Source organism: Budorcas taxicolor, chromosome 3, assembly GCF_023091745.1.
Source record: "Budorcas taxicolor isolate Tak-1 chromosome 3, Takin1.1, whole genome shotgun sequence".
Taxonomy (NCBI): domain Eukaryota; kingdom Metazoa; phylum Chordata; class Mammalia; order Artiodactyla; family Bovidae; genus Budorcas; species Budorcas taxicolor.
Genome location: NC_068912.1, coordinates 48,634,675 through 48,754,811, shown reverse-complemented (window position 1 = coordinate 48,754,811; position 120,137 = coordinate 48,634,675). Strand labels below are relative to the sequence as shown.

General features: G+C 39.2%; 1 protein-coding gene and 1 non-coding gene across 2 annotated transcripts; both read left to right on the top strand.

Moving 5' to 3' along the window:
- The first annotated feature begins 39,565 nt into the window (after positions 1–39,565).
- Positions 39,566–103,155, top strand: TLCD4 (TLC domain containing 4). The gene is made up of 7 exons (XM_052637933.1): positions 39,566–39,689; positions 61,753–61,918; positions 66,197–66,286; positions 68,202–68,260; positions 70,182–70,276; positions 88,651–88,724; positions 102,728–103,155. The coding sequence occupies exons 2-7, from the start codon at positions 61,764–61,766 to the stop codon at positions 103,044–103,046; spliced, it is 792 nt and encodes a 263-aa protein (XP_052493893.1). The 5' UTR covers positions 39,566–39,689; positions 61,753–61,763; the 3' UTR covers positions 103,047–103,155.
- Positions 52,784–52,855, top strand: TRNAG-ACC (transfer RNA glycine (anticodon ACC)). The gene has a single exon. It is a non-coding gene; the product is annotated as a tRNA-Gly (tRNA).
- Positions 103,156–120,137: the final 16,982 nt, after the last annotated feature.

Here is a 120,137-nt window from a genome sequence, read left to right as displayed (position 1 = left end):
AAGCTCTTCCCACCAGAATTTAGCAATCTTCAATCCTAATGAGGATGGTAAAGAAGAATGAAGCTTTTCTGCAAGAGCATTATGTTTGATCTTGACAAGGTAGGATAAAGCTGGAAGGGAGTTCTTAGCCTGGGCAGAGATAAAACTATGGCCACTAGGATGGATGGCTGTATGCTTTACCATAAAGATCTGGAAAGTTGGGTCAGATAGGCAACAGAAATTGTGCCAGTACAATCAAATATCTGAGTTATAGCCAAGACTCTCTTTTTGGCCAAATGTACTTAACATATAGGGCTTCCCAGGTGGCTCAGTGGTAAAGAATCCACCTGGCAAGCAGGAGACACAGGAGACATGGGTTCTATCCCTAGGTAGGGAAGATCCTCTGGAGAAGAAAATGGCAACCCACTCTAGTATTCTTGCCTGGGAAATCCCATGGATAGAGGAGCTGTCGGGGCAAAGATTGGACATAACTGAGTGACTGCACACACACACACACACATACACACACTTAGTATATATTTAAGTCACAACCTTTTCCTGGATGAAGCTACTTCCTAGTGTTCCTTGAATGCTACCTCTTTAAGGTCATTGTTTAATCCTTAACTGGCATTTGACTGTGTGCTTAATATATGCCAAGCACTCAGATCATGAATTAACTAATTTAATGCTCACAACAACTCCATGAGGTAGGCATTATAATGACCCCCATTTTGCAAATGAAGACATTAAGGTACAGAGAGATCACATCATTTACTCTAGGTCACAAAGCCAGGAACTGGTAGTCGGAATTCAAAATATCTCACACTCTCATCTTCTACAGTATCATTAAATGTGTTTATTGTGTATTTACACCAGCTGCTGTGCTACACATTATAGAAAGCAAGATAGAAATGCAGTATTGTTTACTATGCCTGACTTTTCATTTGTAAAATTAGAGCTCAATAGGAAGAACAGGATTTTGAAAAGTAGCTGTTTCACATGCCAGTCAAGAATGGGTGTACTGTTAGCTTTTTCTCCAAGTATTGATACATTAAAATACGATGCTAGATTAGATAGGTTGACAGAAAAATGTATGCTTCTCTCTCTCTCTAGACATAAAGTGAGAGAACAAAATTAGTGTGTCTAGTCATTTCACTGTAAATTCATCTTAACACTTGATTCAATATATTTGCAGTGAAATGACTAGATATGCTATTTTTTTTCTCTCACTTTATGTCCGTTTATCTCAGCTATGCCTTTCCAGGTATGTTTATAAATCCCTGCCCTAGCCTTGTGCACCCAGAATGCCTTATCAGTTCCAAATTTAACAAGACATTAAAATCTTATTTATAAATGTATTCCAAAACTATCATGGTAAGTCCCAAAGCACATTATACTATTGACTAATGACAACCACAATAGAAGTAGCTCTTTTAATTTTCAAAGTTACCATATTTTCTGTTTTAGACTTATAAAGAAATGATTCCATTTTTTCATGTAACACTGCTTGTCTTTGAAATCTGCTGAATTAATTTTCTCCTCGTCCCAACCCTTCCTCCCCCTCCCAGAGCCTCTGACCAGCACCTCCATCAAATCCATCTTTTCTTCTTCATTGTATATCTGCCCTTTATTCTGTCTTTCTCAATTTGTTTTCTGCTTCCAGCGAACTTTTTGTCCTTGACTTATTATTGTTTTTCAGTCACTAAGTTGTGTCTGACTCTGTGACCCCATGGACTGTAGCGTGCCAGGGTCCTCTGTCCTCTGCCACCTCCTGGAGTTTGCTCCGATTCATGTCCATTGAGTTGGTGATGCTGTCTAACCATTTCATCCTCTACCAGCCCCTTCTTTTGCCTTCAATCTTTCCCAGCATCAGGGTCTTCTCCAGTGAGTTGGCTCTTTGCATCAGGTGGCCAAAATATTAGAGCTTCAGCAACAGTCCTTCCAATGAATATTTAGGGTTGATTTCCTTTAGGATTGACTGGTTTGATCTCCTTGACGTCCAATGGACTTTCAAGAGTCTTACCCAGCACCACAGTTTGAAAGCAACAATTCTTTAGCACTCAGCCTTCTTTATGGACCAACTCTTGCAGCTTTGCCATGGCCAAGGGGCTTGTGTAAATCAATGAAGCTATGAACCATGCTGTCTGTGCAGGACTGCCCAAGACAGATGAGTCACAGTGAAGAGTTCTGACAAGATGTGGTCCACTGGAGAAGAAAATGGCAACCCACTCCAGTATTCTTGCCTGGATAACCCCATGGACAGTATGAAAGGCAAAAAGATATGAGACTAGAAGATGAGCCCTCCAGGTTGGAAGGTGTCCAGTGCTACTGGGGAAGGGCAGAGGGCAATTGGTAATAGCTCCAGAAAGAATGAAGTGGCTGGGCCAAAGCGGAATCAATGCTCAGTTGTGGATGTGTCTGGTGGTGAAAGTAAAGTCCGATACTGTAAAGAACAATGTTGCATAGGAACCTTAGGTCTGTGAATCAAGGTAAATAGGATGTGATCAAGTAGGAGATGGCAAGATTGAACATTGACATCGTAGGAATCAGTGAAGTAAATTGGATGGGAATGGGTGAATTTAATTCAGATGACCATTATATTTACCACTGTGGGCAAGAATCTCTTAGAAGAAATGAAGTACCTCTCAGAGTCAACAAAAGAGTCTGAAATGCAGTACTTTGATGTAATCTCAAAAATGACAAAATGATCTCAGTTCATTTCCAAGGTAAACCATTCAACATCCCAGTAATCTCAGTGTATGCCCCAACCACTGATGCTGAAGAAGCTGAAGTTGACCAGTTCTATGAAGACCTGCAACACTTTCTAGAACTAACACCAAGAAAAGTTGTCCTTTTCATCATGTGGGATTGGAAAGCAAAGGTAGGAAGTAAAGAGATACCTGGAATAAAGGCAAGTATGGCCTTGGAGGGCGAAATGAAGCAGGGTAAAAGGCTAACAGTTTTGTTAAGAGAACCCGCTGGTCATAGCAGAACACCTTTTTCAACAACCCAAGAGATGAATCTACACATGAACATCACCAAATGGTCAGTATCAAAATCAGATTGATTGTCCTTGATTGAAACACACAGATTATGTTTTCATTCTTTTATCTGACTATACATTATTCCTTAACTTTATATGAAAAAACAAAATTCAGATACACAGTCATACAAGCAGTCTGCCATTTAGTAGGCATTTGTATAGCTTCTCAACTACTTCTCCAACCATGTTATGAACTTAAGTACTATTATTATCCCCCTGGACCTCCCTGGTGGCTCAGACGGTAAAGCGTCTGTCTACAATGCGGGAGATCCGGGTTCGATCCCTGGGTTGGGAAGATCCCCTGGAGAAGGAAATGGCAATCCACTCCAGGACTATTGCCTGGAAAATCCCATGGACAGAGGAGCCTGGTAGGCTACAGCCCATGGGGTTGCAAAGAGTTGGACACGACTGAGCGACTTCACTTTCACTTTGTAGGTGAGGAACTTAAGGCTCTACTGTGCTAAGTCAACACCACTGACGTTTTGATTTGACTTCCTGTGGATGTACTGTGGCCATCTAGTGGCTTCGGGAGTATAGTGATATTACTTAGGGAAAGTAATTCATGCAGAAAATACAGAGAACATGTTACATTATGAAGGAGATAAGAATGAAATTTACAGATGTGCCTCTTAAAGGTTAGTGTTTTTTTTCTCCCTAAAATTCTGTGTGAATAATATTGAGTATACTTTACAACAGGGGATATATAGCTCTTGCTGTGACGTGTAACATGTAACCTGGTTTCTTCTCAGCATCTCCACAGTTTATTTAATATCCTAATCATTTTTCATCTATATTAGGTACTCTATTCACTGTGAATTACTTCTCAAGTTGTTACAAACAGGCTTGACAATTTACTGAAAACCTTTTTTAGATAGGAATCTCAGATGGCTTGGCTGTTTCCCAAATGTAAGATTCTTTTCTCTACACCAGTGCTCCAGTGGGATCTTTGCTGGTTATATTTATTTTGGAGTAAGGTGGCACATTGGTAAAAGAATCTGCCTACCAGCACAGAAGAGTCAAGAGAGTTGGGTTTGATCCCTGGTTTGGGAAGATCCCCTGGTGTAGGAAGTCGCAACCCGCTTCACTGTTCTTGCCTGGAATATTCCATGGACAGAGGAGCCTGGCGGGCTACAGTCCATGGGGTCACAAAGAGTCAGACACGACTAACCACACACACAAGTTAAAAAATAACTTAAATGAACCTGAGAAATTCTTAACACTCTGTAATACTTCATTAATGTTTTACTGGAAACTGGAATGTCTGTCTTAACTTAGGGAAAAAAACAACTCTCAATTTCCCTTTCTAAAAAGGTGCTATAAATGAAACAAAACCTTTTATGGTCAATTTCCTCCAGCAATTATGCCTTTTCTCCTGAATCTTTTAACTATGGACTCTAATTGTATTTTTGCCCTTAGCCTCTAAAGCTGAAGTCTTTCCCATTAAAAAATAAAAGCACAATCAATAAACCCCTCCCTCACTGGGACTGTCTCAGCAGAACTCCTTTTAAACTACCAGTCCTGCACAGCCCAACCACACCTTCTATCCTTTTGCCAGAGTGTTTTTCCACTCCCAGTCTATTTTTAAGCAACTGGGCTATTTCATAGAACTGAAGCCTTCTGGTGTGCACAGAACAGAATTATTTTTCAGTTGTTGAAAGGCAGTCATCCTGAACATGTAGCTAGGCAGCCTGTTTTTGGTGGACTCTAAGCATATGGAGGCTGCTCTCAGCATATGGAAGAAACTTGGTCCTCCCAGCACTACAGAAGTCAGGTATTGATTTACACAGGGCTTGTCCTAGAATGACAGTGCCCTGTGCATACTAGTTACTTTCATAATCTATTCCGAGGATCAGAGAGCTCTGTTGGGTTACTACCGTTTAAGATGTACATTATGTATATGCTGGACAGCTAGAACTGAACCACCCTAGTCTCCAGGACCCAATATCGGAACTCAGCCTTGGAGACTGGTTCTTATCTTAGTCCACATGCTAGTGGAACTACTCATAACTAGTTACCATCATATCTTTTCTTTCCTATAAAGTCTGTTGTTACAGACTACTCCATACTCACTGTCTAGTGTTTTTTTTTTTTCCTTAATTCACTGAAATCTAGCTTCTGCTGTAATTATTCTCTAGTAACTACTGGATTTTCAAACCCAAAGAACATTTCCTTTCCTGATTTTTTTTTTTTTGTCTTCATTCAGGCCATTGAATTTTTTTTTCTCATTGACTTCCACGACTCCATTTTCTCCTTCCTACTCTCCTCATACTAGTCATACTGCTTCTCAAATTGCTCTTCTTTCTACTCTCATACTGCAGCCTTATCTAACTCAAAGAAACTAAGCCATGCCATGGAGCGCCACCCAAGACGGATGGGTCATGGTGGAGAGTTCTGACAAAACATGGTCCATTGGAGAAAGCAATGGCATACCACTTCAGTATTCTTGCCTTGAGAATCCCATGAACAGTATGAAAAGGCAAAAAGATAGGACACTGAAAGATGGACTCCCCAGGTCGGTAGGTGCCCAATATGCTGCTGGAGATCTCTGGAAAAATAACTCTACAAAGAATACACAGACAGAGCCAAAGCAAAAACAACACCCAGTTGTGGATGTGACTGGTGATAGAAGCAAAGTCCAATGCTGTAAAGAGCAATATTACATAGGAACCTGGAATGTTAGGTCCATGAATCAAGGCAAAATCGAAGTGGTCAAAGAGGACATGGCAAGAGTGAACATGAGCATTTTAGTAATCAACAAACTAAAATGGACTGGAATGGGTGAATTTAACTCAGGTGATCATTATATCTATACAGTGGGCAAGAATCCCTTAGAAGAAATGGAGTAGCCATCATAGTCAACAAGAGATTCCAAAAGGCAGTACTTGGATGCAGTCTCAAAAACGACAGAATGATCTGTTTCCAAGGCAAACCATTCAGTATCACAGTAATCCAAGTCTATGCCCCGACCAGTAATGCTGAAGAAGCTGAAGTTGAATGGTTCTATGAAGACCTACAAGACCTTCTAGAACTAACACCTAAAAAAGATGTCCTTTTCATTATAGGGGACTAGAATGCAAAAGTAGGAAGTCAAGAAACACCTGCAGTAACTGGCAAATTTGGTCTTGGAGTACAGAATGAAGCAGGGTGAATGCTAATAGAGTTTTGCCAAGAAAACACACTCGTCATAGCAAACACCCTCTTCCAACAACACAAGAGAAGACTCCATATGGACATCACCAGATGGCCCACACCGAAATCTGATTATATTCTTTGCAACCAAAGATGGAGAAGCTCTATACGGTCAGCAAAAACAAGACTGGGAGGTGGCTGTGGCTCAGATCATGAACTCCTTATTGCCAAATTCAGACTTAACTTGAAGAAAGTAGGGAAAACCACTAGACCATTCAGGTATGACCTAAATCAAATCCCTTATGATTATGCAGTGGAAGTGAGAAACAGATTTAAGGGACTAGATCTGATAGACAGAGTGCCTGATGAACTATAGATGGAGGTTCATGACATTGTACAGGAGACAGGGATCAAGACCATCCCCAAGAAAAAGAAATGCAAAAAAACAAAATGGCTGTCTGAGGAAGCCTTACAAATAGCTGTGAAAAGAAGAGAAGCAAAAAGCAAAGGAGAAAAGGAAAGTAATACCCATTTGAGTGCAGAGTTCCAAAGAATAGCAAGGAGAGATAGGAAAGCCTTCCTCAGTGATCAGTGCAAAGAAATAGAGGAAAACAATAGAATGGGAAAGACTAGAGATCTCTTCAAGAAAATTAGAGATACCAAGGGAACATTTCATGCAAAGATGGGCACAATAAAGGACAGAAATGGTATGGACCTAACAGAAGCAGAAGATATTAAGAAGAGGTGGCAAGAATACACAGAACTGTACAAGAAAGATCTTCATGACCCAGATAATCACGATGGTGTGATTACTCATGTAGAGCCAGGCATCCTGGAATGTGAAGTCAAGTGGGCCTTAGGAAGCATCACTATGAACAAAGCTAGTGGAGGTGATGGGATTCCATTGAGCTATTTCAAATCCTAAAAGATGATTTTGTGAAAGTGCTGCACTCAGTATGCCAGCAAATTTGGAAAACTCAACAGTGGCCAGAAGGACTGGAAACGGTAAGTCTTCATTCCAATCCCAAAGAAAGGCAATGCCAAAGAGTGCTTAAACTACCATACGATTGCACTTGTCTCACACACTAGTAAAGTAATGCTCGAAATTCTCCAAGCCAGGCTTCAACAGTACGTGAACTGTGAACTTCCAGATGTTTAAGCTGGTTTTAGAAAAGGCAGAGGAACCAGAGATCAAATTGCCAACATCCACTGGATCATGGAAAAAGCAGGAGAGTTCCAGAAAAATGTCTTTTTCTGCTTTATTGACTATGCCAAAGCCTTTGACTATGTGGATCACAATAAACTGTGGAAAATTCTGAAAGAGATGGGAATACCAGACCACCTGACCTGCCTCTTGAAAAATCATATGCAGGTCAGAAAGCAACAGTTAGAACTGGACATGGAAAAACAGACTGGTTCCAAATAGGGAAAGGAGTACATCAAGGCTGTATATTGTCACCCTGCTTATTTAACTTCTATGCAGAGTACATCATGAGAAGTGCTGGGCTGGATGAAGCACAGCAGGAATCAAGATTGCTGGGAGAAATATCAATAACCTCAGATATGCAGATGACACCACCCTTATGGCAGAAAGTGAAGAAGAACTAAAGAGCCTCTTGATGAAAGTGAAAGAGGAGAGTGAAAAAGTTGGCTTAAAGCTCAACATTCAGAAAACTAAGATCATTGCATCCCATCCCATCAGTTCAGTTCAGTTCAGTCACTCAGTTGTGTTCAACTCTTTGTGACCCCACGAACGGCAGCACGCCAAGCCTCCCTGTCCATTACCAATTCCTGGTGTTTACCCAAATCATCCTTTGAGTCAGTGATGCCATCAAACCATCTCATCCTCTGTTGTCCCCTTCTCCTTCTGCCCTCATTCTTTCCCCTCATCAGGGTCTTTTGAAATGAGTCAGCTCTTCACATCAGGTGGCCGAAGTATTGGAGTTTCAGCTTCAACATCAGTCCTTCCAGTGAACAACCAGGACTGATCTCCTTTAGGATGGACTGGTTGGATCTCCTTGCAATCCCAGGGGCTCTCAAGAGTCTTCTCCAACACCACAGTTCAAAAGCATCAGTTCTTTGGTGCTCAGCTTTCTTTATAGTCCAACTCTCACATCCATACATGACTACTGGAAAAGCCATAGCCTTGACTAGAAGGACTTTTGTTGACAAAGTAATGTCTCTGCTTTTTAATATGCTGTCTAGGTTGGTCATAGCTTTCCTTCCAAGGATTAAGTATCTTAATTTCATGGCTGCAAGGCACTATTTGCGGTGATTTTGGAGCCCCCCCAAAATAAAGTCACCCACTGTTTCCACTCTTTCCCCATCTATTTGCCATGAAGTGATGGGACCGGATGCCATCATCTTAGTTTTCTGAATGTTGAGCCTTAAGCCAACTTTTCCACTCTCTTTCACTTTCATCAAGAGGCTTTTTAGTTCTTCTTCACTTTCTGCCATAAGGGTGGTGTCATCTGCATGTCTGAGGTTATTGATATTTCTTCCAGCAGTCTTGATTCTAGCTTATGCTTCCTCCAGCCCAGCGTTTCTCATGATGTACTCTGCATATAAGTTAAATAAGCAGGGTGACAGTATGCAGACTTAACGTACTCAGCTGGTCCCATCACATCATGGCAAATAGATGGGGAAACAGTAGAAACAGTGGCTGACTTTAATTTTTGGGGCTCCAAAATCACTGCAGATGGTGACTGCAGCCATGAAATTAAAAGATGCTTACTCCTTGAAGGAGAGTTATGACCAACCTAGACAGCATATTAAAAAGCAGAGATTACTTTGCCAACAAAGATCTGTCTAGCCAAGGCTATGGTTTTTCCAAGTAGTCATGTATGGATGTGAGAGTTGGACCATAAAGAAAGCTGAGCAGTGAAGAACTGATGCTTTTGAACTGTGGTGTTGGAGAAGACTCTTGAGAGCCCCCTGGACTGCAAGGAGATCCTCCCAGTGCATCCTAATGGAGATCAGTCCTGAGTATTCATTGGAAGGACTGATGTTGAAGCTGAAACTCCAATACTTTGGCCACCTGATGCGAAGAGCTGACTCATTTGTAAAGACTCTGATGCTGGGAAAGATTGAAGGCAGGTCGAGAAGGGGACAACAGGGGATGAGATGGTTGGATGGCATCACTGACTCAATTGACATGAGTTTTGGTAGACTCTGGGAGTTGGTAATGAACAGGGAGGCGTGGTGTGCGGCAGTCCATGGATTTCAAAGAGTCAGACATGACTGAGGGACTGAACTGGACTGAACTGAACTGAGTCTCCTCATATCACTATTACTCTTCCTTCATATTCTTCCTGGGCCTTTCTTTCTCTATCTAATTCTCATTAAAAAAAAATACATACTGAAAAATATATTCAGACAAACATTGGAAAAAATAAAATTGGAGCTTAGGTACCCACTAGCTACATAATTTTGCCTTCCTTCTTTCTTCTTCCTTCCCTCCATCCCTCCTTCCCTTCCTTCCTTTCTTCCTTGTTCAGACTGTCATTTTTTTTCCTAAGAAAGAAAAGCTTTATTTATACCACCATGCCCCCTACACTTTAGCTTTTTAATTTTTATTTCTGAGGTTTCTTAACTTTGTGTATCTTTTTTCTTAAGGGAAATGATTGTCACCATAAAATCCCTTCTCTTTATGGTTACATGCTCACTCAGTTGGCACTTTCATTTCTTATCCTCTTCTGCAGCTAGGTATGATTTTGTGGTTAAGTTCTTGCCAGTGGAATATAACTAGAAGTGATGAGAAAATCTTTTGCCTTACTCTTTTTAAAAGACAATGGCTTGCCTTAGACTCCTTTCTGTCTCCTTCATGGACATGTCTGTGACCCACTGCAGCACAAAATTGGGGGAGAAATGGTAGGAGAGGATGGAACAATGAGGTAGAAGGAATCCGGGTCCTAAATGACCTCATAGCACTGGATGCTGTGTCAGTCTAGGCCCAACTATTATCTGAGAAAGAAAGAAACTTTCATTTTCTTTATGTCCGTGACTTCTAGGGCTTCTTTATCACAGCAGTTTAGCAATTAATATAAAAATTGATACCTGGAAATGGGGAACTTCTAACAGAATCTTAAAACGTATGGCATTACATAAACAATCTGACAACTGACAGTGAAGGAACAGATCTTTCAGGTTGGAAAACTGGTGATCCTTGTAATACCATTGCAAAATGTTTGCTAGAAATTTTACCTAGTCAACTTGGAAGCCTGACCATCTTCTTTCTATGGCTGAATTTTAGTGGAAGCATTTGGGGAGAACCAGAATATAAATGTGTGATGGTTGCTCCTTGCTGACTTTAGCAAGATTTTTTGAGAAAGAGATGAGCTCACATCAGAAATGAGGGTTTTGTAAACAGAAACAGAAGGAAATAGAGTGTATAGAAAATTTGGGCCTCACAGGATTAGAAAATCCAACTATTTTTGTAGTGCAAACAGGAGAATAAAGGTTGTTTTTCAGATATATATATTTTAAAGCCCTTCCATTAAGATTTCTCATGCTCAGCTGTGTGTGACTCTTTGCAACCACAGGACAATAGACCGACAGACATCTTTGACCATGGGACTGTCCAGACAGTAATACTGGAGACCACTTCCATTTACTACTGTACAGCTGTGCTCGTTTTCACATGCTAGTAAGGTTATGCTCAAAATCCTTCAAGCTAGGCCTCAGCAGTACATGAAGCAAGAACTTTCAGATGTGTAAGCTGGGTTTAGAAAAGGCAGAGGAACCAGAGATTAAATTGCCAGTGTTCATTGGATCATAGAGAAAGCAAAGGAATTCCAGAAAAACATCTACTGCTTCATTGACTATGCTAAAGCCTTTGACCGTGTGGATCACAAGAAACTGTGGAAAATTCTTAAGGTGATGGGAATACCAGACCACCTTATCTATCTCCTGAGAAACCTGTATGCAGGTCAAGAACCAAAAGTTAGAACTGGACCTGGAACCCCAGACTGGCTCCAAATTGGGAAAGGAGTACAACAAGGCTGTCTTTTGTCACCTTGCTTATTTAACTCATATGCAGAGTACCTGATGTGAAATTCAGGGCTAGATGAGTCGCAAGCTGGAATCTGGATTGCAGGGAGAAATATCAACAAGCTCAGATACACAGATGACACCACTCTAATGGCAGAAAGTGAAGAGAAACTAAAGAGCCTCTTGATGAGGGTGCTAGAGGACAGTGAAAAAGCTGGCTTAAAACTCAATATTCAAAAAACTAATATGGCATCCAGTCCCATCACTTCATGGGAAATAGAGGGGGAAAATTTGGCTTCAAAATCACTGTGGACAGTAACTGCAGCCATGAAATTAAAAGATATTTGCTTCTTGGAAGGAAAGCTATGACGCACCTAGCCAGTGTATTAAAAAGCAGAGATCTCACTTTGCTGTCAAAGGTTCTGTATAGTCTAAAGCTTTTCAGTAGTCTTGTACAGATGTGAGAGGTGGACTATAAAGAAGGCTGAGTGCTGAAGTATTGATGCTATCAAAGTGTGGTTTTGGAAAAGACTGACTGGGTCAAACCAGTCAGTCCTAAAAGAAATCAACCCTGAATATTCATTGGAAGGATGGATGCTGAAGCTGAAGCTCCAGTATTTTGGGCACCTGCTGTTAAGAGTCAACTTATTGGAAAAGACCCTGCTGCTGGGAAAGATTGAAGGCAAAAGGAGAAGAAGGTGGCAAAGGATGAGATGGTTAGATAGCATCACCGACTCAGTGGACATGAATTTGAGCAAACTCTGGGAGATAGTGAATGATAGGGGAGCCTGGCATGCTGCAGTCCATGGGCTCACAAAGAGTCAGGCATGACTTAGCAAGTGAACAACAACAACAAATTAAGATTTCTCAGACAAAGAAAGAAATATAGCCTTTCAGCAAAGATCAGATTAAGGGTGCCAACACTCACTCATTTTTTAAGATTACCTCAAAGTAGCCACCATTAAAACAATGAAAAGAGGGATGAGTAGACCATGCTGCTGCTGCTGCTAAGTCGCTTCAGTCGTGTCCAACTCTGTGCGACCCCAGAGACGGCAGCCCACCAGGCTTCCCCGTCCCTGGGATTCTCCAGGCAAGAACACTGGAGTGGGTTGCCATTTCCTTCTCCAATGCATGAAAGTGAAAAGTGAAAGTGAAGTTGCTCAGTTGTGTCTGACTCTAGCGACCCCATGGACTGCAGCCTACCAGGCTCCTCTGTCCATGGGATTTTCCAGGCAAAAGTACTAGAGTGGGGTGCCATTGCCTTCTCTGGGGTAGACCATAGAATAAGCTAATTTAAGAGCTAGGTCCATAAAAGAACTTTGGCATCATTTTTGATGCATAACTGGATATGAATAGTACAAAAGCCTAAAAATTTTTTTTTTAGGAAATTGCATTACTAAAGAAACCATAAATCTGACCTGCAAAAGCCATTCAGTGTGTCCTCAAGGAGTTTCTGGGAATGCTAGTCTCCAAGGTCCTCTTCAGTCTTGATCCTAGTGAATGGTCAATATGAAGAACCTCCCAAAGAGTGAACCCAGGGGTCTGCAGGCATAACCAAAGGCATCTAGGTGGGTTCATCAGGAATGTCTTCCATGGTCAGGGCAAAAGTTTCTGTCTGGAAAGAAGACTATTAAGGATTACAGGTTGCTACATGTTTCCCATTCTTTCATTTTTCACATGGAAGTTTGTATTCTGTTCTTGATTCACCTTTACAGATTGGGTTGAAAGTGGGGATCAAGTGAATATTTTTTGGTTTATAAGTCATTGGACTGTATGTAGACACATCTGGACAAGAAAGAGAAGGTTCTACTTTCCCCAGAGATAGTAGACTTTGAACTGGCTTTGGAAATGAATAGGCCCACAGCTGGGTCCTGTTGGAGAGAGGTTGAAATGTATGGGAAGAAGGGTGCACTTAGACATCTCGATGGTATGAAGGATTGACTGAATCTCTTTGTTTACCTTTACCTGAACTAATATAGTCTTGCTTGAGGTTCTGATTTCTTTATTCAGGAACCTATCTCCTGCATACCGACAGCTTTCAAATTTGTATGCCCAACCAGGATTCTCTTTTATATTCTAAACCTATATTATATGAATAGTAGACAGCTTTGCCTGGATTTATCACTGGAAAAACCTTAATCATCAGATGTCCAAGACTGAAATGATTTCATTTTCCCTTAAACATGTACCCCATTGGTGATAGATTGCAATAAATGGTCACAAACTCATCCTGTCCCTCTGCACACACCCCTTTGCAACTACTGAGCTGGTGCCCTAGAGACTGTGTTCCACAGCAGGAGAAGCCACCACAATGAGAAGCCTGCCCACAGCAGCTAGAGAAACCCGTGCAGCCAATAAATAAATAAAAAATACAGCAGAAGTAACAGTGTGGCAATTACGAGCCTAGACCTCAAGAGCCTTGCAGGCTTTGCTATCAGTCTCTTAGAAAGCTTCTACCATTATGTGAAGAAACTTGGGCTAGTCTCTTTAAGGATGAGAAGCTATGTGGAGAAAGATGCCCAGCTGACATTCAGCACCAACCACCAACCACCAACATGACTGGCAACATAATGTGCAAGGCCAGGAGGGCCTCTTATTTCATAATTATTAAGAATTTCAAGGTAGAAATAGCAGAACGATGAGCCAAGCACAAGTCACATGTGTGTGCCGCTGGCCTTGACAGATGGAGACAACACTTCAGAGCATCAAGCCCTTGCCGCACTGTCACAGCTGACTGTCACCCTGTGAGTGAGCTCAGACAAAACCAGCTGAAGAACTTGCCAGCCAAGTTCAGCCCAACTGTTAACCCATAGAACTGTTAGCTAATGAACAATTATTATTTTAAGGCATGAACTTTGATGATAGTTTGTTTGGGCAGCAATAAATAATTAAGTCATCCTTGTAATCTCTTATCCTGGGTGATTACAGCCTGAATCAATCCAGCTCCCCCACACTTTCCATCTCATTTTGTGAGGCCTGAGGAATCTTTATGCTACCTGCTTCCGGATATGTTCCTTCTTACCCAGAAATATATGTAGAGTTGGACTAGCGAGGCTTAAATTCTAGATCCTACCATTTCTAATTGTGTGACCTTGGACACATTATTTTTACCCCTTGTGCTTCTATTTCCTTATCTGTAAAACAGAACTGACCTTATCTTTTTTTATTAGGATCTGTGAAGGTTGATTGAGTAACACAAATGGCACTTAACACAGTGACCGTGCTCAGTAAATGTTAGTATGATGACCTTCGATCCAACACACTGTCTGTGAGATTCAGTAGGAAACTTGCAGGAGGACTTCAGAAGACTTCTGGGGTTGTACGGAAACAGTATTCAGAGAGGCTTAAAGAAGCCCAGCAAAAATAACAGACAGTCTGGAGAACGTATAAGTGGTGTGTGGTTAGAAACTTGACTTCTGATGTCAGACTTTCTCCTCTCACATCTCAGCTTTGCCATTTGTTCTGTTTCTTTGTCAAGTTACTTAACCTCTTTAAGTCTTCATTTTATCAACTGTGAAGTGGGACCAAGGAAAGGAAATGTCCTATAACATTATTGTGAGGCTTGAAAGAGGACTAAATGGTTAAGTCCTATAGGCCTGATTTAGAGAACTCCTGTGAGCCTGGCGTGTAGAATATATGCACCACATGATACTTGAAATGTGAGTAATAGTCAGAAAGGCAAGCCAAGATCACGTTGAGAGGAAATTTACCAAGTATGAAGCACACTATATATAAGCCTATAAGCAGGATATGAGGTAAGTGATAAGGACCCAAAGAGAAGGTGAACAGATTAAGTTTGGAGATAAGGCAGAAGTGAAACTATTCAAGACTTTGGATGCTGCATCAGTAACTCTGGAAGATACATTGCATGTTTCCTTATCCTCGCTGCAAAGTATAATGGCAAAGCAGAAAATGCTTCAGAAGCAGATTTTGGATTAGAGGGAACAGCTCAAACAAATCTTTAGCTCATTCTCCATCAATTAGCCTTTGAGGGCTCTCTCTATTTTTAAGGTGAAAAAGTGAAACTGTTAGTCTCTCAGTCGTGACCCACTCTTTGCGACCCCATGGACTGTAGCCTGCTAGGTTTCTCTGTCCATGGAATTCTCCAGGCAACAATACTGGAGTGGGTTGCCATTCTTTTCTCTAGGGGATCTTCTTGACCCATGGATCGAACCTGGGCCTCCCGCATTACAGGCAGATTCTTTACAGTCTGAGCCACCAGGAAAGCCCATTTTTAGGGTGGTTCTTGTCTTTTTCTTCCTGGACAGTCAAGAACCCATATATTCACAAATTATTTATTGAATACCTTGGAATACAACAATTTCCAATTGTACTGTACTCCCAGAGCCTCAGACTAACAGAAGAGTCGGATAATTAAACCAGCAATCTCAACACTTTGTGAGAACTTAGGAATCAGAGAAAGCTTCCTAGAAGAAGTTACATTTAATGTGAAACTTAAAATATAGATGAGTTGGCATCAACTAGGGCTTCCCAGGTGGCTCAGTGGTAAAGAATCCACCTGCCAATGCAGAAGACATGGGTTCGATACCTGGGTTTGGAGGATTCCCCAGAGGAGGAAATGGCAACTCACTCCAGTATTCTTGCCTGAGAAATTCCATGGACAGAGGAGCCTGGCAGGCTACAGTCCATGGGGTCGAAAAGAGTTGGGCATGACTTAGTGACCAAACATCAACAAGGCATCAACTAAGCTGGTGAATGGGGGAAGAGTGTGGCTGTTGGCTGAGGGGAGAAGGGAGTATTCCAGGTCAAAATAACAGCATACGCAGATGCATGGAAAGAAGACAGTCAGGAACTCGGGGGAATTTAAAGTAGTTCAGTTGGGCTGAAAAATTGAGCTAGAAGCTAGAAGTGCTAGAGAGAAGGCTAATGAGATGAAATCTATTCTGTTAAGGAATCTGGACTTTATCCTAAGGGCAGTGGGAATCTATTCTAGTTTTTAAGTAGAGAAGTGACATTTAGAAAGACTACCCTGATTATAGTGTGGAGAACAGAAAGAGCAGGATAGAAAGCTTACTACCTGAGTTTGTAAATAAAATTTTATTGGAACACAACCATATACATTCATTTACATATTGTCTATTGCTGCTTCCAGGCCATAAGTGTAGAGCTGACTAACTGACCATCTGGCCCACAAAGCCTGAAATATTTATAAAATAGCTCCTTAAGAAACCCAGAGAGATTATTGTAGTAACCTGGGTAAGACAATATTCCTGTCTTCCCAACACTGGGGAAGAAAGGAATCTTAGAAAGGCAATCATTGCCAATAGCTGAAGAAATCATGACCTAAACTGTCATAATCTGTTTTGTTTTTTAAACAAATTGTTCTGCCTGTTTTCCTCTAAGAGTTTTATAGTATCCAGTCTTTCATTTAGGTGTTTAGTTCATTTTGAGTTTATTTCTGTGTATGGTGTTAGAGAATGTGCTAACTTCATTCCTTTATATGTAGCTGTTCTGTTTTCCCAGCAGCACTTATTGAAGAGAATGTCTTGTCTTCACTGTATATTCTTCCCTCCTTTGTCAGAGGTTAATTGATATAGGTATGTGGGTTTATATCTGGATTTCTGTTCCATTGGTTTATATTTCTGTTTTTATGCCAGTATCAAAAGCTGATTCCTTTAGGTCTGTTTTTCTTTCTCAGGATTGCTTTGACTATTTGGGCTCTTTTGTGTTTCCATATAAATTTAGAAATTTTCTGTTCTATTTTTGTGAGAAATGCCATTGGTAATTTGATAGGGGTTGCACTGAATCTGTAGATTGCCTTGGAGAGTACAGTCATTTTGACAGTATTGCTTCTTCAAATCTATGAACATGGTATATCTTTCCATTTGTTTCTGTTAGCTTTGATTTCTTTCATCAGTGCTTTAAAGTTTTTTGAATACAGGACTTTTGTCTCTTTAGGTAGGTTTTTTTCCTAGGTGTTTTATTCTTTTTGATGGTAAACGGGACTATTTCCTTAACTTTTCTTTCCAGTTTTTCATTTTTAGTGTATAGAAATGCAAGAGATTTTTGTGTATAGTAAAAAGTGTGAAAACGAAGTCACTCAGTCGTGTCTGACTCTTTGCTACCCCGTGGACTGTAGCCTGCTAGGCTCCTCTGTCCATGGGATTCTCCAGGCAAGAATACTGGAGTGGGTTGCCATTTCCTTCTCCAGGTGTATTTGTACACATTTGTACACAAATGTGCTCTTAGAATAGAACTCATTTAGCACATTTGTAAGCCAAATTTGTTTATAAGTACAACAAAGTTAACCTAGGTACCCAACTAACACATTTTGTTGCAGGAAGGGGGACCCCTTCCAGGGTCCAAAAGTGGGCTCTTGTCCAACATTCAGAAATGAGTTGTCTGAGGAGACACATGTGCTGACAAAGCAAGAGATTTTACTAAGAAAGGGTGCCCAGGCAGAGAGCTGTAGGGTAAGGGAACCCAGGAGAACTGCTCTGCCAAGTGGCTTGCAGTCTCAGGTTTCATGGTAATGGGATTAGTTTCTGGGTTATCTTTATCCAATCTTTCTGACTTGGAGTCCATCCTGGTGGAGCACACCATGTTCAGTCAAGATGTATGCCAGCAAGAAGGATTCTGGGAGGTGGTTAGACATGTGGTGTCTCCTTTTGACCTTTCCCAAATTCTGGGTGCTGGTGGCTTATTATTTCTGTGTTCCTTACCCGGACTTCCTGTCATAAAACAATTCATGCAAAAGGTTACTATGGTACCTAGCCCTGGTGGGCAGTTTCAGTCAGTGTGCTTCCTCTAACAATTTAACGATATAGTACTGTGTGGTAATAGGTTTATAATACTTTTCACACATATAATACATAAAAATAAATACCAAAAAGTTTTTAATCTTGTAATACAGTACCTTGAAAAGTACAGTAGTACAGTATGACAGTTGGCATACAGGGGCTAGCATCAAGTGAACAGGCAGGAAGGGTTACTGGCTGGAGGAAGGAGAGGACGAGGGAGATGATAAGAGTAGAAGGACTGTTAGGATGGAGAGCAAGCTGCAGTCACTCACGCCTGACATTGATGGAACACATGTTCGCATCTTTGAAAGTTTGCAATTTGATGGTTCATATGTAGGAGACTTACTGTGTTAATTTTGTATCTTCCAGCTTTACCAAATTCGCTGATGAGCTCACTGTTCTCTCGTGGCGTCTTTAGGCTTTTCTATCATGTTGAGACTGGTTCAAGCCCCTATTACACAACTCTTAAACAAAATACATCTCCTGAAGTGTTCTGCAGTTTTCTGGACGCTTGTGGTTTTAGCATTATCATGGATCCTGGTCCTACCAATGAGTTCAGTTTATGGACTGTTTTGCTGTTCTGGGTGTGCTGTCTTTGTTCTGCTCCTGTTTGATCCAGCAGTGGAACTTGGCCCCATGATTTCTTGACTTATCCAACCATCATCTCCACTTACAGTGTGTATGCTGTGGGGAGGTGGGTGGTGTAGGGGTAGTGGAAGACTTACTGAAGATTTGGGAGAAATGAGGGGAGTTGAAGACATGCAAATAACAGAATCTTGCACATGAAAAAAAGTATGCCATTATGAAGTTACTCTGCCTCCTGTCTCTTTTCTTTCTCTTCTGTCTTCTCTTTTTTTTCCATACCCCTAAGTGAATTTCTAATGTAGAACAATCTTTGTTTATACTGCCTCTTGCTAATCCAAGTTCTCAAGCACTGTTCATAACAACGTGTCTATTCATAACAACTCATCAAAGTATTTCCCTCTGAGAAGAATTCTAGTGCCGGCTGTTAAGAAATTGGTTTAACTTTACTATGGTAGCAAGGCATCTGGATAGGGTTCTGAGGATAGGCTTTGATCAGATGAGGTGTAATCTGACTCACCCAGGAAAGGAAGGAGTCCAAGGCTGAGGGAGGAGGGAAATGAAATAGAGAAACCAAGATCACTTCCAAAGAGTAGTGTAAATATCAGACCTAAATGGTGAGCGGCGGGTTATAAATAAAAGAGGAGGTCAGGGATCTAGAATAAAGAAAATTAACCCAAAGAGCTGTATTGTAGACTCTTGACTTATTGTGAAGAGAGATTATCTCTTAATTGTTTTTATGTATGCATCACTTAATACAGTGTTGAACACAAGGAATGTTTGACAAACTGAACCCTCAACCTCACGCCATTTATGAAATCTGATTTTCTTTGTGTTCCTGGGACTTTGCTGTTCTGATAAAGATCAATCTACTATGTCTGAACAAATCAAGCAGTATTGGCTTTATTTCTAAGCAACCCAGATAAAAGACTAGAGATCTTCTCAAGAAACTTAGAGATACCAAGGGAATATTTCATGCAAAGATAGGCTTGATAAAGGAAGAAATGGTATGGACCTAACAGAAGCAGAAGATATTAAGAAGAGGTCACAAGGATACACAGAAGAACTGCACAAAAAGACCTTCATGACACAAATAACCATGATGGTGTGATCACCCATCTAGAGCCAGACATCCTGGAATGCAAAGTCAAGTGGGCCTTAGGAAGCATCACTACAAACAAAGATAGTGGAGGTAATAGAATTCCAGTTAAGCTATTTCACATCCTAAAAGATGGTGCTCTTAAAGCACTGCACTCAATATGCCAGCAAATTTGGAAAACTCAGCAGTGGCCACAGGACTGGAAAAGGTCACTTTTCATTCCAATCCCAAAGAAAGGCAATGCCAAAGAATGTTCAAACTACGGCACAATTGCACTCATCTCACATGCTAGCAAAGTAATGCTCAAAATTAGGCTTCAACAGTATGTGAACCGTGAACTCCCTGATGTTCAAGCTGGATTTAGAAAAGGCAGAGCAACCAGAGATCAAATTGCCAACATCCATTGGATCATCAAAAAAGCAAGAGGATTCCAGAAAAACATCTACTTCTTCTTTATTGACTATGCCAAAGCCTTTGACTATGTAGGTCACAACACATTGTGGAAAATTATTCAAGAGATGGGAATACCAGACCACCTAACTGGCCTCTTGAGAAATCTGTATGCAGGTCAAGAAGCAACAGTTAGAACCAGACATGAGACAACAGACTGGTTAGAAATAGGGAAAGGAGTACGTCAAGGCTATATGTTGTCACCCTGCTTATTTAACTTTTGTGCAGAGTACATCATGTGAAGTGCCAGCAGAAACTGGAACTAAGATTACTGGGAGAAATATCAATAACCTCAGATATATACCACCAATAACCTCAGATACACCATCCTTATGGCAGAAAGTGAAGAAGAACTAAAGAACCTCTTGATGAAAGTGAAAGTGGAGAGTGAAAAAGTTGGCTTAAAACTCAACATTCATAAAAGGTAGATCATGGCATCTGGTCCCATCACTTCATGGCAAATAGATGGGGAAAACAATGGAAACAGTGAGAGACTTAAATATTTGGGGCTCCAAAATCACTGCAGATGGTGATGCAGCTGTGAAATTAAAAGACTCTTGCTCCTTGGACGAAAAGCTATGGCCCACCTAGACAGCATATTAAAAAGCAGAGACATCACTTTGCTGACAAAGGTCCATCTAGTCAAAGCTATGGTTTTTCCAGTAGTCATGTATGGATATGAGAGTTGGGCCATAAAGAAAGCTGAGCACTGAAGAATTGATGCTTTTGAACTGTGGTGTTGGAGAAGACTCTTGAGAGTCCCTTGGACTGCAAGGAGAGCAAACCAGTCAATCCTAAAGGAGATCAGTCCTGAATATTCATTGGAAGGACTGATGCTAAAGCTGAAACTCCAATACTTTGGCCACCTGATGTAAAGAACTGACTCATTGGAAAAGCCCCTGATGCTGGGAAAGATTGAAGGCAGAAGGAGAAGGGGACAACAGAGGATGAGATAGTTGGATGGCATCACTGACTCGATGGACATGAGTTTGAGCAAACTCCAGGAGCTGGCAATGGATGGGGAAGCCTGGTGTTCTGCCTGGTGTTCTGTCCATGGGGTTGCAAAGACTCGGACATGACTGAGTGACTGAACTGAAGTGTATTTCACATGTTCTGTCTTCAAAAAGACCTACACTATTGCTAGTTTGTATCATGACAAAAATGGCAATAAGCAACTGTTAATGCAACCACCATCATTTATCAAATGCCTACTAGATCTAAAGTACAGTCAAGTATTTACCTATGTTCTTTCCTGTACACCTCATATAGAAAACTTGGTATTGCCTAGTATATTCATTGTATAGATGAAGAGCCTGTTGCTCAGAGAAGTTCTCTTTCCTTAGGTCATGATAAGTGGCATGGTGTCTGGCTTCAAAACTCTTGACCTCAGTACTACAGGCCTCTGTTTTTTCCTAACTCATTGCTGTGGCACCAGTCTAAATCTTTGAGTTCTTTACATCCCTTGCTTAAAACATTCATTGTTTCCTCATTTACTCCTGAGCAGAGTCTGCAATATTTAGTGTGACATAGTTTATTTTTCACAATCCCTGAAGTGACATTTATTGCTGTTTCCATATATGTACGTTGAGTTCCAAGTGTTTCTGGTTCCTGAGGACATCCCAAGCTCCTCCATGCTTCCAAGATTTTGCACGTTTTCCTTCTTTCTAGAGTGCTCTTCTTCCTCAACTTGCCTGGGCTTTAAAATCAGGAACTCAATTGCTAATCAGTCTTTCCTGGAAGATTTCATAATCACTCTGGGTTTTGACTCTTCTAGAGTAGGAGATTATATTTCCTACATTTTGGAAAGAGGTTATCTGGGATGAATTGTGGCTTTGACACTCACTGTATCATCTTGGGAAAGTTGCTTGACTTCTCTAAGCCTCAGGTTCTTTTCTTCATAAAATGGGATAATGAAGGTTATCAGAAACAGGGCCTGACATGAAGTAAGTACTATTATTTTATCACTCTTGTGTGAATTTAATAAAATTAACATATATAACATTCTAACATAATAATTGTTAGCATACTGTGCTTCCTTTAGTGACTTCCTTGTCACCCTTCAAAATTCAGCTCAAATTCACCTTTATAATGCTTTTCTGGAATCATTCTGTACATTCCTCTCATGGTTAGCCATTTTCTTAATTGTGCTCACAAATCTTGAATTTTACTTATTATATCCCTTGTAATTATTTGTTTAACTTCTTATCTCTGCCAGTCTGGACTCCTTGAAGACAAAGACCATTTTATAAACCAGCCAAACATAGCATGAATAGGTGTTTTATATACATCAGTTGATTGAATGAATTACTACATACATTAATAAACAAAAATAAGTCTCAAAGAACTTATAGTTGGTGGTAATACTACCAATAGTACCACTACCACCACTGTGTAGTGTTTATCAAGTATCACTTGCTCAATACTGTCCTAAGCTCTTGGAACTCATTAGCTCATTTAACTCAACAATAGCTCTGTTAGGTAATTATTGTCCCCATTAAAACTTTTCAAAAACAATGAAACCTCATTGCCATTTTATAGATAAAGTAACTGAGAATCAGACAACATGGTCAAAATCAAACAGCTAGTAAGTAACGTGGGGTTTCCCTGGTGGCTTGGTGGTAAAGAATCCACCTGCAATGCAGTAGACTGCCTGTAATGTAGAAGACATGGGTTCGTTCCTTGGGCTGGGAAGATCCCCTGGAGAAGGAAATGGCAACCCACTCCAGTATTCTTGCCTGGGAAATCCCACAGACAAGGGAGCCTGGCTGGCTTAGTCCATGAGGTCGCAGAGTCAGACGCAACTTAATGACTAAACCACCACCATCACCAGTAAGTAACATACTCAAAATCAAACAGCTAGTAAGAGGTATAGAAAACAATGTCATGTTTCAGAAGAAAACTTGGTATCGCCTACGGGAAAACTTCCAGGTCACCTCGCTCTTGCTTTTCATTGTCTTGGAACTATTGCACATCCTTCTGAATTATCTGATTGTAGCCGCTTATCATCTTTGCTTCATTTTACAACTTTGAATAAATATGGCTTTTTTTTTTTTTTAAGATTCTCTTTTGAACAGGTTGTAACATCTGCCTGGTTCCTTCACTGAATGAGTTAAATAACATCTTTAACTTTTTTGCTTTTCTGTCTGAATCAGTCATGATTTTAGTTTTTTTCTTAAAATCATCTTTTAACAGGGATACAACTGGAATGCTACTCCCACTTGCAATGACTTCAAAGCCCATTTCTGTACCTCACGGGCCTCCAACTTCTCTGTGCCTCTTTTCAAGTTGCAGTATTCTGAGTTCCACCTCAAGAGAGTCTGATTCTGTAGCATTTTGTTTTAACGAAGACTCCAGTTATGCTATTGCAGGTGGGCTGAAAAGCACTGCTTTGAATAACTATATAATACTGTTTTTTTTTTTTTAAGTGAAAGTGTTAATCGTTCAGTCTTGTTCGACTCTTTGCGACCCCATAGACTGTAGCCCACTGGGCTCCTCTGTCCATGGGATTCTCCAGGCAAAAATACTGGAGTGGGTAGCCTTTCCCTTCTCCAGAGGATCTTGCCAACCTAGGGATTGAACCCAGGTGTCCCACATTGCAGGCAGACTCTACCATCTGAGCCACCTGCAGGTTTTTTTTTTTTTTTTTAAGCAGGATGAGTAAAAATACTTACACAAAGCAAGGTACAAACTAAGTTTCAAAGAAAGAGAGAAGAGAGAAACTGTCTGAAAGAAACACTAAGCTTTATGAAGAAAGTGGCATTTGATCTGGACCTTAAACTAGGGAAGCTTTTGACAGAAAGATATGAAGACAAGACGTCTTGTTTTAAAGGCAAAGGCAAGGAGGGAGGAAGATGCATAGCACTTTCTGGAGAATGACTAGTGATTAGATTTGACTAAACTGAGTCAAAATTTAGGGGGAGTATGGACAATAAGACTAGAAATGTAAATTTGAGCTAGAATGGAGGATTTTGATGCCATGCATTTACTTGAAAGGCAGTAAAGAGTAATAAAAAGCTTTGATTGGACATAAAAGGATAACATAATCAACAGCAAGTTAAAGGAATCCTGAAGAAGCATGAGGTTAGATGAAGAGAGAGAGGCAATCTAATGAATGGCCAGGAAAAGAAAGATGAGAGATCACAAGGATTTGAACTCTCTTCTGTAATTAATGAATATTTACTGATGGTCTGTCACATATGAAATATGTGTTATTAAGCAGTGGGAAGGAAGCTGTTATCCTGGTACTTTGTGTGTAAAGGCTCAAAGAGGGAAGATGTCAGAGAGACATCAGAGGTTACAGAATGTATATGGGCCTAAACTTTGGTGAGTGAAAGAGGAAGCATGCAGGACATAAATATATGAAAGATTAGAGAGTAGAACTGATAGAATGTGGTGTCTACTTGGGTACAGAGGGCTAAATAAGAGGGGAGAGTCTAGGAAAATTGAAGTTTCTGGGTTGGGTGATTAGGCGCATAATGACCCCATAAACTGAGAAAAGAGAGCATGGGGAAGAAGAGGGGATAATGAGTTATGTTTTATTGCATTTGAAGAACCTGAGAACACATAGTAGGATATTGGGAATGTAGGTCTGGAGCTCAAGAAAGAGAGCCTTACATAACTATTATGTAAACAGTTGATAACAGGTGTACCTTGGTGAATTGGGGAAATAGGGAGAAGATAAGATCAGGTCTAAACTGAATGAGGCTGTCACCTGGAGTGGGTGGAAATGAACTAAGCAAAAGGTTGATTGCAAAAATCAGAGCTCAAAATTAAAGCAGGAAAGCCCATATGTTGTCAGGCTATGCAGAAAGTTGTCTAAACTTGAAGATGAAAAGGTCACGGGGCCAAGAGAGTACAAGAGTTTACTGAGAAATGAAAGCAAGATAAATGAATTAAGTTAAAGAGTGTTATCCCTAGGACTTATTTTAGGATTAATGCTGTATTTGTTTGGAAGAACTACTTTAGGTAAGCAGTGAAACTCCAGGGATTTTAAGACACTTAAGATGCCCACTCAATTCTCATGTGAGGAAAAAGGGAGAGGAACACAGAGCTCTTTCACAGATCATTCGACTCCTCAGGAATCTCCTCAATTGTATGTTGAGTTGGGGAAAACCAATTAGAGATAATTTTCTGTGAAAGCTAGAGGGAGGGCTGAACTCTGGGTCCAGGGTGTTGCAGGGCAGCAGGAGTGTCAGTGAATTAATTCTTTGTGTTTTTGTGTTGATATCCAAATTCAAAGAATGATGGTTTTTACTGTTGTAATGGTTATTACAAACCAAAGAAGGGTGAATCTACCATAAAACATCTAAATTATTGAGGAGACATGTGGTTTTAAACTTTAACTCTATTTGTTTGTCCTCTCTCTCTTCGAGATCACTATGTTGAATCTAGACAGTTGTTTTTAGCTGTTGGTTGTAGTTAGTTTTTTCTATGAATTTCTTGTATGGCTTGCAATCAGAATTTATGGAATTAAAAATATTTATTCATTTATTTGGCTGCACCAGGTCTTAGTTGCGACACATGGGATCTTTTTTTTTAAGCTGTGGTATTCAGGAATATTTTAAATTTGGTTAAATGCGGCATGCAGGATTTTTTTTAAGTTGCAGCACACAGGGTCTTTAGTTGTGGCGTGTGGGATCCAGTTCCCTGACTAGGGATCAAACCCGGGGCCCCTGCATTAGAAGTGTGGAGTGTTAGCTACTGGCTCACCATGGAAGTCCCAAATTTATGCACACAGAGAAATGGTTTGTTTGTTTATCTAAGACAGATGTAAGGCAGAAAAACACCCCTGGAGAGAAGGAGTGTGAGTGTCCTTTCTAATGAGGAGAAGCTCAGTAAGTCCAAAGCTAAACAGAGATACACACCCAGAGAGGAGTGTGGGTGTCCAGAATGAGGAGTGTAGTAAAGAGGTGACTTAAGTCACTTTTATAGGACAGTCCTTCTGGGTTTTATTTACCTTTGGCTATTATCTTATTTCTTTCTTCACACCTGACTGGTCCTAGGACCCACCCCAACATGCACATGCAACTTTTTGTTACGATGGAGCCTCCTGTAAAGGCCTCTGGGTGCATGTTCACACTTATTATGGGGTTGGGCTCCTTCCCTTTTTGACCCCCAAGATGCCTTCCTGTGCATGTGCAGACAGGAAAGTCTTCCTTGATCTCAGAAGTGGGCACCTTATCTCTTTAGCAGAGTTCACCTTTTGCTACTAGCTTTGTCCTCAGAGTGTCTGAGTGGGAACAAAGCTTCAGTTTTACTCCACTTGACAAACATCAGCTGTCCAGCCCAGGGGCCCATCTATCTGCTACCTCATTCTAACCTATGGTGGCAATCGAGGTTGATTAGGATATGTGGGAATAAGACTGGAGCAGAGGAGAGAGTTGCTGTAATGCAGATCCTAAATCTTCTGTGGGGCTGGAAAGGAGTCCAAGGTGTCTTTCAGTTGCTGGTGGATTGTGTTGGCCATGCAGAGAGATAGAGAACTACTGCAGATAATATTCCCTCTGCCAACTGGTTGTTGCCAAATATGCAGATTCCTATGACCTCACCTTCTATCTATAAATGTTTAGAGGAAAAGTGAATTTCATGTCTACATCAAAAAATAGTTTCTATACTAAAAATTTTTGACATTTCATTTTAACTTGGTATATATATGATTTTTGTGAAACCCTTGGTTTGTATTTGACTGGAGGAAGAATTCATAGATTAAATTTCCTTATCCTGATGATCTTTTTCATCATCGATATTATAGTTTCTAACATGCTTTGAATAAATAATATAAATAGTTAAAATTTTCCTTACCCCACAATTCATTTCTACCTACTTTTTGGCTATTCAACACTATGTTAGCATTTTGAGACACTCCACATTTTATTATGGGATATATTTGAAAAAGTTTGAAGACACTTAATTTAATAGTCTTTCAAAAATTATTTCTTACCTCATATTTTCTGGCAAGGAGAATTTAAAAATCTGTGACTAGAACCACACATTTTCTGGTGGAAAAAAAATTTCCAATGGATGATTTCTTTTTTTATTAAAGCTAGACTGGCTTCTTAGTATATTACAAAGTATAACAGAAGTATTTTGAAAAGAGATGATAATTTTTTGAAACTGTTACTTACTGGAGGGCAAAAATGTTTTGTTTGTATTAAAAGGCAAAGAACACAGGCCTCAAGATTAAGTGGCAGATCAGAATGTTTTCTGTTTCTGTAGGATGTAATGTTTTCAGAATATTATTTTCTATAAAAAGTGATTATAACTGTCATTCTTAATGCTTCTAACTTCTTATACAGAGTGCTGAAAACAGTCACTTCAGTTAGTGATGAACACAGTTTAATTTGTGGGTTGATTATAGTAATACTACCACATGAATGGGCTTCCCTGGTGGCTCAGTGGTAAAGAATTGCTGCCAACACGGGAGATGCAGGTTTGATCCCTGGGTCAGGAAGATCACTTGGAGAAGGAAATGACAACCTACCTCAGTATTCTTGCCTGGGAAATTCCATGGACAGAGGAGCCTGACAGGTTACAATCTACAGAGTCTCAAAGAGTTGGACATGACTTAGTGACTAAACAGCAACAACAATCACATGAACGAAAATCATAATGACATTAAGAGATCAATTTGATTGGGACATATAAGGGAGATGGGCTCCCCTGGTGGCTTAGATGGTGAAGCATCTGCCTGCAATGTGGAAGACCAGGGTTTGATCCCTGGGTTGGGAAGATCTCCTGGAGAAGGAAGTGGCAACCCACTCCAGTATTCTTGCCTGGAAAATCCCATGGACTGAGGAGCCTGGTAGGCCCCAGTTCATGGGGTTGCAAAGAGTCGGACATGACTGAGCAACTTCACTTCCTTTATAAGGGAGATATTATGTTTGTATATTAAAAAAGTACTGTCATGAAAATTGCTTATTTTTTAACTTTAGTTACTTTTTGGATAGTTTACATGGCCAGTGCATATGAGCATATGACCAATGAAGTAGCTGAATTATATCACTACAAAATTTGATTCTTCTGGAACTGAATATATTTGGCAGAGGATGGAGCTGGGGTAGGAGATGTTTATACTAAGGAATATTTCTAAATTCTAAAATTATATTTGAAAACAATGAAAACTACTTATGAATAATTTATCAACTTATTTAAAAAAAAATATGATCGTTCATAGCCTAAGGATAAGGAACATACTGATTTTTATCAAACCAATATATGGGTTATTCATATTTCAAAACAGCAAGCATGAATTTTAGTATGTTGATAAGCAGTAATACTCTAATGTTATCTTCTTAAGATGTATATGCCTTGTTAACAAAATGTATGGGATATAGAACTTAAAGAAAGACACAACTTCATAAATGTCCCATTTTTTTCCCTCAAAATGATGCTAGATAGAGCCACTCTAAAGAGAGTGTGGTGAGAGAATACTGAGAAGGTAACATAACAATCTGTGTATGGACGGGATGAGGTTGGTCAGTTGTAATTTGCTTATCTTTAATGAATGAGGGCCATTTATAATGTTTAAGGGTCATTTTTATATTTCTTTTTATATCTCTTGTCAACATCCTATTTTCAGGGGGGATGGCTGCAGGTCTTTTTTTCTTCTTAATTTCTAGAAGCTTCATATATATTAAGGAGATTAGCTCTTTATCTGTGATTTGAGTACTAGATATTTTTTCCCTGGTTTGTAATTTATATTTCAACTTTGCTCATGTTATTGTTATTAGTTTTGCCTTATAGAAGTTTTTTCTTTTTAGTTAGATTTATTAATATTTTATGATTTCTAGATTTTGAGTCATAGAGAGGCCTTCCTATCCCAAGGTAGGAAAAAAATTCACTTATATTTTCTTAGAGTAGATTCATTTGTGTTCACAGTTTATATATTTGACCCATTTGAATTTATCCTAGTATACAATATGAGATACAGATTTAAATTTATCTTTTCCACATTATCTATTTATTAAAAAGTCCATTTTATACTACTGATTTGAGATGACATGTATTTGGGTCTGTTTCTGGACTTTCTACTTAGTTCCATTAGTATCTCTATTCCTATGGCTTATCCCAAAATATTTCATTATTGAGGTCTGCTAGTATTTTTTAATATATATTGGAAGATTTTTTTCCTTTTCAAAAGAGTTTTTTGGGTGATTCTTGCTTACTTATTTTTCCATATGAACTTTAGAATCAGCTTGTCCTATTCCAGAAAATAGTTTCTTTTGATTTTCATTGACATTGCAATAAATTTAAAAATTAAAAATTTTTGAGAATTGACATACATTGACTTTTCCTATTTAAAAACATGGTCTGTCATTTCATTGTCTGAGTCTACATTTGGCTCCTATAGGAATGTTTTAAAGGTTTTCTCATATAAGTTTTTCATGTTCCTCATTAAATTTATTCCAAGGCACTTGATATTTTTTGCTGCAGTTACAAGTGGAGGCTTTTATTTTATAAGTGGGTATTGTGTGTGTATACACATATCTATATATATCACAGATTTTCACAAATTAATTTTATATCCTTCTCCCATACTTAATTTTCTATTGTTTATATTTTTCAGTTGATCTTCTTGGAGTTTTCTAATTACTTAATCATAATATACAAATAATTACAACTTATTAACCTTTTTCTCCCAGTAGTTACTGTCTTTACTTTCTCTCTTTCTCCAGGACCTTTGACTGATACCTCTAGTACCACTGTATTAGCAGAGGAAGAGTCGCCACCCCTCTTGTCTTTCTCTTGACCTGAGCAGGAATTATCCAGTGTTTTCCCATTAAAGTTGAAACTGGCTTTGAATCTTTATAAATTTCTAGTCAGAGGTTACCACTTTATTACCACTTTTCTATTTGGAAAATAGAAAATTTGGTCCATTAGTAAGGTCTATGCCAAAGACTTTTTTGTGTGGATCATAATAAACTGTGGAAAATTCTGAAAGCCATGGGAATACCAGACCACCTGACCTGCCTCTTGAGAAACCTCTATGCAGGTCAGGAAGCAACAGTTAGAGCTGGACATGGAACAACAGACTGGTTCCAAATAGGGAAAGGAGTATGTCAAGGCTGTATATTGTGACCCTGCTTATTTAACTTATATGCAGAGTACATCATGAGAAATGCTGGGCTGGAAGAAGCACAAGCTGGAATCAAGATTGCCGGGAGAAATATCAATAACCTCAGATATGCAGATGACACCACCCTTATGACAGAAAGTGAAGAGGAACTAAATAGCCTCTTGATGAAAGTGAAAGAGGAAAGTGAAAAAGTTGGCTTAAAGCTCAACATTCAGAAAATGAAGATCATGGCACCTGGTCCCATCACTTCATGAGAAATAGATGGGGAAACAGTAGAAACAGTGTCAGACTTTATTTTTGGGGCTCCAGAATCACTGAAGATGGTGATTGCAGCCATGAAATTAAAAGATGCTTACTCCTTGGAAGGAAAGTTATGACTAACCTAAATAGCATATTGAAAAGCAGAGACATTACTTTGCCAACAAAGGTCTGTCTAGTCAAGGCTATGGTTTTTCCTGTGGTCATGTATGGATGTGAAAGTTGGACTGTGAAGAAAGCTGAGTGCCGAAGAATTGATGCATTTGAACTGTGGTGTTGGAGAAGACTCTTGAGAGTCCCTTGGACTGCAAGGAGATCCAACCAGTCCATGCTGAAGGAGATCAGCCCTGGGTGTTCATTGGAAGGACTGATGTTGAAGCTGAAACTCCAATACTTTGGCCACCTCATCCAAAGAGTTGACTGATTGGAAAAGACCCTGATGCTGGGAGGGATTGGGAGCAGGAGGAGAAGGGGATGACAGAGGATGAGATGGTTGGATGGTATTACCGACTCAATGCACATGAGTTTGGGTGGACTCCGGGAGTTGGTGATGGACAGGGAGGCCTGGCGTGCTGTGATTCATGGGGTCGCAAAGAGTCGGACATGACTGAGCGACTGAACTGAACTGATATCTGACTTGGCAAATTGGGAGAGATCCCCTTCATGGATCACAGCCTTGTCGTGGTGAAGGGGCTTGCATAACTCAACGAAGCTATGAGCCATGCCATGCAGGGCCACCCAAAGAGTATCATAGTGAAGAGTTATGACAGAACTGGAGGAGTAAAAGGCAAACCACTCCAGTACTGCTGCCTCAAGAACCCCATGAACACCATGAAGAGACAAAAAGATACGACACTGGAAGGTGAGCTTCCCAGGTTGGAAGGTGTCCAGTATGCTACTGGGGAAGAATGGAGGGCAGTTGTTAATAGCTCCAGTAAGAGTAAAATGGCTGGGCCAAAGCTGAATCGATGCTCAGTTGTGGATGTGTCTGGTGGTGAAAGTGCAGTCCAGTGCTGTAAAGAACAATATTACCCAGGAACCTGGAATGTTTGGTACATGAATCAAGATAAATTGGGCCTGGTCAAGCAGGAGATGGCAAGATTGAACATTGACATCTAAGGAATGAGTGAACTAAATTGGACAGGAATGGGTGAATTTAAATCAGATGACTATTATATCTACTACTGTGGGCAAGAATCCCTTAGAAGAAATGTAATAGCCCGCATAGTCACCAAAAGTCTGAAATGCAGTACTTGGGTGCTGTCTCAAAAAATGACAGAATGATCTCAGTTTGTTTTCAGGTCAAACCATTCAGTATCACAGTAATCCAGACCTATGCCCCAAACACTAATGCCAAAGAAACTGAAGTTGACTGGTTCTATGTAGACCTACAAGACCTTCTAGAATGAACACCAAACAAGATGTCTTTTTCATCATAGGGGACTGGAATGCAAAAGAAGGAAGTCAACAGATACCTGGTGTAATAGGCAAATTTGGCCTTGAAGTACAAAATCAAGTAGGGCAAAAGTACACACTGGTCATAGCAAATACCCTCTTCCAACAACACAAGAGATGACTCTATGCATGAACATCACCACATGGTAAATACTGAAATCTAATGGATTATATTCTTTGTAGCCAAAGATGGAGACACTCTATACAATCAGCAAAAACAAGACCTGGAGTTGACTGTGGTTCAGATCATGAGCTCCTTATTGCAAAATTCAGGCTTAAATTGAAGAAAGTAGGGAAACTACTAGGCCATTCAGGTATGACCTAAATCGAATCCCTTATGATTTTACAGTGGAAGTGACAAATAGATTCAAAGGATTAGATCTGATAGACAGAGTGCCTGAAGAACTATGGACGGAGGTTTGTAACACTGTATAGGAAGTAGTGACCAAAATTATCTCCAAGAAAGAAAAAATGCAAGAAAGCAAAGTGGTTGTCTGAGAAGGCTTTACAATAGCTGAGGAAAGAAGAGAAGCAAAACACAAGGGAGCAAGGGAAAGATGTACCCATATGAATGCGGAGTTCCAAAGAATAGCAAGGAGAGATAAGAAGGCCTTCTTAAATGAACAATGCAAAGAAATAGAGGAAAATAATAAGATGGGAAAGACTAGCCATCTCTTGAAGAAAATTGGAAATATCAAGGGAACATTTCATACAAGGATGGGCATGATAAATGACAGAAACAGCAAGGACCTAATAGAAGCAGAAGAGATTAAGAAGAAATGGCAAGAATACAGAGAAGAACTATACCAAAAAAGTCTTAACGACCTGGATAACCACGAGGGATGGTTACTCATCTAGAGCCAGACATCCTGGAATGTGAAACCAAGTGGACCTTAGGAAGCATTGCTACAAACAAAGCTAGTGGGATGATGTAATTTCAGCTGAGCTATTTCAGATCCTAAAAGATGATGCTGTTAAAGTGCTGCACTCAATATAGCAGCAAATTTGGGAAACTCAGCAGTGGCCACAGGACTGGACAAGGTCAGTTTTCATTCCAATCCCAAAGAAGGGCAATGAAAAAGAATGTTAAAAATGTTGTACAGTTGCACTCATTTCATATGCTGGTAAAGTTATGCTCAAAATCCTTCAGGCTAGGCTTCAGCAGTATGTGAACTGAGAACTTCCAGATGTACAAGGTAGGTTTAGAAAGGACAGAGGAACCACAGATCAAATTGCTGACATCCATCGGATCACGGAGAAAGTGGGGGAATTCCAGAAAAACATCTACTGCTGCTTCATTGACTATGCTAAAGCTTTTGATTGTGTGGATCAGAACAAACTATGGAAAAATCTTAAAGAGATAGAAATACCAGACCACATTACTCTGAGAAGTCTGTATGTGGGTCAGGAAGCAACAGTTACAACCAGACGGAAAAACTGATTGGTTCAAAATTGGGAAAAGAGTATGACAAGGCTGACTTGCCTATTTAACTTCTATGTGGAGTACATCATCTGAAAGGCTTGGTTGGATGAGTCATAAGCTGGAATCCAGCTTGCTGGGAGAAATATCAACAACCTCAGATATGCAGATGATACCATGCTAATGGCAGAAAGTGAAAAAGAACTAAAGAACCTCTTGATGAGGGTGGGAAAGGAGAGTGAAAAAGCTTGCTTAAACCCAACATTCAAAAACAAGGTCATGGCATCCAGTCCACCACTTCATAGCAAATAGAAGGGGAAAAGCGGAAGCAGTGACAGATATTTTCTTGGGCTCTAAAATCACTGCAGACAGTGACTGCAGCCTTGAAATTAAAAGACACTTGCTCCTTTCAAGGAGAGCTGTGACAAACCTATACATCATAGTAAGAAGCAGAGACATCATTTTGCCGACAAAGGTCCATATAGTCAAAAGCTATGGTTTTTCCAGTAGTCGCTTATGGATGTGAGAGTTGGACCATAAAGAAGGCTGAACACTAAAGAATTGATGCTTTCAAATTGTGGTGCTGGGAGAAAACTCTTAAAAGTCCCTTGGACTGCAAGGAGATCAAACCAGTCAACCGAAAGGAAATGAACCCTGAATATTCATTGGAAGGACTGATGCTGTAGCTCCAGTACTTTGACCACCTGATGGAAAGAGCTAACTCACTGGAAAAGACCCTGATGCTGGAAAAGACCGAGGGTAAAAGGAGAAGAGGACAACAGAGGATGAGATTGTTAAAAAGCGTCACCAACTCAATGGATATGAATTTGAACAAACTCCTGGAGGTAGTGGAGGACAGGGGAGTTTGTCGTACACAGTCCATGGGGTTCAAAGACTCGGACATGACTGAGTGACTGAACAACAACAGAAACAGTTAACAGTCTGCCCTTCCTACACCTGGGTTGTACATCCACAGAAATGGCAGACCAACTGTAATTGACTTGGCAAAGTGGAAGAGAGTTTAACCTAAGTGCTTAGCATTTGGAGGTACAGTGTAACACAGAGGGCAGGGGCGAGGCAAAAACCTGAAAAAGGGAGATTGCTGAAAGTTGTTAACAAAGCTCTTGGACCAGTAGGTCCATACTTCATACAGCTAGCCTGTATTCTACCACTGTACCACTACCAACACAATCCTTCTGTGAAATGGGTGTGTATATATATATATATATATATATTTGGATGTAGAGTTCCCATAACGAAAGAGCTAATCAGAGAATGGAAAGAAAAATATGTTTGAGCTAGAAACTTCAGAAGGTTGGAAGATAAAGTTAAGTAATTCTCCTAGTCCAGAATTTCTCAATCTTGGCATGACTGACATGTGGGCTGGAAATTCTTTGTTGTGAGAGGCTCTTCTGTGCATTCTAACATGGTTAGCAGCCTCCCTGTCCTCTACTCACTAGATGCCAGTGCATGCCTCTTACCCTGTGGTGACTAACAAAAATATCACCAGACATTGCCAAATGGCTGGGGTGAGGTGGGGAGAACCAACTCTCTCTCTTCCCAATTTACAACCCCTGTCTTAGACAGTAGAAAAAAAAGATGCACAGATGATCAATAACATAAAAGGACACACATTTAGAGAATAATATTAAAGTCCCATTATATGGAAAACTCAGCAGTGGCCACAGGACTGGACAAGGTCAGTTTTCATTCCAATCCCAAAGAAGGGCAATGGTAAAGAATGGTCAAACTACTGCACAATTGCACTCATTTCCCATGGAAGCAAAGTAATGCTCAAAGTTCTCCAAGCCAGTCTCCCAACAGTATGTGAACTGAGAACTTCTAGATGTTCAAGCTGGATTTAGAAAAGGCAGAGGAACCAGAGATTAAATTGCCAACATCTGTTGGATCGCAGAAAAAGCAAGGGAATTCTAGAAAAAACATCTGCTTCATTGACTACACTAACACCTTTGACTGTGTGGATCACAACAAACTGTGGAAAATTCTTCAAGAGATGGGAATACCAGACCACCGGACCTGCCTCCTGACAAACCTGTATGCAGGTCAGGAAGCAACAGTTAGAACCAGACATGGAACAATGGATTGGTTCCAAATTGGGAAAGAGGTACGTCAAGGTTGTATATTGTCACCCTGCTTATTTAGCTTATATGAAGAGTACATCAGGAGAGATGCCAGGCTGGATGAAGCACAAGCTGGAATCAAGATTGCTGGGAGAAATATCAGTAACCTCAGATATGCAGATGATACCATCCTATGGCAGAAGGCAAAGAGGAACTAAAGAGCCTCTTGATGAAAGTGAAAGAGGAGAGTGGAAAAGTTGGCTTAAAACTCAGCATTCAACAAACGAAGATCATGGCATCTGGTCCCATCACTTAATGGCAAATAGATGGGGAAACAGTGACAGACTTTAATAAAGAAAGCTGAGTGCCGAAGAACTGATGCTTTTGAACTGTGGAGTTGGAGAAGACTCTCGAGACTCCCTTGGACTGCAAGGAGATCAAACCAGTCAGTCCTAAAGGAAATCAGTCCTGAATATTAATTAGAAGGACTGATGCTGAAGCTGAAGCTCCAGTACTTTGGCTATCTGATATGAAGAGCTGACTCGTTAGAAAAGACCCTGATGCTGGGAAAGATTGAAGGCAGGAGGAGAAGGGGATGACAGAAGATGAGATGGTTGGATGGCATCACCAACTCAATGGACCTGAGTTTAAAGAAGCTCCAGGAGTTGGTGAAGGACAGGGAAGCCTGGTGTGCTGCAGTCCATGGTGTCACAAAGAATCAGACATGACTGAGTGACTGAATAACAACATTGAAGTCCCAATATCCTACTAACAATAATTCACAAAGGGAGAACAGAGAAAATGGGAGGGAGGAAATTAGCAAAGAAATAATCAAAGGAAAAAAGTACAGATTAAGTCAAAAGAACCCTTGAGTATCTAGCACAATCAGTGAAAAGAGAAACATTCTAAGGCACACCACTCTGAACTTTCAGACTGCTAGAGACAATGGGAAGATTCTAGAAGGAAAGTAGGTCAGATACAGAGGAATGGGAACTCGAAAGGTATTAGATATTTCAACGCAATGCTGGAGTTAAAAGACAATGGAAAGATTCTCTTAAAAAGCAAAGGGAAAATGATCTGCAACTTATCCAAATGGTCAGTCAAGGATGAGACTAGAAAAGAGACATTTTCAGACAGTCAAGCCCTCTAAAAATTTATCTTCCATGCACCCCTTCTGAGTAAGTGACTGGAGTCTGTGCTTTAGCAATGTAAGAGAATAAACAACAAGTCATGTGTCTGGGCATTAGAAGATAATGTTGATGCATTTGATAGATGTGTAGAAGCACATGGGTAAAATTCAGTTTAGATTAGATACATTTTTTAAATGTGAAAAAACAAAGCATTTAACTCCAGAAAAAGCAAGAAATTTTCAAGAAAAGCATTATCCTGGTACCTTACTTGATTCAGCAACACCTTGTATTGATCAGTGTATTTTCAAGATGATATAAACCTTAAGTGCTGACTCGAATGAGAGTTGTGACGTGTCTATGTTAGAAGGAAGGTTGGGGGCAAAGTGAGTGGTGGTGTGGATAGGAGCTAAAAATCCTCAAATGTATGATAAGAAGTCAATAACTAAAGTCTAAAACTGAAAATCAAGAGACCTTGGTATAAGTTTATCATTTAGGAAATGTAGAACACCTAGCAGGTTGTGTGGAAATGGGGTGAAGCTAGGTGTTCTAGGGGGTGAAGCTAGGTATTCTAGGGGGTGAAGCTAGGTGGTGGAGAAGCTGGTTAGGGAACTGATAGAACTCTTGGGTATTTTTTGTTTAAAGCCTTTAAAGAACCACTTGAATTTTCACTTAAATGTATTACTTTCAGTAAAAATAAAAATTCAAACAAAGTAAGACATATATATAATGGGGAGAAAATTTCATAAAAAAAGAGCAACAAAAAGAATACAAGACATAGAATCTCATCCACCCAGAGATAACCACTCTTAATATCCTGAAATAGTTTCTTCTTGAAAAATTCTGAAAAAGAAAGTACAAAAAACCTTACACAAAAGTCTTAATATACTAAAACTACCAATTAAAGGAAAACCTGTACGTGGACATAGTTGTTACTGACTAACTCAACTTTTCTGATCAAAATGTTTGGTGCCATTTTGGTTTTATCTTCACTAACAGAGCAGAGTGGAGAACTGAGGCAGTCTCCCCAAAAATACTTTTGCTTTATTTATCTTGTTATTTCAGGAAGAAACTGCAGTTTGGTCTCAGTTTTCCAAACAATTGGCTCTAATTAGAAGTTTAGAAATTTTTGGAAACAAATTCATCAGGAAAATTTGTCTGAAAAGAATTTCAGTATTATTTCTTTTTCTTTCTTTTTTTTTCAGTGTGAATGGATAATTTCATTTGTCGGAATTGTTTCTTGGAACTGTTCCAGTGAACAAAAATATAAAAAGTGCAATCCAGCTTTGCAACCTCATATTCAAAATGCAGAAAAACTTCAGGGTAATAAAGACAGAATTTGGGGGAACTGTCCTTGAAAAAAGAGTATTGGTAAAACAAAGTTAAGAATAGCAATTAAAGATCTAAATGTAAATAGTGAAATGGATATTTTTGAAGAAATTAAGCTGCATTAAAACTTTGAGGAAAACTAGTTGATGTATTCTTCAACCTCCTGAAGGTCATTGAGTTTTAATTAGTTTAAAAGCTTAAAAATTCAACTAGTATTTACTGAATTCCTTTCATATCTCAGGCCTTGTCATTGATGTATTCACTTACATGCTCTCTATGAACAATTCTGCAGATCTGATGAAGCATCAGTAGTGGGGGGACTAGAGGATACTGGATTTCTGCGGGCTTAGATGGAGTTGGCTCCTGCTGTGGGTGTTAGAGAATATGCATATCAAAGATAATCATGGTGTGTTTATCAGGAAAGGGCAGAGCAACTGCCATGTCACTGCAGACAAGCGCAGGACAGAGTCTGGAGGAGTAGTCTTAATGCAGATTCCTGAGATGATAGCTGCCCTCTGTACTGGCAGGGCTGATCGCGCAGGTGTGCACGACCATCCTGCCCGTGGATAGTTATGAAATACCCTTGTGCGTATGGAGCAAAAAACGTCGTCAAGGACTATGCACATTGTGAAACAACTGTGACGGGACACGTTGTAGTCAAAGGGCATTGGTGCCCGGGTATGTCCCAAGAGTCTTAGAGAGAAAAGGGGGAATGTGGGGGCCTGCAAGATCTTCCCTGTTTGACTACAAGGCAGGTTTCTGTCTTTACGTCAGTCTGCGGTCCATTTAGCAATTATCATCTATGAATTATCATCCCGATTATACAGATGAAGAAATTGAGCCTCAGTGAGGCTCTTTCTAAAAAAATGTATTTGTGATTTTTTTGGTGTGCAAATTATAACAACCAGAACGTATTTCTTTATTATTTTGTTTTATTCAAAACAATTCTATCGTGTTGATCCAGGACACTTGGAAGTTTCTGAGGCCATATTTAGCAAATGAGAAGAGCTACTGTTATTGGCAAACTTCATGCACTGGGCAACTTGGAATTCTCAGCCAGCTCCCCTCAGAATTCCAAATTCTACTTCCCTGCCCTGACAGCAGAGGGACTTCGCACGGAGGTGGTGTTTTTCTTGGATTCCAGAGGCGGAGGTTTCCAAAGCACTGGCCTTTTCCACAAACGCCCCCTACCCAGTTTGGAACGCACCTGCAGCCCCAAACGGAAACGGCGAGGAACGCAACGTGGCAGGAAAATCAGCAATTGCCCTTTCACCTCCTTTCGGATCGTCAGACCATGCGCTTCATTCACGCAGAATCTGGACAACTAAAGCAGAACGTAAATTTATAGTCTTAAAAGAATGTTGGTTACGTGGCTAGCCCAGGTACTGACCGCTGCGAGAACGGACTCAGACCGTAGCCCCACTTGCTAGTTCTGTTACTTGCTTCGGAAAGACGCGGAACCGAGCACTGTTCCAAGCGAGGTGTGCTCTTCCAGAATCCCATCGCAGCCCGCCTCGCAAGCTCCCGTTTTTGAGCTCTTTCCGGGACTCAAGTTCCATCACCCAAAGGTCGGCCCCACCGCCCGCCTCGGGGCCCCGCCCACTTTGGCCGGGGGTCGGAGCCGCCGGGAGCCGTAGCCGTAGCCCGAGCGCCGCGGCCCCTTTAAGGAGACGCTCTGCGGTAACCCGAGCCCGCAGTCCGGGCGGCCGCGGCGGCAGCAGTAGCCTCCGCTGCTGTTCCAGCGGCCCGGAGCCCAAGGCTCCCCTGGCTCCCGCCGAGCATCTCGCGGGACGGCTCTTGCCGGCGCCAGTCCTCGGGCCGGGCCGGATGACCAGGCTCCTGTAACCACCCGCAGCCCTCTCCCGGCCCGGCTCACTGCCGCCCGCGCGCGTCGCCCCGGGACCCGGCACAGGTGACGCGGTTTGGAGAGGGTTCGGAAAGAGGGCGGGCTCGCTTTGCCCAGCGGCTCTCCGCGTCGCCGAGCGCAGCCCGCGGGAGGGGTTCCGCGGCTTCCCGCCCCCGGCCTAGTGAGGCCGAGGGCTCAGGCGCCCGGAGGCTGGGTGGGAGTCCCCCGCGCGGGAGGCGGCCGGGGGTTCCATGGAGGGCTCCAGCAGGTGTGTGCGACCGGCGCAGCATCATCCCGGCGCGGCGGGCTCCCACGCCGCTCTGGGCACAGATGGTGTCCCCGGGCCCGCGGCCCCCGCGTCGTCCGGACGCCCTGCGTTCCAGTCGTGTTTCCCGGGCGGTGTGATTTGGGCTGCCTGGGGCTGCCTGGCGGTGCCTTGGGGTCTCAGCTCAAAGGGGCGGGTGTTGGGTCATCCATGGAAAGCTTTCTTGTTAGAGGCCAGTACACGATCAGGTGCATCAAGTAGGTAAGTCTCCCCGGTCTCTCACCTCCCCGCTACTAAATAAAACAAGCAGCTTTCATTTACCCTTGCAGTTCTCAAGTGGGTCCCATTTTTAGCCAGCGAGTGCTGAAGAGTCTAGTGGGAGAGGGGCTGGGCTCAAAGTCAGGGAGAAACTGGTTTCTATTTCCAGCTCTACCATTATATCCCGGAGCAAGTTTATTAAACTAAGTGCCTCGGTTTACTCAGCCATGTAATGGGACCCGTAATGCTAGCATTTGTCTATGGCCCTTCTTGAAGGCACTATAAGTTGTCTATGTTCATGAAAGGGTCGCTGTTGCTGGCCAGTGTTTTCTTAGTTTTACACATCTAAATGTGAATGTGGTACACATTTTTATAAAATTATCCTTAAAGAGTGATCTTTGATAATGTTTAAATGAATCTGATTCCAATCTGGGGACAAGTTGGAAGAGTCTGTGAGGATGTTATGAGTCGGTGTGTGAAGTACGGAGAAAACAACCGTCACTGTAAAAAAAATCTTCACCCAGTCATAAATGGAGCTGAGAAAAATGGATCTTAGATTGTGTGTTTTAAGTGAGATACTGCTGTGTGAGCCCAGCAGGGTATAGTTTGGAATGCAGCCTCATCTTTATGTAGCCAGTTAAGATAATATATTACAGAATCCCAGTCCCTTTTTAACTGAGCTGTGTGAAGTAGAGAATTTTCTCCTTGTTTATCTGTCCTTGAATTGGTGAAACTATATTAGAAAAGCAGGCTCTTGCAACACTAGAAAATTTGAAAGATTCCTTTGAGGAAGCATGGATTTTAGTTTATTTGTCTCCTCCTTCCTATGCTATTAGGTGATCGTGAGGTTACTATATTTTGAGCGTGCTTTATTTCTCCTTACCCCTGCAACTCCTTTTTGCCACATTACCTCCCTCCAGAGTTTGAATCCTTATTGTGTGATCTTGCACGAGTTTCACCTAAAGGCAGATGCCGCAAACCAAGCTGCTCAGTCAGTAGTGATTTTTACACTGTTTAACTTTCTGTTCTTGTTCCTTTCACCCTTAGCCTTCTTTATCTTGCTGGAAAGAAAAATGACTCTTTGCAACTCAAGCTGTATGCTTAGAGGTCCCTAGGAATGGCAGGGATCAAGGGGCTGAAACTTTATAGTAAATTCCTAAAAAGCAAGTCTTCCACGTAGACCCTAGAATGTGGATTCAAGAGTTTGGCCTGTCTTTTCCTTGATTTTCTAAAATCTCCATCTGAGAGAGATTCATTTGATGAGCAAGATAAACAGAGGCCTCGGGCAGGGAGCCATCAGAAATCTAATTCAGGACTAGATTGATTCAGAGCTTCTTCAGCTAGGAGTAGGGGAGGAGGAAGAAACGACTTGGGAGGGGCTGGAGGGCCCTCCCTCCCAAAAACCAGGTGACCAGAGAGATGGTAAGGGGGCTCTAGGTTCCTGACTGAGAAATGGGAAAAGGGCCAGGTCACAGAGAGGGGGTTGTGGGGCAGCAAGGAAAATTCTGGAATGTGCCCTAGATGTGACTTACCCTTTCCCCCTTTCACTTTGCGAGTGTTTCTTGCCCTTCCAAGCCTAGCACAGCTGTCCTGCAGTTCTCAGACCTGTTCATTCCCTCCCTTGCTGCTCAAACTGACGTCCCACATGTATGATCCTCCCTCAAAGCTGGCCTTCCATGTGGGAAAGGAAACTGAGCAGTTTGCTTCACAAGAAACCTTCAGACCTGTGTCTCTCCGCGCCCTTCTTCTCAAACGAATGTCCCACATCCTACAGATGAAGGACTCATGTGGCTTTGTTATCTCTTGGAAGGCTAAAAAGTGGGATACCTAGTTTGATTGAGAAAAGTAAACTGGATGAACTACAGGAGAATTACAGAGAATGAGTTTTTCTGTCCAGGAAGATAATGCGTGAATTGTCTCTGTGGGAAGTGTGGGCACTTGGACAAGGGAGGGCAGGACCAGGGTGGCATTGTGCTGGACAGCTTGTGTCCTCGCCCTTGAGAGAGGAAAGGAGGCCCACGCTCCCATGGTCACCTGGTGATGCTTTCTCTTCTTCCATTTGCTTTGTGAGAGGAAGAAGATAGCAACATGGAGGTGGGTTAGCCATCTGTTCTCAAGGATGGGAGACAGACTTTAATTCAACAGGAGGGGTGAGCTGTAGTCACCTGGCATTGGTATCAGGAGCTGTATGTATTACACCAGGGAACATATTACATCAGGAAAGTGAGGTTACTTTTGTAAGAAAATCTAAGGTTATTTCAAGAGTGACTTTGGTGATGTTTTTTTCCTCATTGGAGATGAAAGGTAGCATACAAAGAAATGGAGTCCTGCTGCTCTGGGACTGTTATTCGTAGTGAAACAGTTGGAGGTACTGCTAGCAGATCCCAGACCTGAAAAGAGGGCCTAGAATACCAAAGGTGTGTGTGAACATTGGTCTGATCAAGGAGAAGGCAGTTCCTGGCTACATGAGAAGGAGCTTGTGAGTCACTGTAAAAGGCCAAGGTTTGTGCAAACAGCCGATGAAGAAGACAGCTGGCAGTCTGTTCAGAGCTTGGGGCCGGCATGGAGAAAGCAGTCGCAGCGGGCCCAGCAGCAAGGGGGGTGGGGTCTGACTAGATGGACAAAGGCTTGTTTCAGGCATTTTTGGATTACAACACAGTACGAGATGAGCAGTACAATTTTCACATTGACTTAGGACATGAGTAAGTATATGTGTATGTGAAACAGGTTTCATGAAACAATATGTACCCTTACTGAGTATTGCTTCTATTTTCGTTTCTATTTCTACTCTATTTCTGTTTCTGTTCTGTGTTCTGAAAAACTCATCAACAATTAATGGATCACAGTCCACTATTTGGAAACCATTTGTCTAATGGATGGAAGAACAGGACTTCCCAGGTGCCACTAGTGGTGAAGAACCTGGCTGCCAATGCAGGAGATGCAAGAGACACGGGTTTGATCCTTGGGCTGGGAAGATCCCATGGAGTAGGAAATGGCAACCCTCTCCTGTATTCTTGCCTGGAAAATTCCATGGAGTCTGTCAGGCACAACTGAGCAACTGAGCACACGTTTCTGTTTCTATTCTGTGTTCTGAAAAACTCATTAACTATTAATGGATCACAGTCCACTATTGGGAAACCATTTGTCTAATGAATGGAAAAGCAGGTTGCAGTGGAGCGGGCAGAGCATTGGGCTTGGAGATACTGGAGGAGGTAGGGATGTATAGACGTGGTTGGGAGATCTCTGGACCAGGAGGATACAAAGGGAATATGGGAGCTCATCTCTATCTGATAGACACCAGACTCACGTTAATGGAGGGCAGCTGGATAGGAAGGTGCAAAAGTAGAACTTGATACCAGTTCTGTCTGCTTCAAAGCAAAATAACTGGTTTTAAGGGAAAAGAAAGTGTGGAAGGAGTAAACTTGGATTTGAAAGCAGTGTCTTTAGATCAGTATGCTTCTCTCCTTAGGTTAAATAAGAAGGCAGATGGACTCAGAACAAGTTGGCTGATGGACTAGGTCACTTTCATCAGCTGGATAGGGAGCAAAGAGCCTCCCAGTGTGTAGTGGGCGGGTGGTTAGGCGGCTTTGGGAAGTTCTTACAGAAGCAGTGGATAGATGTGTTGTTTCAAAATCCCATTTGCTGATCAAACTCCTTAGGAAGTGGCTGCTTGCCTCACAGCAAGTTGGGGAAGTATTCTCGTTGCATTTTATAAAAGGGTTAGATTATTCCTTTGACATCTATTTCAAGATCTACAATCAAACTGGAATCATCTTCACAGTCTTTGGGATTGCCAAAAAAGCTTTTGGAGAAATAGGTGAGCCAGCACCTTGGAGCTATATCCACTAGCTGTGCCCTGGTGTTTAATCAAGGGCAGAGGTGATCTGCACGCCTTTGATTTACTTTTTATAATAATTAACATCTGACTCCAGCACCTAACACCCTCACCCGTGGACAAATACAAAGCCATCTGACCTAGTTGGATCCTTCCTTTGACCCGCCTCCGCCTTGGCTGATTTTCTTACCTTGTTGTTTAGTTGCTAAGTCGTGTTTGATCTTTTTGCGACTCCATAGACTGTAGCCTACCAGGCTCCTCTGTCTGTGGGATTTCCCAGGCAAGAATACTGGTGTAGAGTGGGTTGCTGTTTCCTTCTCCAGGGGATTCTTCCTGATCCAAGGATCAAACCCATTAATCTCCTGCATTGGCCTGAGGGTTCTCTACCACTGAGCCACCAGGGAAGACCCTTTCCTCCCTTAGTTGATGTTTTCAGTGTCTGACTTCAGCTCTCCTCAGCTTTCTGCTATCTGTCTAATGCTTTGAACCTTGGTTTCTCTGACATCGTCTGTGAGGTCCAGACATATAGTCTCCACCTGACTGTTGCCATGGAGCCCAGGCTTGGAGTTCACATTGGATCCAGGCCTGGGCTATGTTAGTGTTCACTGTGTCCTGCCTTGGCCACTTTAGAAGTAACTGGTACATCAGTAGATTTATACTTACTTGGCTTTGGTTTAACTTTAAAATTTGGGGGACACAGAGAAACTATCTTCGTCAAGTTAATTTATTTAGCTTCCTCCAAATAGGCTTTTAAAAAAACCTTTAAAAAGTACAGTTTGAAGGTGTAGGAAACTCTTGTTTGGCAGGTATTTATTTAGTGGAAGAGGAGGAAGAAGGAATTTTCATTTGATAAAAAATTTAGAACAAATTAAAAACCCCTCTTTACAAAGTGTTTCATTTTTAGGAACATATTTCCCCATACTCATGTTACTCAGTTAACATGTTTTTCCCTAATACATGTGAAAATATTGAATCAATTATGAATTTAAATGCTCTATAATTTATTACATGCTATTTTGTGGTTGTTGTTTAGTGGCCAAGTAATGTCTGACTCTTTTTCAACCCCGTGGACTGTAGCCCACCAGATTCCTTGGTCCATGGGATTTCCCAGGGAAGAATACTGGAGTGGATTGCCTCTTCCTTCTCTAGGGGATCTTCCCAACACAGGGATTGAACCCACCGTCTCCTGCATTGGCAGGTGGATTCTTTACCACTGAGCTGCCAGGGAAGCCCGCATGCTGTTTAAAGGACTTATAAATTCTACAGCTATGTTCTGATGGAGAAAGATTCCTTGCCTTTTTGTATTTGACCACCTGTATGGGTGTTACTGAACAGATCAATTTCTTGTATACTTTGTGCAGAAATCCAGGGCAAGATAAAGTCTACAGGGAGGAAGGCCCCGTTGCAGGAAGGTGAGGCCTGGCTGCTTGCAGCAAAGGGAGCGTTTTGGGAGTATCCCAGTTTAGTATCTCCCAACAAACCCTCAAGACATTAGGCATTTTGAGAATTTGAGAGTGCATTGTAGCCTCAAGTCTCTAAATGTTTTCTTCAGTGCTTTTAATTTTTAAATCACAAGAGTGATACTTGCACATTATAAAAAAATTACAATCAGTGTTCCAGAGAGTGAAAGTTCATTTCTCCCCCCCACCCCCAGCTCCTACCCCACCTCCCTTTCACCGCCAGCCTCAACCAGTTATCAGTTTGCAGGGTGTAGCTCTTCAGGCCTTCTTTCTGTACAAATACCAGAATGTGCCCAGCTATGTATTTATGAAAATGTATCATTTTGCAGCAGCTTACCATTCTTTTACACTTTGTAGTATGTGACGGACATTCTTCTTTATCCTCCTGTTCATTTCAGGGTCTGTATAACTTGGGATAGTGTGTCTGTGCGTATATATTTAACCATGTCCCTATCATTGGATCTTGAGGTTACTTCTGATAACTAATGCTAAAGGAAACTCTTGTATGTGCATCCCTTCACACTCATGTGAATTTGTTCTGAGGATAAAAGATAAAATCATAAGTATACTGCTTGTTTCATAATTCAGGTAACATAATGCTATCAAAGTGTACATATTCTGCCATTTAACTCCCCAAATATTTATTTAACAGTAAAAGCACAACACTAGACACTATAGGGTTTTTAAAGTGGGGCAATGCACAGCACTTGCTTACAAGAGCTCCCTCTCTCTAGAGTGGAGGGATTAGGCATACACACTGATTATTATGTCTTTAATTATATCCCACCCTGTTCCAGAAATGATTGGGGAAGGCTTACAAAGATGCACGCAATACGACAAGATAAAATAAACTTAGGATAAGTAAGAAAAATAAGTGGAAGGAAAATAAGATGGAGGTATGAGTGAGGCTGGCAAGTGTACCTTGAAGTGCTGTTCTATTCTTCCTGAAAGTTCTGGCCATCAGATTTCCAGCAACCAAAGAGAAGAGGCCAACAATCCAGAATAAGCTCTAAGGTGTCCAGAAGAGAAACCAGATTGGAGAGGCCCATCTATTCCTGATTCGAGGAGGTGAAAGAAATTTCTCCTTTGGATTTGCATTAAGAAAATGCTGCATTTGCAGTGGCCAGCCTGCCCAACCGCATTCCTGGTATCTTACAATAAAACCTAGTGACCTTGCTTTATGTATTTCATATCATGTTCCTCAGTTCTGGCCAGGGGTGTTATGCCTTGGTACTGCCAGTGAAAGGTCATTAGGGTGAGGTATAAGTTCATGGGTTTAATCCAGAAATAGCTTTAAGAGGATACAATGTCCAATGAAAACAGTCATCCGATATTGTTCTTGGACAGTTTTTTTTTTTTTTCTGCAAAGTAGTAGAGGATCTATAATCTTAGTGGAATTTCCAAATTTAGTGGAATTTTAGTAGAACTCATTTACCCAAGAATACTAGGCTTGCAAGTTACAAAGCAAGAAGTGAGATGTTTTCGATGACATGAATGTATTTGAACCATAACAAAGATTGAAGAAAAAGTTTTTCTTTAAAACAAAAAAGAGCAAAACTCTGCACTTAGTCCATGCAGGAAGGATGGTAATGTGCTCACTGATCAGCTCCACAAATTAGAAAGGTCAGAGCTACAGTTCCAAGAAGGCTTGAGAGCATCACCAAGCTTAACATTGTTAATAGGTTGTAGAATGAGTGTTTCTGGCAGTAGAGAACTACAAGCTGGGGTAGCTTGATCCTGTTTTGTAAAGCTGGGGAAAGTTCAACTTTCCTGAACCACCTGGATCTGAGCTTCCATAACCTCCTTCACTTAAGCCTGGTCTCATGAACATTGACCCAGAACAGTTCTTTGTTACCAAGTCTATGGGCCAAGCTTAGGTATTTTATAGGACTTAACTCTGTATTTAAACATAAGTTTTGTAATAAATGTTAAACTTGAATTCACCTGAAGCCACATCAGATTTGTTTTGCACATCATCAACTCTCTGATCTGTGAAATGGTTCAAAGAAACACGTCAATGCATTTAGATTTTTTGACTACCTGAAAGTGTCAGATCAGATACTGAATCAGGTAAGTACCATGTTTATTGGAAAAAAGTGCAGTTGGAAGCAATTTGAGGCAATGGCAGTGTTATGGAAGGAGGTAAGAAGAGAAACCACTCTCAAAGTACCTTGGGTAGGGATTTAAGTGGCCCTTAGGTAACAGGACAAAGGTCCACTTAGAGAATTTTGAAATTCCTTGGCTGTCTTCTCACTGAAGCCACCAAATTCCCTAATCAGGTCATACTGCTGCTGCTGCTGCTGCTAAGTCGCTTCAGTTGTGTCCGACTGTGCAACCTTATAGACGGCAGCCCACCAGGGTCACCCGTCCCTGGGATTCTCCAGGCAACAGTACTGGTTAAGGGAAGGGGGAAATGATCACATTGCTTAAGATACAGAATATCCTATCCCTGTGTGACTTGGTGCCATCAGATGTAACAATTTCCAGTTAGGAAAGAGTGGTAGTAATAAGTGATATACTTTATTGAGTGGTGTTTTGATTTATTGCTTAATAGCAAGCCACTCCCAAACATATGACAGTTTCTTTCTTCTGATTCTGGTTGGTGGTTGAGCAGTTACTCTGTTGGTTATAGGTTCATTACTGTGTCTGCATTCAGCTGGAGGGTCAGTTGGGCTGGAAGGTCCAGGGTGGACCTACCAGCATGGCTGGTAGTTGGTATTGCATGTTGGCTGTCAGCTGGGCAGCCTCAGTTCTCCATATGGCCTCTAATCTTCCAGTAGGCCAGACAGGTTTCTTTACACGGCAGTCTCTGGGTAACTCTCCCAGACAGTGAGAGGCAGATGCTACAAGGTCTTTGGAGGCCTCCCTAGACTCTGGAACCCTCTCTTCTACTGTGTCTGTCATCAGGTGGCAAGGCCAACCCACATTCACAGGGGACAGAGACAAGGATGATATACCTGTGAATGGTAGGATGGTAATGCCACATTACAAAGGAATTTATGGTCATTAAATGACTTGCTGCAAGTGGCGGCATGTGCCACACACTGTGCTAGGTGTGTTTAACTCATTTCATTTACCCCACATAACTGTCTTGCACCTTTGGCACCTTATCTCCATTTTATAGATCTTGCAGGTCATAGTCTTCTTGCCCAGGACCACTTGATGAATACCAGGACTAGTATTTGATTCTAGCTCTCTTTCTCTCAGTTCAGTTCAGTCACTCAGTTGTGTCTGACTCTTTGCAATCCCATGGACTGCAGCATGCCAGGCTTCCCTGTCCATCACCAACTCCAGGAGCTTGCCCAGACTCATGTCCATTGAGTCGGTTATGCCATCCAACCATCTCATCCTCTGTTATCCCCTTCTCTTCCTGCCTTCAATCTTTCCCAGCATCAGGGTCTTTTCAAATGAGTCAGCTCTTTGTATCAGGTGGCCAACGTATTGCAGTCTCAGCTTCAGCATCAGTTCTTCCAATGAATATTCAGGACTGATTTCCTTTAGGATGGACTGGTTGGATCTCCTTAATATCCAGAGGACTCTCAGAGTCTTCTCCAACACCACAGTTCAAAAGCATCAATTCTTTGGCGCTCAGCCTTCATTATGGTCCAAATCTCACATCCATACACAACTACTGGAAAAACCATAGCTTTGACTATATGGACCTTTGTTGGCAAAGTATTGTCTCTGCTTTTTAATATGCTGTCTAGGTTGGTCATAGCTTATCTTCCAAGGAGCAAATGTCTTTTAATTTCATGGCTTCAGTCACCATCTGCAGTGATTTTGGAGCCTCCCAAAATAAAGTCTGATACTGTTTCCACTGTTTCTCGATCTATTTGCCATGAAGTGATGGGAACAGATGCCATGATCTTAGTTTTTTGAATGTTGAGTTTTAAGCCAACTTTTTCACTCTCCTCTTTCACTTTCATCAAGAGGCTCTTCAGTTCCTTGTCACTGTCTGCCAGAAGGGTGACATCATCTGCATATTTGAGGTTATTGATATTTCTCCAAGCAGTCTTGATTCCAGCCTGTACTTCATCCAACCCAGCATTTTGCATGAGGTACTCTGCACAGAAGTTAAATAAGCAGGGTGACACTATTCAGCCTTGGCGTACTCCTTTCCCAATTTGGAACCAGTCTGTTGTTGCATGTCCAGTTCTAACTGTTGCTTCTTAACCTGTATACAGATTTCTTAGGAGGCAGGTGGGGTGATCTGGTATTCCTATCTCTTTAATTTGGCTTAAGACCTCAACAGGTGGGAGAAATTTGCCCAATTGTTTGAGGTTCTTCAACACCTCAAATCCATTTAATACAATCTCGTTTTTTCCTGTGGAGAGCAGGCAAGAGAGAAATAGAAGACAAACAGGCAGGCAGGCAAAGCCCTGCCACAGTCCCTTTCTTGCATCCTGAGCCCTTCCTCGGGGGCAATCAGGGGGACAATTTGGAGATGAGAAGGCCCTCCCTGTCTCCTTAGATTCTGAAGTTCTAGGTTGCTTGGCAGGTGTCCCAGTGATTTCTTTTCTTTCTTTCTTTTTTAAAAGAACAAAACACAGTTGGAAAACTTGCTTTGTCCAGCTTTTCCTGGATTCCCTAGTGTTGGCAGGAAGCCAGTAGTCCCAAGCCAAGAGGCTCCTGCTGTGATCCCTCCAGGAAAGGAAGAGTGGAAATCTGAAAATGAGCACATCAGAAGCTGGGAGAGATCGGATGCAGAACCGCCTCCTCTCCCAGAGTCCCCCGGCTTATGTGGTCCCACCTGGTCCCAGCGTCAGCTACAGAGCCTCTCATTTGCACAGACCCCTTCTAAGGCTCAGGGAGTGCATTGTGTTTGAAATGTTGAGCTCCTTAAAGATGGGTCCTCAAATTCCAACCCCTCACTTTTTGCTTGTGTCAGATACTATATTAGTGTGATCTTCTAATTGTTTCTGTCTTCTGGCTTAAGGCATTCTGGCTTATCCATAATCTAGTGGCTGTGGTTAGAACTTATAAGTTCAAAAGGCAGACTTCTTTATGAAAGTTTTTGAGTGGAGTAAGATGCTAGGAAGCAATATTTATCAAATAATTCTGCCATCTATGCTCAGCCTTAAGACCCTGGAAAATAAACTCTTGAATTGCCCAAGGAAAGTATTCTTCAGTGGGTTGGGAGCTGGAAAAGAAGACCTTTTTTGTATTACAGCCTCACTTCTTGTTAGGCATTATAAAAACAAATCCCAAGCCAGGAGTCAATGTAAAATGAAATAAAAATGTTTAAATAAGAACGACAGAAAAGTTGCCATGACATAGATTACCCTGAATGTTTTGCCTGGGAGTGGGTGACTCTTATAGCCAGTTTTGGGGAACAATTTAGCCTTCTTCTGGCCCTAACACTCTGTGATTGTAATTATTACATAAAATCTTGGCAGTAATAAAGGTCAGTTAGATATGTATGGATATTTACCCTTACATATTTCATTCTTTGTTTTCATTAAACTATCTATATTCAAAAAACAAAAAAACAAAAACCTGTTTCAGGGGATTAACCATAGCTAAGCTCTGTAACAGCAGAATAAAACAGTTTCTCTTTTACTTGAATTCTATTATATATTCTAGGAAGAGAAAGGGTTGAAAGTATAGGAAAAATGTAAGTTCAGTTCAGTTCAGTTCAGTTCAGTCTCTCAGTCGTGTCCGACTCTTTGTGACCCCATGAATCACAGCACGCCAGGCCTCCCTGTCCATCGCCAACTCCTGGAGTTCACCCAGACTTGCGTCCATCGAGTCAGTGATGCCATCCAGCCATCTCATCCTCGGTCGTCCCCTTCTTCTCCTGCCCCCAATCCCTCCCAGCATCAGAGTCTTTTCCAATGAGTCAGCTCTTCGCATGAGGTGGCCAAAGTACTGGAGTTTCAGCTTTAGCATCATTCCTTCCAAAGAAATCCCAGGGTTGATCTCCTTCAGAATGGACTGGTTGGATCTCCTTGCAGTCCAAGGGACTCTCAAGAGTCTTCTCCAACACCACAGTTCAAAAGCATCAATTCTTTAGCGCTCAGCCTTCTTCACAGTCCAACTCTCACGTCCATACATGACCACTGGAAAAACCATAGCCTTGACTAGACGGACCTTAGTAGGCAAAGTAATGTCTCTGCTGGGGATACCCTTATTCAAAGTTTAGGATCTTAACTGATAGGGAAGAACTATGGAGCAATCTTTTCCATAGTAATGAGCAATTCCTTCTTAAATCTTAAGTAACTTCATATCCTCAAGAAAAGGAGTGTAACTTATGGGGTTCTTTAGCCTTTTCTATGTTAGTCTTCATTTATTTTCACTTGCTTCAGTTTAAAAAGTGGTACCATGATTATTGGAGGATTTGTAGAAATTTGGTTGACATTTATGCAGCTGGGGTTTTAGACTTTTCCAGTGCTAATGGTTCTTAAACTTGATGCCTAGAAGAAAAAAAAAAAAAGAGGTGGATTCTCCTAGCTTTTTAAAATATAGCTCTTAATGCAGAATTAACAATAATAACAAAACAATAACAAAAGCAGTGACTGCAGTTAGCCAAAAGCTATGTACACATTTGATGCTCAAATGTTTACATGAATGAAAAGTCAAAAGTGGGTAGTAGATAATTTATTCTTTACCAAGTGGTTTTAATGTTTCTGGTTAATTATTGACATTTCGTGAGCACTGAGAAAGATGATTTCAATGTTCCAGCCATATGAAAATGCAAGTCAAACCAGAATGGGTGGGGAGCAGGTGTTTTTTTGGTAGGATTTTTATTTGTTTGGTATGGTGAATATCTCATTTTTTATAGTCATGTGTTCATTTACAAATGGCTTACAGTTTGTTAATAGAGACTTTTAAAACACTTTTATATGTTAGGGCTACTGGTAGATAAATTGATAAATAAGTACTTCTGTAATTGGAAAGAATATGAAAACACAGTGCAGATTACAGTTAAATATACTCTTGAAAACTTGAGAACACATGTCACACCTTGGTTGGAATAGACACCAAATATCATACTGTTGTGGTCTGAATGTTTGTGGCTCCCCCACCAAAATTCTTGTGTTGAAATCCTAACCATCAAAGTGGTGGTAATAGTAGGTGGAGTCTTTGGGGGTAATTAGGTCATGAGGGTTGACCCCTCATGAATGGGATTAGTGCTCTTGTAAAAGAGATACCACAGCACTTCCTCGCCCCTTCCATCACGTGAACTCTGTGACCTAGAAGAGGGCCCTCCTCCAGTCATGCTGGTATCCTGATGTCACACTTCTTGCCCCCAGAACTGTGGGCAATAAACATGGTATTTTAAAGTCTCTCAGTCTGTAGTGTTTTGTGATAGCAGCGCAAATAGACTGAGGCACATGCTCAATCCCTGGTGGCTCAGATGGTAAAGCGTCTGCCTACCACCCAGGAGACCTGGGTTCGATCCCTAGGTAGGGAAGATACCCTGGAGAAGGAAATAGCAACCCACTCTAGCACTGTTGCCTTGAAAATCCCATGGATGGAGGAACCTGGTAGGCTACAGTCCATGGGGTCACAAAGAGTCGGACATGACTGAGTGACTTCACTTCACTCTTCCTTTGGCTGTTTGGAGGTGAGGATCCTTTTGCAGTCAGTATGTGTTCATGCTGTAACACTAAGGTTGTCCGTTTAGAGAATTCTTATTTCCAGTGTTCTGACTGTACTGGCGAAATGAGGGATCTGGAACTTTGCATTTTACAATGCAAAGCACATGTAAGAATATGAATGTCAGTTGTTATCATTATTATATTTCATAGACATTTGTTGAGTGCATCCCGTGTGGCAAGGCACTGTGTTAGATAAGAGGACACCATGGTGAGGGGAAAATGTTCATGTCTCCCACCCTCATGGGGCTCATATTCCACTGGGAGAGATGTTCATTTAAATTGCATCTGTAAAAGAGAGGGAGGTGATGCCATGCAAGCAGACGAGGCGGGATTGCTCCAGCAAGGCTTTCCTGAGGAAGTGAGGATGGACCTGAGCGTTATTGTGGCAGTGGAGGGGCAGGGTGGGAGTGGGGAGATAGGTTATTCAGAGGCCTTGAGGATGGAGGGAACTTGGCAGCTTTAAGGGACAGAAAGAAGGCCATGTCGGCTGAGGAGGGAAGCAAGTGAGGGTAAGTGCCTCTTGAAGCTGGGGACAGCAGAGCCCTCATCAGAGGACTGGGCACCCAGTGAGTGTTTTAGGTTGGGGGTAGGTGAGGAAGTGATATGAGCAGAGACAGCTTTTAAAACCAGTTCCCCTGGGGTCCTCCAATCTGTCTTCCACCCTAAAGAGACCAATTTGGAGACAGTCCAGAAAAGTGGTGATAGCAGTTTGAGAAAAATGGGTGTTTCTGAAAGTTATTTTGGAAAAGTTATTTTGGAAGGGAAAGGATATGGTGGCTTAGTAGGATGGTGTGGAAAGCAAGTTATCATGGATGATTCCTAGGTTTCTGGCTGTCAAATGGGAATGTATGGTGGTACCATTCACAGAAGAAATGAAGAACCTAGAGGAGGAGCAAGTTTGGAGTTCAGGCCCTGAGCGGGGTTTGAAATGCTCTGTGGTGCTAAGAGCCAGGCAGTCGGTTATACATGTCAGGAGCTCAGAGGGCGACCTAGGGTGGAGTTTAAGCTTGAGACTTTTCTGCATATAAGTGGTAACCAAAGCCGCAGGCATAGGCGAAATCAAGTAGAAGAGAGTCAGGGACTGAAACTTAGGGGATTCTATTACTTAGTTTCTGGGCAGAAGAAGTGTGATGTCGTAAAAACATAGGGAAGAACAAAGTGTTTCAAGGAGAAGGTGGTCCATAGTGTCTAATGTTGCAGAGATGTCAGGGGGCACAAAGGCTACACGTAGAAGTTGTTACTGATGTTAGCAAGAACTATTTCAGGGGAGTAACGAGGGTGGGAACAAGAATGAAGAGTAAGAGAGTTAAGAAATGATGACGATATTTACAAACCTGTCTAGAACTTTGTGCTTAAGGAAGAGGGAAGGAGAAAGGTTAAGAGATTACACTGGAAAAGAGGAGAATGAAGAAGAGGTGGGAGTTTATTGATTTTTTTTTTTTTTTCTGGGAACTTGAGCCTGTTTAAAAAACAATAGTGGGGACTTTTTTCCCTAGGGGTCTAGGTGTTAAGTCTCTGCCTGCCAATGCAGGGGAAACGAGTTCAAGCCCTGGTCCAGGAAGATCCCACATGCTGTGGAGCAGCTAAACCCATGTGCTGCAACTATTGAACCCCATGCATCTAGACCCTATGTTCTACAACAAGAAGACACTGCAATGAGAAGCCTGTGCACCACAGCTAGAGAGTAGTCCCTGCTCACCACAACTAGAGAAAGCTGCTAGGCAGCAATGAAGACCCAGTGCAGCCAAAAATAAGTAACTAGCTATATAAAATAAAACCAATAGTTGAAGAGAGAATAGAGGATAATGGGAAGCAAAAGTTTCCCAAGAAGATCAGAGAGGATGGTCCCACTTGCACAGGTTAGAGAGGTGGTCTTGAGCAGGGAGGACAGATGGGTAGTTTGAATGGTTGATGTTTGGCCAAAAAGTTCGTTCAGGTTTTTCCATAAGATGCTATGGGAAAACCTGAACGAACTTTTTGGCCAACCCAGTGTGACCACATACTTTTTATATGTTGTCTTCTTTTCTTCTGTGAAGTAGGATGGGTATTTGTTGAAAATGGGGCTGTATGGCTGGAGGTTTGAAAAGAGGAGGGGCGGTTTGGAAAATTAGTTGTAGAGCATAGAAGGATTGGTTGGCAAGGGCAATGCATTGGAAGTGCAGAGCAGGGTTGAGAGCTGTTTGATCTCTGTAATTTCACGCTCCCCAGCCTCAGTCTTCTCTGTTATGTGACTTTTTCCAACAGTGCTCTGATTGTTTGGGGCTTGTCACTGTGTAAATTGTTGGACATATCCACCGTTGGAGTTTTGCCGGCTCTTGGGATGTTAGAAAGACTTATTGAAATGATGGGCTGTAGGATCAAAGCCGATTAAAGAGGGACATAAAAAGAGGAAAGGGCTAGTGGATTGAGGAAAAGCTGAGAGGTCAATGACCTTGAGAATGTTGTCACACTAAGCACACTTGAAGGAAAGTTCAACAAAGAATTCTTGAAATATTATTTTGGAGGCAGAAAAGTGATGGATAAGAGATGACAAACAGATGGTTGAAGTCCCATTCCAAATGAAGATTAAGAGACCTACTGGTATATCACAGGGAACTCTGCTCAGTGTGGCAGCCTAGATTGCAGGGGAGTTTGGGGGAGAATGGATACATGTGTACGCATAGCTGAGCTGCTGTTGTACACCTGAAACTATCACAACATTGTCAATCAGCTGTACTCCAACACAAAATAAGAGGTTGAAAGATAAGATTAAGGGATTGAGTTGTTAAGGAAACTGGGTCTTCTACATAGGAATCAGTCAGGATGATGGCAGGGTTCCCCAGGTGGCTGAGTGGTAAATGCAGGAGACTCAAGAAACATGGGTTCAATCCCTAGGTCGGGAAGATCCCCTGGAGCAGGAAATGGCAACCCACTCCAGTGTTCTTGCCTAGAAAATCCCATGGACAGAAGAGCCTGGCAGGCTGCAGTCTGTAGGGTTGCAAAGAGTCAGACTGAATGACTAAGCATGCATGCACGCAGGACGATGGCAGGGCTTGAGGACGTAAGGCAAGGCAAGTGACTTGTCCCAGGTCACACAGCTAACAAGTGGTGGAAGTGAGGCTCAGATTCAAGTCTGTGACAGAACCTGTGTACTTCCCACCGGGTAGTACATAACTGATATTTTCTTATGCACGTAATTTTGATTTTGTAAAACATAAGTGATAGACTGTTGAGAAGCTAATACAAAATTAACCTTTTAGATGCCAATTCAGTCCTAGAATTCCAGAATCTTACTTTTAAGTTCTCTAAAATTTAGGCTTGTGAAGCAACCTTGTGGTCATTTACCACTTCCATGATGATATTTGTGTGTGTGTTCAGTCATGTCTGACTCCTTGTGACCCCATGGACTACAGCCCTCCAGGCTCTTCTGTCCATGAAATTTTCCAGGAAAAATACTGGAGTGGGTTGCCATTTCCTTCTCCAGGGGCCCTTCCCAACCCAGGGATTGAACCCATGTCTCTCACATCTCCTGCATTGCACCTACCACTATGCCACCTGATGGATGCTTGGGTACTTCTAAATTATTAGAAGATGCTTCCTTCAGTTAAGGTGAGCTCTTCCCTTTCTGTAATTTTTCCACATTTGGGTCATCTGGAGTAACGCAGAGTAAGTTCTCTCTTTTACTTTTCTATGTGACACTTCTTTAGATGTTCGCAGAATGCCCTTCAGTCCTCTCTTAAGTAATCTTGTTCCTAAGCTGACATCTCTCAGCCCTTCAACTCTTTATGATATGATATGTTTTCTAAAAATCACATCTTAGTTACACTGCTCTAAAGGTACTTTGATATGTCGTTAATTCAGAGTAAAATAGGGCTGATATGTCTTGATCTAACTCTCTGATATAAATGGTTCTAAAGTTTGTTTTTGTTATTAGTGTCTTTATTACATTATTATTTCTTATTGGTTTGTGCAAATTAAAGTGGTAAGATTTCCTCCATGTGTATTTGTGTGTATTATGTCACTATTATGCTAAGTCCTATACTTGGGTATTACCTTTTAAAAATTTATTCCTGTTTTTCTGATTGGGATTATTATTTCAGCTTCTGAAGATAATTTTGAAACCTGAATCTGTTAACTAATTATATTAGCTATCTTTCCCAGCTCTGTGTTATAAGCAGAGTGAGTAAACATATAAATATTTATAAAAATATTTCTGAAAGAGATCAAAAAGAGAGAACCTTATGTGATAGCAGGAGATATTTCTCAAATCTCCTTCAGATCACTGATCTTCATGCTGGTTCTAGTTTTGCAATTAACTCTGGAATTATTTTGTTAACCAGCCACAATTTTTGTGTTGTTCATAAGGCTCTCAAGAGAAATTTTCAGAACTTCCCTGGAATCACGTTGCTATTCATTTGGTATTCTTCAACCTACCAGGATTTGGCAGTTAACTGTGGGAGTTAGAGATAAGGAGACCGGGATGACAGCGCTGCTCTAGATTGAAGGTGGGGAGGTGTCATGGTTGATACTGTCCTTCTCTGAGATCTGGAACCCTGGGGGGAGGACTGAAATGGGTTTAAGTTCTGCTTGGGCCATGTAGAATCTGGGGGTCTCCAGGATGCTCCTATGGAGCCATTGAGGGGGTAGCTGACCATTCAGGACTGGTTCCTTGGGAGATAGTGTGGTTTGGTTGTACACAGTGTAAGCCATGTTGAAAGTGTGGGACATACACCCCTGCAGAATCCATAGTGTGCAGAGAAGAGCTTCTGGGTTGGAGTGAGGGGAGGTGGTAAACATTGCCATCATCAGAAGTTCACACTTGAGAGCCTACATTTTTTGGTGAATTGGGAAGAAACCTTGTCTATTGAAATACAGGGAGACCAGGAGGTTTGAGAGCAATCAGTGTTTGGAATCAGTATGGGAAATAGGAAAGGGAACTTACTAGAAATGGGTAAAGGACTGCTAAGCATGTGTAGAACGTTCTTCCCAGCTTCCTCCTTCCTTGCTGCCCTTAAAGACAACCACACAAGGCCTTTCCCCCTGGTTTTAAGGATTTTTACTGCTAATCAGTACAGCAGTGGTTTTATCTGGAAGTTGTATTAGAGAATGAAGGAGTGTGGTATGTGTGTGTATTAGAGATTGGAGGTGACATTGGTGATTGCAACATACTCCCTAAGGAATTCTTTGTGTTACAGTGGGATAACCAACATGGGGAGTAGCAGTTGCATTCTCAGGTTGGTAGTTCTAGAGTCAGCTGGTGTAACTGAATCTTTATAGGCTTCAGCCTTAAAGCGTCTTGTTGGGATTTTAGTAGAAGAGAAGACATTCTCTTGGTTTACCCTGAGTACCACTGGATATATCTTCACTGTTTACATATCATATCTGCTGGGTGTTTATTCCCTGGAAAGCAGAGAGTGCCCCCTTAGCACCATGAGTTTACCCCTTTGTGTGGGGATGATCAGTCTGTTGCTTACCTGCTGGCCCGTGAGCATGTCTCCCATTTTGTATTTGGAGTCGCATCCCAGTGCCTGGCTCAGAGTGGACTCATGACAGGTGTTGGGTGAACTGTCAGCCGAAGACCTGAATCAGCCTGGCCGAGATGTCTCTAGTGGTCCTGCCTCTGGGAGTCCTCTTCCTGGAATTCTCCTCACAAGCTGATGGTTGAGAGGCCTTCTCCAAACCTTTTCATGGTTTTCTCTACCAAGAAACCAACTTGAATTAAAATTTATGGAACTATCTTAGGGGAAAAAGTACAAAGATCTTGGTATCCAGGAAGCCTCTGGAAGAGTTTCTTTGGTGTCCATAATTCCTGTGAAACAAGATGGGCTAATTAAAGTTCATGTCTAGACATGCCTCTTGTAAATTGCTACAGAAATATTTCCCACTTCTGTCCTTGTTTCTGTGTTCTGGGATAGCTTGTTGCTCTGTTCTAGGATAGCTCTGTTCCACCAGCTCTTTGCCACATGTAAAGGTGTAGGAACCACGTCTAATACTTCTCTGCTTTTACTGTGTGTTCCTCTACTGAATAACCACTAAACTCTAAAAGGTCTTTAATCTGTGTCAGTGATGAGCATTATTTGGTTTTATCCATTTTTACCATTTTCTTGCCAGATTCAGTGAATGAAAAGAGGCAGTTGCTTCCTACCGGAAATGTTGGTTTCCTGGGGATTTTTTTTTTTTTTAATTCCTTAAATTAGTTCTTGACTTGGCATGACTGATGAAGCAAGCAACTGATTAATAAGAAGCAAAGCTGGGAGTTGAACAATTTAATTAGCTTCTGTCTTTGAGCCTTTAATGGAAGCCATAACTTGATTATGTGGAGCTTTTTAGTTTTAAAAGTGGAACATTTTTGCAAAGGGAGATTCTCAACATGTTCCTTAAAAAACCTAGTTAACCAAACGTCTGTTGAAAATATATGATATCCAGTAGAGCAAAATAGCAAAAACTTAATAAAAAGCAACTTTTTTTTTTAAGGAATGAGGAATTTTTTTTTAATGGTGAATTGTTTGAGTGATTTTTAAAATGTTACTTAAATTAACAATTCATAAAATGGATAATGTTACATGCCACTTTCTATGTTTTACAACTTTTAGCAAACACTCATGAAATAAATGCTAATTGTATACATTAAATTTTAACTGAAATAAGTAAGCAGCTCTTGCCTGGCCACCCTCTAGAACCTCCAGGGAACAAACACACAAAACCCTTAAGGACAAATCTTCACATTTAAGATTAGAGTTTCCGCTAGCTTCTTGTTTCTGGTTTCATTGTCTTTATTTTTCTGCCCACCACATAGAAGAAAAGCTATGACCAACCTAGACAGCATATTAAAAGGCAGAGACAGTACTTTGTTGACAAAGGTCCGTCTAGTCAAAGCTATGGTTTTTCCGGTAGTCATGTATGGATGTGAGAGTTGGACTATAAAGAAAGCTGAGTGCTGAAGAATTGATGCTTTTGAACTGTGATGTTGGAGAAGACCCTTGAGAGTCCCTTGGGCTGCAAGGAGATCAAACCAGTCAATAAGGAAATTAGTCCTGAAGATTCATTGGAAGGACTGATGCTGAAGCTGAAACTCCAATACTGTAGCCACCTGATGCGAAGAACAGACTCATTGGAAAAGACCCTGATGTTGGGAAAGATTGAAAAAGGGGATGACAGAAGATGAGATGGTTGGATGGCATCACTGACTTGATGGACATGAGTTTGAGCAAGCTCTGGGAGTTGGTGATGGACAGGGAGCCTGGTGTGCTGCAGTCCATGAGGTTGCAAAGAGTCAGATGCAACTGAGTGACTGAACTGATCTGCCCACATGGGATCCATATGCTTATTTGCTTGAATCTTAGAAAAACATTTTCCTTTTCATATCTCACTTAGCAAATTATGATGACATTAATTTATGTATGCAACTTACTTTTATGTATTATTTGATTAATATTAAAATGAGGCTAAAAGACCAAGATAAATTAAAATTAAAAACTTCAATACCCAATAAACATTTCTTGAATTAAAAAAATTAAATGAGGAATGAAGTTAATGGAATTTCACAGAGAAGAATTGTGACATCAATATTTTTACTGTGCACACAGGCCAGAAAAAAAGAATGAGGAAGGAATTCATTACAGACACATGAATTCAGTCAGAAGGGGCCCTGTGGGAGACTGATTCTTATTATGATATCCTGGTTGGAAGGGAATGAAGTAGGGTTATTGCCAGTGTAGTCAATGACTTGATTTTTTCTCTAGTGAATTGGCTTCAGTAGGTGACTTTATTTCTTTACATTATACAGCTGGAAATGCGTATTGATTCATTTCCTTTTCATTTGAGGGTCAGCTCTATCAAAGATGAAGTCATAGAAATGCTGTATTTGCTGAATATGAGCAAATGATTTAGTGTCTTTTTTTTTTGGTCTGAATGTTCCTGAGATTTTTAGAAGCCAAATAAAGTTGAGCTCAATGAGATAGAAAATATACTTTGAATGCGTATATATGCATATTACTATTCTTTCAGTAATTCTGTCCCTAAAACCTGGAGAGTTTTAATACAAATCTTTTATTTTAGAGATTAAAAAAACCATAGAGGGTTTTTGGTTCAAGGATATGTGTGGTTGAAAAATATTTTTTTTTAGGTTAAATACTAATTTAAGCAAAAACAATGGTATGATTATTTTCCAAGGTGGTATTCTTCTTCTTAAGACTTTAAATGTTTGTCCCATGGTACAGTTATTTTTTATTAGATGATTGTGTTTTGTTTTACTATTGCAGATAATGTTCTATTCTTATTTTTGGTATAATTTTTTCTTAGAAATTATCTAACCAACTTTCTCATTTTATAGATGAGGTAACTGAGGCATAGAGAAATCAGGTGATTTGTTCTTGGTTTAATTAAAAATATTACTAAAATAATATCTTCAATTACAGTATTTGAAACTCCCTCATAATGTTAAACTCTAGACTCAGACAGTTTTGGTAAAATGGTATTAAATTTGTTTCCTGACATTTATAATACTGAGATCTTTAAGACAATAGATTTTTTCCTCTTTTAGGTACAAATATGAGATACCAGGACAGATAGCTGGTAAAGGTTTGAATTCATACAATTTCCTTGTACTCTTACGTTTGTGCTAAAGTAAATTGCAAAAAAATACAACCACATACTCTTTTAAAATTAAAAATTAATTTCGGTGTGTTACAGGCAATTTAAAGGAATTTATAGCCATCATTTCTTTTAACAGGTTGAAGAAATATGGATACCAACACCATACTGGTCCTCAGCACTTGTTTTGCCAGCTTTTTCACCTTTCAGATTATTTTCCACATTGTAAGTTATTGGTTTTCAGCAAAGATTTCTCCAGGTTTTAATAATCTCAACTTCAAAAAGAAGATTGAATGGAACTCAAGGTAAAGCATATATGAAAATGTAATTGATTAAAAAAACATAGTCTTATGAAACAAAATTACACATTTAAAATATTTCCAAAAATTCTTTTTCACTTAGTATTTAACAAAATCTTAGGTCAAATTTTTTGTTTGACATTAGAAGTAAAAGGAAAGAGAAGTGGATAGATCTTATACAAGAAACAGTTTTAAATTCTTATTCTGAAAGATGTTAGGGAAAGTTTAACTCACTAGGGAAGTGGTAAGTAGGCTGTGGCTAACTGTGCTGGAAGGCACTGTTTTGCATTCTCCTCTGAAATATTTATGATAACAAATACATGTTCTCTGGAAACGGTAACGAAAGTAATAGTAGTTGGGACTGTGAGTAGCCTAAATATAGTATTGGCTGGTTTAGCCCAACCTAGGGCATTAAACACTACACACCAGAGAACCTGGTGTACAGTTAGAACATCTGTGTCTCTCTTTTAATGAACTTTTCATTATAATTCAGAGCCCTCCAGAATCTATTCTTTTGTTATGTAATTTTAAAGTAAAACTTGCTTAAAAATTTTTTTTAACAAAAAAGTAAGAGGAAAACAAGTAAGACATCGAAGGATGTAGAAAGCTACCAGTTTTAGTTAGTTGGTTTCCAAATTGTTTGTGTATATGCAACTTGTTAATCTCTTGCAGAGTTTCAAGCGGGAAATGACTTTAATGACTAGTTCACTTGCTTTAGAGCATTTCAGATGCCCAAAGACCTCTGTGCATTTGCAAACCTCAGTGAATTTGAGCAGCTATGGGATACTTCTTATTGTTCTTATTTAGTTGAAGTTAATGCTAACTAGAAAATGAATTCAGCAGATCTCCAACATTGCTATAATTATTTTTCATTGAAATTTCCTTTTAGCATTAAAAACTTCTGCCAAAGTCTATTTATTTGAGAATGGCCTTACAGGACCCGAAATGCCCCATCTTTGTTTGAGCCAAATTGTTTTGCGGGCATGCACTTTTATAACTCAGACTGGGAGTAAGGCTAGTTGTTTCTCTCTGCATCTTACACTGATTAGTCTGGTTCATACATGTTACAGCTCTTCTCCCCAAAAGTTAGAACTATTTCTCCACATATTTTTGCAAAATAAGAGGTATGATTCTTTTGTCTAAAGAATAGCACTGAAATGTTGTTCAAATGTAGGATACAAAAGACACCATTATTTTGTAAAATCATTTCTAATGTGAAGATAGAATGGAAAAGAAAAGGATAAGAGATGGGGGGAAGGGACAAAAGATAGTGGGAAAGAAAAGGAAAGGGACATATAGGAGGACATACATTTTCTGCGATTAAATTTTGAACTATTTTCATTTTCTCTTCAACATGGTTAGGTTGAGTAAACACATTTGAATCTTGGGAAGCTATAAGCCAAAGAAATAGGGAGGTTTCAGATAGATTGAAGCAAAGATAAAAATGAAATAAAATGATGAAATGGAAAAATACTTAGCATTATTCAATCTTATCACTGCCATTCTATGAGACATGGAATCACCGTTTGGGAACCTGAGTTCCTATTTGAAAAAAAATCTGGAATTATCTAAGATGCATTATGCTATTCAAATGGTATTCTCTTTCTTCACATTTACTCCTGTTTCCCACTCCACCTTAATGTACATGGGACTCAAGCTGTAAAGGGGGAGAATGCAAAGAAAGAAAAACAGTTGCTTTTTGAGTACGTGTGTATATATACATGTATTTATATATGTGTGTATATATATATCTTGAAAGACTTCACAGGTGGCATCAGTAGTAAAGAACCTGCCTGTCAATGCAGGAGACATAAGGCACATGGGTTCAATCCCTGGGTTGAGAAGATCCCCTGGAGGAGGGCATGGTAACACACTCTAGTATTCTTGCCTGGATAATCCCATGGACAGAGGAGCCTGGTGGGGTAAAATCTGTAGGCAGAAAAACTCTCCATAAAATTTATATCTGAGAGATTACAGTTTAATTAATTATAAGTGAGAAAATCTTATACATAAATGTTGCTTTTTTGCAAAGATGCATACTTATTGATATTATTTATATTATATAATTAAATGAATTCATTATTTCCATTTGCTTTCCTATGACATGGAAAGTCCTGTTATGCTGAAATATTCCTAATTTTTAAATGTTCTTTTTTAAAATATAACTCTTTTGTCTGATGGAGCTATATCATTTCTATTGGTCATACTCATACTACTTATGAGTGATTACATCAGTAACTTTAAATTGCTATTCTAAAATGGTCATTATTTCCTTAAAGAAAAAGCCCACAAACATTTCTTTTTAAATTTCTTTGAAGAAATTTAAATATTTTATTTTATTTTATTTTATTTTTTAAGACCTTGAGGAATCTACATTCTACTTTGCCAGGAATCTGGTTTTAAAGAATGAAATATGAAATTCTTACTAATAGAAGTTTCTGAATGTATAGACTTTTAATACAGAATAGCATGTAAGCATAGGGTGTTTGTTTCTTCTGTTCATTATAGTGGGAGCTATTTGATCCAAGTACCATGTAACTTTTCTCTTATGAACTGTATATTATTTCCATCAGTTGAGGGCTTGCAATTCTTCCCTTTTACCATGAAACATCTCAACAAAGAAGGGAATTTGAAGCCTGAGTATCAGGAACAAAAATTTAGATTTTTTTCCAAAAGGGAACTTTCTGATAGATGGTTACCAAGCACTACCATGGGTTAGTAAGAAGTTATGCTTTTTCCTTTAGTAGAATTTTTGAATGTCAACAGAAAACTGGTTGTATGATTATTTAGATGGAGTGCTTTACTTAACATCAAGGAACTTACATTTTTATCTTGCTATGTTCAAGTGGAATACAAATGTACTTGATGTGAAAATTCCAGACTTGTAAACCAGGTTAATTGGGTTAATTATCATATTTCAAAATGATGTTTTGGAATTACAGAGGACTCAATACCTTTAACTTAGACTCTTCGAGCATTTAAAATATGATTTGATTAATTTGATATTCTTGCTAACGATCACATCATTTATTAGATCAACTATATTGATTTTTCAAATTGCATGAAATTTTTTCATATCAACTTTTATATTGGTAGATATATTTCACTTACTTTGAAAGATTTGAGGTCGTACTGTAGAGAGATTCATTGCACACCATTAATTTCTACTGCTGACGCCTGTGCTGCACTCAGTCGTCCAACTCCTTATGACCCCATGGACTGTAGCCCACCAGACTCCTCTGTCAATGGGATTTTCCAGGCAAAAATACTGGGGTGGATCTCTGTTTCCTACTCCTGGGGATCTTCCCAACCCAGGGATCCAACCACATCTCTTCTGTCTCCTGCATTGACAGGTGGATTGTTTACCACTGCAATTAATTTCTAAAAACTGTACTATTCCTCTCATCTTTTATTCTAATGAAGAGAAGAGAAATTTCACTACTCATAAATGCTTTTGTTTTGTAAGTAAGTATATAGTGTCCTGTATACAGTTCTGTAAGTAGGTTATCTTGGAGCTTGGTTAAGTCATTTAATGTTTAACAAGATATTTTTAAAGAAACTGATGTTTTTCAGCTAAATGTTATTCCTTCTATAAAGAAAATTTGATCTGGATCCTGTGAACATTTTTTTTTCATTTGGGCATTTCTTTTAAAAAGATTCTTCTGAATGAATTCATAGCCCTCCATTTTCATAACAGTGATAAAGAGACACTAATAATCAATAGCTGCCATAGCTATCTCACAGATTGCTTAAAAGAATCAAGTACAATAATGTGTGTATTAAAACTGAAATCTCCAAGGGAATACATTTTCACTTCACAATCCATTCCAATTCTGATCCATGGATGTGGAGTTCATTAAGGCTAGTAGATTTGAAAGTCCTTCAGGTCTGATTGGAGCAGGAAACTACTCTCTCAGTGATGGTGCTGGGGATGAAGCAGGATGCAGGGTGGTGTGCTCACCAATTGCCACCTGTTTGCACAAGACTGTCAACCGTATCATTAGCTATTCTTCCCCTTTAGACCCTTTAACCAATACGTGATTCATCAGTAGTTTAGCAGGAAATTGTAGACCTAGGCATCCTTCTTGTTATTGATTCCAAAGTAAAGTTATGGCCCTTGGATTTCTAAATAGCCATTTTGTATTATACTCTCAGATGTACTGCAATCCTATATTTAAATGCTTCCAGATTTAACTTCTTCAGAGTGTTAAATGTCTTGCCAGAATTAGTTAAAATTTATTGCACAGAATCTAAAATCTTTGTGTGTATTTCATCTCATTTTAGGGTGGTATCTACGTGTCATTCTTTGGTGGTTGGGGTTGTTGGCTTGTACATTTTCTTGTTTGACGAGGCTGGTATTGCTGATCCACTTTGGTAAGCTGTTTCTTTCTAATATTGTCATTTTGATTTATGTTTTGATATTAATTATTGATAAGAACTTCTCTTTACTGTAAAACAGAAAGCATATTGATGGTGTATGGTTTATTTGAATGCTTGTGTTCAGACTTGTTTCAGCAAGGTGCATTAGAATGATTTATTTTAGATTTGAATACAAATAATGAGGGCCATTTTGCATTAGTATTGCAATTGCTATCCAAAACAGAATATGATAATTATGTAAACATGTATACTGTGTGAGTGAAATCAAGTTATTATAACCACTGTTTTGAGCAAAAATGAGTTGTTATTGAGATAGAATAGTCAACTTGGATAAACGGCACTTTGTCTTCAAATTTATGTTTGACCCATCCTTCAGCTTCAAAGATAGGAAAATGAGAATTATAGATGTCCTTGTGAAAGGAGTTTAATACCGCATGAAATGATTTAAAGCATGAATAGTAACTGTGTTCAGCCATAACAGGATTATTTGTAAAGTGTTCTTTTTGGAGAATTTAAATATCTTTCCAATGGCAGAAATTTTACAAACTGTAATTCCTGGCACTATATGAGAAGCTTTAGTTCAGCTTAGTTTGAGAGACTGTGTTTTGAGAGGGCACTGGACAAGGATGTGATAGTCATGGCCTCTGAGGGATGTGGGGCAATTTAACCAGGTCTTTTGATTGTTTCTATTTGACTGAAATGATGTTGTTTTTTATTCATAAATATGAAGCTATGCTAGTCAGAATTATACCAGTTTTGGTAAATTTTCATTGAGAAGATCTTTTTCAAAGTGAATTAATTTAGTGAATTTAATTCTTTGACCAGGTTTTAATGCAGTCTACCTAAACAATTGCTACTTTTTCCCATATTTTGCCAACACGATTGTCAATAGAACCAGTTCTTTTGGGAAGTAAATTTTATAACACAGATTTGATTCATTGACCAATTTGTCCTGAACAAATTTTTACCTGTTATACATTTTGATATTATAGCATTTTTTGATACTGTAGTTTATTCCAGGTCTAATTTTCCTGGATCATATTTACAAATGAAAATTTGTAATGAAGACATAACTTCTACTAAATATTTCCATTTGTAGTTTAGCTGTTATCAGTTTTACTTAATGTTCATTTTACCAGTAATTCACCTTATAAGTCAGATAAAGGACTGATAATCTGTATTTGTTCCTTGGAACCTAGGTTAGGGCAAAAGGGTTGAAACAACGGGATTAAATTGTCCTGTTCTGACCATCTTCTAATGTATGCATGCCCAGTTGCTCAGTTGTGTCTGAGTCTTTGTGACTCCATGGACTGTAGCCTGCCAGGCTCCTCTGTTTGTGAAATTTTTTCAGGCAAGAATATTGGAGTGGGTTGCCGTTTTCTCCTCCAAGAAATCTTCCCAACCCAGGGATTGAACCCACGAATCCTGCACTGGCAGGTGGATTCTTTGCCACTAGCACCACCTGAGAAGCCTTTCTAATATGTGCTAATAGGGAAATCTCTCTAGTCCTCAGAAAAGTGACAATGCTAATAGTATTCAATATATTGCCTCTGTATCAGGCAGGCTAGATTATTTCTTGAGCCTGTTTGAGCCTGTGATTCAAAATAGGGATCAAAACAACAACCAGCATCTGGAACTACATTTTAGTCCTTTCAAAAACAAATCATACAAGAACATACTTATAAAATGTTATTTTCATAAAACTTTTGGCTAATAAATATAAGAAATTATGATTATTGCAATTAGAAGTATTATCATAGCTAACATTAATACCTTGTGCAAATGATAGGTTACTATTTGCTACCTGTAGAAAGCATTTATATTTAAATCTCAATATAAAAATTAGTAGCTGTCTTCTATAACTATGTGCTAAAAAAGAAACCTGTTTTCTTTTTTTTAATATTTATAGGGGTGATACATCTCTTGGGAAAGTGAATATTGCTATTGCTTCAGGCTATCTCATTTCTGGTATGTGATATGTTGTTCATATCTGTCTGTTTCTTTTTAAACTGCTTATGGAATTATGCAAAGAATACAAAGTCAATGCTTTAGGTTTGGTTATTTGAGAAGTAGCTTTTAGGACCCATACTGAGGGAAGAAAATGTCTGCTCTGATGATAGGATATGAAACATTTTTCATGGTGGCTCTGTAGTTCTCAAAGTTTAGAGCTGTAGAGTGAAGCCTCAGTTAAACCTGGAGTGTTTGTTGCTTTTTTAACTAGTGGTTGTCCCTGTTTGGACTAAACTTGCTCAGGTGCAATCACCATGCAGCCAATGAAGTCTCAGCCAGAGAGTCCTCATCTCACAGGCACCTGACATGTGCTTCCACGGTCATGGTTTTGTATGGTTTAGGAAAATCTGCAAAAGTAAACTATTTTAGTTGTAATCAGTTAAGATCATGGAGTCTTTCTACTTCACATTTCGTCTGTCATGTTTCATCTCATGTTGGATGAAATTGGAGAAATGGCCTTAGAAAATGTTCTGCCATCAAGAAGTGAATTGTAACCAAAAAATTAGATTAAACCCAAACACAGTAATTTATTAAAAGGAAAAGATATATTTGGGATAGAAATAATGAATAGGCTATTGGATTATTTGATGGCCCAATTAAAAGAAGAGTGAATCATGTGGACACACTGGGAAAATGCTCATTTGGCACAAAATTCTGTCACTGACAAGGTTAACACAAAATGTATAATATGCTTCATACACTGGTTAATGACTATTGTCAATTCAGAGAGTAGTTACAACCCAGGAAATCTTGTACAAAAGGAACTTGAAAAAGGTTTACTCAAATAAGGTAATAATTCAAAATACTTAAAAATAAGGATTATGAACTGAAACAAAATTTTTATACCAAGCTGGATGAAAAGTGAATTATTTTATTCTCTCTATAGAAAATATTATGAAATCATTATCTTAATATAAATTGGTGATCAAAGAGTATACAGCTGAAATATAGGGAAAATGCATTTAGAGATGTATAAAGGGCAGTAAATTACTAACACTTTTAAATTTTCTTGGTTTCCACATTTATGGTACTTTTTTTCTCTCCTGAAAATTTATAATTTGATAATTTATTTTATCTTATGTATATAGTCACACCTAGTTTTGTGTTTGTAATTTTTATTTTTATAAAAGAAGCTCTCCATGCTATAAGCTCCAAACCCTGAAAATCTGGTTTCCATCCATGATAGCCATTTGTTTCCATGTCTAAATTTCATGTTTAACCATTTGGTAAAGAAAATAGTTGTGTTCAAATTTTGAGACATTTGTGTTTTGTTAAAGGAAACAATTTTCTGAATCACAGTGCTGATTTATAATTTAAAGAAAATCAATGCCTTGAGCTCTTTTTAAAGATCTCTTTTTAATAGCTATAGTTCTTGGTTCTTTTTTTTTCCTATTCTGAATTAATATTTAATCACATTCTTTGTTAATTTTTAAATTTTTTTTGCTGAATATGTGTTATAAATGAGTTGGTCATTTTATACCTTCTGGGAACATCTAAATCTCTGACTTATACACTGATAAAAATCAGTAATTTAAGCTTGTTTTACAGTTATTTTTATTCAATAATATTTTTGTTTTGTTTAACCCTGGAAACAAGTTATTCATTTATACTTTCAACAAATACATTACATAACTATATGCCAGACACTGTGATGGGTGCCCCACTTGGTGCTTATCCTAGAGGAGTCGCAGTAGTGTGAGGGAGATAGCCTCTGGAGGCACTGGCTTTGTGGTAAAAGGGTAGTTGATCTCCTGATGTATGAGACAAGTGCTGAGGGCTCAGAGTGGACTGTGGTGAGCTGTCAGGAGAAAGAGTTAAATACATTTGAAAAATGATGAAGCTTTCTTCCTATGTAATATCTTACTTTTCCTTCTTACAGATTTGTTGATTCTCATTTGGTATTGGAAAGTGATTGGTGATAAGTATTTTGTAATTCACCATTGTACAGCGCTGTATGCATACCACTTTGTACTGGTGAGTGCTAGGATTTCCAGCAGTCTGACGAACAGACAACACTGGGAGTAATGACTCAAGGGTGAACATAAATCTAAACATACAATTCTTAATTTATAAAGGTCAACTCCATATGCATTCAGGGATCACTCTTGTGATGTTATCTTGTATATCAACAAAAATAATACCTTTACTTGTGTATTTGTATTAGTGTGTATATCTTTGGATTCATAAACTTTGAGAAAGGCAAATGACCCCAATTTCTTGAATGTTCACTGAAAACCTTTAGGATTATGTGGCTCTTAATGTTTGTCTTGATATTTGTCTGTCTTTCTAGATGCGTTTATGTTTTAACAGCCAGAGCTACATATAGATTCTTATATAACCAGCTAAAATATTTCTTTTTTATTTAATCTCATGTATAATTCCATGTAAATGCGTGAAGTGAAGTGAAAGTTGCTCAGTCATGTCCAACTCTTTGTGACCCCATGGACTAAACAGTCCATGGAATTCTCCAGGCCAGAATACTGGAATAGGTAGCCTTTCCCTTCTCCAGGGGATCTTCCCAACCCCTCTGGATCTTCCCAGAGATTGAGCCCAGGTCTCCTGCATTGCAGGTGGATTCTTTATCAGCTGAGCCACAGTAGAAGCCCAAGAATACTGGAGTGGGTAGCCTATCCCTTCTCCAGCAGATCGACCCAGAAATTGAACCGGGGTCTCCTGCGTTGCAGGCAGATTCTTTACCAACTGGGCTATCAGGGAAGCCCTACAAATACGTAATTGCACTTAAGTGGCCTAGAAAGTGGGGTGGGAGTGCGGGGGAGTCTTGCTCAGAGGCTTCAAGACTGACCTAATAGAGGGTCCAGCAAATCTAATGTAATGTCCAGCACTAATGTACATGTTTATTTCTAACATTATTTTTCTACATTATACATTTGTAAATTAGCAATTTTATATCCTTTGCATCTCCTCAGTCAATTATTTTTTAGCCTAGATATACCACCAAACCCAAGATAGGTATTAGGAAATAATAGACATATGTAAACTAAAATAGTATAAATTTTGTGTAATACATGTGGTATACACTTCCATGTTTTCTCTGTTTTAAAACATAAATGTAACCATTGGCTTTTTTTGTTTCTTATTTGGTGTTACTAAAATATGCATATTAGTGGACATTTGCATCTGTTTTGAGGTCTTTTTAAAAAAACTCATACAAATGTATGTTAATAACATTCTTCCATTTTTCTTTATATTGCCCCACACAAAGATAGCTGGTAAATAAGACATCAATTCATCATTCTGCAAGAATAAGATATAGCAAAGCATCTCTTTATATCACCCATTTGAAGTCATGAATCTAAATAATTAATGTAAATGTTTTAAAAACTATGCTGGTTTTAATGTTGTTTATAATGCTTATATATCCCAGTAGGTATCCGCAGTCGCTTTATTTTCTGAAACAATAGGTTTTTTTACTGGCATTTCCTAATGTTTATTTCCTTGTCTTCCTTTTTAGATTTTAATAGATTATAAGCAATTATAACATATAGGCTTCTACTTTTTGCAGGTCTTAGATAGTTGGAATATACGCACTTTGCTTCCTAAACACTTTTGCTAAAAAGACATGAAAACTGACTAACCTAATATTGGTTAATCCAGGGAAGAATGTATGTGGGTACCTGTTTGAGTTTAATATCATGCTGCAGGTTAGAAGTATGGTTTCTGAACATAAGTCACAAATAATCATTGTGCTATGAGAAGAACATAGACTGGTGAAGGATAACAGGTCACTTACATGCATTTGTAAATGTGAGTAGTATGAAGTGTTGTTCTCTCTTGACCACTGAAGTCACAAGCTTGGCAAGTGGCTGACTGTACATGGGTTGACAAGTTGAATATTTCATTATGTGGGATGAATGCTGTGTCCTTTTTGAACTTTTATGCCTTTATAAAAAAGTCAGTGACATAAATGCTGGATTTTTTAAAAAGAAATTAACTGTTGCCTTTTTTAGTAAAGTTGATAAGATTAACAGCAATATTTTTCAAGAGATGGTTGCTTTTTTGATATGCCTTCCTATGTTCTATTGAAATAAATTTATAAATTTATTTCATTCTATGAAATAAATGAATGGTATGAAATAAATTTATCTAATTAAAGTGAATCTATTCATAGGGAAAGAAAATAGAAACAAAATTGATGAACTAACACATGTTTATAGAGATCCTATGTCATTTATAGATCTTACATTTACTATTTGAGTATAAGGAAAATTTTCCATGTGGTGAATTCTCAGATCACTTGCTTACATTTTTAAGTAAAGCTAACAAAATACCAACAGCAAGTACTACTATTCTTATTTCATATAAACTTTTATGAAATTGTTACCCCTTATGCAATGAGAATTGATACTTAGAAAGTACTTTGACTTGATACTTCTGAAGCTATTTAAGCTGTTTTTATTTTCTAACTGGAACTAAATAAAAAAGTGAAGAATGGAGGCTAATTACCTGTAGGTTTTAAGTGTATGCCCTGCTGAATAGTTATGTAAGTAACAACTTTACTTTATCTGATATAACAAAAGTCAGATTGTCATGAATTTAGTGTATTGTAGGTTGTTAAAAGGTTTAGCGTTTAAGAGGTTTTCTCTCTTCTGCTTACATAGGCAGGTAAAAAAAATTCTATAGTTTTTTTCCTGATATTTAACTTTCATCCCTTGGGCAGGATACTCATAATCAGGGAAAATATGACAGGTTAATCTCTTATCATAAAGGAAGTGACACATTTATGCTTTCATATCCTATTTTTAGGGGTAAACCACCCTCTTTGTACTCCATTTCTGACTTCTTGGGTAGCCTTACTTTTCTTGTGTTCCTTGTGAATCACTGCCTCCCCTCAACAAAACCAATAAGTTATAGTATATTTGGAAAACTTTCAAACTTGATACGAAATGACTGAGTCTATGCATACTTTGCCAACTCTTCTGCATCATTCCACTACCTTAGGATCTAATCATTAAACCATTCTACTGCAATTTAGGAAGAAAACTTGGTTTCAGATGCCATTTGTTACATTTATTTCATGGTTATGTCATACTTCAAGGGTGAGGAGTTTTAGTTTTTGTTTAATATTTTATCCCAGTATCTATATTTTAAAAACATTTGCCAGCAATTACATATGAAGTGGTTTTAAAAAATGAGATTTAGTGTTTAAGATAAGATAAAGTTGTAATTTACATTAGGAGACAAGAAGTAGAAAAATACTGATCTTATATTTAGTCTAAAGAAAAATTTCCACAATGCCATGGAATAAATGCCATGACTCACTAACATTTTATAATTAACACTGTTTAAAAAAAAAAAAAACTGTTGTTTTTTAAGATTATTTTAATAATGTTCCCTATTCTCAATTCTTTCTCTTCCAGCTGAGCCACAGGGGAAGCCATTCTCAGTTATGGAGTTCCCTGGTGGCTCAGAAGGTAAAGAATCTGCCCATTGCCTGCACTGTGGGAGTCCTGGTTTGGTCCCTAGGTCAGGAAGATCCCCTGGAGAAGGAAATGGCCCCACTCCAGTGTTCTTGCCTGGAGAATTCCATGGGCAGAGGAGCCCAGAGGGCTTCTGTCGATGGGGTAGCAAAGAGTGGGACACAACTGAGCGACTAAGCACATCAGATGACTGAAGCAAAGTTAGGAGGAGGAACTAATAATGTGTCAGATGATGTATTTTATATTTAAATGTTTCAGGCTGGAATAATAAGCTGAAACAAATAGATGGAACTTAATAGTGAGCGACTGAACTGAACTGAACTGAACAGTGATGAACGTCAAGGTTTGCATTTGAGTTTTCCAGTGTATAAAAAGAGGGAAATGGCCTGGAAGTATCAGATGACCACAGTTGTAGGTGTACCAATAGCGTGTCCCTCTGCTAAAACAGAAAGTTGTTCTTAAATGTGTACTCTATTAGGGGAGGTTTGGTATCCAGTTCAAGCAAATTACAGTTTCCTGATTAGACCATACCCAAAGCCTCTGGAGTCTCTAAAATTGCCTTTGTCCAGAGGTGAGCTGCCAGATAGCTGTAGAGGAGAGATTAGATTAGGTAGCTATTGTCCCAGAATAAACAACTGAAGGACCCAGAGAGGTCAGCATAGAAGAGATAAGTTGTAGGACATCTATGTGGTTTTGAAATGTCCTTAGAAATGTGAAATGACTATTCAATGGAAGAGGAATTAGACTTACTCTGGTTTAACTCAGACATAGGGCCAAAGGGGATGGTAATGAGAGGTAGGGGAGACTTCTCTTTTACGAAAGAGACATCCCCAATGAATAGAAGATTTTAACAACAGCCTTTTAAAGTGATTCTTCTCCATAAGGTATCCTCAATCAGATAGGTATAAAAATGAATCTAATAAGCAGAAGCTTTAGGTAGGAGCTTGTAATAAATTATCTTTAAAATTCTATTCTAATCTGAGATTCTGTGATTCAGTTGTTTTGATGAAATTATTAGATTTATTCCTAATACGGAGAGCTAAGCACTGGGAAAGTAAGAATAAGCTACATTTTGTCACCAAGTTCTTAAGTAAGGAAGGGGTGCAAGCAGCTGGTCTGCAAATGCATTCACTTCCTTGGAAGAAAGGGAGGGGGAGAAAGGCAAGTGACCCAGGCCTAATCTCCTGTCAACTGGACCTTTACGTAAATAGGGTATGTACTGTTAGAAGAAGGCGATCTTAACTCTGAAATGCCCTTAGCCTATTCCTGGCTAAGGATGCGCTGTAGTAAAGAGAAGCCAGGCTCTGTGAGGCCTGGCTCCTTGGAGAATGTCATATAGGCTCTACAGTATTTTTAGAGGCATAAGATGAGGACGTTTTATAAGATAGACGCCTATTGCTGTGTGAGGAACTTTGTAAACCTCACCTAGTAGAGCCTTCACTTCTTTGGGCCAGAACTGCTTGTTCAACACAGGAAGGACCTGGCTTGCCAACTGCCCTTCATATCCCAAACCTCTTTCTGCTTCCTCTGCATTAATCTGATAGCCTCTCTGCTTGTAGCAATTAGTAAAGCTTAACTCTAGGTAAGATCACTGTTTCCCATGAGCCTGATTTGGCAACCTAGTCCAGTGTGTTACCTCAAACCTTCAACTCTGCCTTGTAAGTAAATCATGAAAAACTTTAAATGATTAAAGTGAAGCAAACAGTAATTGAAAACATGGTAGAATTTGTTCCCAAATCTCATTTCTCTATTGATGGTGCTTTAAAAGGGTTTTCTTAGATCATGGAAATGACCTAAGATTCTGAGTCAGTTCAAATAGCCTAGAAAAACTACCTCCTAATTGCTATAGTAGAACATAGTCAGTTTTATACAAAGCCCAGTTGAGATGCCCATAAATGACCTCACACCAATTATACAGCCCTAGTGGTGGGAAGGAAATGGCAACCCACTCCAGTGTTCTTGCCTGGAGAATCCCAGGGACGGGGGAGCCTGGTGGGCTACCGTCTATGGGGTCGCACAGAGTCGGACACGACTGAAGTTACTTAGTAGTAGTAGTAGTGGTGGGAAAATGTGTCCATCCCACTCCATACCATTGATAGCGGCACAATATTTAGCATCATACTAGCTATAATAGGTGCATAATAATTTTATTTATCTTTCTCCCTCACCTTCTAAATTCCTGACCCTAGCAGTTCTTGGCTATTAGAAAATTAAATTTCTCGTGATAAGAAAATCCAGATTTTCATAATCACTGGCTGAAAGAAGAATTTTCTTTAAGCTCTAGAAGGGATCAGACAAATCTTATTTTGTTTTCTCTCACAGAGTCATGCAGAGTCCGTGGCCAGTAAGAATTCTATTGTAGACAAAGCGCCTTAAAGGTAGATGCCAGAAGTAGAAACACCATATTGACCTATATAGCAAAGAGAGTTTACTCAGTTGTGAGTATGCTGTAATTTATTACAGTAAAGTATCAAAATGTATAGTTTATTAGATCTGAATTAAATCTGTCCTCTTAATAGCATCTATCTGACTTATATTTTAGTAGGTTTTGTTGATGGGGTAGGGAATTATACGTAACCTGAACCTTATCTAATGGCTTCCTCTGCCTGTGGAAGCCTCTGCCACACGTGATGCTCACGCATGGGTGGATTGTATTAAACAGGTTACAAATTATTGATGTACAGGATCAGAAAATATGGAAGCCAGGCTACTGAAGCGTAGCTCACTGGCTCACAATGGTTTTGAACTAAGGAGTTGGGGGGTAAGGAATAGGAATATGATAGCTACCTAATTAAATACCATAAGTCACAAGATTTAAATATAGGAAACTATTTAAAAAAACTCAAGGGACTTCCCTGGACCTTATCAACCTTGTATTTTACTTTTCACAGAATTGTTGTAGGACCTTTAGCCAAAAAAATAACTTGCTGCAATTTACTTATTAGAAAGATAAAGCTGAAGGTGATATGTAGGGGGAGAAAAGTTTTGTGTGGAAGGATCTCTTTGAGGAGGTTATTGGAGTAATGTAGATGATAGATTGTGAAGAACTTAACTTTGGTGGTTTTATTAACGAGCAAGTTCAGTTCAGTCACTCAGTCGTGTCTGACTCTTTGCAATGCCGTGGACTGCAGCACGCCAGGCTTCCCTGTCCATCACCAACTCCTGGAGCTTGCTCAGACTCATGTCCATCAAGTCATGCCATCCAACCATCTCATCCTCGGTCGTCCCTTCTCCTCCAGCCTTCAGTCTTTCCCAGCATCAGGGTCTTTTCAATTGAGTCAGTTATTAGCATCAGGTGGCTAAAGTATTGGAGTTTCAGCTTCAGCATCAGTCCTTCCAATGAATATTCAGGACTGATTTCCTTTAGGATTGACTGTTTTGATCTCCCTGCAATCCAAGAGACTCTCAAGAGTTTTCTCCAACACCGCAGTTCAAAAGCATCAATTCTTCGGCACTCAGCTTTCTTTACAGTCCAACACTCACATCCATACATGACTACTGAAAAAACCATAGCTTTGACTAGGCAGAACTTTGTTGACAAAGTAATGTCTCTGCTTTTTAATATGCTCTCTAGGTTTGTCATAGCTTTTCTTCCAAGGAGCATGTGTCTTTTAATTTCATGGCTGCAGTCACTACCTGCAATGATTTTGGAGCCCCCCAAAATAAAGTCTCTCACTGTTTCCTTTGTTTCCCCATCTATTTGCCATGAAGTGATGGGATCAGATGCCATGATCTTAGTTTTCTGAATGTTGAGTTTTAAGCTAACTTCTTCACTCTCCTCTTTCACTTTCATCAAGAGGCTTTTTAGTTCTTCTTCACTTTCTGCCATAAGGGTGGTGTCATCTGCATATCTGAGGTTATTGATATTTCTCCTGGCAGTCTTGATTCCAGCTTGTGCTTCATCCAGCCCAGCATTTCACGTGATGTGCTCTGCATATAAGTTAAATAAGCAGAAGAAATATCCATAATAATAAATAAGCAGGAAGAAATAATGAGGAAGAAACTAATCTAAAAGCAACATTGTAGTCAGTAGATCATTGTGACTAATTTAGATTTCAGAGAAAGAAGGGAAACAAGACGGCAAAGTGACCCAGGGCACTAGAGGAATGGAGACCCTAAAGGAAATGGGAGAACCAATTTGGTCAGAAATGTGCTTGTAGATTTCAGGTTTGTGGTGATACATGGTTATTCCAGGGGAAAAGGGCTCATATGCCATTAGAAATAAGAAGTGTCCTGTCAGTGCAGGGTAATCAGAGTCAGAGACCCAAAGAAAGTCAGTTCTTTAAAAGAGGAAGAGGAGAACTTCAGAAGTGCAGAAAGAGAACCACGGAAGAGTACATTTGGTAAACAGTGGTTAAGGCAACACTATAATTTAAAAAGCTATGATAAGAAATGTCGGTGCAGAGCTATTTGAAAAAATTAATTTGGTCGCTTATTTTTATTTGAGGATTAGGAAATATTGACAAGCAAAAAAAAAAAAAGCTAATGCTCAATTTCACAACCCGGAGATAACTATATTTATATTTACTTAATCACCATTTACATGTAGGAATATATCCTATCAGTGTATATGAATAATTAAAAAATACCCTTCTGTGTATGAATAGGATCAAACCCCCAAATTTAAAATTTGTTTTACATATTGAAGCATTGCATACAACAAAATAAGGTAATCTGTCAGAAAGCAAGGAACCTATCAAAGACTAATATGGTTTTCCTAAAAGGACACTGGAGTCAACACAATGGCTATCCCATTGGTTACAAATGTGACAATTTGATCTTCAGTTCGAATACTGAAAAAGAAAAGAAGGGAGGAAGAAAGCTGGGTGGTGGTCCTTGCGTGAGGTCTCATGTGGGTGCTATTAGGTAGCAGTTGAGACTGGATAATCTAAAGGCTTGACTGGATTGAAAGGGGCTCATTCAAGTAGCTGGTAGTTCATGCTAGTTCCCTGCTGGAACATCAGCAGGGTCTTTGCCTCAAGCTCCTGTATGTGGCCCCTCCATGTGTCTTGAGCATCTCACAGCCTGGCTATTGTGTTCCAAGAGGGAGCTATTTTAAGAGCAAATACTCTAACGGACCCAGGAGGAAGCTGCATGGCTCTTTGTGACCTAGCTGCAGAAGACCAGAACTTTATTTCCTCTGCATTCTGGTGGTCAAATGAGTCACCGAGGCAGCCCAGATTCAAGGGGAGGAAAGTAAGACCCAAGCACATGATCTGAGGATCACTGTGCACGTGCAGGAAGGGACAGAATTGCTGGTGATCACTTAGGTGACTGTCAGCCACGTCTTAATTGGTCAGTGTTAGATACCATCTATTATCTTCTTGCTATGGTGGGTAAGAATTTAACTCTCCCACCTCTATCTCTTTTCCGTCTTTCTTCCCATGTAGTTAAAGTGATTTGAGTTCCTCTCTCAGTTTCTTTGAAAAATTTAAACATTTTTATTCTGGGTTTGTAGCACCTCTAGATCCTTTAAGGTGAAGATGTTTATGCTTCTGTCCTTCTGTTCATGTCTCCTACCCTGCTTCCCAGTTTCGGTCATTTGTATGTGAACTTCTGTATCACTAAGATTTAACAATATTTGCCTTTTATTCTATAATCATATTGCTTTTCAGTTGATCCTACACAGAGAAAATGAAATGTTTCTTATGATTGTATTAAAATAGTTCACTGAACAGCTAGGATTATTTTTCCTATCTAATTTCTGCTTAGACTATTTGCCTTTTTTTTTTTTCCTTTGTAACATATGCCTTTATCATATATTTGAATTGTCCCATCTCTTCAGTCAAATTCCCCAGATAACCTGCCCCTGGAGCTCTCCATTCTCCTGCCCTCTAGGTGTGCTTGTTAATGTCCCAGGCTTCCTGCCATTACTCTTCTGGTTTGAGGCCGCTGCTTCCTTTACCCCATATCTGTCTTGGTTTATTCACTCATGCTATAGTATATCCTCAAATATTTTCCAAGAAAGAGGGTAAAGGAGGTACACTCTTGAAATCTTCAGCAAGTTTCCAAAAATGTTTTTATTTTCAGGCCGTCTACTTGCATCATTATCTCTGTGGATGGCGTATAGATATACAATCGTATTTAATCAGTTCTCTATCCTCCTGTGTTTGTTAAGTTTCACTATTGCATATAACTTGCATAAACATTCTTATGTCTTCATATTTGTACCTATACATAGTTATTTCAAAGGTTAGTTTTGTGGGGTTCCTGGGCAAATGGTATTTACATTTTTAAGGATAGTGACATGTTCTACTAAAATTCTCTTTAGAAAGGTTACCCAGTGTCCTCCAAAGATGTGTGTGCGAATGTGATTGAATTGGTTAACATGTAGGAAGTGTTATATGTAAATAGTTCTTTTCATCAAGAGATTGGTTGGTTTTGTTGTTGCATCTGTTTGTTTTTGTCTTGTGAATGCTGGCAGTTCATAGGGCTAAGGAACTCTGAGGAGGATAGGCCAGAATTTTCTTTGCAGAGTAGAAATGATACCTGTAAAGAAGATAGATACTTGGACAGTCATTAAATATTTGAAGGGTTATGATATGAAAAGAGGGGCTTCCCTAGTGGCTCAGAGGGTAAAGAATCTGCCCGCATTGCAGGAGACCCATGTTCAATCCCTGGTTGACAAGATCCCCTGGAGAACGGAATGGCAACCCATACTAGTATTCTTGCCTGGAGAATTCCATGGACAGAGGAGCCTGGCGAGCTATAGTCCATGGGTTTGCAAAAGAGTTGAACATAACTGAGTTTCTAACACTTTCACTTTCATATGAAAAAGTGATTTTGGATAGCCAGAATCTGGAATTAGGACTAGCAGGTAGATGTCAAAGAGGATACAGAATAGTTCTGGAACTTTTGTAAAGCTGCTTTAGAAGATGCTACTCCTCTTAACACAAGAGTTTTCAATGCTGAGGGACAAACTGGAAGAACTTTTGTAGAAGGGATTTAAGAAATCTGTGGGTAATTGAAATAGGCAGTCTTCAGAGGCCATCTCAATCTCACCACATTTTGATGGTCATAAGCATAAGCTTATCATGAAGAAGCAAGTTCGGCTTGGATGCAGTATAGTTGTGTAAAGTGAGGTATAAAGTTGATACAACCTACTGGGCAAATAAAACAGGTGAGTCTTCCCTTAGAAGTATTTGTTTTCCTGTCCAACATGGATATTTTTTCTGCAGCAATTAGAAAGTAACATTAACTACTTTTTGAGGAGTGATTATTAATATATAGTAAAATAGCAGCAGTGAACCTACATTTTAGTCCTAATTGTGATGATGATCTGTCTTTCCTATCATCTGTTCATTGTCATCACCGCAGGCATGGCCCTTAGTCTTGTGTAGTCATCCAGGGATCAATGACTAGAGTTGAAGGCTTGTACTTAGGCAGGAAAGAATACATCGTTTCAGGACTTGTTCAAACTTATTTAATCTTCTTAATAGCTATGGTAAGAAAAAGTACCTGGTTCTATTTCACTTTTCACTTTTAAAAAAGTGCTTTTTTGCAGTGCTTTTCTGTTTTAGTATTTTTCCTGCTTGCTGTTAGTATGCATTGCGTCTTATTCTCACATCAGTTCTGTCATAAGGATGGTATTCTGCTTGTTTTACACATGGAGAAACTGAGGTTTTGGTCATCTTTGCCCAAGGTCACCCAGGAGAGCTATGGTTCAAATCTTGGTTTTCAGACCACAGGCCCATAATCATCAGGAATTGTCCAAAGAGGATAAAGTTTTACAGACTTTCTAAGCAGTCAGTTAGCCAGTAAGTCTTCATGGAAATTCTATCATGAGTATTAGGATAAAGAGGTCATGGCCTCCAGAGACCTCTCATCTGTCAGTTAACTGTAACTCTGTCCTTCTGTTTTATAAAGTGATGAAGATCATGGTGGTGGCAGTGACAGCCATATACTCCTAACAACAGCTCTGGTACAAAGTATTCCTCATATTTAAAAGATTTCTGGAAATGGGGTTAGGGAAGTTCATCAGTAGACAAGAGGTCATGGGATGATGAGGGACTCTGCTTGCGTGCTCATTGAGAACCTGCTTCTAGCTCTTTTCCTTCTGATTGGTAGCTATTACATAGGTCTCAAGTTCCCCTTACTCTTTTAGTTGCCTGCCCACTTTTCCTGTCTTGCCTTCACTAACCTGAATGTATCATGGTTTGGAGGTTAGTCATCTACTTTTTTTTTCTCGTAGCAAGTTTATGATAACCTCTAATGCTGCTCTACCGATCTCTTTAAAGAAATTGAAATTGAGATATTTTTCTGTTTTCATTTTTGGGCGGAATACTAACGTTCTCATCAGGGTGCACTGACCTGCTCAGAAATAGGTCTGAAGGACTCTTAGGATTTTTATTTTGGAGGTGATTCTCCTTTACACTGATTAGCAGGCGAGGCTCAACTCAGGAAACATGGGCCAGGCGCTGCACTAAGCTTTATGGATAGAACAGTAAATGAGAAACTGGGAATGTAGGTATTTGCAGGGGGCTAAGTACAATAACAGACAAGAATGGGTCAGAAGAAACTTTTCTAGTGGAATGTATCAGGTCCACCTAGATAATACTTGCGGATTTTGATGAGGGCTTTTGTAAATCTTCTGTAATTATGATTTCAGAGAAGTAGGGAGCTAGTTTCCTTAGGACTTCGATCTCTAGGTTAGGACAGTAGCTCTTTAACTCTAGTGTATATGGGAATCACTTAGAGGACCTGTTAAAACTAGATTACTGGTGTCACCCCCAGGGCTACTGATTCAGTAGGTCTGGGATGGGGTCCAAGAATAAAATATGCAAATTTAGCAAATTCCTGGGAAATCCTAATACTGCTAGTCTGGGGACCACATTTTGAGAATCTTTGGCTTACAACTAACTGATTCTCTTTAGAAAGAGGTAAGAGAAGTTAAGGGAAAGGTCAGGATGTTATGCTCATTTTTTTCAAAGACAATCTAGAGGAGATTTTCTCAAAATGTGAAAAATTTGTATTTTGGCCATATTTAGATAAAGACAGTGTACCAAAAATACTATTTTTACTGCTGCTGCTAAGTCGCTTCAGTCGTGTCCGACTCTATGCGACCCCATAGACCGCAGCCCACCGGGCTCCCCCGTCCCTGGGATTCTCCAGGCAAGAACACTGGAGTGGGCTGCCATTTCCTTCTCCAGTGCATGAAACTGAAAAGTGAAAGTGAAATCGCTCAGTTGTGTCCGACTCTTAGCAACCCCATGGACTGCAGCCCACCAGGCTTCTCCGTCCATGGGATTTTCCAGGCAAGAGTACTGGAGTGGGGTGCCATTGCCTTCTCCGACTATTTTTACTAGTAACTTTTAATACTTAAAGAATATCATAAAGTCAGGTTTAACCTGGTATTTGATATTTGATTAATAGGTATTTTTAATTCTGTTCCAATTCGAAAGGAGTTGGAAGAAGTAATCTTTTAAACTGTCAAAAAAGTCTTAGACATAGTATATTTCATGAACATATTTTTTTGTTTTTAAAGTTAACTAGAGAGTAATTCATAGAATTATCTTTTAAAGTTTAAGATTAAAGCTATCGCTACTATATCATTTCAGTATTTTACATGACTTTGAGGTGTCTTTTAAATATTTTTGAAATTGCATAAAGTGGAAATTAAAAATAAATTTTAGAATTTGGATCTCATTTTTGGAAAAACTGTTTATTTGAAAGACACAGTGAGTAATTAAACAAGGATTTTGACTGACCATAGGAACACATTAACTCACAGTACAGCAGTGTGGACTATCATATTCTCTAAACATTGGGTATACTTTTCTAGAATAGCATAGACTTAAAAAAACTAATCAAAAGAAGAAGAAAATCATTAAGAATAATGACTTGAATGAGGAGCTGCGTTTAACAGGGGGAAGGGCAATGTTATGAATAAGAGAATTTATCTTTAAGAAAAAATAGGAAATGCTTGTTATATATCGAATCTATTATAATGAAAGATTGTACTAGTAAAAGTATTGCCAAGATTTTTACATCTGGTTCAAGTAACAATCTTACTAAAGTAACTTTTTCCCTTTTGTTTTCTGTCCTCTGTGGCCTCAGTCATATTGTTTGTAGTTTTATACTATTTGCAAGGCTTTTCTCCCTTAACCTATTCACTACAGAATTCAACTATGGAAGGAGAAAAGAGCATTTCAACTTCAGAATTTTATTTGAATGGTTTGTCATTGAATACAATTTCTTGTTTTTCTGACCTTTTCTTAATTTAACTATTCCGACCACTTCTTTTGGAAAAACTCACTTAAACTTGAAACAAATCACTCAAACTAAAAATAAGCCCACAAACTATCCAGGAACCTGGAATATGAGTGACATTTTTTTCTCCTTTTCTCTTTAAAGTGCTTTGTTTTTTTTCCTGCTGATGACTTAAGAGAGGCAAGATGCTTGTTCTTTATTCATTCCCACATCTCCTAGCTGGGAATGTGATTCCTATTATATATTAAAATGAAAATATTCACCTGCCATTTGGAATTCATTATAATAAAATAACGTTAGGAGTGGCCTGCCTATGTCTATCCTGGTTTTACCATTTTCCCATCAAAAATCCTACATCCCATGAAACCCCTCCCTGTGATGCAAAAAAATCATGGCAGCCACGATTTGCAGTTCTCAATAACGGATCATCTGTTGTCATATCACTCTGAATGATGCAACTTAAGTGTGTTGTAGTTATGAACAATAGCAGTCATCCTTGACTTTGCCCATTGGATTAATGCTGTATTTTTATTGAAACAGTGCTAGCTTAGTTTATGAGCACTGTACATATTGTGACCATTTTTTCTAAGAGAAGATAATGAAAATGACAACAGTTATGATACCACCAAACTGCCACAAACATGACCAGGAAAGAAGGTTATAGTAGTTTTTATATACGGAAATATACATAGTATATATTATTGTGTATAATGATATGTAATCATAGATGGATAGAAAAACAATCAGGAAGTTGGGTAACCAAAGCAGAACATACTGCACAATATGCATAAAAGAATTCTGAATTGAATTGTGTCCTCTGCCCCACCTCAAATGTATATGTTGAAATCCTAAGCCCTAGTACTTCAGAATATGACCTAATTTGGAAATAGGGTCATTACAGAAATAATTAGTTAAGTGAAAATCAGGTCATACTTGAGTAGTATTGGTCCTTAATCCAATATGATTGGTGTCCTCATGAAAAGGGGATTTGGTCACTGACATGCACACAAGGAAAACGTCATGTGAACATTGGAGCTGAGCTGCCAGAAACCAAGGAACGGTTAGAATTTAGGAGAAAGGTCTAAAATAACTTCTTCCCTAAAACATTCAGAAGGAATATGGCCCTGTTGATCCTTGGTCTTGGACTTCTAGCCTCTAGAACTGTAAGGTAATACATTTTTGTTGTTTAAGGCATTCAGTTTGCAGTACTTAGTTATGGTAGCCCTAGCCACCAACACAGGCCTGGTGGAGAAGGGGATGTAAAAGTACCTGAAGAGACTAAATCTCACAGGTCTGGAATAATACAGGCAGATACATCTTAATCTGTGCTTTTCTCATCTTGCAAAAAGATACCAATGCTCAAATGAAAATAGCAGGCATTGACTTAGCTTGGATATTCCACATGAAGGTACACATCTTATCCCCTTGATTTCTCTGTGAAACTGAGTAAAGCTGGATTTCCTGATTCAGAAGGTGCAACTAAAATATTCTGTAGGTGAAAGAAGGGGGAAATTTTGGTAACAGATGTGATGGCTTCTTACATAGAGCTGATTCTGTCAGATCTTACCGGTCATTCTTTCTGCAGTACATCAGATGATTTATTAAACCACAGCAACAAAAAGATGGTCCCCTCCATCTTTGGTATTTTGATTTGAAAAATGGATTTTCAAACCGAATTTTTGATTTCTGTGAAGATTATAAAGAAACCACATAAAACATGAAAATTGTTGATATATAAAAATAAGTTAGATTTTGCTCATCTATCTACATTTTATAGCAGACAGTACTATTGTCAACTTTGGCAAATCTCATTCAGTCTATAAACTTCTTACCAAGGAAAGTGAAAAGATATTACCTGCTAGATGTCTTCTACATCTTGTATACAGTCCTGTTAAAAAGGAACGTGATTTGCTTACCTGTGACGCTGAAGCTTTCACAATGAAAGTTCTTGCTCACCTTTCATTTACTCAAAACCTGAAGAAACACTTAATGAGATATTTGACTTTATGGAGATGGAAGGAGATAACCTTTGTGGACAAGAGCCTACAAGTAGCTGTGACTGCTGCCAGCAAATGTTGGCCTGCTCTGTAAGCATATGTTCAGAGTGTGAGGCAAGAGGAATGTCCTTTAGTTTGGAAATAGATTGAGGATGAGAATGCAGAAAAATGTTGCAGTGAAACAGATATTTATGTACTGGTTCTCCAAAATGATGATAGTTGAAGAGGCCATAAGGAGCTAGAAAACAGTGAACTATCAGTACCTGCATTGTTTGATGTTATGTGCAGATTGTGAAATTGCATACAATGAAATGAGAAAACTCATACAGTGAAATACTGGCTCAGGTTTTTGGAAATAAGACTGCCTCAGAACTCAAAAATGTTACCAGAGAAGAGTAGCTACATTAAACAGAACTTTTTTTTATACTAAAACTGTAACTTACTGGAATTCATTGAGTATGCTTTAGGGAATCTTAAAATGATATGTATTTTAGACATTTTAGAAATAGATGGCATATATGATGAATTTATACATACAAATGATCTTGCAAACTGCTGGTCTACTAGAACAAGCCTGTAGCTACAAAGTGAATGAATATTGTTAGAGAGCTGGAAACTTAATTCTTATAACTCCAAAAGCCTGCTATTGCTAATATGTAAAACTTTATGTATTTTATGCTTAAACAACTTTATTGAGAAAATATTTAGCTTGAGATCATCATATTTGACTGATACCAGTAATGTGGACCTCTAAGAGCACAGTTACAAGTCAAAGTAAATTTTATATTTAACTGTAGTTGTTTTAATCCTGCAAAAAATAAGGATATCCTAAAGGCTGCAGACATTTCAGAAAGGTACTATTGGAAAAGGAGATAAAGAGTGAAAATATGTCACAGATGAAAAGATATCATAATTTTTTTTATTAACTATGGGTAACAACTGTTTAGTTCTATTGTATTTGTATTCTTCTTTTAAAAAGTCTTACATTTATGCTTCTGAAAACATAATATAACCTACTAAATTTCAACATCAAAGAGAAATAAAAGATCAGGAACATTATAAAAATATTATATTTTTCCACAATTTGATTTGATTAGTCCCACTATTAATTGCTAGTTACTGATATTAACTAGTTCTATTATTTAAATAAAAACATTTACTGTAACAGAAAAGTAAATAGTACAGAATAATATAGAATCTCAAATTCACACATATTTCTGTGTTAAAGTAACAACACATGTGGACAGTTATTTCCCATGTACTGTCATGTGTTTTTGAACTGCTACGGCTGTGTCCAGTCACCTGTAAAATGTTGATCATCTTCCCCATCACCCTCCACGTGCACAGAGCTCATCTTGGCCATTGTCTTCATCTCTCTGCTGTCCTCTCTTCTTCCTCATAACCCATTTCAGTTTCACTAAGGACAGCGAGTTTGAGATGATGAAAAGTTTTAGTTTTAGATATATCTTGGAAAAACTAATTCTTGCAATCCAGCTCTCAATTTTTAACCCCTAAAATAACTTACATAGAGAAGAACTGAGACTCTTCAAATAAAAAGTCCATTCATTATCATTTTCTAATATATTGCTTTATATTGTTCCCATTTGGAAGACAGTGTGCTATAAACAGTGGGAAAAATGTTTCTGAAGTTGTATATCTCATGTTTTGAGGGCATGCATGCTAAATCGTTTCAGTCGTGTCTGACTCTTTTGCAAGCGTATGGACTCCAGCCTACCATGTTCCTCTGTCCATGGGATTCTCCAGGCAAGAATAATGGAGTGGGTTGCCATGCCCTCCTCCAGGGAATCTTCCCAACTTTGAAATAAACTCATGTCCCTTATGTCTCCTGCATTGACAGGCAGGTTCTTTACCACTAGTGCCATCTGGGAATGTTTTTGAGGGCAGGTGGAACTATTTCTTTTGGTGTATAATCATAATTCTGATTTAATTGGAAGTGCTATAATGATTCCATTAAAGTAACACTTTTAAAATTAAATAACATTTTTGGAATGTATACTTTTGGTTTTATTTCTAATGCTTATAAACACTATTATACTTTTATTGTTATTAAATTAGTGGAATGTACTAAGCGTTATGTTTCTAAATTCAGAAAGGTCCCCAAAGTATGTGTTTTAGCTATAGGATCTTCTGATTGATAAATATATTTTTCAGGTCCAATATGACAGATAAGGTCTAACATGTGTTGTTATATTTGGCAAGTGTGTGTCTGCTCATAGGCTTATATTGTTATTTAGGAAGTGAAGCACACTCTGGAGATTTTTAAGGTGTGTCTAATGGATCTAAAACTACATTCCTATTAGATATTTAATTGCTATAAAATTACTCAACTTTTGAAATTCACACTACCATAATCATTATTTCTATGGTAATTTGAGACTGTTGTTACTCATGGCTATTTGCAGAATTCATTAGTTCAGCGTGAGACTACTGCTTGAAATCTGTCTTTCTGAGTGAACATTATGTACATAAATGAACATAAGTGTGCAATATGTTGTCTTTTAAAAATACTGTATAATTCTAATGACATTTCTAAGTTTTCATAAAGAAGATCACTTTAGCAGACTTGGTTTGTGTTTATATTGATCATTGTTTTATGCCAAGAAGCTGTTGAATGTTTCTTCAATGATTGGAGATTTTGATAAGAATGTTAACCCTGACATGATGTTTTATATTTATCACCCAGAAGGATGGTGTGCTGGTGTACATTGGGAATTTCCGCCTGCTTGCAGAACTTTCCAGCCCTTTTGTGAATCAGCGGTAGGTTACTGGTATCATTAATTATTTTATACTTGGGTTGTCTAGTTTGGGGAAATATTTTCATCAAGATCCTAGCTATAAAAATGAGAATATGTGATATGAATTCTCACCATTGTACAAATGAGGAAATTGAGCCTTGGAAAGGTGAAGGAAACTTAGCCAAGATTGGTGGTAACCCTGGCTCTTGAACCCAACTCCTTTTGTGGTATGACAATACTTTGTTTTACTGGATTTATCTTAGGTCCAGTTAATATCCCTGACACCAACTTCCTCCTGTTCCCAAATTTTGATGCCAACATTATGTTGTCCCTCTTTTAAAAGAATCTTTTAATTTTAGATTTGCAGAAAAGTCACAAAAATTACACAAAAACTCCCACATACCCTTCACATAGTTTCCCCTTTTGTTAATATCTTACATTATCATGGAACATTTGTCAAAACTAAGCCAGCATTGACTCATTATTACTAAGTAAACTCCAGACTGTTGGATTCCCCAAGTTTTTCCATTACTGTCTTCCTTTTGTTCTCTGATTCAATCCAGGCTGCCACGTTGCGTTTAGTTGTCAGTCTTCCTGCCTGATCTACCCTGGTCTGTAACAGATTCTTAGTCTTTCCTTGTTTTTCATGACCTTAACATTGTTAAAGGATACTCTCCAGTTATTTTGTAGAATCCTGCAGTCTAGATTTACCTGTTTTTCTCATGACTAGGCAAAGGTTATAGGTTTTTGAAAGGAATCCTATAGAGGTGAAGTGCCCTTCTTGTCACTTAAAAGCTGGCTTAAAACTCAATATTTGAAAAACTCGGCATTAAAAAAATGAAGATCATGGCATCTGGTCCCATCACTTCATAGCAAATAGATGGGAAAACAATGGAAACAGTAACAGACTTTATTTTTTGGGACTCCAAAATCACTGCAGATGGTGACTGCAGCCGTGAAATTAAAAGACGCTTACTCCTTGGAAGAAAAGCTATGACAAACCTTGACAGCATATTCAAAAGCAGAGACATTACTTTGCCAACAGAGGTCCATCTAGTCAAAGCTATGGTTTTTCCAGTAGTCACGTGCCGATGTGACAGTTGGACTATAAAGAAAGCTGCATGCTGAAGAATTTATGCTTTTAAACTGTGATGTTGGAGAAGACTCTTGAGAGTCCCTTGGACTGCAAGGAGATCCAACTAGTCCATCCTAAAGGAGATCAGTCCTGAATACTCATTGGAAGGACTGATGCTGAAGCTGAAATGCCAATACTTTAGCGTTTGATGTGAAGAACTGACTCATTTGAAAAGACCTGATGCTGGGAAAGATTGAGTGCAGGAGGAGAAGGGGACGACAGGGGATGAGATGGTTGGATGACATCACCAACTCGATGGACGTGAGTTTGAGCAAGCTCCAAGAGTTGGTGATGGACAGGGAAGCCTGGCGTGCTGCAGTCCATGGGGCCACAAGGAGTCAGACACGACTGAGCGACTGAACTGAACTGCCCTTGTCACATATCAGGAGCTGTGTGATATCCCTGTGACATCACTGGAGGTGTGAACGTCCACTGTGTGGTTGAGGTGGTGTTTGACAAGTTTCTCTGCTGTGAAGTTTTTCCTTTTCCTTATTCTCTTCTTTGAAAGCAAGGCATGAAGTATGTATCCCATTCTGGGGAGAAATTAAGCTCCACCTCCTGGAGGGAGGTAGTTGTCTCCCTACCTCTCATTTTGACAATGGCTTTATTATTATCATTTCTTACCATTATCATGTCATTTAACAGGGTCTGCTGTAATTTTTTCTGTGTAATGTTTAGCTGCTCCTTTCATTCCATACCCATGGTCCTAGTTTAGGGCCTTTAGGATCTCGTGGGTGATTGATAGCATTTTAACTGACTTCCTGATTCTCCATTCACCCCCTCTCCAGTCCTTTCCTCATAGTGCCTCCAAGTCCTCTTTCTTTTGTCCCACTTTCAGTGCCTTACTTTCTTACTAAACACTGTGTCTGCTTTAGAATCTTCCCTGAATTTTTGAAGCTCTCTGTGATGTGCTCCATGTCTCCAGCCTAATTTCTTACCACTCGTGAGAGTTAGTTTTATACCTTTAACCTGTCTCATGCTCCTGTGGATTTTTCTCACTTTTCCTCCTTTATTCGTATCCTCCATTTTCCCTCCATCTTTGAAAAATTTGCCTATCTTTCAAGTTTTAGGTCAAAGTCCCAAACCCAGGGAACACTCCCACGATTACATGTAGCTTTTTGTATCTTAGTGCAGGGATAACTCAGAGAATTGGGAGTCAAAGCAGACTCGTGCATTAGGGAGCTTACCTGGTATCAAGCCTTACTAATAATCCCAAGGATACAAGTAATCATGAGACACTGGCAAAGCATGATGATGTTCAGGACCATCAGCAAGGCTCCCTAAGTTTCTTTTTGCATTGGGCACGTTCTGGAATGAGGTTACCTATGAGGTCTCTAGGTGATATGTATGGTTCATATTGCTGACATAAAGTAGCTATCTTGGTTATGAAATATCTCCATTTAATATTCAAATAGTTACATAGATTAAGTAACCTTCCCCAGGGAGGTCAGACCCCATACATCTGTACACTCTAGGTTCATTTATTACAAGCAACCCTAGACTACATGTATCCTAAAAGCATTCCGAGGATGAAGACTCTTCTGCTGCAAATACCATCATTATGCTTACCAAGCAGTTAGCCTCATCACTTATTTTTCTTGCCAAAGATCGGAGCCATGGTCCTTCCACACCCAAACAGGAGAAATTAGATTACATATCTGCTGCTTAAACTTTTCTTTCCCAGATACTTATATACTATCTTATTTGGCTTGTCAGTGTTTCGTATGTTTTAATTTTTATTTCTTCAAGAAGACACTAAGTTCTTTAGCCTTGGCCATCTGAAATTTTTTTTTTTTGACTTTGAGATTTTTTTATTATTATTATTTTTTTTAAATTTTAAAATCTTTAATTCTTACACGTGTTCCCAAACATGAACCCCCCTCCCACCTCCCTCCCCATAACATCTCTGTGGGTCATCCCCATGCACCAGCCCCAAGCATGCTGTATCCTGCGTCAGACATAGACTGGCGATTCAATTCTTACATGATAGTATACATGATAGAATGCCATTCTCCCAAATCATCCCACCCTCCCTCTGCCTCTGAGTCCAAAAGTCCATTATACACAGCTGTGTCTTTTTTCCTGTCTTGCATACAGGGTCATCATTGCCATCTTTCTAAATTCCATATATATGTGTTAGTATACTGTATTGGTGTTTTTCTTTCTGGCTTACTTCACTCTGTATAATCGGCTCCAGTTTCATCCATCTCATCAGAACTGATTCAAATGAATTCTTTTTAACGGCTGAGTAATACTCCATTGTGTATATGTACCACAGCTTTCTTATCCATTCATCTGCTGATGGACATCTAGGTTGTTTCCATGTCCTGGCTATTATAAACAGTGCTGCGATGAACATTGGGGTACATGTGTCTCTTTCAATTCTGGTTTCCTCGGTGTGTATGCCCAGCAGTGGGATTGCTGGGTCATAAGGGAGTTCTATTTGCAATTTTTTAAGGAATCTCCACACTGTTCTCCATAGTGGCTGTACTAGTTTGCATTCCCACCAACAGTGTAGAAGTGTTCCCTTTTCTCCACACCCTCTCCAGCATTTATTGCTTGCAGATTTTTGGATCGCAGCCATTCTGACTGTGAAATTTTTAAAGTAAGAGTTCTTCTGCAATTTTTAAAGACTCTGATGACGTGAAAGTATAGAGAGCAAAGAACATGTTCTTTGAAGGCAGAAGACCTGGATTCAAATCCAAGCTGCCCCGCTTCCCACTGTATGTGAGTGGAAAATTATCTCATCTTTCTGGGCCTCTGTTTTTGTTTTTGTTTTGTTTTGTTTTTTTCACCTATAAAACAGGAATAATGATCCCTATAGGCCTCACAGTTTATTGTGAAGATTCTTTGTGGTTATACGTTTGGTTGTATGTTTATTTACATGTGTAAAGCACCTGACCTAGTGCTTTTCATTCACTACATATGCAGTAAGTGCTAACTGTAGTGTATATTCAGTATGCTGAAATCTAGTCAACACTGGAAGTGCATAGTTTGTGCTTGCCTTCTCTACTTGGTTGTATCTTTAACGCATTAAAACTAGGCTTCCTCTTCTGTCATTTTGCTAGAATGATTTCCTTAGAGGTACGATGACTTGCATGTGCAAAATCCAGTGAACACTGGTTGGTGCCTATCTCATTGCACCTCTCTGTGGACTTGATACTGTGGGCTGTCTCCTTCTAATGCCGCAGCTCCCCTTCTCTTTCATGACACCACACTGGTTCTTGTAGTGCTCTGACCATCCTGTCTCAGTCTTTTCTGTAATAGACAGTTCCTTAAATGCTGCTGTTCCCCAGGGCTCTCCTCTGGGCCCACTGACCTTCTCGGTGCTTTCCCCTAGTGAATTGTGCTTTCAAGGTTTCAGCTATTACCCATTTGCTCAATGTGGTGTAATGAACTATGCCAGAATTTTAGAGTCATAGCAAGTCAAGTTGCAATTTAACCTTGCCACTTACTTGCTCTGACCTTGGCTAAGTTATGTAACATTCCTGTACTACAGTTGCTTTATCTATTAAAAAAGCATATTTAATATTACTTACTTCTTTGCATTGTAGTCAAGTGTTTTCTTCTCCCAGGTGGCACATCAGAATCCACACGTCTGAAATAAAATGCAACACATTTCCCTCTCTGTTCTCTTACATGCTCCTGTTCAGCTTGTGACCTGGCCATTCCCTCCGTTATCTCTGCTCAGCACGTGGGAATCATCTTTGACTGTTTCTCCTTCACCTGTATTTGGTACATCCCAGGTCCTGCCACATCACCTCCTAAACAGTTCTTGCCTTGGCCGCCTCCTCTCCATCTCTGCTGTCAGTGCCCTAGCTCATCATCTCTTGTCTGGGCTCCTGAGCTAGCTGTTATACCTGTACTGTCCAGTAGAGTAGCCACAAGCCACACATGTGACTATTTATATTTAATTAAAATGAAATTAAGTTAAAAATTCAGTTCTTCAGCATGACTTGTGACCTTTCCAGTGCTTCATAGCCCTGTGTGTCTACAGAACTGAGTAGAACATCTGAGGAGCATTTCATTACTGCAGAAAGTTCCTTTGAACACTGCTATTTTAGACTGGAGTCAGCAAACTAAGACTTGAAGGCCAAACCTGCTGCCTGTTTCTACAAATAAAGCTTTACTGGGGCACAGCCTTGTGTGTTTGTTTCCTATGGCTGCTTTCCCATGACAGCGGCCAAGTTGATTAGTTGTAACAGATATGGTATGGCCTCCAGAGCCCCTTGCTTTGTGTTTACTCTCTGGCTTCTTAGGGAAGAAGTTCACGGATTTCTGCCCTAGGCAGTCTGCCTGTCTGTAGTCCTGTTCCCCTTTCCTTCTCTGCTGTATTATTACCTTCCAGTGATCTCCACACAAAAATGAGCATGTACCCCCTGGTTAGATCCTCTGAGTGATCCCTGCTGCTTCCAGGATAAACTCTGGGCTCTGTAATGTGACATGGAAAGCTCTGCAGGTAGAGCTGTCTTCTTTCTTTATGCCATATTCCCCTCAAACTCTTCTCTCACCCCACTGTCCCTGTGCTGGAAAGGTCTCCTGGATCCTTGCTCATTCTTCACAAGTCAGCCTAAGAGTTGTTGTACTGAGCACAACAAGAAATCCCATGTCTTCCAGGCTGGGTTGTATGTCCCTCACCTGTGTGGCATGTCCCTCACCTGTGTGGCACAATAGCAACACACAGTTATAGCATTATGATTAATAAATTATTATAAAGTAAACTTTTCTTTTTTCCTGTTCTTTACTTATCTCTGTGTTTTGTTAGGTCAACAGCCAAACTTTGTTGAATTTTGCATCGTCCATTGTCCACCTGTTGTCTGGTACTTAGTAGCCATTTAATTGCTTTTTGAATTAATGGTTCCCAAGAGGTGATCAGTTTAGCTTTAGCAATGTCTGTATCTTGAAGGTGATTCAGATTTGAGATTTTAAAGCAGGAGGAACTTATCTTTGACACTTAAAGGAACTTTAATGTGTTTTTGTTTGAAACTCTTTTTGAGAAATTATAATATTAGAGATAATATAACCTATTCTTTAATATTATAGTAAAAAGCTATGCTCTACCTTTATTTAAAATCTTTGAGTCTTGAAGAAATTAAGAACTGAGAAATGGGATTGGAATATGAGCAAGAAATGGTATAATGAAGCAGCAAGGAGATTATAATGAAATTTTCCATAGTTTGTTTTCTTTGGTTTGTGATATTTTTGTTCTCTTCATTCCTCCTGAACTCACAGTATCTCCGGGACCCTGTAGGTTTCCCAAAGCTCACACTTGTGACTCTCAACTCCTAAAATTCACCAAACCAGTACCTTGTTGGTGGATAGATTCTTGGTTCCCATCTTCTTTTTGCCTTTTTTTCTCTATCTGAAAGTAGCTCTGGCTCATCGTTCCAAATGTGAATTACACCCGCTAATACCTTGTTTTCACACTGAGTGTGCTTAGTACCACACAGTGCACAATTCATTCCTAGGAAACATGAAAAGTCCACATGCATTTAGAAGAAAAAAGGGAGGATGAAGTGCTAAATGAGCAAAGATAGATTTTTCTGTATGGAACTGGGGAGGGTTACAAACACACAATCTACCATCTTTTCTCCTATACCCATCTGAGTAATAACTGTGGATGGTGGGGAAAGACAGTGTGTTCCCACTCTCCTTCCTTCCCACAAGCATGTCTTCTTGCTTCCTCCTGTTCCTCTCCCTCTCAACATCAAAACATATTCAAAAACTGTTAGCCTATGTATGTTGGAATGAAGGAGTGTTCTACTTAGGTAAAAAGTGGTACATTCCAAAAACATAAGGGGTTCTTCTGACATGAGGAAGAGAAAAACCATTATATAAATATTATTTTACCCTAAAAATTAATACATGAGTTCTTTCCTTTGAAAGAGACTGGCTTAAAGATCAGGCACCAGTCACATGGAGAAACTGGCTGAAGGCAAATGCGACGATCGTACAGTAAAGCCAAAGCACATGTTCTTAAAGTCCAGATTTGCAGATAATCACCTTTCCAAACAACCAAAAATTTGGAAAATGTGTAACGTGCTGGAGAACAGGAAACAGTCTAGGCTAAGTATAATCTAGGAGTTATGAGATCAAAGATAAAAGGCTAGAAATATAGGGTTACAGGAGACCAGCTGGGTTACGGCATTCATCTAGGTAAGAGACACCAATGACCAAAAATTATAATGGCAACAGGTATAATGGAATAAGTTGGGAAAGGATTAGGAAGAATCTTGGGAGATAAGATGAATAGGGCTTGGTTCCAGACTAGGAACAGTCTAGGGTGACTCCAGGTTTCTGACTTGGCTAAGTTGATGATGATCCCATTGATTAATACTGGGAGATTTCTGTGACGGTGGTCATGGAGGATAGGGAGATTAGGCAAAGAGTAGGGTATTGGTTTTAGGCATGTTGGGATTGAGGCATATTTGAGAATGTGTGATTTGTCAGGTAAGGATGCTCAGGAGTAACTCAGAAATATGGAACTACAAGTAGAATATAAGAGAGAACTTGAAACCAGAGATTTGTGTCAGGGTGCTTGAGCCTTTGAGGAGGAAAATGTTTTCCTCTACTAGTTTTGGTTCTTTGATGGATCTAATAATCAAATTGCCATAAGGCAGATTAACAGGAGAAAAAACAGATTTAATTACATATATGTGGGAGTCCCACAGGACAGTGAGATCCAAGTTCAAACTGGGCAATAGAGGCTTAGAAAGCTGTCTTGAACTAAGGAATGGTGTAGGCATCTGTGGAGGAGTATATTCACAGGATGATACGAAGAGCAGATATCTGGTAATTAGATGTTTGTCCTGCCATACAGATGGGTCATTCAGATGAAAAGCTATCTCTTGGTAACAGCTCTCTGTGTGGCTGGGTCGCCTGTCTGAATTCTCTCAGGTAATTCAGGGACAGGTAGGAGTTTTACTTGAATCTGCTGGGTCTTAATTTCTTTCAGGTCTATTTTGCCTGGAGAATTCCATGGACACAGAAGCCTGGTGGGCTACAGTCATAGGGTGGCAGAGACACGACTGAAGCAACTTAACACACAACGCACACACAAAATATTCGGCATGCCATAGTGGTGGCACATTTTGGGAAACTTGTTCTGAACTTCTTTCGGCCCCTGGGAGTAGATTAAATGGCCTTGGTACAGCATGTGGAAGAAGTGTACTTGGGAAGCACAAAAATTTAAGGGAAAGACAGAGGAAATAGAAACTGAAAAACTGTAGCTCTGGAATCAAGAGGAAATAGTATCATGGAAACCAGGAGAGGAGAAAGGAAATGTGATGATCGACAGTGTCATGCTGCAGAAAGGTCCCCTGGGATGAAGGCTGAGATGAATCCACTGTCTTGTTAGGGAGCTGCCACTGGTGACCCCTGCATTCTTCTGTAGGGGAATGCAGTCATGTACTGGGTTGTGAAGTTATAGCAAGAATGTCTGTGAATACACTGTTGATGTCTCTTTTTAAAAGTTTAATAGGGAAGACTAGCAGAGTAGGAGAGATTTTTGGATTAGGAAGAATTGGACATGTTGGTAAGAAAGAAGGAATCATCCTACAGATGGAGAGCTGGATGGAGCAAGAGAAAGGGGATAATTGATCGCCTAAGGTTGCAGAGCATAGGTACAGAGCAGTTGGCCTTGGAGAGGGCAAGAGAAACCACTTCTGAATGTAGAGGAAGATGTGCCTGAAAAGATTTGAGGTCTTGAGGTCAGAGTTTGTGGAATCCATGGTTGATGACTAATATCTTATTAGTAGAGGAGGCCAGTTCCTCTGGAATTGAGAGGTAAAGTTAAACGAGGAAGGAAAGTGACTTCATTGGTGAGACAGAGGTTTGAAGGCAATTCTATGGAGAATGTCGAGTTAAGTAAAAGGAACATGAAGCAAATCTGAGGATACACTGGGCAGTTCAGATCTCTCTATATTTGTGCTATTTATCTAATGTCAGTACTGGTGAGTAATAAAAGCTATTGATTGAGCTCTTCAGTTTGAGGGAGTTCTTACTACGTATCATAACAACTTCATTGTATAAGGGGGGGTGCTATCATTATCCACCATGATCTTTGTAGATCAAACTGAGACAGAGAGGTCAGTAACGGGTAAGGCCTCACAGCAGCCGAGTGGAAGAAGGGGATTTGAGCCCAGCCTCTGACTGCAGAGTGTAGTGCCTGCCTTCCCTCTGTTTTCTGCCTAAGGAAAGCTGGCTTGATGAGAAGTTGACGCTAGGCAGGTGAGTATGATGGATGAAGTGGCAAGAGCGCTGAGGGTGCCACTGTGTGTCCTGAAGGTAACTGAGGTAGGTAGGAAAAGAAGTGAATCAGAGGCGGATAGTGACAGGTTTGGGAGTGGATGTCAATGAAGAGATTTAGATGGAATTGGATAAAATGAAATATCAGGTATTACGAATATGCTTAGAAGGGAATGGGTTAGGACTTCCCTGGTGATCCAGTGGTTAAGACTGCATTCCCAATGCACGGGGCCCGGGTTCAATCCCTGGTCAGAAAACTAGATCCTGCTTGCTGCAGCTAAGAGCCTGCATACCTCAATGAAGATCAGAGGTCCCACCTGTTGCAACTAAGACCTTGTACAGTCAAATAAATAAATATTAAAAAAATACTTTAAAAAAGAAGGGGATGAATTATTTAAGGTATAGCATTTTTCATTAAAATTGAGGCTATATAGTCACAAAAATGAATGACTGAGGATCAGATGGAGAAAATCTTTGGAACAGAGAAGTCTGGAAGATAGGAGATCTAGATAGAGCAAAAAATCTTGACTTTACTGCTACAGTGACATTTTTCCTATTTGTGAGACTATTTTATTAATTTCAGCATTGCTACCTAAATTGCTACCTTAACTTCCTTCTTTTTTCACCCAACATAGTTATAAATTGTAATATCTCTCTTATCCTACAAATTATTTCTGTTTTATATTTTAATTTCATAGTAAAATATTTTAAGGTCTTTTTTTTTAACAGTTTAATTTTTAGTTTCTGAGGTTGAGCAGTTTCTAGTTTAGTCATGACTAATTCAGTCAAATTGAACATTAAGATACATGGATATATTTCACTCCATTTTATAATTCAACCTCTAAAATATAATGAAGCAACATTAGGCAATATAGTTTCTTTAAGGAGGAAAAAGTAGAATAGAGCAAATACTGAATTTTTCAAAAATATGCTTTTTACTTGAGAATAATTGTAGACTTTCAGAAAAGTTTCAAGGATGTTTCAAAGGGTTCCAATATACCCACACTCAGATTCTCCTAGTGTTAATATTTACATTCGTATGGTACATTTGTCATAATTAGTGAACAAATATTGGTGCATTGTTATTAACTAATGGATTCTTGAGAGTCCCTTGGACTGCAAGGAGATCCAACCAGTCCATTCTAAAGGAGATCAGGCCTGGGTGTTCTTTGGAAGGAATGATGCTAAAGCTGAAACTCCAATACTTTGGCCACCTTATGTGAAGAGTTGACTCATTGGAAGACTCTGATGCTGGGAGGGATCGGGGGTAGGTGGAGAAGGGGACGACAGAGGATGAGATGGCTGGATGGCATCACTGACTCGATGGACATGAGTCTGAGTGAACTCTGGGAGTTGGTGATGGATAGGGAGGCCTGGTGTGCTGCGATTCATGGGGTCTCAAAGAGTCGGACACAACTGAGCGACTGAACTGAACTGAACTGATAGTAGTTCAGATTTCCTTAGTTTTTACCGAATGTCATTTTTCTGTCCCAGGATTCTATCTGAGATACTATATTACATTTAGTTGTCACTTCTCTTTAGGCTCCTGGTTGTGACAGTTTCTCAGACATTCATTGTTTTTGATGACCTTGTCAGTTTTGAGAAGTCCTGGTCAGGTATTTTGTAGACTATTTCTCAATTTGGATTTGTCTGATGTTTCTCTTCGGTGATTAGATTCAGGTTATGGGGTTTTCTGGAGGCTTCCCTGGTGGCTCATTGGTAAAGAACTCGTCTGCCAACGAAGGAGACACAGGTTCCATCCCTGGGTCAGGAAGATCCCCGAGAGAAGGAAATGGCAACCCACTCCAGTATTCTTGCCTGGGAAATCCCATGGACAGAGGAGCCTGGCAGGCTATATAGTCCATGGTGTCATAAGAGTTGGCCACAACTTTGCAACTAAACAACAATGGGGTTTTTGGAGGAAGACCACAGAAGTAATGTGCCATTCTCATCCCATTATGTCAGGACTACATACATAAACATGGTTTATCACTGTTGATGTTTACCTTGTTCACCTGGCTGAGGTAGAGTTGGTAAGATTTCTCAGTTTTTAAAGTTACTATTTATACCCCACTTGCCTTCTACACTGAACTCCTGGGAACAAAGTCATTACACATGGTCCCCTCTTGAACAGTGGAGAGTTATGCTTCATGAACTCTTTGAAGATGCATCTACATATTTTGTTTGCATTCATTCTGTACAGAGTATTTATCTTTTCTTCCCTATCATTCACTCATTCATTCATTTATGTTACCATGACTTTGTGGATATTTACTTTTTACTTTGAGTTTGAAACCGATACTACCTATATTTATTTTGTTCAAATTGTTATAACTTTTGCCATTGGGAGCTCTTTCAGTTGGTTTCATAGTCCCTTTGACATAACCTCATCATTTTGTTCTTTGAACACTTATTTAGTTTCTGATACTAAAAACAGTATTCTGGATTTTTATTGTATACTATATCCCAACCCTAGAATCTGCCTTTTCTTAAGGAGTCTTGTTTCCTTTTATTGGAGACTGGTATTAGAAACCAAAATGTGGGCCCTGGGTGTGCTCACTGCTCCAGGGGAATCATTGTTCCTATGTCCTCCCAGCTGACGACTTGGAAACATACTAACCTGTATATACACACATATCTATAATTATTTCTCTCTCTGTATCCATCTAAATCTGTATTAAACTAAATGTAAGTTTATACTGAAGTTCCCAGCTCTAATCCAGGATCATACGGCTCAATCTAGCCTTTTACACTCAATTGTCTGTAATCTCCACTCCAACAATGAGAAATCTGGTCCCTACTGCACCATCAGACAAATTTATTTGTTAAATCCCGGTATACATAATGGTTTCAAAATTGTTAACCTGTTCCCCCTTGAGATAATATTTTACTAGCTAGAGTACAGTGCCTGTGTATAGTTTTTTTAGTCTTACAGTCTATTTTCAGAGTTACCTGGGGTCCCCTGGGAGATTTTATTTATTAATTAAAAAAAAACTTGCATACATTCTTCATGCTGTTCTGTGAGTTTTAACAGATGCATATTGCCTTGTATCCACCACTACAGTATCATACAGAATTGCTTCACTACTCTAAAATATTGCCCATGCTTCTGCCTACTCTCCTTCTCTCTCTGAACCTCTGGCAATCACTTTTCTGTTTTGTCTTTATAGTTTTGCTTTTTTCCAGAAGGTCATATAAATGGAATTGTACACTTTTCATACTGACTTTTTTGATTTAGCAATATGCATTTAAGATTCACCTATCGTGTTACGTGAATTGATAGTTTGTTCCTTTGTATCGCTAAATAGTATTTTGTTGTATGTATGTACCACAGTTTGCTTATTCGTTCACATACTATGTTGTGAATAATATTGTGAACCAACCTATAACATTTGGTTTCTTCCAGTTTGGGGCAATTATGAATATAATTGGTATAAACACTTGCATGCAGGTTTTTGTGTGGATATATATTTTGAAATCAATTGACAAAAATACCTAGAAGTGTGATAGTTAGATTGTGCGTTATGACTATGATTCATATTTTAACTGCAATGCTATCTTACAAAGTGGCTTCCATTTTGCATTCCCACCAACAATGAATGAGTATTCCTATTGTTCCACATCCTTGCTGACAATGCATATTGTCAGATTTTTGGATTTTAGTCATTATAATATATGTGTAGTAGTATGTCATTGTTTTAATTTACATCTTTCTAAGGACAAATCATGTTTAACATCTTTTTTATATACTTTTTTTCCTTTTGTTTATCTTCTCTGATGATGTATTTAAGATCTTTTGCCCATATTTTAATTGAGTTGTTTCCTTATTTCTGAGCTTTAAGAGTTCTATATATATTTTAGATACAAGTATTTTATCATATATGTATTTAGTAAACAATCACCCAGTGTTTGGATGTCTCTTCATTTTCTTTTAATAGTGCCTTTCACAGAGCCCATTTCTAATTTTAGCAAAGTCCAGCTTATTGATATTTTTTTCTATGGATTGTGCTTTTGGTATTACATCTAAAATATTATCATCAAACCCAAGGTCATGCAGATTTTTTTTCCCATTTTTTTTTCTAGAAGTTTTATAATTTTGCATTTTACTTTTAAGTCTGTGGTCTATTTCAGGTTAATTTTTGTGTAAGTTGTGAGGTCTCTGCCTAGGTTTATTTTTCTGCACGTGGCTATCCAATTGTTCCAGCACTGTTTGTTAAAAAGACTGCTTTTTCTCCATTGAATTACTTTTACACCATTGTCAAAAGCAAGTTCAGTATATTTGTGTGGGTTTATTGATGGACTCTGTTTTGGTCCACGGTTCTATTTGTTCTTTTATCAATGCCATGCTGTCTTAATTATTGTAGCTTTATTGTAGTTCTTGAGAGTGAATCTGTCAACTTTGTTCTTTTTCAGTATTATGTTGACTATTCTAGGCCCTTTGACTTGCCATAGATTGGGTTGGCCAAAAAGTTTATTTGGGTTTTTCTATACCAGCTTAGGAAAAACCCTGAACAAACTTTTTGGCCAACCCAATAAATCTTGGGCGGGGCGGGGGTGTTCTGAATTTTAAAAACTGTAAACTAGAAACCATTAATCCTCAAAGATGCAGAATAAATGAGATGTTTCTTTAATTTTTTTCCCAGGTGGTTCTTTGAGGCTCTGAAGTATCCTAAGTTTTCCAAGGCTAATGTCATCAATGGAATACTTATGATGGTGGTATTCTTCGTAGTGAGGATTGCCTCGATACCTCCTTTCTACAGCTACATGTACTCTGTGTTTGGGACGGAAGCCTACATAAGGCTTGGATTTTTAATTCAGTTTTCCTGGATTGCTACTTGTGTGGTTTTGGATGTGATGAATGTCATGTGGATGATCAAAATTTCAAAGGGGTGCATCAAAATCATCTCTCTCTTAAGACAAGAAAAAGCCAGAAAGAGTCTTCAGAATGGAAAACTTGACTAAAAGTGGGCTATCGATAAGCATACTTCATTACTACCCACATTGTATCTTCTGACAGGATAAATTCTTGGCATGTTCTTGTGCTTCTTTATTAATTATACTTGGTATTCATACTTTCAGTGTCTTTTTATCTTAACCATTAGAAAAGAGAAACTAAAACAGTTTTTTTCCCTCAAGATTTATTTTCTAATTTTCTTCTGCATTATAAGCATGGATAAAATCTTAAAGATTAAAATAAAAATGTATAAATATTGATCGTGAATCTTTTTGGAAATCTGTTCACTGGCATTGGTACTTTTCTCTGTAAAAGATGACTATGCTAATTTGGTGCACTTGGTTTTATGTCACTGATTTTGCTGAAAGAATGGGAACTGCCTTTAAATCTGTAAACAGCTCTCCACATTCTGATGCACTGTGCTTATTTCTTACTATGGCTGTCAATTCCTGGAGTAGAGTTTGATTTCCAAATTACTGAAATGTTCTTTTTCTTAGACTATTAGATGTGATGTCTTTTTCATTTCAATTTGCTATCATCTACTAATAATGAAGTATTTTGCTTACTTTGGGAACCTCTAATTAGTTTTCATGGGAAATATTTCCTACAATTTTAGATTTTTCTGACATCACTTTATTATATCTGTTTTTAACATTTTATCAAATTATTGCTTTTTTTCTTAAATAGTATAGCTTAAGACCAATCTAATAGAGCTCCTTAAGAGATGAATTCTTCCTTCTAAACATGCATGTTCTAGATGACTAGTTAGACTAACACGAGGAGTCATTAAGAAAAAGGCTTTAACACTGCTGTCTCTATCTGCTTCCCTTGCATTTTTTTTCTTTGAAAACTATATTATTTCTATTTGCAAAACCTCCCATGAATTCTGAACCCAACCTCTTTTAGCACCACAGTCTTGTGCAATATATATTTATCATGCTCCTTAAGTAAGCCTCTTCTTGATGAGACCAAAACTGCAAAAACTAAATAAATAAGTCAGTATTCATATTTTACTCACAATTTACACCCATGCTTGCTAGCATTTTGAATACTTTGAATTTCTGTCTTTCTTAAAAGACAGGCAAAAGATAGATAATTTAAGTATTCTGATTATCAATATTATTATTTTATGTGAGGATAAATGGTGACTTTTTTTTCTGTTTGTGTATGTGGGTATATGTTTGCTTTTGTTTTGGTCCTTACAACCCAAATATAAAATAACATAGTTAGCTATTATTGTCTTTATTTTTCTCAAGTACTTGACTTTAATGATCATTCTTATCTAAGGAAAAAAATTAATCAGTGGAAAATACTTGAATTTAATTGAACCCAAACCAAAAGATCGAATCCATTCACTTTCTCAATTTGAATGAGAATGTGCTACTCATTCTCATTGTCCATGTTATGGTGACGAAGGAAGGCTAGCTGGATATTTCAGGACTTTTGATTTAATATGATTTGATTTGACTCAGCTGTCCATTGCAGATAGGACCTGATAAGTTATAGAACATTTAAAGAAGGTAATTGAAATCTCAGTCAGTAACTAAATGATAAATTGAAATTGATTGGCTTATACCAGTGCACTTATTTTTGAAAGGCTTAAAGTAATGTAAAATGTAAGTATTTGTTTTCCGATTTACTAATATTACATTGATTATTTGTTATTAAATTTAGTCCCTTTTACACATAAGCACTTAGACATGTATTGGTTGGTTAGAGGGAGTATGAAAGCATGTGGTTTTATCTTGTTCCTTTCTTGCTCTTTTAAAAGAAAAATGGCTTTCAAAAAGGAAAACACTTACATTAGAAAGCTATTTTGGAAATTTATTCCTTTAGAAAGAAACAAAATGTGAAATAAATAATTTTGACCATTCAGATATTTCTGTGGTTTCTGAACACATATTTTAAACCCATCATCAATGTGAAGAAAATATAATGCTATATAATATGAGTGAGTTTCCATATAGCAGTTTCAGTTTTTACAGTTGTTATTTCACGCTTAAAACTTTATTTTTACTTTCACTAACAGTACCTTTCAGTATAGCCCCCACTAAGTAAGTATAATTAAAATATCAGTGTGTTGAACTAAAGTTTGTTATTCCCTTAGTCAGCAATTCTTATTTTATGCTGGCTGCATGACAGATAATTTAACATCCAGATTATATATCCGAAATAGATTCTACGTACTTCCTCATACAATAGATATGAAATGGAAAAGACACTATAAGCTGCCATGCTACTTTAAGTCAGATCTTTACAGAAGCTATACTTTGCTGTTCTGTGATTTTATCCACCTGCCTAAGATACAAGTAGTTAAAGACAGAACATTTCATTTATTAAATAATGAAATTTTCATTTATTAAATGACAAACTTTTGCTAGACATTTTACATATTAAATATTTTGACTATATGGATTAATTTAAATGATTCTGTTGATATTAGACATTCTGATATTAAACAACTGTTAAAATATTTATAGAAAATGAAAGCATATTGGTATAAATTTTTAAGCAACTCTATTTTTGTAGAAAAAAGTTAGTGACAACCTGTAACTATATAAATGTTCTCTGAACATGTAGTACTCTAGAAAATAAAAAATTCATTCAAAATTTTGAAAATGAATGAAAATCAACTAAATATCATGCAAGATCATAAACTCTGCATTAGATATTTTATTTGGGAGAATTTGAAAACTATGAGCTTGAGTTTATAGAGTCTGCATTATTGTGTTTAAAACCTTTTTAACGAGTATCATTTGCATTTATTTAAATCTCAGTATGAATCTGAATGCAGAGAAATGAACTGCTTAAATTGTGTCTTGATATATCATAGCAAGTTGAAATGCAATATTTATTCCAACTGTTCAGTTTTGTTATTTTATAGAGTAGTCTTTGTTCAGAGAAATAATGTTTTTATCATTCCTAAGGGTGGCTCATATACTGTGGATGACCCAGTACTGTTGTAAAGGTCTAGTTTTAAAAACTGCCTAATTTATAGGTGTTTAAATCAAAGTCTTTTCTAAATTTTAATGACCTATTTGACTCAAAGCAAAATTTTGCTGAAAGTATCAGTTTTTAAATTATATATTTTCTCTGAGGTGCACTAGTCATTTAAAGAGTGGTTCTTCCTTGTATTGTTGGGTACACCAACATTGTAATCATGTGTTTAGAAATATTCTTTTCATGGAGATATATAGGGGGGAAAGTATGTTGTAATATTCATGTTTGTTCTGCTTCATTTTTAAAGAAAATAAACATGTTCCAAAAGACACTATTAAAATAAGTGTTTGAATAAATTTCAATTTCTAGGTTTCTCTTCACTCCAAATGCGTAAATATACACATTTCAATTGGCTTTAAGTGGTTTAATCTGTTAAATGAAATTTGAAAGTCCGTGTCATTGTTGACATCATCAATATACTTCATAGAAAATTATGTATTTATGTGTTTTGGATTCTATAAGAAGCAAACTGGTATAATTTTATCATAATGTGGCAGAGTGTATCTCAAAAGGTGCAAACCAGTATAGCCCGGAGACCCTCCCGTGATGAGAGGCCCCGGGCGCACACATACCTTCCTAGCCTTAACCACAGCTGGTTAATGACAGACACATTAAAGGTACTGAAAGCAAATTCTGACATAAAACGTGTGATATGAGTGAGGACAAGGAAAAGCCAGCAGGACCTAAGGTTGGAGGAGATAGTATGACTGCTTTGCCCTTAAAAGCCATGATGTTCCTCCCTCAATCCAAAAGTTTCCTCTCTGAATCTTTTGAGCCCTTCCATCTCATCAGCACCTCCCTCCTTTATGCCATCTTTCTATGTCAACTTTTGAGGCCTCCCCAGGTGGCGCCAGAAGTGAAGAACCTGCCTGCCAAGGCAGGAGATGTAGGAGACATGGGTTCCTTCGCTTGGTGGGGAAGATCCCCCAGAGGAGGGCATGGCAGTCCACTCCAGTATTCTTGGCTGGAGAATCCCATGGACAGAGAAGCCTGGAGGGTTTCAGTGTATAGGGTCACAAAGAGTCAGACATTACAGAAGCAAATTAACATGTATGCAAATGTGTAAGCTTCCCAGCCCCTTGTGGCAAATTTAGGTATTCATTAGTATGTTCTTTCATTGGGGAAAAAAAAAGCATTGCTGTAAGTTTCAGTAATGAACAGACAAGCCATAATTTATTAAGAGGCTACACGAAGCCATTTAACATTTAATAATACTTATTTATAACACCAAGCAAAGCTTATAATGTTACGGTTTTATTGAGAAACATCTTTAGGTGTCTTTTCCTTAAACTGGTTTAGCAATAAGAGCTTTATAACATGTTTCAGCTAGGGATTCATTGCAGGCATGTAAATTGTCTAAATGTTCTTCTTTAGACCCTCTGACAGGCGAGGGAGGAACTGAGGTGGTTCTGTGTTATGAGGATGTTATGAGGAGGGTGTGCTGATATGTCACAGCATTATTGAGTCTTGCTCTTTAATCAAGCAAATGTAGTCACAGTCCTGTTTCCTTCAAAAGTTAGCTTATTGCTAGTGAATTACTTAGGGTGTTTTCCAAAGTACAACACCCAAGGATTTGAGCCCTGTCTCTTTTTAGCCCAGACCTCAAACTTTGTAAGGTCATACCTTTCTTGAAAGATATTTTGGCAGTGAAACTAAAGATTAGTTCGTTTGCATAGGAAGTGTTTACACTGATTCCCTCCAAGGAGTAGACATTTTTAAAATCTTAAAAATACCTCTGGCTGAAAACTCGTTAATTGTCATCTGCATGTTTTTTCTTTTATATCTTTATGTAATTCTTGCTGTAATTAAGTATGCATTAAGGTATTTGCTACTTCTTGGTTAATGAAGCATAAAAAATTTAACTAAATAAAATGTGCTATGTATTTTTCTGTTTCTTGCTTGGTTTGCTTCTAGTATGATTATGTCTACTTTTTACTCAAGGACTTTTTGCACAGATAATACTCTCTTACTAACATGTAACTGGGATGAGTTATGAGAATATTTTGGTAATTATTTGATTTTATAATAATTTTAGACCTAGATTTAATTTGAAGAAGTTACTTGAAAACTTCAGTAGATGTGACATCTATTGTGATATACAATTTTTCTCTGAGAATATATCACATTAATATTTAATTGTCAAAGATTTTAGAAGTCTTTCAAAATACATTTATTAACATTTTGAGAACACACCTTCTAATGTATTTCCATAAGGCTGAAGAACTTTTATTTACAGAATGTAAGACTTGGTAATTTACAAATCAATGTTACTCAGATTTATCAGCAATTAAAATAGCAATTTAGTTTTCTTTTTTGTTTCTGGTTGTGCTTTAGAGGGGTTTCTGGACATCTTTGTGTATTTCCCTTAAAAATTTGAAATGTTTGTGTACTTAGTATGTGTGCCAGTTTAAAGTAAATATATGCAAGTTATAAGCAACAATCTGCATGTTATACAGGTTGGCATTTCTTTGTCATGGCAATTTTATTATTTTAAGAGTGTATAAAATCAATATACTTATCAATATTTATATATAAATCACCCCTCTCCCCCAATAAAAAGTTGGGATTTTCTTGTAGTAGAACACTAATATAATGTGGTGCAAAGCTTTGTATTTTGTGAAAAAAAAATAAAATCACAGTTATTTAGTGGAAAAGTTTGAATCTGCAAGGTGTACACTTGAACAATAATTAATGGATGATAAAATGACTTTTTTTCACATGCCGTCATCTCTAAGATGCTTATAGAGCTTGTTCCTCCCCGTCTCTCCCAGCACATCAGAAGATGCAGCAAACATTTCAGCCCTGCTTGCTAATGGAAAAGATGGTGCTATCTAATCAATAGGCTTTTTTAGATTAAGTAAAACTTTGACAGTTATTTTTTTCATCTCCTTTTACTTGTCCCTGAGGCCTCTCATGTGGTCTTTAGTGTTTTTGTTTGTTTGTTTGTTTTTGTTTTTTTTGCCAAATGTCTTGGCTGAAATTCCTACCTTCTCAAATTGCCCATGGTCTTGATCTTGCATCTTACTCCAAGAATATCCAGTAGATCAGGAAGCAGAACACTAATTGAAGAGAATACTGAAGTGGCTTGGCCTTTGGAGAGTAGCATGAGTCATGCTTCAGAACATGCCTAAAATGTTGTGTCAAGACTGGCAAAGGAACAGCTGAATTTCAAAATTAAAATAGCAGGCACAGCTGTCAGTGGAGGCAGGCCTCAGGTAAAATTCCAAGGATCCGGATGTCCTCTAAACGAATGTAAATGAACTTGCTCTCCCATTCCTCAGGCCATCTCAGAGATGAGTCACCCTTTATTCTCCTATTTTCTGGTCTTCATCAAAGCCTCTTTACTACTTTCCCTTCCTTTCAGTGGCCCTTATACATGCACAGAGTAAGTGATGGCAGGTTTGCAACTTTTGCCTCTCAGAGTAACTGATCATCTGACAGTTGGTCCATAGCAGATGTGATGGATGAGCAGGGAGGGTGTGGAGTCATAGGAATGATGATGGCTTTTGGTAATGATAGGTCAGGAATTGGGGTCTCTTGCAGGCTCAGGCAACCCACTAGGGCCACTGCTCCACAAAGGCCACCCCTTCATTCCAGGCTCCACAGTGAGGCATCTGATTGTTGGCAGTGGGTGAAACACTACTAAGATATGTTCTCATGTATGTACACATAAATGCACATGCGTGCACACACACACACACACACAATATTCCTACGTATATAAACAGAGAGGCATCTAAAATGAATAATGTGTACATTACCTTTAAATACAGAAAAGATGTAAAAATTCTTATACCATGTATAGGAACTTCACTATATTCATTTTTCTTGATAATATCCGTGGCCACCCTATACAATGGACACATACATAGCATTTTCTTTATTCTTTTTATTCTCTGAAATCTTTTCTCCTTCTTTGTGTCATTCTTTTCAAATTTTCATCTGTCCTCGAACTTCTATCCTCAGTAGAAATGCAGCCCTTCATTCCTATGACTTTTCCTTTCTCCCCACAAGTCCCCTTCTTTGAAAATTCTGCAAAGGTAATTTTGGGAGTGGTATAACCGAATATGTGGTAAAATGATAAGACGAAATGTGGCAGTAAAATTTGGCTGGAGACAGATGAAAAGAGGAAGGGGCTGTTTGGCTGGGATGAGGAGTACCTAGGAGCATTGTGCCAGAAGCAGCCACGGGCTCCTCAGGCAGATGAGGATGCACAGGCTGGAGACAAAGACTCTCTAATTTGGGGGGAGCATCCAGGAGCATCTGTCAGGTGACCAGTTACTCACAGGGGCAAACACTGCAAACCTGCCATCATCACTTACTCTGTGCATGTATAAGGCCACCAACGGAACCATCTCATTCACCTTGCTGGTGTTTGGTTTTTTATCTGTAAAGTGAGGAGTTAAACTGGGTGAATTGAAGGCCCCTTTTCAAATTTCAAATTCAGCTTTCATCATTCTGTGATAATGGTAATTAGAATCAGGGTTAGGGTTTAGCCCTGGGTGCAGCAGACTAGCAGACTACAGTTGTAGTATATTGGTTTAAGTTGTGTATGTTTTGGGAGGCGGCTTAAATACCAGTTTTAATTGTGATTGCATGCCCTTGAGTGAGGCCCCTTGTTTATGACTCCATCTTCCTCACTTGCAGAGGAGATGGTATCACTTGCAGTTGATGAACCTAGCCAAAAAGTCCGAGTATAATATTTGCTGAGTGCTTCAACATATTTAGGGGAAAGAGATAAAGTTTTAATGATATTCTTTCCCTCTATATTTGAAGCCAATTTGATTTTTTAATACTCTTCCTAATGTTAACCTTTGGAAGATGTAAGTATCTTGATCACGGTATCCCAAATATGGAATCCATTTTCATTGTTTCCCACAATAAAATATCATCAGAAAGGAAAATAGGTGACTAATGAACATGTAAATAGTTATTTATTCCTCTTTCTCCAAAACAAAAATATCTGAGAATCTGAATCCTTCCATTATTTTGAGAAGCCATTTACCATTAATGGATCATTTTCCTTGATTTACTAAGTATTGAGTAATCAGACTTTCCACAAGATTTCTGTTTTCTTAGTGACCCTAAATATGGACTGCTGGGGTTGTTTGGTGGGCTTTGTGCACAGGTCAGGATGAAATGGGGTAAGGCAGTTATGCTGACAGTACTTACTGTCTGTGACTTGGTTGTGTGGTATACTTGTTTCCTATAACTTGATTGGACTTATCTGACTGGTGATAGAATTATCTATAGTAAAAATCCACTCCAAATTTCCACAATCGGTAGGTGGACTCTCTAAGACACTATATCATTAAGTAATGGTACTGCTCTAGGGAAAAGTTTGAATGATTCCTTAGCATTGTAATGAGCAAAAATAAATACTAATTAAGATTTATATTCTAAAGAGTTGAAAAAATGGATGTGACAGTATGTTAGTTTTTTCCTTTAAAAATGACTGAAAGGAAAGCTTTTATAACTTGGAACCATTCTATTTTAGACAGGAATCTAAGCTTTTAATGAAAAATGTGAAACCAGAATGAAGGTGTCTACACTCCATTGTCTATCCCTCTCATGACTCTCCAGTTGTTATTCTCAACTGTTAAGTATCTTTGTCCTGGATCTAACCAAATACATACATTTTCTGTGCTTAACCAGGGTACCAGAGACCTGCTGGAAAATCATTCAACTCTGTGTAATTGGAGCCACTACAAATTCACGATCTTGGTCATTCACTTATAAAAACTTATTCTCTAGGTACCAGGCACCATGCAAGGCAGAAGGTGGACAACACTGTTGGGAACTGGATGGGAATAGAAAGGTAAGGGACAGGAAAGCATATGGTCTGTCAAGCGACTCAAGCATGCCTCCTCTGATCCCAGATCTAACTGAGTGTTTCATACACATTGACTCACTCAATCAAAAGACATTTCATCAGCACTTACTCTGTACCAGGACTTATTTTAGGCTCTGGAGATACATCGGTGAAAAAGGCAGACCTGAAAGCCTCTGGTCCCTTGAAAGTGAAAGTGTTAGTCACTCAAGTTGTGTTTCACTCTGTAATCCCATGGATTGTAGCCTGCCAGGCTCCTCTTGTTGATGGAATTCTCCAGGCATGAATACTGGAGTGGGTAGCCATTCCCTTCTCCACGGTTTCTTCCCTGACCCAGGCATCAAACCTAGGTCTCCCACATTGCTGGCAGATTCTTTACCATCTAGGCACCCCATCATACATTCTAGCAATTAGAAAATGGCAGTTAGAAAATAAGTCTGAAGAAAAGAAATAAATATACAAGGTAATTTTGGCTAGTCATAAATGCTTGCTGTTCAGTTCTCAGTCATATCTGACTATTTGTGACCCCATGAACTGCAGCATACCAGACTTCCCTGTCCTTCACTATCTCCTGCAATTCACTCAAACTCATGTCCATTGAGTCAATCCAACCATCTCATCGTCTTCTTTTCCCCTCAATCTTTCCCGAACTTGCTCAATCACAGAAAACTAACCAAACTGATCACATGGACCACAGCCTTGTCTAACTCAATGAAACTATAAGCCATGCCGTGTGGGGCCACCCAAGACAGATGGGTCATGGTAGAGAGTTCGGATAAAACATGGTCCACTGGAGAAAGCATGGCATACAGCTTCAGTATTCTTGCCTTGAGAACCCCATGAACAGTTCAGTTCAATCGCTCGGTCATGTCAGACTCTTTGTGACCCCATGAGCTGCAGCACGCCAGGCCTCCCAGTCTAACACCAACTTCTGGAGCCCACCCAAACTCATGTCCATTGAGTCGGTGATGTGATCAAACCATCTCATCCTCTGTCGTCCCCTTCCCCTCCAGCCCTCAATCTTTCCCAGCATCAGGGACTTTTCAAATGAGTCAGCTCTTTGCATCAGGTGGCCAAAGTATTGAGTTTCAGTTTCAACATCAAACCTTCCAATGAACACCCAAGACTGATCTTCAGAATGGACTGGTTGGATCTCCTTGCAGTCCAAGGGACTCTCAAGAGTCTTCTCCAACACCACAGTTCAAAAGCATCAATTCTTCGGTGCTCAGCTTTCTTTATAGTCCAACTCTCACATCCATACATGACTAGTGGAAAAGCCATAGCCTTGACTAGACGGACCATGGTCGGAAAAGTAAGGTCTCTGCTTTTTAATATGCTGTCTAGGTTAATCATAACTTTCCTTCCAAGCAGTAAGCATCTTTTAAATTCATGGCTGCAATCACCATCTACAGTGATTTTGGAGCCCCCCAAATAAAGTCTGTCACTGTTTCCACTGTTTCTCCATCTATTTGCAATGAAGCGATGGGACCAGATGCCATGATCTTAGTTTTCTGAATGTTGAGCTTTAAGCCAACTTTTCACTCTTCTCTTTCACTTTCATCAAGAGGTTCTTTAGTTCCTCTTCACTTTCCGCCATAAGGGTGGTGTCATCTGCATATCTGAGGTTATTGATATTTCTCCTGGCAATCTTGATTCCAGCTTGTGCTTCTTCCAGCCCAGCGTTTCTCATGATGTACTCTGCATATAACTTAAATAAGCAGGGTGACAATATACAGCCTTGACGTATTCCTTTTCCTGTACTCCATAAACAGTGTGAAAAGGCAAATAGATAGGACACTGAAAGATGAACTCCAGGGGTTGGTAGGTGCCCAACAGGCTTCTGGGGATCAGTGGAGAAATAACTCCAGAAAGAAGGGTATGACTGGTGATGGAAGTAAAGTCCAATATGCTGTAAAGAGCAATACTGCATAAGAATCCATAATGTTAGGTCCATAAATCAAGACAAATTGAAAGTGGTCAAACAGAAGATGGCAAGAGTGAACATCAACATTTTAGGAATCAGCAAACTAAAATGGACTGGAATGGGTGAATTTAACCCAGATGACCACTATATCTACTCCTGTGGACAAGAATTCCTTAGAAAAAATGAAATAGCCATCATAGTCAACAAGAGAGTCTGAAATGCAGTACTTGGATGCAATCTCAAACACAACAGAATGATCTCTGTCCGTTTCCAAGGCAAACCATTCAATATCACGGTAATCCAAGTCTATGCCCTGACCAGTAATGCTGAAGAAGTTGAAGTTGAATGGTTCAATGAAGACCTACAAGACATTCTAGAACTAACACCCCAAAAAGATGTCCTTTTCATTACAGGTGACTGGAATGCAAAAGTAGGAAGTCAAGAAATACTTGGAGTAACAGGCAAATCTGGCCTTGGAGTACAGAATGAAGCAGGGCAAAGGCTAATAGAGTTTTGCCAGGAGAATGCACTGGTCATAGGAAACATCTTCTTCCAACAACACAAGAGAAGATGTTCCACATGGACATCACCAGATGGTCAATACTGAAATCAGATTGATTATATTCTTTGCAGCCAAAGATTGAGAAGCTCTAAACAGTCGGCAAAAACAAGACTGGGAGCTGACTGTGGCTCAAATCACGAACTCCTAATTGCCAAATTCAGACTTAAATTGAAGAAACTAGGGAAAACCACTAGACCATTCAGGTATGACCTAAATCAAATCCCTTATGATTGTATGGTGGAAGTGACAAATAGATTCAAGGGATTAGGTCTGATAGACAAAGAGCCTGAAGATCTATTGACAGAAGTTTGTGATATTGTACAGGAGGCAGTGATCAAGACTATCCCCAAGAAAAAGATGCAAAAAGGCAAAATGGTTGTCTGAAGAGGTCTTACAAATGGCTGAGAAAAGAAAAGACTTCAAAGGCAAAGGAAAAAAGGAAAGATATACCCATTTGAATGCAGAGTTCCAAAGAATAAAAAGGAGGGATAAGAAAGCCTTCCTCAGAGATCAATGCAAAGAAATAGAGGAAAACAACAGAATGGGAAAGACTAGAGATCTCTTCAAGAAAATTAGAGATACCAAGGGAACATTTCATGCAAAGATGGGCACAATAAAAGACAGAAATGGTATGGACCTAACAGAAGCAGAAGATATTAAGAAGAGGTGGCAAGAATACACAGAAAAACTATATAAAAATATCTTCATAACCCAGATAGCCATGATGGTGTGAGCACTCACCTAGAGCCAGACATCCTGGAATGTGAAGTCAAGTGGGCCTTAGAAAGCATCACTACGAACAAAGCTAGTGGAGGTGATGGAATTCCAGTTGAGCTATTTCAAATCCTAAAAGATGATGCTGTGAAAGTGCTGCACTCAATATGCCAGCAAATAGGGAAAACTCAGCAGTGGCCACAGGACTGGAAAAGGTCAGTTTTCATTCCAATCCCAAAGAAAGGCAATGCCAAAGAATGTTCAAACTACCCCACAATTGCACTCATATCACATGCTAGCAATGTAATGCTCAAAATTTTCCAAGCCAGGCTTCAACAGTACATGAACCGTGAACTTCCAGATGTTCAAGCTGGATTTAGAAAAGACAGAGGAATCAGAGATCCAATTGCCAATATCCTCTGGATCATCGAAAAAGCAAAAGAGTTCCAGAAAAACATCTATTTCTGCCTTATGACTACGCCAAAGCCTTTGACTGTGTGGATAACAATAAACTGTGGAAAATTCTTCAAGAGATGGGAATACCAGACCACCTGACATACCTCTTGAGAAATCTGTATTCAGGTCAAGAAGCAACAGTTAGAACTGGACATGGAACAACAGACTGGTTCCAAATCAGGAAAGGAGTACATCAAGGCTGTATATTATCACCCTGCTTATTTAAGTTATATGCAGGGTACATCATGCCAGGTTGGATGAAACACAAGCTGGAATCAAGATTGCCGGGAGAAATATCAATAACCTCAGATATGCAGATGACACCATCCTTATGGCAGAAAGTTAAGAAGAACTAAAGAGCCTCTTGATGAAAGTGAAAGAAGAAATTGAAAAAGTTGGGTTAAAGCTCAACATTCAGAAAACGAAGATCATGGCATCTGGTCCCATCACTTCATGTGAAATAGATGGAGAAACAGTGGAAACAGTGACAGACTTTATTTTGGGGGCTCCGAAATCACTGTAGATGCTGATTGCAGCCATGAAATTAAAAGACGTTTGCTCCTTGGAAGGAAAGCTATGAGCACCCTAGACAGCATATTGAAAAGCAGAGACATTACTTTGCCAACAAAGGTCTGTCTAGTCAAAGCTACAGCTTTTTCAGTAGTCATGTATGGATGTGAGAGTTGGACTGTAAAGAAAGGTGAGCACTGAAGAATTGATGCTTTTAAATTGTGGTGTTGGAGAAGACTCTTGAGAGTCCCTGGACTGCAAGGAGATCCAACCAGTCCATCCTAAAAGAAATCAGTCCTAAATATTTATTATAAGGATTGATGCTGAAGCTGAAACTCCAATACTTTGGCCACCTGATGTGAAGACTTGATTCATTTGAAAAGACCCTGATGCTGGGAAAGATTGAAGGCAGGAGGAGAAAGGAACAACAAAGGATGAGATGGCCGGATGGCATCACCAGCTCAATGAATATAAGTTTGAGTAAGCTCTGGGAGTTGTTGATGGACAGGGAAGCCTGGCATGCTGCAGTTCATGAGGTTGCAAAGAGTCGGACACGACTGAGCGACTGAACAGACTGAACTGACTCAGTCTTTCCCAGCATGAAGGTCTTTTCCAATGAGTCAGTTCGTCGCATCAGTTGGCCAAAGTATTGAAGCGTCAGCTTCAGTATCAGTCCTTCCAATGAATATTCAGCATTGATTTCCTTTAGGATTGACTGGTTTGATCTCCTTGCTGTCTAAGGGACTCTCAAGATTCTTTTTCAGCACCACAGTTTGAAAGTATCAGTTCTTTGGTTCTCAGCTTTCTTTTTGCCCAATTCTCACATCCATACAGAACTACTGGAAAAACCATAGCTTTGACTATATACACTTTTGTTAATAAAGGAATGTCTCTGCTTTCTAACATGCTGTCTAGGTTTGTCATAGCTTGTCTTCCAAGGAGCAAGCATCTTTTAAATTTATGGCTGCAGTCACTATCCACAGAGATTTTGGAGCCCAAGAAAATAAAGTCTATCACTGTTTCCATTGTTTCCCCATCTATTTGTCATGATGTGATGGGATCAGATGCCGGAGAATTGTTGTACCCTGCAAAACAACCTTCTTTTGAAGGTTGTTTTTGAGAGGTGGAGCGGAAATTGAGCAATCTCTTAAATACTTCAAAAATCTTTGATCATAGATGTTTATATGCATATGGATTTGTAATATTAATTGCTCAGAACATAGTGTGTGTATGCTCAGTTGCTCAGTCATGTACAACTTTTGCGACCCCATGGACTATATAGCCTGCCAGGCTCCTGTCATGGAATCTTCCAGGAAAGAATACTGGAGTGGGTTGCTATTTCTTTCTCCAGGGGATCTTCCCCATCCAGGGATCAAACCCATCTCCCATGTCTCCTGCATTGGCAGGTGGATACTTCACCCCTGAGCCACATGGGAAGCCCTGCTCAAATTATAAGCTGACACTAAAACAATCTTTTTATGTAAACTCTTAAAATTAAAAACACTTAAAAAACATTAATTTTATTTTGACCATAGAAATAAAACCTGCTTAATAAACCAAAAAGGAAAGAAATGTGATCCCTTGGCTAGTCCTGCCCTCAAATGACAATGGTTAATTTTTTAACGTTTCTTTAATGTAATTTTTTCCATGCATATTTTTTGTCATTGTCTAAACTTCTATAAAGATAGTTGTTTAGAGTTTAAATTACATAAGCAGTTTGGAGATAATCAGTGGTTTTAGAGGCCAAGAAGTTTATGATCATTAATGCTTAACAAGTAGTTTCACTTTTGTAATAAAATAATTTTAATGACAAACCCAATTATTCAGTCCAATGTTGTTCAAACTTTAAAAATCCATGTGTATGATCACATCATAATTTATAACCAGCTTTGAATATGTGCTATTTACACATCTACATTCATCCTTTGATATCTGCAGGGGATAAGTTCCAAGATTTCCTTTGGATACCACAATTTGAAGATGCTCAATCCCTCCTTTAAAATGACATAGTATTTTCATATAACCTATAGACACCCTCCCACATACTTAAAATTGTCTGTTACTCCTAATACCTAATACAACGTAAGTAAGTAAGTAAGTAAGTAAGTAAAGTCACTCAGTCGTGTCTGACTCTTTGTGACCCCATGGACTGCAACCCACCAGGCTCCTCAGTCCATGGAATTCTCCAGGCAAGAATACTGGAGTGGGTTGCCATTTCCTTCTCCAGAGGATCTTCCCGACCCAGGGATCGAACCCGGGTCTCCCGCATTGGAGGCAGACGCTTTAACCTCTGAGCCACCAGGGAAGCAATACAATGTAAATTGTATGTAAATAGTTGCTGGCCCACAGGCAAATTCATTTTGCTTTTGGGGACTTTCTGGATTTTTTTTTTCTTAAGTATTTTCAGGCTGCAGTTGGTAGAATCCACAGATGTGGCATCAGTGGGTATGGCGGATCAGCTGCACCTCACACACTCTACGACATCCATCTATGTCCCCACTGAAATTCTGGATACACAGACTTTAAGACTTCTCAGTCATAAAGTAATTAAATATGCTTGTCTGAATTACGTGTGCTCTTTCTGGCCTCCTTCACTTCCCATCTGATGTTGTTGTTGTTTAGTTGCTAAGTCATATGTAACCCTTTTGCTGTTCCGTGGACTGTAGCCTACCAGGCTCCTCTGTCCATCCGGTTCTCCAGGCAAGAATACTGGAGTGTTTAGCCATGTCATTCTCCAGGGGATTGTCCCTACCCAGGGATCAAACCCAGGTCTCCTGAATTAGCAGGCAGATTCCTTACCACTGAAACACCATTTTTCATCCTTAAAAAGCCACACACTTCTCAGCCTCCTCCAAGACTTCATTCCTCTATGACAAGTGATTTCATCAAATGTAGCTGGGCTTTCATACAACAAAGTTTATTTCACACTTCTGATAAGACTGTTAGATACCCTGTGCTAATCTGAAATCCAGAAAAATATTTTCTCTTACACTCAACACATTAATCACTCTGAAGCATTGTCCTAGGCTTTATGTAAACAAATAGGAGGGAGAGCATGGTCTCTGCCCTTAAGAAGTTTATAATCTATCTCATTGCCAAGCAACTTGAAAGAAAAAATCCTTTTTAGTTTAGAGCAGTTTAAAATCTACTTTAAAAGTCTAAAGATAGTACAGAGTCCCCATATACCCCAAACTGTTTCTTCCAGTATTAACTTTTATATTAGTATTGTTGGAGGAGTATGCCATTTCCTTGGTTCTGTCTTGTCACAACAAAAATTTGAAGCGACAGACGTTAAAGCCCTCAGCATGTCACAGTTCTCGGACAGACCGTGTCACAGCTCTAGGACAGATCAGTGTTACAGCTCCATGTTACAGCTGTTTTATTTAGAAAATAAAGGGAAATACATCCTCGAGGCGTGAGGGCATGCTGACCCAAAAGACTCGAAGAGAAAGAGAGAGAGACCCGGCCCTTTGGCTCCTCTTTTTATAAGTTTTTTATATCCCCCACCTCCCACCCTCCCAGGCCTGCCCTATGTAAACTGGGCTAGCCAGGAGCTCTGCTTGTTCTGCTGGAGGTCCTCATTCCAGTCCTCGGACCTTCCTTTGTTCTATTTTCGTGGGCTTCTCTCTTCCTTGTCTTTTAGCCGCTGCCATTCTGGACTCCTTTTCCCTATTCTAACTACCTAACAGTATGGTGCATAATTTTACAGTCAACCTGAATCATACCATTGATAAAATTTTGAATTCTGACCTTTTCCCTTTATTCACGTTTTCTTGGAGGATCCCATGGACAGAGGAGCCTGGCGGGCTATAGTCCATGGGGTCACAAAGAGTCAGACACGACTAAGCTACTAACACTTTCACACTGTCAAGCATTGTTTCTACTTAAACATAAATGCTGGCCAGATACTCTGGATATTACCTGTGCCAGCCACTTCCTTTATTAGATGATGAATTGGAGACACAGAGAGACACTATGTGTTTTTGCTAACTTTGAACCCACAAAAAAGAGAAAAGGATTCATGAACTGAAATACCTTGATACCATTTGGTTTGAATCCAAAAACTGCTGGAGATGCATGACTGTCCCACTGTAGGAGATAAA

Coding starts and splice junctions, on each gene's coding strand:
- TLCD4 (XM_052637933.1), top strand. CDS start 61,764: ATGGATACCAACACCATACTGGTCCTCAGCACTTGTTTTGCCAGCTTT. Junction 61,919..66,196: donor AAGATTGAATGGAACTCAAG/GTAAAGCATATA, acceptor ATCTCATTTTAG/GGTGGTATCTACGTGTCATT. Junction 66,287..68,201: donor GGTATTGCTGATCCACTTTG/GTAAGCTGTTTC, acceptor TAATATTTATAG/GGGTGATACATCTCTTGGGA.